The sequence below is a fragment of the Phaseolus vulgaris genome, chromosome 1, assembly GCF_000499845.2.
Source record: "Phaseolus vulgaris cultivar G19833 chromosome 1, P. vulgaris v2.0, whole genome shotgun sequence".
Taxonomy (NCBI): domain Eukaryota; kingdom Viridiplantae; phylum Streptophyta; class Magnoliopsida; order Fabales; family Fabaceae; genus Phaseolus; species Phaseolus vulgaris.
In genome coordinates, this window is record NC_023759.2 from 43,021,544 (window position 1) to 43,135,338 (window position 113,795).

Sequence of the window (113,795 nt, forward strand, 5' to 3'; positions counted from 1 at the left end):
TCTAAGCCCTAGGTGAGCGTAAGAAAAGGATGTTCTGATTTAGAACTTCATTTCGTTTTCACAGAGAATTTTAATGTTTCGACTTTAAATCGATCAAAATAATATTACAAAAATTAATCATCACATTCAAAATATTATCTATTTTAATAGTATATTTGTATTTAGATATGGATTGACTAGAAAAAACACATAACAATGAAAGTTAAAAAAAGAAAAAAATAAATAAAATAAAAAATAATGTAATTTTTTTGGTTAAAACTTTCTTTTTCTTCATAAAGAGATTGACAAAAAAAATTAACTATACATTATTTTTTTATAAAAATGAATAAATTATATATTGATTATATATACAAATTATATTTTCATATATATATATAACATTTATAATTTTTTTATTAATTATTAATATTAATTTTTAATATTATAATAGGTATAAGTATAATGTTTAATATATATTTTTATATTATAATAAAATAAATAATTAAAATAATAAAAGAAAAGTAATTTAAAATTTAATTAATAACATGTATTTTTATTATTATAATTTATTATTTTTATATTTTAAATTTTAAAGTTTAAAGTTTTTTATATTAAATTATTTATAATTATTATTTTAAATTTATTATATCTACCAAATCTGTCACCAACTTTTACACAATCATAAAATCAATCACAAATTTTAATAATTTTTTTTACATATCTATTCTAACATATCTAAACACATATCATCTTACTTTTCTATCAAATTACTCCAAATACTTTTTCTCGAATTTTCCTCCCCATCCAAACACGACATATAACTTATAAAATTGAGATATAATGTCGAGATTTACTAGTACATAATTATTAAAAATTGTCAAATATCTTAAGTAGTGATGAGTTTTGCATATATTTAACTTTGACTGAATACAGACTAGGCATGTGCCCATACGAAAGAGTAGGAAGAAAACAGATCCCAAAGAGTAAGAAGAAGTGGAGTACATCCGAGGCATTCAAAAACAGAATAAAATAAGGGATGATACTACGAGGTTCGGACACTTATCTTAAATGGGCATATTTATGTCGAACACACGTATCGGTGTCGATACTCATAGGACGGTGAAGTGTTCAATTCAAAAAATATTTGTTGGATTTTTGAAAATTCTAACACGATTCTAACACAATTTTAAAAGATATAAATACAATAATTTTCTAAAAACTTAAATTTATTATATAAATATTTATTATGATTATAAAAATAAGAAACAAATTCTTTTGAATCAGTCCTAAAAAATATCTTCCTATTCTCAAAAAAATCTAAAATAGACTTTTACACATAAATATTTATTTTCAATTTATATAATTTAAAATTATAATATATATATATATATACTCGTCCTATATTTTAAAAATTATATATATTTTCGTGCGTATATCAGTGTCATATAAGTTTCCTTTATCTATGTAGATAGTGTATAGTAGAAAGTGGATCCTTATTTATTTAGTGTATTTAGAAATTGAAAAGAAAATTAAATAATAAGGATGTGGTAAGAGAATTTATAATTTTACTTATGTTTATTCACGATATTCATAGAATAGTGTTAGCGGTTTCTGGATGGTGGGAGTGACAGTTGACAGTGGGAAAGCAAAATATTGATCACTGCTACCGATTCCTTTACGTCAGGGGGTCCTATAAAAAGCAACCCCACTCCAACTGAATCTGGACGCCATTCTGTACACATTTTCTTTCTTCGTCCAAACTTCCCAACAAACAACACAACACATCCATGGCAACCGCGTAAGTCACTTCTTCATTCTCCACCGTAACAGATTTATTCATGAATTATCATCTGCATTTACTTTTCATTTGAGACCGGTTCCTCTTCGTCTTTCAGCGGCGTGCAAGAAGCTCGTATTCCCCCACTAACTTCCACCTCCGAGATACCTCCTCTTTTCGACGGAACCACCAGGTTCTTCTTCTTCTTCTTCTTCCTGATTTTTGTGCCGATTACTATCTTTCATAATTGTTTTCTATTTTGTTCTAGGTTGTACATCAGTTATCTTTGTCCCTATGCGCAGCGTGTTTGGATCACTCGGAACTACAAGGTCGCTCTCCTTTTCCTCTTTTTGAAATGACCTATTCAGTATTCACCTTCATTTTTATTAATCTACTACTACTATTATCTTTCACATTTAATTTACCAGTGAATACTTCATTTGTCCTTTCTCTAAAATGTCATACATAATAAAAAAATGTTGTCAAAATAAAAAATAAGAAATACCACCTCATTCATCTTGCCTAAATGATTAAACATCAGAATCTCTCAAGAGGACACATTTTATGCAGTACTAATATTCTGATGTTGAGATATTAATTTGGCCGCTGAGATTGTCGTCTGCGATTGTTGGTGGAGGGTGGATTTTTGAATTTGTTCTTTAATTCATGGTATTCTGTGAGCCATAGGTCGTTCTCTTTCATGGTTGATGATTGATCTGGGTATACTGCATGCAGGGACTACAAGACAAGATCGAACTGGTTCCTATTGATCTTCAAAACAGGCCTGCCTGGTATAAGGAGAAAGTCTACCCAGAAAACAAGGTGTTTGTTTAACTTGCTTATTGAATGAGGAAAAAATATTAGTCTATGATTGGGTATTCGATTGATATTTTCTTCTCATGTTATAGGTGCCATCATTGGAGCACAATGGGAAGGTCTTGGGAGAAAGTCTCGATTTGGTCAAATACATAGATGACAACTTTGAAGGTCAATCTCTGGTTCCCAGTGTAAGAACTGAATATTCTTTCTCACTTCACATTTCTATCTATTGTTAAGGGAGGAGTTGTTTTGAGAAGATTTTTTTTCAGGATCCTGCCAAGAAAGAATTTGGTGAGCAGTTGATTTCTTATGTTGATACTTTCACCAAAGAGCTGTATTCTGCACTGAAAGGAGATCCAATACAACAAGCCAGTAAGTACGGTTTTGGGTTTATAATAGAGGAAAGTGTTGTTTGAGTCCGGATGAAATTAATCTTCAGAATTGGGATTTTAATAGGTCCTGCTTTTGATTACTTGGAGAATTCTCTTGGTAAATTTGATGATGGGCCATTCTTTCTTGGTCAATTTAGCTGGGTAAGTTGAAATCAACAGTCTTGAGAATGTTCCTCTTCTATTGACTGACCTATTCACTTGCAAGAAACTCTAGAAAAAAAAGGAACATGGGCCTATGACTATATTCTCTATGTGACGGAACAAAGTATTAAAGTAGTCATGGCTCAAGCGTAAATAAAGCATAAAATAAATGGTAGGGCCTATGACTATATTCTCCCATATGACTTGTAAATGCTTGTGATGATCAGGTGGATATTGCCTATGTTCCATTTGTTGAAAGATTCCAGCTCGTATTTTTTGAGGTGTTCAAACATGATATAACTGAAGGAAGACCTAAACTTGCAGCATGGATTGAGGTATACTAGAAGCAGTTCTATGGAAACTATTTTCCAGTTCCAAAATAATTTGTGCCGCTTTATATTCTTATATGTTATTGGATTGTTTCCTGTCATAATCATCAATCTTGAGCAAGAAGAGAACTTCATATGCTTTGTAACAAGTGGAAACAGAATGGTCCTGATCTTTTTCATGGTTTTGACAAGGGAGCCTCAAGAGCAACTGCTTCGAACTTACTGGTTACAGAAGATATATTCATTTATGAAAATATGTTTCTTTTGCAGGAAGTGAACAAGATTAATGCGTATACACAAACAAGAGGTGATCCGAAGGATATTGTTGATCTTTTCAAGAAACGTTTTTTGGTACGGTAAACAATTCACACTCCTCAAGATTGAGTTTTTGGCATAATTGTTGTTGATTTCCGCCATTCCTTCTATTTTATTTGCTACTGTGTTGAACTTCTACTTTTGTGCCCTGCAGGCTCAACAGTAAAATCCGGGGCTTCCTCTAAGATGTAGATTATTGGCAAGAAAGTGATGTGTTTATGGGACGCTTCTTTTGTCTGCTAGAGTCGATAATAAAGCGTTGGTTTGGTTTGGCTTCTAGAGTTGCTGCAAATAATTTGATTTCAAGGTCGGTGATGTGTATGTGTACCAGCTTGGCTTGTGTTTGCGTGGTCGCTTTTAATACTGAGTTATGGTTATTATGTTTGGATATGTAAATCGTAATAAATTAATGGTCTTTTTATACTCTACCGACCATGGTATTGAATTGTGAATTCTATCATTATGCAGATTTAATTAAGTAATATACAAATTTTCAATAAAAAATATAAGTAATAAAAAATATACAAAAAGAACAGTGTGAACTTGTGGGGATTAGAACGGAAATAATAATAATGATAATATAATTTCGGGATAAATTATGTTAATTAATGTAAAAGAATGAAAATATTTTAAGATCATAGTATGGTGGTATAGTTTGAAAATTACAATACGCCATTTATGCTTAAATAAAAATGAAGTTTAATTTCTATCATTTGTTACTATTATTTAACTAGAAGTTATCGTTAGCATGATTTAGTGCAAACATTTATGAATACGGTACATAAATAACTTTCTCATGCTTTTATGTAAATGTTGTTGACAAATTTGCATTTTTATTTACACATACTCTAAATATTCCCGGGAATCGATGGCGGGGAGGGGTTCTAAAGTAGATTGGTTCTTTACTTTTTTTAATGTGCTATATATTTGTTTGGCTGTTTATAATTTCTTAATTTATGTAGTAAGCTTAAATCTTCATTTGATGATATAGTTTCATCTATTTGTTTATATATTTTACTATGAATATAGGCAATATTTTAAAGTGTGTTTGAGAAGTAAATTTTAGGAAATAAAGATAAACAATGTGTATTTCTTTATTTAAATATAAAATACATATCCTCTCTTCCCTTTCCAAACTTGTAATCATTTGCAGCATCATTTTAAAAGAAAATTGATCTCAATAGTTCACAGAATATTTAGATTAATATTTGACCAGAAAGAAACAAAATCAAAAGCACTAAAATAACCACATCTAAAAATGAAAAACTATTGACATACCCTTATTTTCTTTTTCATCACAAATTCTTACATTTTTCTTTACTCGTCATCATCTCACTTATCACATTTGTTCTTTTCTCCTTTTTTTTTTTTATTCTCTTTTGCTTCTCCCTACTCCCTTAAAGTTTTATCCTTGTGGTAATTAAAAAATGATTATATGCAAGGATTCAGCTCAGGTTCAAATTGGGCTACGAAAAAGATACTTAATGCTCAATTACGCAACTGAAAAATGCAATATATATAATACCACAGAGCTCTATAAACTGTAGAAGACCACCATAAAGAAGTAAAGGCAGGAACGTTGTCAAGATAGAAGGCACATGAATTATGAATCCAGCAATTTGCTCTTAAATAAAATTTTGGATAAAAAGGAAAAAAGTGGAGCAACTATCTTAGCTCCAGACATAAATGGAAGCGGTTTTGAGTACATTTTTAGGAACTAGACCAGAATTACAGAATTTTGTTCTTTTTTTAGAACTGTACTATGAACTGAATGAACACCACCAAAGGACAACTGATATTAACATCTATAAACCTATATCTTAGAGTTGAGAAGCTCATTAAATAATATATTTGATTTTTTCTCCAAATTTTGTTGTATCCACCAAGTATTGAGCTGCATATCATAGCCCCCTCCTGGTTCTAGGAGGAGTACCCGGAGCAAGGCGAGAGTTTTGAACTGTGTGTGTATTGGGATCATATTTTTGTTTAGCAAGGTAAGACAAAGCTGTGACAACATCAGCTATAACTGGACGCATGTTAGCCTGCTCCTGAACACACATTGCTGCAACAGCAAGAGCCTGGTATAGTCCTCTTGGAGGATATTGACCTTGGAGTGTTGGATCAGCCATTTGTGAAAACTTTCTTCGATCCCTAAACAAGGGTCTAGCCTGCAGTTAAATCAGAAAAGTCCATCGAAGGTTACGACTCATAATTAAGGAGCAAGGGCCAACCCATGTTATGAAATATTCTAATTTCACAACGAAATTTTCTCTCAAAACATTCTTCCTTAATCATACACTATGTTAGTTGCTTTTATTAAGAGGTAACTGTAAACTAAAGGAGTGTGAAGGATTTCTACCCTCAAATCCTCAAGCTTAAGTACAATTATGCAAGATGACTGGTCCATACCCCTTCATTTATCTTGCAAATGAAAATATACTTAAAGATGTTTAATTCATTCAACCAAAAGCATTTTCACTGAGATTGGTCAAAGGCTTGGTGTAAGTGACAATTCATATTTTGTTGTGCTGCTTAAAATGATTACCCAACACTAGGAGATGAGATAAGATAACTGTAGGAGTGTCTTACCCATGCAACAAGATTCTGCTCTCCTGCAGATTTTGAATTGTCAATTGCTTTCCTTCCGGTAATTATTTCCAGAAGAACTACACCAAAGCTATAAACATCTGATTTCAGAGTCAGTTGACCAGTCATGGCATACTCTGGAGCACAATATCCATAGGTGCCCATAACTCTAGTTGATACATGTGTGTTTTCCCCAACTGGGCCAAGCTTAGCCAAACCAAAATCAGATAACTTTGGGTGATACCCTTCACCAAGCAATATGTTAGAGCACTTTAAATCACGGTAGATGACAGGAGGATTAGCTTTGTCGTGTAGATATTCCAATCCCTTTGCTGCACCAGCAGCTATTCTCATTCGCGTGTTCCACTCTAGTTGTTTCTTGCCAAGAGGAATGTCTGCAAATCAAACATATATAATCAATAAGAACAAGAAGATAATATTAAATTTAACGAAACGGGGAAACAACTTGCATAGTTGGAATACAAAATACCATGCAAGTGGTCTTCCAAGGATCCTAATGGCATATATTCATAAACCAGAAGCCTTTGATCTCCATCAGCACAATAACCAATAAGGTTGACAAGGTTAGGATGATGAAGTAGACTTAACATCAACACTTCAACAAGGAATTCCCTATTTCCTTGGAGTCCATTTCGGTCAAGTTGCTTAATGGCGACAACCTATATTCAACAGAAGAAAGGATGAAGCTTGTCAAAAACTCCTACACAAAATTTATGTAAAGTTTCGTGTCAGCAAAACTTAATCTATTGTTCTGGCTGTTAGAAGACATCAATGTGGAGAAGGGGGACGATGAAGAACAATGAAAACAGGAAGAACCACTCCAATTCTCAGCACCTCTCTCTTATTTTTCATAAACAAACAGAAAACAGATTCACCTGATTAATACTTTCCAGACGCCCTTTGTACACTCTACCAAAGCCTCCCTCTCCCAAAAGACATTCAGTTCTAAAATTTCTAGTTGCAGTTGCCAATTCACGGAATGGGAATGTCTGTGCTGCAATGTGATCAGGGTTCCATTTTTAGATGTATCTTTTGAATTTGTGGATGTATTCCTCTTCAACTTTCATGTACTCAAGTGACACGAAAAATATTTTAAGGAAAGAAGCACAAGCTACAGCAGGGTTATATTTGACTTCAATAAACCATCACATGTTAATGCAATCTCATGGTATCACAAACTGATTCTGCATGCATTATGCATCATTTCAAATTTATGATCAATACTACAAATTCAAGCTAGGTGTATACTTTGTAACCGACGAAATCACCAGACTGAAAGGAAACAAGTCTAGTATTGGTCAGAAAATTAACAAGATAATTTCAGGTACATGAAACATTATAGACTGAAACTTAGAGCATCACCTGAATGCTAGTAGCAGACCATCAATAAAATGTATCCAAGATAGTGAGAAAAGACATTCTTAAACGACGCAACACAGAGATCAAAATGTTACTCATTCTACACATCCAACACCAAATCATACTAGCATTAAAGATTTTGCTTAACTGAAAATAACATTATTAGATCATACGTATGCAGCTTCCACCCATCCCACTCCCAAAATAATTTGTTTTACAATGAATAAAAAAGATTGCAATCATTGACCACATGAAATCCCAGCTACCTGTATTCATAAACTCTACACATCCAGAACACCAATCGGGTGTACCAAATACATGAAACGCGCTTAAATTTTATTTTTGATAACCCCAAGTAAAACAAGAGATAAATTTGTGCAAGAAACAAGTTTCTAACCCAGAAAAACTACCTTAATTAAGTGAAAGAACAATTGTCCTCAACAGGGTTTCACTATCATACTTCAATTGTTCTCCCCTTTTCCCAATATAGAAAAAAAAGTACCTGGGGTGGCTTTGATCTGACCAACGAGACTGTCCTGAACTTCCATCTTCTCAATCTTGTTCTTAGTTCCTGAATATCCAGAACACGGAATCCAACCCATGTTTGTTTCCTCTTCAATGGACGCAGCACAATGATCAGATAGAAAGGAAACTGCAAATCACTCTCTCAGGACCCGACCCGACCACAGTGTCTCGGGCAGCCAACCGCAACAAAAACAACTTAGAAAAAAGCCTTTGTTCTTTCTCTCTCTCTATGTCTACTTTTATCATGTGTCTGTGTCTTCTGTTCTATATTTTCTGTTTTTATAATTCCCTAGTGTTTTAGTTTGAGTTGATTAATTTATTCATTGCCTTCTCTTTTGGTCGGAAAAACACCATGATTGGTTCAAATTCTCCTCACTGGATCACCTCCAAAACTAACTCCAAACTAATCTCATAAAACAAATTTATATATATTTCCCTTTTTTGTCCAAACATAAAATAATTGCTTTGATATTAAGTAAATTTCTGTCACAGCATGTCATGCTTGCCACTCCTATTTGCCCTCCACACACGGCTTAAGATCTACAACAAGAATCTATAAAATTAGATGCTTTGTGCTTTTGTTGGAACAATTCCCACTTACCATTTTAATGAAAAAGCAATAATGTCCATTCAATTTGTACATGTGAAGCAGTTTAAGTCTAACTCAATTATCATAATTTTGGCCGCCCTCACAGTTCAACTTTTGCCACACAACTGAACAAGAGCTAACAGCTGTAGACCTTAATTAAAGACATTCCTATAATTATTACAAAATGGGGTTCATGCCACCACCTAAATTTACCTCTCTTTCCTTTCTTTCACTTTATCCCTTTTTGTCAATAATCAAAGTGGCTCATTGGAGGGAAAGAAGATTTTGTTTTATCAAATTGCCTTTTTTTTCCCTTGTGAAAAAATTATTCAAAAGGACAATTAAGAGACTAGGCTAAGCCTGGATTCTTGTTTTTTTTTTGTCATCTCACATTACTTTGGTTCATAATTCTCATTATTTTGAATGAAATATGTTTGTTTTCTCTAAACTATAACATAAAATTGGTTTTTTTTTTCTTATTCAAATTTTAGATCATTTAAGTGTTTATAGAATGAAAATAATTAAAATAATTGTAATAGACATTAACTTACAATTAAAACAACAACAACTTAAAAAAATTAATAATTAAAAAAAATAACAAATACATATAAAATGAAAAACAAATTCTTACCTTATTTCTCTTCTTTCACATTAGTGGGATAGGTATTGGCACATTTAATTCCTTTTAGAAAATAATGAAAATATGGATAGAGACTTTGTGCTTAAAAGATCTATTACAAGGAGACAGCTGGTAGCAAACCCTCTCTATGAAAGTGCCATCTGTTTTCGTACTGCAATCATATGTTTCCTTCTTTCTCTCCCTCTAATAAAAATTGAATTAATAACAGAGAATTTTATAGACCTGATATTGAGTGAGACTAAAGGCCAATGCCCTGACAAAAGGGGATAACAGTTCATCCTTATAACTCAACACTCTTATTATCATATCATAATATGAATACTCAATTAACAACACATAGTACTCAAACCATAATTGTATTCCCCGAAAGGTTCGACAAAGCCGATTAAACGATAAGATGCAAATCTAAACACGTAATTAGGTATAAACAAGCCAACTTAGATGATAGCACAGTTAAAACACAATTGTGCTTTCGTTTGGACCCTAAAGCAAGTCCATAGCAGTCATAACCCATCTAGAGCAGTATAAATAGCAGAAGAGGCACAACACCCAAGGTAACTATTCACTCCCTACTCCTCTGGTACTTAGCTCTCGGACTGACTTAATCGTCGGAGTGTCTTCGCAGGTATCCCTCGTGTCCAGATCAGAGATTCAGCCGAAAGAAGCCTAATCGTAAGACCGGGAAGACGAGAAGATTGCAACAAGAGAAGTGTTTCGTAGAGTTCTAATCTTGCAGGAACAATAATTATTATTATGTAATTTTTAGTTATGTAATCACACACATTCTTCTTAAAACACAAATCATTCTTGCAATCACACATTTTTCTGCAAAGATGTAAATAGAAATAAGAGTTGTTTATAATGAACTAAAACTGTAATGAATGTTATTCTTTCTCACAATCATAACAATTTTTTATTTGATCATTTCAAAGTGTTTTTACTTGTGTGGTCTAACATCATGCATTTTCTTTTCCTTTATAATTAATTGTATGTCTTGAAAAAAATGCTTGTAGAAAAATTATATTGTAGAAAAGTTTAATATTATGTGTAAACGCCAAAACTGAAAACATTAAAATTTTGTTTAGCATTAGTTACCAATTAAGCGAGAGTTATAGTCATTAGAAAAATTATCAATACAAAACCTTACATCCAATTTTAACACATTAAAATTAATTATAAATATGGAGTCCAATCAATTTTATTAATCAACCACTAACAATTTATTCATGCACTCTATATTATTATTATGTCCTATACTTTCAAAAATTTCAATTGTGGAATCTAAAATATAAAATTTAGATTGTACAGTATAAATTAAAAATTTGAAATTTGAATTGATTCAGAATATAATTCTAAAATATAAAATTTGTATTTTAGATATTAGAATAAATTGTATTAGGTTTGTACAATCTGAAATTTAGAATATAAAATTTATATTTTAGAATGTAAAAAACTTACAAATTTTAATTTTAAATTCTATAATATGAGAAGTTTTCGAATTTCATATTCTGAAATTAAGAAAAAGGTGAAAAATTAACAAAAAAATATGAAGGTATAGAAAAATACAAAGTTGCGGGAAGGAAGGAGTTGCATCAACTATGTAATACACAAGCTAGAAGTTTATATTGTTTTAACTCTCAATTTGTGTAATGTTTTAGTGTAATTGTTGAGATAATAACTATAGCTTTTTTAATGTTTATAATTGTTTTAGTCATATAGTTATAATTAACTTGCCTTATAATTGAGATCCATATATGTGATTTCTAAGGATTTTTTTATATCTCAAAGCATATTGGTATTTTTTTTCTCGGCTTTTGTCACAAATTTTGATGGTTATGTTATCTTTTTTATTTTGGTGATCCCTCTAACCACTTTTTCTCACCAAATTAATGACTTAATGAAAATAATTTATTTGCTGTGAGGACAACAAATTAAACTTGTTATTGGTTTTCATGAATTTATTGTTTCTCTTCTATTTTCATGTGTCTTCTTTTTTTTCAAGTAATCGTAATCAAAATTGCATCCGTTATAAATCCTAAATTCTAAACCAATTGATTGAAGCATAACTTCAATTGTCTTTATTGAGTTCTATGCTTGCTAGTGTTCTTGGATTAACTCATTCTTACTAAGCATGGATTGTGAAGTGGATGTTTTTCTTTTGGAAAAATGTGAAACTATCATTTTAGTTCTTTTCATATATAGATGATGACAATTAACAATAAACTACTGCTAACTCTTAATTTATTGAATAAGAAAGTATTACCTAAACTATTACATAAGAAACAACATTTGTCTCCATAGCTATAAAAGAAGTAAAAAAAGTATACAGCATATGATATACACTCCAGATTAAAAGACTGAGTGAAGATTTATGTATATATGATGCTGATTAGGTAGAGAGATGGAAAGGTAATTACCAGCACCAATAAGGTTATACAAACATCTTAGTCTCATTAGCTTTTGCATTTAAAGTTGTCAATATCTTGGTCTTTCTCATCAACTTCAATTATTCTGATCATACTTTAGGATATAGAAGTAATGAATTTTCTCAATTATTTCTGATGCCTATGGCAGTGCCATTGAGTCATACTTGTTAACTAAATGAAGTGTCTATTAATTATGTGGTTTATCTTTACTAAGAGAAGCCTGTGAATCTCTTTCAGTGTTCTTCAGAGGCATTTCATGATTGTGTTTTCCCTCATATGTCGTCACAAATGATCTCGGGTCATCTAATGCTCTCTCCACGTGTTTGCGAACGTTGCACTTAATATTAGTACACCTATAGTAACTTCTGCAAAACAAAATTATTTCATGTTCTAAGAAAACATTACCAAATAGGAGAATCAAAACAGATAATAATCAGTATAGTGATCTTAGAATACAGAAGAATAAGAAGAAGAAGAAGAGGAAACAAGTATAAACCTGGGATATGGATTACCCTTCACCACCTTCTGCCCATATTTCCTCCAGCGAAATCCATCTCCAAGTATTTCAGAATCTGTGAAACTTTGCATCACAATCCGCGGCTCTACTAAACCTTCCTCTGATAATGCTACTTCATTACAGTGATTCTCATTTTTCCTGAACCATGAGAATCATTCAATATAAATTATCTTCTAACTAAAAATGGTAAATGACCAGATAAAAACTTAAAATTCTACTAACGTGTTACTAGATGAACAGTTAGTTACTGTTTTCGGACAGGATGCACCAGAAGGATGGCATGAATCATGCAACCCAAAATCTTATGAACTTTTAGAAGCCAAGTAAAGGCATTTCATAGGATCAGATATGTTTTTTGAATTTATAGAACAAAATAAGGACATTAGGAAGACTAAAACTTTAGTCAAATATGCTTTCATGCATTGATTCATTGCACACACTCACCTATTATGTGGTGGAATTCTCATATAACTGCTTAACCTACCATTTATCTGAGATGCAGGTGACATGAAATTAGAATTATTGCAGGCTATGGATGAATTACAAATTTAGGAAAAGAATTAACCTTCTTTTACTTCTGGGTTCTTCTTCATGTGCCTCAAAACCCTTGCTTGCTTCCTCACATTCCCCACTTAGACCACAGGAGTTTTCCGTGCTTCCTCCACCAGCATTAGTTGCACCAATATTTAGAACATAATCATTGGGCAGTGGAACTTTGACATAATAATCTGAAAGCGCAGAGAGTCCTCCAGTGTTATCAACTCTACTATCATTGCCTTCATTCCTCTCACTGTGACTATTACTCCACATATCTTGAACCATTCCATCAGACACTACCCCCGAACCTTGTGTCCCTGATGCTGTGTTTCGTTTAGGAAGCTGTGGCTTCGAATGGTTGTGCTCACCTTTATAAACAATTTCTGCAATCTGCCCATCAAATGATCTTTCAACCTTCTTTTTCACTGGACAATTAGGATGTGTGCACTTGTAGTAACTTCGGGGGTACTCACTCCCTTTTACTTGCTTCTGACCATATTTCCTCCAATTGTACCCATCATAAGAAGGTCGATCACAATTCGCTGAGGATGTTAAAGTCTTTTGGTCTTCCTCTGTGTTCTGCTGCACCATCTTACTAGGTTCACTGATCTGATTTATTTCTGAATGCAGGGCAATACTCTGATCAAGATGTGAACTCATGCTGGTTCTACATTTTTCATTGATGGAATGTTGAAAATTGGCCTCCATTAATTGCCGTGTTTGCTGCTGACCAGTGCTGCAATTTCCCTTCTTCAAAATAAGCGAAAAGAGACAATTGTATACAAATATTAATCATCTGAATTAACTGTTAAAATTAAAATACACAGGTCAGGTAACTCTTTTAAGAGAAGTTACTATAAAACTTCAGATCAATGTTCACCACTAACCATATTTGCCAAAAGAGACACAGTTGTCTTTGACACGAGTTTTGCCGTTGGCTTGTATATGAGGGACTGATTGGTGTCAAGTTTTAGACTCTTTTCTGAAGGGTTACTAAGTGCAGCTCCAAAAGTATCTGCCTGAAATTGTAAAACACCACTTATGTTGGAAATGAAGCAACTGGGAAGAAGAGTGTTTGAACAAGTAAAACAAAAGTTCACCTGAGAAGAATCAAACCCAGCAGGGGGGTGGTTCAATGCTGTAGGCTTGAACCTCACAGTCTTGGGTCTAATGGCAGAAACTGTTGCTTGAGAAGACACAATATCAGGAGAAACATTGATTGCACCAGCTAGGAGCTCTGAGAAAGATTTGAAAGTAGAACAAGTAGGCCTTGAAGCAACAGGTTTGGCAATCACCACCCTTTCTGCTTCCTTAATATCCATCTTCAAATATGTCTCTCTTTTGCAAAGTGTGTTCTGGAAAAAATCACCTGGCAGATATGATCAATCAACATTGTTACATATTACAAACTCAAAGGCTTAATCACGATTCCTAGTCCAAAACAAATTTTGTTTGAAAATGATTAGCCTCACGTAAACAAAGTTGTGATAATAATAGAATATTTGTATATATGTATATATATTACTTATAAGTATTTTTTATAAATTTTAAATAAAATTATTTACAAGTTATTCTTTAAAAATAAATTTAAATAAAAATTGATCTTAAATGTAAACAGAATTGAATCATAAGTTCAAATAAAATTAATCTTTTGTTAAAAAAACTCAATAAATTACATCATAATATATAAATTTAACCAAAATTAATTTTTCTAAATAACTTTAACTTCATAAGTCTAAATAAAAAAAGGAATCTATAAAATTAAATTTTAAACATTGTTAATATTTTTCTTTAACAATATACCATGATAGTCATATTCATTCATTAACAAATGGGAAGAGAATTAATTAACTTAATATCTTCCTCAAATTCATAATGATATAATTAAAAAATACTATTAAAACTACAAGTATATATAAAAAAAATACTCTTTCTATTAATTTTTGAAAGGTTTATAAAGTGTTACAAGTCTTATTTATTTTTTAACGTGGCCATTTCTTTTATAAATCTTTGGTTTTTTGTGTCATCAATCTCCATTTTTGAAACAAATTCACAAAAACTCTAATCTTCATAGCTTTATCTCTATGAGATAGCCATGTGCTAATCCAAGAAAATTTTACCAGGATTACACCTTTCCAAAAATGTTAAAAGGTTCCCTCTATTTTTAGTGTGAATACAATACATGTGGCAAAAGAATGATATGATAAATGAGAGAAAGAGACTGAGAGATTTATATCTCACAACATTAAAAAAATCCCTAATATTATTTGTAATTTATTGTAAAAAACTAATAGTTTAAAATTTGATTTAAAACACCTAATTCCATTATCTTTGATTTAGTTAAAGAAAAATTAAAGCCACTTTCCAAAATATAATTTTATTTATTTATTTTCTTTCCCCTTGAGCAAACAAAAAGCTTGAAAATGTATCTTTTTTGTGTGTTTAAAGTGGGAATTATTCTGAACAGGTTTTCAACTTTTCCAGACTCCATTTTGAGTTTTAAATTCACATTAAAAGCTCCAGGCCTACCTGTACAGAAGGAGCATACAGTATTAAGTGGCTCTGGAACACCATCTATTCACAATTTCAATCAATTTTATGAATTCAAATTTTTTAATTTTAAAAAGTTGACGACAATTAACAGTAATAGTAAAAAAGTATGTAATTTTGTACTGTCTAATGAAATAAAAAAATAAGAGTGGTGATTGAATATGTGTAAAACATATGTAGTAAGAAGAGTCTGTGTAAAACAGTCTTGTAATCTTGATCTATGAAATCCAGAAAAATCTGAGAAAACCAGATCTTACAGAAACACTCTGAGTTGTTAATGTTAGGAATGACTTTTGAAAAGTCCCGAATCATGGTTAATTTGTACCAAGTTTTTCCAAAACCATAGTTTGAATATTTCAAAGGAAAAGAAAAAAGAAGCTGATTTGTATCTTCCTTGTTTGTATCTTTTCTTCTCATCCTTTGTGTTTGTGTTAAGGGGTGCAGTGCTACCAATAATTCAGAAAACAAAGAAGAAAAAAGTAGAGAACTAACCAGCAATCTGGGACAAAAGGATGAGGATTATTCTGGGTGTATTTTCATTTCCAGCTTTATGTATAAAACCTGAGTTTAACCTCTCCTGCATAAGCCTCATAATATTACAACAAAATATGAGTGTGTGTGTGTGTGGCCATAAAAAATGAAAATATGAGTTCTTAATGAAGTTAACAAGGTAGTGTGTGCACATAAAAACAAAAATACGAAACCTGGGTTTCACAGGCAAGATTTTCTTCTCCAGATCCCAGCAATAAACCAACAAAAGTAAAGGTCCTTGAAGCAGCTTCTTCTGGGGATCTTATTCTCAAATCTTAACAGTCCACATTGACCTTACTCTAGTACATGAATATTTATATTGTAATGTACACAGAAACCAGCAGCAGATACAGATACAGAGTGAGAGAGAGAGAGATGAGGAAGTGGTTTTGATTTGAAAGTAAAACTGTGAATCTAATGTATGTAATGCAATGCACCCTTTTCAAAAATGAAGCACACATGCTCTGGGGTTCTTAGCAGTGAATGATTAAAAGTATACTTTTTTTTGGTGCAAAGAAAATAAAGGTGAGTGTAGTTGCATGCCATGGTGTGTGTTATGTTTATTGGGAAATATGAATCTTGGGATTGGTGGTTGGCAGTGGAAGCCAACCTCCAATGTTGTATTGTACGGACAACTAACTGTCTCAGTGTCCCTCTTTGACCATTCGCTAAGAGAGAGAGAGAGAAAGAAGAAGATGTCATGTCACATGAACAGTGTTCTTCACGCATGAGATTAGATCCCACACCGACTACTTCAACTCTTCACCTCATACTACTGTTACTCTTACTGTCATTGTTACAAACACTTTGCAGACACTTTGCGCAAAAGCATAGAACATATAAGTTAATAAATGCATCAATCCCTATGTCTTTTTTTTCCTATTTCTGCATTCTTTATTTACTCAATGATATCATCGTATATTATTTACTTAATCCTTCTTTCCACTGTTTTAAAGTTTTCATTAGATTCTATTTTTATTATTCTTCATACCTTCAAATCATAAACATCTTCGTTTATAAAGCAAAATAACTTTCATCACCATAAAAAATTATTTATGTTGGAAGCAAATAACAAAAGAGAGTTTAGAAAATCATCAAAACAACCATGATGCAGATCAAAGGCTAATCGGATGGAGAAAATATTACTTTCCAACAGGATTACTCACAAAACTAAAAACACTTACAATCAAACTAAAGATGATAGAAAAATATATATTTATTTTAAATTCAATGATCGAAAGCAATTATTTTATATCATATATTTTTTTATTTAGTAGAGTCAATTAAAAAATATTTTAAAATAACTTTTATATCAAATTACTCTAAATTTAACTTAATCTTATAAAATAACATTAGCATCCATTTATATATATATATATATATATATATCAAATATATAAATTTTTCAACATATAATAAATTTAATATATTATAAAAACTACATACTTTTTTCAAATATATACTTTTTTTTGTTTTATTTTTACAACAATGAAAATAATTTAAACTTTTATGCAAATTCCTCAAATTCTTATGTCCACACCAGAAAATGTTTGAACATGGGGTTCATTCTATTAAATTATTTTCATTAAATGATAAAATATAACTTTTTTTAGCTAAAATATATATTTCACTGTGATAAAAATATTATTTTACTCTCATTGGATCCTTTAATCTGTCAAAGAACTAAAGATTCTAATATAAAAATATCATCATGTTACTCTTTATAAATATTTTTAAAAATATCTTTATCAACCAAAAAATGTTAATAATTTGCAGACCTCGTGATTCCACGATTCATTAGGAATGAGGATTTTCATATATGATGTAGATACCAAAAAAAGTTTAGACCAAAAAAGCTATTATTTTTACCTTATCTTCATTAGAAAAAGTTGAATAATTTATCCATTTTCCATTGAGAACTATATGTCGAAAACAGTAACTTTCATGTTATCATTGATGATGGATTGATTGATGATTGTGCATCTCAAAGTACTATAGGTTTTTTATAAGCATTGTGTATTTTTATTTTGTATAATAATTTGAAGAGTAGAAAATAAGTTATTGTCAATGATAAGCAACACATATGAATAAATCAAATTAAAATATAATATATTTTTAATTTTATTATATATGTGTGTTTAATGATAAAGGTGGTTAAGACAGAGATAATAATCATATAATAATATTAATTAGATTAGAAAATAGCGATGAAGGAATTGTTTGGAATCAAAATTAGGGTTTACACATAACATTGGGTTTGAGAGTTAGTTGAGGCATTGGAACGTTAGATGGGACGGCAAGTGCATGTGCACGCGTCGGAATGTTAGTTGTGTATGCCCCACAAAAATTACATTTTTTCACTACTGTTTTTCAAATTTTTATTTTCATTTTTTAAAACATAATATATTTTATCCACTAGTTTAAATAATGTTTTATAAACGTTAGTAAATAGCATTTTTTATATGAAATATATTTTTTAAACATTTTTTTATCAATAATTGTATGCGTCATTTGTATGAAAAATGAGATTTTGATATCGTACTTATACTTTGTTGATCCAATTGCATAGAAAATTGAATGAAAAAGCAAGGTGCCTGACAGAATTACTTAACGTAGTCTCTTTACTTAATCACATCAATTAAGGTTAATTAGTCTTGTTAATTACAAAATTAGCACTACTCCGAGACCTTTGTTTTAGGTTAATCACAATACCTGATCATGATTAGTGATCTCAATACTCAATATAGCCCTATAAATAAGTTGATTTATAGTAAAATAAGATATACATTTATGATAATATTTATTATTTCTAACAGTTGAATATTAATTTGAGTATTGAAGAACCTTTTAAACATATTATATTCTTCAAAATTAAGAGTCAAACACCGAAAACAATAGAAGAGTTACTTGGTTAAGAATATGGTCATCTCAACCCTTCTTAAACAATTATAATACATTATTGTTTAAAATTTCATGAAAACAATTTTTTTTGCGAGTTTGAAAATGTTATGAGAGGACGTATACATTGAAGCTAATTGATTGGCAATGTGAACCCAAAAGTTTTGTTTTGTCATATTGAACTTGACTCATGTTTAAATCTCATGAAGAATTGAAGAAAAGCATGATTTGAGAAAACTAGTTTATTAGTGTTTGTTTTTTCCTAATTATGTTGAGAAATTAATGCTCGACATGGTAGCATTGCATGTGACTGCACCAGTTGAAGAGGACCCCAATTCCCCTTTTTCTGCCTCCAATTTCACAACACAACCCATATTTTATTCACTTCAAGTTACTATGAAACATGCAAATATCAAATTTTCCTTCCATTTTCTGACATACCACTAATTTCTCTCTTTTCTAATGGCATACACTAAGCATGCCCAACTTTTGGTCTAAGATTCTCTGTCGGCTAAATATCACCCAAGAATGAATTCCTAAATGTTCCATATTAATTTATTAAAAAGGTTTAAACTCAAAATATTTTCTAGCACACAAGAACATAACAGCATATAGTTCCAAATTTTCAAATGTGAAATTCAATTCCTAACACAAATAATGCAACAACCACCACCACCACAACACCACCATCAACCACCAACCGCTAGTCACCACACATATTACAAATGCTCTAAAGCTTCAAACGCTCTAAAGAAACACACTGTTACTCACATTTCACCATTTATTTCCAAAAAAGGCAAAGTTAAAATTGGAAGTGCAGCTTTAAAATATGAGGGGTGCACAATGCAACCCTCAAGTGGAAAACTTCAGTAACATCAAGCCCATTGTTCCGAGACCATTTACAACACAAGAAACTCGAGCCTAGTAAGGATGCTTCTTCCTGCACCTCCTTAGGTTCTTGAAGCACCCTCATAAATTTTATAATTTCAAAAGTATTATTTTGTAAAAAAAATTAAATGTTTAAAAGTTTGGTTACAGAGATGTGTTTTTGTATATTTTGGATTGTGTACTTCTATATTACACAATCCACAACTTCTTCCCAAATTTAGTAAAAAATTTATATTATCCGATCCATAATACAAATTCGAATTATGTAATTCATGTTTTTTAAAAAAAAACATATTTTCAATCACTAATTCGAAAGCTAATTTATGATAAAAAAATTTAAAATTAGTAGAATTTAAAATATACTTCTAGATTACATAATCCATTAATTTTTCATGAATTTTGAAAAATATATATTTCATATCACAATCTAAAAACATTTTCTGAATCTAAAAATAACTTTAAAATTGAGACATTTTCTGAATAAAAAGACATAACTTGAACACAAATGTTTATCCTAGTATTCACAAACATTGTAATCAAAAGTTCACTTAAATTATGTTTGGATTGAAATTTTATAATTTTATTAGAATAATTAAATTGTTCAAAACTAAAAAGAAATTAAATTCTATCTAGAAAGTAAAAGTTCGTAATTTTTTCTATTCTCAAATTCATGTTGTAGTTATCCTTAACTTGATTTAGATTAAGATGTGATAGAGTTGAATAAGGCCTAAACATTGTTAACAAAAAGTACTTTTCAATTAATAGACTAGTTTTTTCTTATTTTATGATTTAATTTATTTTTTTTTATTGTAAATCACTATTATTTCTCATATCGATTAAAAAAATTTCAACTAATGTTGAATACAATTTTTCCTTTTGCCGTGAATTAAATTGTTTTAGTAAATGTGTATAATTTGTGTGGATTATGATTTTTTTTTATCAAAAGAGATGTAATTATTATCAATAGTTTATTAAGATTTCTTTTCTTATCAATAGTTTGTTCAAGTTTTATTTTTCTATTAACATAAGTGAGAAAAAATTGTGCAAATATATCTTAAGATATCATAACAAACTTCAACAAAAAAATAACACCAATCAATATCAATTGCAAAATTTTAACAATTATTTAATATTTAAATAATTTAATTCAAATACTTTATCTAAATAAGAAAATTAAAACTCACTAAAATTTAATTGTCTTATCCAAATAAAATATTTAAAAAGAAACAAGATAAAAATGAAATATATTTAAATGTCTTAGAAATTGTAAAATTCCTTGTCCAAACATAAGGTTAGATAGCTCATTCAGACCCTATAGATGAAAACTAAAATTCAAATTTCCAACACAATAATTTTGTTTTAAAAACAACACTAAAAGCACATGAGAAAATGCAATTATGTTTTGTCCAAAATTAAAAGGTGGAAGAAAAAGGAAGTGGTGAATTCTGAGATAAAATGTAGGGCACGATCTATCTTGCACCACAAAAACTTGAGCAGTCAAGAGCTGGTACCGTGCCCTCACTTAATTAATTTAGCAGCTGATTAAACTTACTGGCTCGCTAACACTATGACGACCAGCTCGGCCAGCTGCGATGTGTACCAAAAACTACAATGACAGGATCATTGAATATTTCTGCAAACCGAAGTACCAATTAAATAATATTGATGAAAAACAAAGCTTTCATCCAAACACATATCAGATATTCCAGTTAACAATAAAAAGAAAACTCTTATGATTTGAACCACCATAATATCCATCCAAAACAGAGTCAACCAAGAGGAGTCATGTGTGGGGATTGTGAAATCGGCAAAGAAGAAATTAGTACACAATAATTATGTGCCAAACTTACTCAAGCTTATTTGCTCATCAGCAATTCTCTATGACATTAACTGCTGCTGACACCATTAAAAAGCAGCAAAACCATTGTCATAATTAACAGAATTAGAATAGTGAAATCCCTTCCGGGAAGGTTATATCAGATTCGAACATGTTATCATTATTTATCCAAATAATACCAATAGAGAAACCCTCTTTGGTTCTATATCCTGCAAAAAATTTGAGGCATGCAATACATACATGCATGCAAAGAATGAAATACTCATTTGTATGGTATGATTTTATATCTTATGCAGCAACGGATTGCTTCTCCTCATAATCATAAAGATCAAGAGCTTGTAGCAACTTAGGCCAAGATTCCGGGATCCCTCCTGGCAAATCAAACTCCAACAGTTTTCCTCTACTACGGTAAAATTCCTCCACAGGCTGACTCTGTAAGCATGATAGAAAACCAATTATAAAATTAATACAAATGAATGGGGAAAATTAACGAAATAATAACACAAATACCTTTTCACTGTATATTCGAAGCCTTTCTTGGACTACTGCTTCAGTATCATCTGAACGTGTAATGAGCTTTGACATACAATGTGCAGGAGGAAGAAGTGGATCCATGACCATTGATGGGCGCCCATTCTCACCCTTGATGCTGATGGAAGCAACATTAAAATTTCCTCCACATTCATTGCAAATTCTTCTACCAAGGCATTTTGCAAGCAGTGCTTCTTCTTGGATCTTCAGATTGACTACCAAGTCAATGTCAGTTACCCCTTCCAATATTTCCTGATATCACAGATGTTAAGCACATTTTTATTGCATTGCTGTTATGAAATGAGGCGGGATTAACAAAGTCAGGGGAGGCCAGAAAATATAGCCATTGTTTGGCTTGTTAGTCTCTAGAAACATCAAAGCAAACTACAAGCACATATGGTAATCAATATAAGGATGTTAGGAAAGTATCAATACTCACTGCTTGCTTCATCGTTCGTGGAAACCCATCAAGAATAAATCCCGATTCACCTTTTGCTTCCCCATCAGCCAGCCTCTTCGACAATAAATTCATGATGATTTCATCGGACACCAATTTACCTTGATTAACAATTTCTGATAGCTGTAAAAGACCAAAAATTGAAAATCAGAAAGTAAAAAATAGATGGCTTGGTAGATAAAAAAATAAATATACCATCCTATTACAATTTATTAGGTAAACAACTATGCTAATTAGAAGTTAAAACCATGTTATCTTCAATCCATACTCAACAGCTTGCAATAAACAGATAAAAAATAGGGTACTCCAAAAACGAGAAGAAATCAAGATTCAAAATTTCACTGATTATGAAGACAAGCAGGCAGTTTCGCTTATAACATAGTAAATAAATAGCATATATGCAGCCCCAACAACAGAACAATCCTTCACTACTGTCAAAGAGGCGAATGCAAGAAACTAACAAAATATACTATTTAAGGAACTGAAAATAAAAAAAATTCATAGATCGCGGCGCAGATTGTCAAAATAAAGTTAACCAACAACAAAAATATGCCACAAGTATTCAGTTGCTAGTCTTGTAGGCTGTATCAATTAGAACCCAAAAAAAAATCTCAGATCCACACAAAGCATGACATTCAAATCAGAGATTGAAATCACTTTAATATCCCGGAGTTTTCACTCTGATAGCCGTATGTTTGTCAAAACAACATCACTGAAAGGGGACAAGCGACAACATTAGGATCTCCAATTCAGCCTATTAACTGCATCGAATTCCAAAGTTCGTTTTTACCAGAATGAACAACCTAGTACCACAGGGTCACATAATGACATCACTACTGGGATTGTAAACAACAAAAGCATAAACTCTTAAGATCAGTTCACAGGAAAGCATTAGATTTACGTTTCACAACGCGTGGGCATAACACATCAACCTCAGAAATTCAAAGTCAACGAAATCGATTAAAGGGTTTTGAAATCCCTAGAGAGGGTGAGACCTGGGAAGAAAGCGGGCCGTTGGAGGCGAGCTCGCTACGAACGAGATCGCCGGTAGCGATATGAGGGACGCCGAGGAGGTTGCAGAGGCGGCTGGCGTAGGTGCCTTTTCCCACGCCGGGACACCCCAGGAACACCCACTGCACATTCCTCTCCTTGTGAAGCGGCGCGTGAGACAGAAATCTACGCGCCGCGCAAGGGAGGTAGGGGGTGCGCTTTACGAGGCGGGTTATGGCCGCCATTGGAAACGCAGCTAGTGGCACGAGAACGCGGCGGCAAAGGTATTCTTGCAACGCTGAGTGCGTGGTAAGCACAAGCACTGCATCCTTCTTAAATAAATCACTTTTTTTTTAGATTTAGGGTAGGGTGCTTTAGGTTTCTTTTCTTAAATAATTCTTATTTTCATTTTAAATTTTAGGTAAACGTGTTTTCTCGGATAAAGGCTGAATTTTAGTTCCTCAAAGTGCGTTACATTATCAAGTTTTTGAAACAAAAAATAAAACTATCTAGCCTTTAATTTAAGTTTTATTTTATTTTAAGTAGACTTAATTCATAACAACAACAATAATATATTTAAAAATTAAAATTAAAATAGTTATTTTTAAGGATAATAGAATTCTAAATTTCTCTGACAATTTCTATAAAAAAAATAATTTAGAAAATAATATGCTAGAATATAAATTTAGGATTAAATTGACTATTTTTTTATTTTTTTGAAAAGGATTAGTAATTTTCTTTAATACCATATTTTCTTTATTTTTTAATATATAAAAATAATTACTTATTTATTTTTAAAAAATAAATAATTAAATAAATTTTTATTTCAAAATATTATATAACTCATTCTTTTAAAAATAACAGCTAGATATGTATTTTCGTTAGTTACACTAATCATTGTTTTTAAATGTTGGCGGGTGAATGTTTTGTTTCTAATTTAAGCAGTGTTCTTATTCATCATTTATTTACCGTTAATCATTTTTATTACATCACAACGTCATTTTGCTTTCTCTTTGTGTTCGGAGAAAGTATTAGAAGTTTTTTTTTAATTAATATTGATTGAATTAATTAATTCTTATATGATATACTATTAATTGTTGATGATTTTTTATAATAACAAAAGGTCGAATACATAATAATTTCTCCTTAAAAATAAAGAAAAAAAAATCCTACATATGCGGTTACTGTAAAAATTGTATTATTGATTAATTAAAATACTTATATGATTTTTAAGATAGTTATCAAAAAAATAATATGTTTATATATATCAAATTGGCACATGATATTTTCTCATGTGATACATTAAGAAATAAATTTTGGGAGGAATATTTAGAAGATAGGAGCATATTCTACTGAATCTAAATTATTTATGCTATTTTATTTATCTTGCATAAAATGGACACGTTCGTTAAAACTAATTATTCTTTTATCTTTTAATCTTTTTAAAAATATTTTTTTTCACACAATTAATCATTATAATCTATATATTTTTCTTATAAAAGTAACTAATTGGATAACGTCTTAAGAAAAGTACGATTTTTTTTTATGAATTTCTTATTAGACATAGTGAAAGTGTTTATTTTTGTGTCCAATATACAGGTAATTAGTGCACAACTAATTGATTTTAATAAGAGAGACCTTAACCATATACCAATAATCATATTCTACAAGTAGTTATGCTTTATAATATGTAAATTCAAATATAAATTGTTCTTGTATAGTTTTTAATCTTAAATTCTAAAACCCTAAATTCTAAATTTATTCCATTTTTAGATGTTAGTTTCTGATAATATTCGGTTGTCCATTTTTTTTTAGAGTGAAATAACTATAAAAAGTGTCTTTCAACATTCAAATTAATCTTACAGTTGTTGAAAGTAACAACAGATATTTGATATTAAATACGTACATTGTGTTGTATTGAAATGTATATTAAGTCTCATTTAACGAATTACCGAATTAATCTTGATATTAGATATATATTATCTATAATTACGTTAGCGATGTTATTTGAGAGGGTATTTGAGTTTCTTGAATTGTATTCGGTTGAGTCCGTAGAAGATCTCGGTTATACCATACGTGGGGTATTTGGCCATGTATACCAATAGTACATAAAAAAATTATTAATAGTATTAATTTTGCGTTTTAGCTGCAACTCCATGCATCTCTGACATTATTAGACGTAACTTCAGTGTAAAAATTATTTGTGTCCATATGTTTCATGAGAAAATCTGAGCCACAGAATCTGCTACATCAGTTGTTTCTCTCACTTGAACGAACTAGTACTTTTCAGATTGCTATGCAACAACGAGAGACAAACAGAAAGAAGGAAAAGTTTTCAATTGTAGTTCTGCTTCCTGAGACCGTGTTCCATGGCATGCTCTCTTTCAACAACTGTTGTGTCAAATTCTCTTCACCTTAACAGAACCACAACTCACTGTTGCTTGCATCTACATCCCACCCTTTCACAACATCAAAACCTTCCAATATATTGCAAGAATCTTCCTAAACTCTTGACAACTCAAAACCATGCAACAATCACACCCTTTGCTTCTGGCTCTGCAGGCAAGTTTTGTCCCAATCTTTACTCTTCTCTCTTTGTGAAGTAAAGAAAAAGATAATTTTCTGCAATAGAATCTAAAAAAATTCAATACATTTTCCCGTTCTGAAGTAGCCACTTGTCAATTTTGATTGCACTAAAACTGTTGAAGATATCATCGACCAATATGTATCTCACTCAAACTCTTTAAGGTTAACTGTTTGGGTGTATGAGAACAGGAGTAGAGTCTCCCGTGTTCAGTGAGGATACCACAAGTTCTCTGGATTCGGTGAAAGTGTTTGATTTGAAAGGAAACGGAATTCCAATTTCTGACTTGTGGAAAGATAGGAAAGCCGTTGTGGCATTTGCACGCCACTTTGGGTGATTTTATCATATTTACTACACAAATTAAGTTATTATGTGTGGTAACTCGTGTTTATCAGATGCTTAACAGTAACTTGAGCTCCTTTTTATCTGTAAATTTACAGGTGCGTGTTGTGCCGCAAAAGAGCTGATTATCTTGCATCCAAGAAGGTAAAGTTTTCTGTTGTTGTTATTTCTCTTTTCTCCTGTTGTTCTTTTGTCAGTTGTTTTATGTTCTAATAAGCTTCCACCTTAAGTGAAGACTCGTCTGACTGACTACTGTCAGAAGTTTGGACGTTGCTTTTAACACCCAGTCTTAGAAGTTTATTTTGGTTCTTGGTCTTTGAGTTTATAGTATCCACTAAATATGCTTCTTTATTCAAAATGCTGGTCCAAACATGATTCATGGTTTTTGTCCCCTTTAATGAGACGAATGTTTGGACTTTGGATTGTTCTGACTGAAGATATCCTCCCCAATCCTTACCAAGAGGTGGAAAGCCAAAACATGAGTCATTTTTTTAAAAGATAGTTTGCAACGAAAAGTTTTAGCTGGAGGAATCACATTTCATGATAAATGTTTAGTGGTAACAGAAATATTTCTATTTCGCCAAGATTTGCATGTCTACTAACATGGTATGTTCTGCCAACAGGATATAATGGATGCATCTGGTGTGGCGCTTGTATTGATTGGACCTGGGAGCATTGATCAGGTATATCAGAAGAAATTATGGTGAATGTCTATAGTTTTTTATCAGGTCTGTTGTTGGGTTAGATTTTGTTTTCTTCTTTGGATGCTGTATTTTCTTGTACTGCATCCATCATTTTATTGGCAAGGTTCATTAAAAGTCCTCTCAGAACATTTTTTCACAAGCTTCAATTTATAGTCATAAAGATTGTAAGTGATTGCTTGGTTATCTTCTTCAATTGGAGTCTGGTTTTGTATTTTAAGTGGAACCGCTGATGTTCACTAGATATAATTCTCGGTCCAATGCTCCCAAGTATTGATTTCTTCTTTCTCTTATCATCTGAATGTGCTGGAATGTGTTGCTAATACCATATCTTGGGACAGGCCAAATCCTTTGCTGAGCAATCAAAATTTCAAGGAGGTGCTTTGCAGATAACCTTATGCTTGTTCTAATTTTCGTAATTTATCCATCTTATATCAGCACCTTGACATGACTCTGTTACCTCTTCTAGAAATATATGCAGACCCCACTCACTCGTCATATGAGGCCTTGCAATTTGTTTCTGGAGTTTTAACCACATTTACCCCCAATGTAAGTCACACACGCCTCCAGATATTTTATTAAAAAGAATGCAAAAAACACCAGTGACTGAATGGTATATGTTTATCTATTGCGACTTTTGTTAATTGTACAAAGAATATTCCATGTCAATTTCAGCTGTTACACTGCAGGCAGGTCTTAAGATAATACAGCTATATATGGAAGGTTATCGACAAGATTGGAAGCTTTCATTTGAAAAGGATACTGTTAGCAGAGGAGGCTGGTATGCAAATTATTTTATCTGACTTTCCCAGATTTTACTAGTCTATTTCGCTCATATGGCGAAATACTGAATAACCATTATTATAATGATACTAGACTCTCCATCGTTAAATTAGCCAACAAATTATAAAATGAAAACCAATCTTACTATATATCTTCAAGACATTCTAAAATACAATATATATATTATGAGATACATTTTCTACTTTTCCTAACAGATTTTAAATCATTTCTTCAACCCATTAAGGCTTGGCAGGATCATGTTTTCTCTTTTGTGCATAGCTGAATTCTCTTGGCATTTCTTCTATATTTGACATTGTGGCAGGAAACAAGGAGGAATTATAGTGGCAGGTCCGGGTAAAAATAACATCTCATACCTTCACAAGGTATGATATTTGACAGCAATTAGCGTCAATGAACATAATATTTATGGCATATATACATTTTTCTTATATCATTATGTGGAATATGTTCATGTGAGCAGGACAAAGAAGCAGGAGATGACCCAGAAATTGAAGATATCTTAAAAGCATGTTGCTCGTGAAGAAAGAAAAAGAGGGAGCCCCTCTTTCTCTGCTTTATGTATCCTGCTTCCTGAAGTGGTAGCCTCATCATACATCATATGTAAGCTGCTGCTTATGCCGAGTGGCTTTTCTTGAGTTTCTGTTAAAAAATAACGTTATTACCTGCCAATTATCCAAAGAAAACTCACATTTTGGAACCTATTACTATGGGCTGTTAACTTAAGATTCTATCGATTATTTCAAAATCTTGTATATAATAATTCTCCTTCCATTTCACAAGAAGGTGGATCCTTCTATTCCGTTTTTCTACTGATGGAATGGAGGAATAGGTTCATTGAGCACTTTATTTCATTTTCCAGTTTGCGATGGAATGAATGTGCTGGACTTCTGAAACAGACTTTCTTAATCACTTTCATATTAAAAAAAAAAAAGCTATGTTTAGCATCCAAACCTTTTCAGTTCCGCTTTTCAAATTAGTTTTGTTTGTTTAGGTCTTTATTCATAATTGTGTTCAAAGAAAGGGGGAGCCGGTGCTAATCTTAACACTTTCTAGAACAATATTTTTTAACTCCTTCAGATTCTCTTAATCTTGCTTGGGATCCTGAATTGAAAATCCAAAATGGCAACTTTATGATGACAGGTACAACTGAACAGAAACATTGAAAATAGCTAATTACACGATTTGATTCCACGGCACTAGGTATCATTCATTATTTACAGAGTTATTTTGATTACAGATACATGGGAAGCAACAACCAGATACAATATATACAGAGTTGGGAGGGGGGGAAATGGCATATCTTACCTAATATTTGTACAAAATTCCTATAACTTGTTAGGGAACTATTCAACGCTTACTTCCTGTGCAACCAACTGTATAATGATTTTCTGGTGATCTTCAACCTCACTAGAATTCCAGGTCTCCTGGTCTGAAACCCCATTGATGTGGGTAATGCATCCTCTGCTGGTACTGCTTCTATTTTGAGATTTGCAAGGGTGGGGTTCTTTAACTTTGGTGTGTCACTTAGTGCTAATCTGGTTCTGGCAGGAAAAGCTTCCAGCCCCAACTCATTTCTAAGAAGTTTTAGTATTGCTTCTTGCACTTCTAATATGCGTTTAGCCGGATTTTCGTCTACTTTAGTAGCTCCTATGACGATCAGGATATCATCATTTATTGAATGTCCTGCGTCCACAAATGGCAACTATGAGTTATATTTAGTTACATGTTTTTTTTTGGTGTTTCCACACTTTCTAAGTTCATATGAAGATGAATACTTAAGTGGACAAAAAGATCTGTAACATGGCATTGTAGCATTATACGGTTATAATTTCCCATTCATACCTAAACTGTAATTCTCTTTGATCATCCGAAGAACTGCAAGAACAACCAAACGAGCTTCAACCTGTTGACAACGTTGGTTTGATAACAAAAAGAATTTTAAGAATTTTCCAAATCAAATGTAACTAACAAAATATTGCTTATTTTATAAATGTAAATAAGGAAACTGTAAGGAAATGAATTAATTGCTGCAATTTGGATTTAACAAAAAAAGAAACGCTAGCAATACATTCTAGGTAAAATTATTTATTTGGTCCTTATAGTTGAACAAACTTTACCTCTTAGTCCCTACACATAAAAATCATTCATTTAGTCTGCTGCATACATACTTTTTTTAATCTCTTTTAGTCCCTATGACTTTAAACAGTGGAAACTAAAAGAGATTAAAAAGTATACGTATAACAATTAAAATAGTATTTGTTGGGATTAAAATAGATAATTTTTAAGCATAAAGATCAAAAAGTAAAACTTTGTAACAATAAGGATTAAATGAGTAATTAAACCTACATTGTATTATTGACTGAAATTCAGACTCACTAAATCATGATTAATGAGTTCCAGTCCAAATTTAGTGGGACTAACATGAAATTCACACAATACTTAAGAGCATGTTGAAAAGATAGGATTGCTGGAATTTCTACAAACAAAAATGTAGCTATAAACTGTGCTAAAGTTGAGACAGGTTTATGACAAATACTAACTGAGGAATTTATAGGTACCTTTGTTAGACCTTGAACATCAATTGCTAGGATGTCAGCTACCCTCTTTAGCAGGTGAGCTGCAATTTTTTCAAGAAGTAGACTTTGGGATTTCTCTAATTCAGATTTATTGCTGGAAGAAAATTCTCCTTGAATCTCTCTGTTATCTTGTATTACTCCTTCACACCATTCCTCAATCAATTCTTCCAGATAGCAGTCATTGGGTTTATACCTGCCATATATAAGTTATTTAATTCGACACTGAAGAGATGTTGGTATCAAAGGATATTGTGGTCATTCCCTTAAACATACAAGATAGTCCTGGATCACATCTTTCTGTTCAATCCTTTGTATGCTAAAATGTTTTGGAACTCGTTATATTGTGTACCATGAGAACAATGGAAGTAAAGAAATAGAATCAGAATCCCCTCTTCTTCCTTGGACAATGAGGGATTCCTGTTCCTTTTAAATTCAAGGAGACCTAAGAGGATCATGGTATAGGTATCACTTCAGTAAAGCATATCATCTCAACTTGAATTTGGGTTGTGCGAAACTCAATACCAAAAACTAGTTATGAGATGAAGATTGTCCAGGTTTTTATAAGGCTCTACTTTGATAATATTTTTAGTTGGTGTGGGATCTAAACATTTCTTATGCACAATATTGGACATCTGAAGCATGAAGCTTGTAGGACCATTTTTTATATTGAATTGGGAAAGCTGTGAGGCCAGGCAGACCTTTTGACAGGTGAAGATGGCCCAGTATCGTATCTATGATAGGGGCTCTGATTCCATTTTGAATTTGAATTGAACCTAATGCAACCCCAAAAGCTAGCTCATGAGGCGGGGTTTCCCGAGCCTTTATAAGCTCTAATTTGCCTATACACACATATATAATTGATTTGGGATCTCAACTTCTCAGAAACAAACTTTTACCACCAATTCACTATGGGAGAAATTATAACCAGAGAAGCAACAACTGATAAAATCGTATAGGGGCCTAATAGAAAAGAAACAATATTGAATAGGATCAGCCATACCAAAGTTAACATCATGAATGTAGCATCCGCCGTAGACTACTTTATGTATGCAGTTAAGTGCATATAGAGCTTGAATAACATATAAACCTTGCTGGGCATAGGTAATTCAGAATTATACTTGAAATTTGAAACCATTGAGTAGTGATCTCACAAACATCCAAATGTGTTAAAAAAGTTGTGAACATATGATTTAAAATGAAACAAACAAGGTGTACATGGATACACATAACTTGGAAAAGATAAATTGTCCAAGTTATCCGTGATGCAAGTAAAGCTAACATACCCTGCCTTTCGCATATCCTGGTATATAGCCAGGCATTGTTGCACCTCATGTAGGGAGCCATATTTACTGCGTGCCTTCAGAAGTGTGTTGTATGTTATCTGAGGTAATTAACAAAATTAGTATAGATAAGACAATAAAGATGAAGCATATATGTTAATTTTTCCCTAGATCACAAAAACGTTTCCATTTCCATTATTTTCAGAAATTTACTGTATTAAGCATTGTCTGTCATTTCTTTTCTTTATGATTAGATATTTCAACCATTCTACTTATATTTTAGTTGGCTTTTATGGATGTAGAATAGCCACCTTATCCAAGTTGCATTGAGTTTATGCATAGGGCTATCTAAATTTACCATTTTGTGCATATAACAACTAGTCTCTGGGCACTCACCAAATTTGGACGTATATGGTAGCTTTTCATTTCTTTATATAATGCTAACGCTTGCATAAAATTCTTACTTTCAACACAAACCTGTCAACCAGAAGGCAAAATTCCCTTGTGTCAAAGACCATATAATTTTAAGATAGTGAAAAACGTCCCTTGAAGTGTGCAGGTAATTTCATAAAATAAAATGTGCTCATTTTTACAGAATAACTTTGGACCTTAATGGCTGTTGTATATGCAATGACATCAGGTTTAATTCCAGCATCACCCATGTTTTTCAAAATCTGCATGGGAAACATGTTCATCTCATCAGAGAACTAAATGCATGATCATGGTATGAATAAGCTAAGAACAATAATATGTACTCTTTGCACATCAATATTCAGGCAGATTATTTTCGCAGTGATTATTTTGAAGTATGGTATTTTATGGAATATGACATTATGACTTCATGGCAATAACAACAAAGCTTTATCCCACTAGGGGAGGTCAGCTGGAATATGATTTCATGGTAAGTGTGCAAGAATGGTCCCATAATCACTTTCCAAGGCTACAATTTAAACATGACAACTTTGAGGTTCCACTATCATTTATCTTGCAGCTATAATTTTGCCTTGTAAATATTTTGCTTTTTAACATTTTGGAGAAGAATTTTCCTACTGCCTGCTCTATTATATGCCTCAATAGTTTTAACTACATAATCTCTTAGCTAATTATCAAGCTTGCACGTCCATTCATACCCAACCAAAAAATTTAACTAATCGATCATATTAAGTTTAACAAATACTTTGTAGCTGTTCTTTTAGCGCAAGTGATCCATAAAAGATTACAAATATGATAAGAAACAGATGGTATTCCCTGTGGCAGTGTCACCAAAACATCAATCCTGATACAATTTGACTAAAAAGATTTCCAGAAAAAATTTATGCAAAATAGAAGCAAATATATAATATTTTAGATTAATTATAGTTTTACCTCAATGGCACCCTCCACGTTTGCTGATGCTCCACATATATCTATCAAAGTCGACCAGCTAATTTGATTAGGGGAAAGGCCTACTGTTTCCATCTCTTTGATTAATGCTTTTGCATGGTAATAATCAGTACCACAGGCCTTGAGTAAAATATTGTATGTTGTGGTAGTTGGTGTGAAAGGGAACCTCTCAGCAAAACTCAAGATGTGTGAATTAGAAATGCCATTTGGTACAGTAGTAACATTATGCACAAGTTCCTGCCGTGTATTGTTGTTGCAGCCTTCACCAAATGACCCTAACATCTTTTTTCCCTTCCAAGAATGGAAAAAGCGAAAAGCCCTGTCATATTGGCAAGCTTCAACACACGCATTTAAAATGATGTTGAAACACTGAGTATTAGGCTCACGGCCAGCCAAAAGCATTTCTTCAAATAACTGAATTGCCTGCTCTACAAGCCCTGCATGTGCACAGGCGTTGATTAATGATGACCATGCAACAATATTGAGAGAAACACCAGCAGAAAGCATGTCTTGCTTGATTGTTAGAGCCATCTGCCACAACCTCGCATCTGCAAAGACCTGAAATTGGTGTCAGGAAATGTCAAATGTATATAATATGAATTTTTTACATAGTACTTCACTGAAGAGAGGTGAAGGAGAAGATTGTAGATTCCATGCAATATCAATGAAATTATGGTGATTTTGAGTCTACAATAAATACCTTTATAATTGTGCTGTAGGTAAAGACATCTAATTTTAGCTGTCCCACTGATTCCAAATGCTTAAGTTCCCTATAAATGTCTTGAGCCAGATCAACTCTTCCAGCAACACAGCATCCTTTCAGTAGGATGTTATAAGATGTCATATCTGGTTTTAAACCAAGATTCTGGATTTGTAGAAGGAATTTAGCCAATATGCAGTATTTGCTCAGATGAAGAAAAACTTTAATGCTCCTGCCAACTCTTGGCATGAAAATGAAAGCATATGCTGTCAATTAAGATGTCAAGTTATGCAGAAGAAAATCTAATTAGTCTTTTTTTTTCTCATTTTTAAGGGATGTCAAATGAAAATAATAGACATAACTCACTCAATGTGTTTTATCCAACACATTAAAAATTGTGAGAAAACAAGAATTGTAAAGACAAGTGAAGTTTTCATCAAAAATAGTATATGCATGAATGCGTATCTCTGTTCTGGAATTCTGCCTTTTTCTTCTTTGTGTGTTCACATGAGTGTAAATGTGCACAAGACAACAATATTTGAGGGGAGCAAGGGTTACCTGCATATTTTGATATAGATTTAATGTGTAGCTAAGATCATGGGCATTCACATTCATGAGGCTGTTGAAAACGTATATATTTGGAGTAATCTTCTGATTAAGCAAATCCTGCACCATAAATTGAATATGTGAATGCTATAATACACATCGGAGAAGTTAATAAATATTACAAAAACTTGTATTGAGCTTGCCAGCCAACATTATAACCACTAGCTCAGTATTTATATATCAGAACAGAACAGTCATATTTCATATTTTGAAACTCTAGGAGAGTACCATTTTAGGAAACATTTGAAGCCAAAATTACTGAGTATGCGAAAACATAATTAAAAATTAATTGAAGTTCTGTATCCCTAGCCTGAGGAGAACATCTCTCTCCCATTGTCATTGCATATCTCTTTTTGACAAATTTAAGGGCAGTGAAGAGAAATACAAAATTTGAAACTAGATAGACTATCCCCATATCACCAAGAGCACAGCATAAGAATACACGGTTCATGTAGGCATGCAGTTCATCATTTTTTTTTAGATTACTAGCCTTTTAACTAGGTACTTATTTGTTGTGCAGTGAATTCAGTTATTATGGACTATCCTATAAAACTCATGATGCTATCGTAAACAATAGTGTGTCAAAATCGCTTCGCTTTAATGCTAAAGGCTTAGTCAGTGAATCCAAATTAAATTCACATAAAAATATAATATGATTTTCTCTCTATATGCTGACTTGAGAAAATATAAGCTTTATTATTTTTTCCAGTAGTTACAACTGTATGATTGGAACTTGGGTATTATGGGGTGCCTAAGTTTGTCATTGAGTAGTATATAGAATGCTTGGTGGAGTATTTAATGTTTGCTTCCCCCTCTTAATAGTTAGTTTTTGAGGGTCGGATCCCCCATAATACTTATCACGGTAGTACTAGTTTTTTAATCAATAATGCCAACCCTCAAGTCGTCTCTTCTCATTTCCCGTGCAACAGGATTCTCGTGCTGAATCCTGTCCTTTACTGCTTCATATTCGACTAAACCATGGTGATTGAAAGGTTAACAATTAGGAGTAGGAATCGATAAAATAATCCTTATTGTGGAACACATTTGTGCTGAAAGATTTACAATTTATCTGTGATATAATATCACAACCAATTAACTGCATTCTTCTAAATCCTTTTAATTTAAAATGTCAATTAATCCAATGCAGTGTTTAGCTGAACATTTAACAGGAGCAAGAGCAAAAGAGCACATAAACATGGGGGTTGTAACTTGTAAGTAATTGGCATTGTAGCATAAGAGCTACACCTAGGAGAATAAAACTACTGCAGAACTCGTAAATCTTTGAATTGCTTTAAGACAAGTTAAAGTGAGTCAATATAAACTTCCATAGAAAATACCTCATATATGTACCTAGATTTCATGTAATCACGACATAGACCACAAGCATCAATTATTGCCCGGTACATGTACATATTGGGAATATTCATGTGTTTCTTCGACAGCTCATATGCTTTAAAAGCAGAAATCAAATCCCTCCTTTTGCCAAATTCTGATATTATACTGCAGAACAATATCTGTGCATGGGGAAGAAGACATGCATACCTGAAAGAAGTGATAATATCATTCTTATCATAGAGAAAATCGACATATATCATCACATATTGAATTCACTGGTTTAGAAGATATAAATTAAAAATTAACTTCAGAAAAGAAGGTATAAAATAAACTATATATTAAAAAACAAATGCAACACATTCAAATGGAATCAATATGCTTTAGAAATTGAAACAATGTATCTTTTAAAACAATATAAAATCATACCTAACAGCTAAAATTGGATTCCGACTAAGAACACAGCGTTTAATTACGTCAGATGGCTGAACAAATCCCCTGATTGATATCTTGAAACCTGAAAGAAGAAATTAATGAATTTTATTTATGACAAGTCACAACAATGTCAATCATTAGGAAGCTGCTCTAATATTTTCTCTCCCCTGAAAAAAGAGTTCACTCAATTGATAATGATATATTGCCACCAGTAGTAGTATTGCTAATAGTGGTGATGACAGTTGTGGTATTACTACTAGTGGTGGCAGTACGACATATGCTCGGAATATACACTTAATTGATACTATTTTTCTGTATCTCTTTTAGACATCATATCACATATCGTATCTACATTTCTCTCCCTTCTATTTCTATCTCTCTATGTGTCTAATACCGTTCATACATCATTTTTCATCACTCAATGAATGCACAGTATAAATGCTAGATTTGTTTCCTATTAAGAATATAATAATATTTATTTAGAACTGTTAAACAAAAAATGTTTGTTGATCTTTAATTCACATGAAATTAATTTTTTAAAAAAAGTATACCACATTTCTTATAAAGAGAGAGAGTTTTATTTTCGTCCAATGTAAGAATTCAGAAATAAATTACACAACTAATAAAAAATTATGCTAATTATGACTTTAGGACAGTTATTATTTTTTATATATAATCAAAAGCAATCCTTGTATTCAAAAGCCAATGATCAAACTTCAATCCTTATTAAAAACACACAAGTGTCAAATAACTTATGTCAACTACATTAGGGTGATTATCATAAAAGTGAGCAAATTTATCATGAACGAAATTTTCTAATGTGTATATAAAAGGATAGATTATAGAAGATAAGACTATGAGGTGGATCTATACTACTCACAAAAAGAAGCAAAAGAAAAAGAAGATGGAGCCAAAATTAATTACGTGTGAGAACCTCCATGAGTTCGACAGCCTCCTCAATGTGGCCGCACATGACCAATCGGCAACACTCCTTCGCAATGGCATCGATGGAAGAGCCATTAAGATGAGAAGCTAGAGAAACTGAGTGATCCTGCACTCTGTTGAGAGTGTGAACAACACTCCTAACACTATTCCCTTGGATTCCCAACAGAACCATCTTGGCCAGAACCTCAGCATCGACCCCAGAATCAATGGCATCTCCATCAACCACTTCGAATTCCTCAACAAGCTTGGAATCTGCGCTGAGAGAGAGGGGGGCTTGGAGGGCGCATGAAATGTTCCAAGAAGAAGAGAAAGGAGCGAGCTTTGGAAGAGAGGGTTTGATGGGGTAGCGATGAGGCGCTGCAGAAGAAGAAGAAGGAAAAGGGGTTGCGACAGAGGAGCCAAGGATCACGAAATCTCTCATTATTGGTGATGAAGTTGTTATTCTTGGCCAACCGTTTGGTTTGTTGAGGGAACTGTGATGAAAGGGTTTATATGGGTTTTGGAATTTGGATTTGGATTGAATTTCAAAGGAGCATGTTTTTTCAACATTATCGTACCCAGATTCCTTTTACCTTCACTCACCCCATATTTGCCTTTCTCTCCACTTTTCTGTAGAAAATATCTAGCAAGCATCCTACCTAAACGACATTAATCACACATACCTTTTAAATGCAGATTTTTTTATTTGGTTTTTTTTGGACAGACAGATTTTTTTATTTGTTGGAATTTATTTAAAATGATAAAATTAAGTGAGACTGGTAGAATAACAATTTTATTATTTTTCATAAATTTTAATTAATAATAAATAATGTATATGGTATTCAACATTTAGGTTAAAAAAGTAGTGTGTGCTCCAATTTCAGCTAGACAATTAAATTAACTGAAATTTAACTGAAATTGAAAAAAAAAAGAGTCTCAGTATCTTTTTAGTAAGTAAAATTTGAGGTGAATTTTTTATTTATAATTAGATCTAAATAGTTATAATTATTATAAATTTTTAACTTCTTGGTTAAGTTTAATATATTAAATAAATAATTATAATTTAATTTAACTTTGATATTTACACCCAAAAAATGCTTTCATGTGTTGTTTATCATTTACAAAATATATTTCATATTAAAACTTACGTGTATTATTATTTTATTAATATATTAACTTACTGGTTTGGTTTTTTTGTAATTTGAATTGTGTTGTGATATCTTTTCTTGTTAGAAAAACACTTTGAATCTATTACTATATTTCTGTTACATATTGATATGAACTAGAATTTTGTTTTAATGTATACTAATCAAAAGAGTATTACATTATAATTACACATTGCATTTTAATTTGATATAGAAAAAAAACAAATGAAATGAGACAATAAATTTAGTTCGTTTATAAATAAACAAAAATACTACACACCTATATTTTTTAATCTTTAAACTAGATTCGGACTTAATTCGAAGAAAACAATTTTTCTACTATATTTATACAGTTTTTATTTAAATTTATTAAAATGAGTAAATTTTAAAAGATTTATAAATAGTTAAATCGTGTTTCTATTGTAGAAATATAAAAATAATATGAATTTTTTTACGAAAGTGATGTTTCGAATTTATGACCTCAATTTTTAATTTTTTTTAATCTTTTAAATTTTCATGTTTATTTCTTGTTTTTGTTATTGAAGATAACTTTTCTTTTGGTTTTAAACAAGTAAGATTTCTCTCTTTTTAGTTTTTTTTTATATTTTTTAAAATTTTAAATAAATATAATTTTTGTTTTGAAATGTTTTTTCATAATTTAATTAATAATTTTTTAAATAAACATATTTTTATTAATTTAATTAATAACATAAAATTAATAAGTTTTAAATTTTTAATGCTTAAAGTTTATTATTATTTTTATTCTTCTTCATATAGATCACACTTGAGCTCAACGTTCTCTTTTAGTTTTTTAATTTTTATTTTCGTTTAAATTTCTAAATATATATATATATATATATATATAATTTTTGAAATGGTTTTCTAAATAATTTGATTAATGAATTTTTCAGTTTTTTATGAATATTTTTTAGATATATTATAATAATATGATTAATGAATTAAAATTAAATAATATTTTTAAAGTTTAATAGGTTTTTTAATATTTACGTAAACATATTTTTTTATTTTGAGAATTTTTTTATAATTTGATTGTTAGAATTACACACACATATATATATATATATATATTTAATTTCATTTATTATTAAATTATACAAATAATTTGAAAATAAAAAAAATAGTTATCTAAATTTAAGAAAACAAATTTAAAAAGTAAAAAAAATTAAAGTAGTGTTAAATAAAAGAAAAAAAATCAAATATTCAAAGCGTGACTTCTTTAAAATTATTAATTTATATAAATTTTTTAAAAATTATATATTTTCTTTGATGGCACAAAAAGTTTACCCATATTGCTAGTGTTTTAATTATAAAATCAAATATATACATTAATATAAAAGTAGTGGACTTTTATTTTAAGATTTTTCATGAATCTAATTCGTGTATAGGAGTTATTTTACTATTATAATTAAGATTCTATTGGAAAATAAAAATACTTTAACATCGATATTTCATATAAGAAGGTTTTAAACATTTTAGGGCACCGAGATACTTTTAGTCACGTTGAAACATGTTCATCAAGCTTCCATAATACAAAATATATTATCTCACAATGATTAACCGAAACATAATTAGCAAAGTATTACACCCAAATCAATGCCAAAAAACATGATTAGAAGATATTTGGGTTTGTCTTGATCATCAGTATAGGTAAAGTCCATCTAGAGTAGTATAAATAGGGTTGCCCCAACGTAAGAGGGTAGATTTTATGCAATTATTAGCGTGTTGTTGAATTTCTCTATGAGTTCCTACTTAAACAAGAGTTAACTGGAGTGTCGATGTATCTTTGCAGGCACCCTGACCCCAACGTTTGAAAACCGAGAAAAGACCAAGATAGAGTTGAAGGAGACTTCCCAGATTTGCATAGACCAAGGTAATGGTAATAGGGATGCGACAATTGGCAAGAGAACGCAGTCTTACGAAGGTAGCCTCAGCCTATTAAGAATATTTTTTGCACTCACCATGGGACTGAGCAGAAACCTTAATCAAAGATCACATGGTTACCACATGGCACATGACGAACACTGAGAATCACATGGATTAAACAATATTATTGGAAGAGTTTCGTTGAGAGATAGAGACGTTAAAAGGAAAAATAATCGAGGAGGTAGGCACCTTAAGGACAAAGAGTGAACAGATAAAATGGAAGTTGAAAAGTGGCAATACCATGTTGTTGTCATTAGGACACGACAATGAAGAATCAACCGAAGTATACATGTCATCAACCAAGGCGAACGAGACATAGAGTAATAAAGTTGAACAATCTTACACATATGTTTTTGTCAACACATACAATATCACCACATCATAAAAACACTCTTTTACGGATGAAATCATGAATGTATCCCTTCCCGCTAGCTAGTGAAATTCCACGTTAAATCGATATAATTAGACAATCGATCGAGAGGAACATGTTGATTTATAAGTCACCTTATAGAATGAAATTAGGTATGCAAAATAATTTGAAAATTTTGTAAATACAACCGGTTTACACCATAGGTTATTAATGGATTTTGATTAAATATCCAAGAAGGGAAGTTGTCAGATTGATTGAGTATAAACAAGAGGTTATCAAGTTCATGATTGATTACCCTATAACCTAAACCCAATTCACTAATTGTCATTTACTAGTCCAGCATTTATCTTGTCTTCACTTTTCAAGAACTTTCCCTAGCCAAAAAAGGGTTCAAACAAGCACACAATGTGATCATTTTGTTCCATATTCATACCTCACTTCAGCATGCAGGAAAGCCATCTGAAAATAGATTGGGCATGAAAAGCCAACGACAAATCGGAGGAAGAAAATTGTTTCAAGTGGGTGAAGCAACAAAACTAGAGAAGAAAAGGGAGAAGCCATCAACTTCATTCGAAAAGGATTTACATTTTCTGAGAAATAAAACTTCATTTCTACAGTTACATTGCTTTGAAAGAGATCACTTGATTGGTGCAAGAATGGTGTACAACAAAAGAAATGTGACAATAATAATTGCACCCCCAAGAGTGAAAGTGGGACTATTCCAGAACTCGAGGTTTGATCTCTCTGTTCTCTTAATAGGATCAACCTCCTCAGAAAGAGGGAATTCTGAACGCCTAGGATTCCAACTCACATACTTATCTGAAAATTTTGAGAAGGCTTTCTTGCCCCCTTGATTCTTGAATTTTGACCATGCCTTGTCCCAGTCTCTTGAAGATTTATCACCTGACACATTTAATCAACACTTAAAATAAGTTGCAGCAGTGAGTTCTACACTGATGGATTGAATGCTTTTGGAAGCAATGAAGTTCAACAGTCAGAGTTTGATTACTGTGTCTGGGAAAATCATATTTTAGCTTCAGATTAATAAAAATCATACATTCAACTTCTACAAAAAAAAAATGCTCTCATACATATGTTGATCATCACTGTAATAGAAAGGAAAAATGGTGATTGTAGAACAGTAAGTGCATACCCTTATTGTTGTTATCGTCTTTTGGTTGAGATTCCTTGGAACAGAGAAGCTTGAAAGGTGGATGAGAGGAGGAGGAGGAAGAGGAGTGGTGGTAACGTGAAGAACAGAAACGATGCGATATGAAAGGTGGTGATGAAAGATGTGTATAAACATCCATTTGCATGCAATTGAATTTGAATTTGAATTCAAAAATTGTTTAGGTGGAAACCAGAAGAAAGGATCATCACCTGTTCCTTATCCTTTCATTTGGATCTCCAAATTCACCACCTCCTCACACTTGTCCTTCCTCTTTTGCCCCTCAACCTCCACCTTACAATCAAACCACCTTACTTCATCTTTATATTTCATTTTCTTCTCATCTCAATTTCTAATTTTTCCCTTCCCAACCCATGATGCATGTCCCTACAAATTACACTTACCCTTTTAAAGTGATAGTAAATAACATATAATTTTTTTTATTTTTTATGAAAATTTATAATTTAGTTGCAATATTTTTTTAGAATATTATTAACATATAATAATTAGAATGATTTATTTTATAATAAAATTATTTTATTTTATATATTATAAAAGTTTTGGTTTTCATATTTTTTATTTAAATTTTAGTTCATATATTACTTTTAAATAAAATAAAAGAAGTAGTTGGGAGGTGAGTTTATTTCAAAATCTATAACAATATGATTTTATTTAGCATTTAACGAATGTGAGTAATTATTTTAAAATTAGAGGGATGTAAGTGTTATTTACTATCACTTTAAAAGGGTAAGTGTAATTTGTAGGGACATGTTTGTATGAGTCTTCGGTAAAAATATTTAAAGGTTGAAAAATAATGTAGAAAAAGCTAAGACAGAGACTAGAAGGTGATAAGGAGGTGGTGATGGATTCTTTAAAAAGGAAAAGTTTGATCATAATAAACCATATATCAAATCCCAATCTTAAAAGGATATTGTACCTTCACAAGAGCATCAACAACAATCATATAATCGTTAGGGATTACATGTTTTAAATGTGGTGTATCACATAATGTTAATTAGTGTTCGTGTTCACCTTATCATATTAATTGTGACTGTTTTCTATAACTAAAGATTTCTTAAGATGGTCAATGAAAGATAATTGGTATATCATAGTCTAAAACACATATAAGTTTAAATATTAAAGTAGATAAAGTGTTGAGATTTAAGGATAAAGTTTGTGTTCCAAAAAATGTGAAGAAGATAATCTTCTAGGAATGAAAAAAAAAATAGTAAGTTTAGTTTGCACCTTGACATGACTAAAATATATTAGGGTTTGAAAGGTTTTTTTTATTAACTTTATATGAATGATGTGAATTAGTTTATAGTAACTTGTTTGGCCTTTTAGAAAATTAAGTTGACCATTAAAGATCAAGTGATATGTTACAACAATTGAAAGTGTTAGAGTGAAAATAATGAGATAATATTGTTTTGAATTTTGTTACCCATTTGACATATGTTGTGAGAGGGCATGATTTATTTTTAGATTATAGTATATCAATTGATAAAGAGTGATATTTTTTGCTAGTTAGTTTGATAACTATAGAAAAATTGACTTACTTGTACATTAAAGAGGTAGTTAGATTGTTGTACCTTCCAACATTATATCAAACAAAGATCCAAGATTCCTTTCTAGGTTTTAGTAGACTTGGCATGAAGCCTCATAACCAAGTTAAACTCAATTCAATTTATCATCCCTAAACAAATGGACACTTTGAGAGAACAATCAAATAATTATATATATGTTGAACATGTGTATGTTGAATTATCTACAAATTTGGAATAAGATATTTTCTATGGTGGAATTTACCTAAAATCAAAATTATTATGCCAACATCCACATGACTCCTTAATAGACTTTGTATGATAGAAGTAAATAACTCCACTATATTAGTAGCAAGATTGAAAGAGTTTGTTAGTGGGGTTTCAGTTATTACAACATACAACAAAGAATGTTAAATAATTAAATAATAGGATGAAGGCATCCATGAGCAAACCAAAGTCCTATTCAAATTATAGGAGATGATAACTAGAGTTTGAAGCTTAAGATCATGCTTTTTAGTTACACCAACCACATGTGTTATTATACCATTTTAGATTTTCAAATGTATTAGTCTAGTAGTTTATGAGATAGTTTTATCACCACCTTTAATTATCCTAGATAACATAGTTAATATATCTTAGTCGAAAAGAATATATGAGATTCTAGTCACATCATTTAACTTTATGTGATCATTTAACTTTATGTGATTCAAGTTAAAAATGACTTGTCTTTTGACATCAAATATATAAGAATTGAATATTAATATATTAGATATTTGAAAAGAAAAGACAACAATTTAGTTAAAATGGTTGAAATGTCTAAAAATACTATATGAAAATTTTAGGAGAAGATGAAAGAAGATTTTTTTTTTTTTTGGTAAAGTAAATTATAGACAATTTCATTGGAGAAAAATTAAGGACTTGTTTTTATGATTGTAAGGTAAGAAGAATTAAAGGTTAGATATCAATTTAAATTCTAAGTTTAGTTTTAAAGTTTTAAATAGAAAAATAAATTATTTCATTTATTATTTTGATTCACCATCTCTTCATAACTCTTTTACTCTCTTTTTTTTTATAGAAGTTTAAAGAGTTTTTATTCGTATCTTTGTTTGTGCTTTCAAGATAGTTTGAACAAATTTAAGTCATTTAATAAGAACTTACTTTAAGGTGAGTTTTTTTTATCCACCATAAAATCATTAACATAAACACAATCTTGTAATATAAAAGGTAAGAAATTAAATGATTGATTTTTTTACATCTATACATTTTAGGACTACAAGTCGATGGGAAAATAGAAAAAAATTATACCTCATATTAAATTACCATGCTGTATTTCTTGAAAGTAAATAACAAATCATTTGATAAATTTGAAGTTGTAGCTTCTCATTTGAGAGATTCATGAGCAATACTATTTATCTAATTTATATATGTTTTTTATCATGAGAGAAGGATTTCTACATAAATATATTTTATTTAAATATTTGGTTTTTCATATTTAATTTTTGGGATATTATTTTGTTACCATTATACCCTTTATCTCTTGTATTACTTCACTCTATCTTCATTCATTGAATCCTAATGACCCTTTCTCGTAAATGTGGATATTTCTCTTATACATAAATTCCAGCATTAACAAAGTTACCAATCAAATCCTCCCAATTATCAAGAACATGTGTTTATACAAAGACCAATCTTGCAGTTTCTCTTGGTGTAGAAAATGAATAGGTATTCTTTTGAATGAAATGAGTTTTAAAAATTATCAAAATAAATATAAAATTTTAGTTAAAGTTTAAATATATTGAAGTTGTTTCAACTCATACAATTTTAGTGAAATCGTATCATATTTACATAGATTTACTCATTTTAGTAATTTTTAAAAAATTTAAAATAATTAAGAGATAAAATGGTAAAACATTAGTAAAAATCACAGGTTTTGGGGAAACTAGAAAGAGAAGCAGCAGTGAGCACATGATTTGTATGATGTCCTGTGGTCAATGGTGACGGTGTGACCCACTGCTCCTTTTCTTTCACTATCATTTCCTTATGTTCACAAAAACATTGCCCCCTCTCATGTCCCTTCAACTTCTTTCTCTATACCACTCTTCTCTTCGATCTTCATTCTCTATTCACAATCTATTTACGCCGCCAAACTATTCGACACCATAACCCTGTTGTCATACCGTCATTTTTGGCTTTCACACTACGGAAAATGTGTTATCAGACATTTTAACTTACATCAGAAAGGTGTTTCTGTTCTTGTTTCATGATCACCTCTTAAAATGTAATCCAATTTGTTAATTCCATTTAGACAAGTGGAACAATTAAAGTGGCAATAGTGATTTTCGGGTATGTATGCCAGTGACATGAGAGGATGAAATGGACGTGAAGGAAGTTTGGTTTGGTGGTACTCACCTAACATTTACAACTATGCACCTCACGTAACCACACAATCCAACTCGCAGTCCCCTTGTTTTTCTCTCTTTCTCTGCTTAGAAAACTCACCATTCAATATTAGTTCATAAAGTTGGATACTTTTATACACTATTTAGTCATATACCACATGATCTCATATCGAAAAGGATTGAATATTTCAAACATAAAGTTTACTAGAATATGCATTTATCAGTGGTCTGGTAGCAATGGCGAGATAGGCCGAACAACAATTAGTGAAATGGAGTATGATGGTATCTCTCTTTTATTATATTTAATTTGTCACACTAAATAACATAGTAACACCTGAAGTTGTCAACCAATGGCAATGGCGCCCTCAACTCCCTCTAGTGGCTCTGGCAAGAAGGTTAGAAAGCCTTATACTATCACCAAGTCTAGGGAGAGCTGGTCTGAGGAGGAGCATGACAAGTTTCTCGAAGCTCTTCAACTGTGAGCTCCTATTCTTAACCATAATGCTGCTTCACTGCACAAATTATTTACTTATCTGTATTCTAGATTCAGTTATTTTGATTATTTTAATCAACTTTTGGATAGAAAAGGCACATAACAAAATCTTTGGTCGTTTTGCTGTTCTTTTTTGGTCTTTGAGGGATGTATCAAACACAATCTGCTATTGAATTGCTGACTTCTTTTTTTTATATATTTTTCGATGTTCAGATTTGACAGAGATTGGAAGAAAATTGAGGATTTTGTTGGTTCAAAAACAGTTATTCAGGTTAGGAAGCAGTTCTTCAGCTATGTTTTCATGATTTGTATCTTCTGTTATGCTATTATACGTATCTCTCAGTTTCACACTGAATTTTCTTCAGATTAGAAGTCATGCCCAGAAGTACTTTCTGAAAGTTCAGAAGAACGGGACAGTAGCACATGTGCCTCCTCCTCGTCCTAAGCGTAAAGCTGCTCATCCTTACCCCCAAAAGGCATTCAAAAATGGTTTGCTTCTATTTCATTCACACTATGATGTTCTGTTCCTTAAAATCATAACATGCACATTCCTGACATGCTGTTGTCTGGTCTGGCAGTTTTGGTGCCATTGCCAGCTTCCCTGGCATATGTTTCTTCCACTAGTACCCCTCCACCCGGGTATGCCACATGGGATGAAAAATTCTTGCTTATGAATTCTGGATCCAACAAATCACTGCCCTATCAGGATGAACTCACCAATCTTCATGGAGATGAAGGCATGCATGCTTCTTTTATTCTTTCATATTTTTGGTTCAATAGTTTGTTTGAGATGAAGAGTATCTGCAATGGATGTACTAAATGGAAGTTTTGACCACTTATTCATGTTTTATGACGTCACTGATTCAGCTGATATTGGATCAAAGGGGGTGACAATAATTGGCAGGAGCTGTCTTAGTGGTGTTGGGAACTCTACTAGAAAGTTGTCTGCTACGGAGATGCCAAAACAAGGGAAACAGACTCAGGTGCTTCATGGTATTGATCTTACATCCTTTCATATTTTTTCATCATATGGTTTCATAGTGAAATTAATAGGTGGTGGTGATTGTCTTCTCAGGTTTACCAGATTTTGCTGAAGTTTATAGTTTCATTGGAAGTATTTTTGATCCAGACACAAAAGGCCATGTCCAGAAGCTGAAGGAGATGGATCCTATAAATTTTGAAACTGTGAGTAGAATAAAACTTCTCAACATCATCATTCAATTACGTGACATGCAGCGAAAGTGGAGAGAATTAAAATCATTTTGAGTGCTATAACATATATGCATTTCCTAGTTTATCAGGTTTAGATTTCTGACTAAGAACCTTGTTTCCTGCATGTCAATCTGTAATCTTCGTTAGCATTATAAGGCATATGTTAAAAGTTTTGTTAAAATTGAGAGTTACCTGTCCTTGAGATTTGCCAGGTTAATTGTGACAAGGTAAGAACTTATTTTTATTATCTGTTGACTGAGAATTTGCTTACATATTTGGTGTTCTGCAGGTTTTGTTGCTAATGAAAAACCTCACTCTCAACTTGTCTAGTCCTGACTTTGTGCCCGTTGTAAGTTATTTTGCAGAATTAAAAGTAATACAACGAGATAAAATTTCTTGATATATAATTGTGACGATTATTGAACTCTAACTTTATATTTGAAGGCTAGATTATATAAGTTAATTTTTATGGTTTTGTACAGAGGAATGCCATCTCATCATACGATGCCAACGCGGAATTTCGGCGGCAGAAATTGATGTCAAGAAATAGACAAACGACCAATCATGTCAAACAGCTCAACAAACATTAATTGAACAAGTACGTGTGTGTTATCCTCTCATGTTTTGTAGCTTTCCTTTTGTGTTTGGATGGTAACATCTCCTATTACAGTGGTCAAATTTGGATGGAAGACTGAAGTTTTGCTGAAGCAGCAGCAATGCATTCACTCGTTGGGAAGCTTGTAAATGGAACAAAAGCATCATCATCAGCCTTTGTAAGAGCCAAGAAGATATGAAGAAGTGTGCACAGTGATTATAGTACTTATTTATAGGATGTGGTATTCGTGGAGACACATGGCTCTAATAATAAGATATGTTAGTGGGTGGTGGTGGTGGTGGTCGAGAGTTGGGGGCTGGTGATGGTAGCTTTCATGTGTTGCTGGATTCACGTTTTAGGGGCTTCAAATGGCAGCAAATTTATCATTTTACGTTTTGTGCCTCCATACAATTTACCCCAACTTTGAATGTAAATGATAAAGAGCATCAAAACAGAAAATGGTTTAGAGATTTTTAGCATTTTTGTGCAATATCATTATTAAAACGGTAAAATTTTTAAAAAACTTCAAGTTAGTATGAATTCAGTTCAGTTAAAATAAATTAATTCGTGATAAGTTTACACGACTTCTTTGTAATAAAATCTAATCAAGTACGCATAATTTAATTATTTTAATACTTTTTTAAAATTTTCCTTATTTCAATAATTAATAATTCACCATAATAGTGAAAAAACTCAAATTATAATTCAATTAACCTTTTTGGCGTCAATAATTGGAATGCAAATGTAAACTTAGGAGAAGGAGATGAAAGGAGAAGGAGATGAAAGTTGGCGTAGAAAAAAAAACTTTTCGCACAGTATATGGGTTGAAGTGAGAATATACATTATCATATTTATTATTCCACTAGTAAATAACCTCATAGTCAATTATTGTGTGCACCTTTTATTTTTTTATTTTCAATTTTTTTAAATATAATAAATAAAATAATAATAATATATAAATAATTCAAAAGTTCGGACATCATCTTAGACAATATCAGCTCGGCTTTGGTAAGAAAAAAATCAAATAATATTATGATAAAAGTAAGGCTTCCTACACCCAATATTTTTTACATATACCCAACATATTTTTTTAGTTTCCAAAAATGTCCTTAATTTCGAAAATAAAAGTTCAGAATTGAAAATAATATATTCTGGAAAAATAAATCCAGAAGTGATTATTGAGTTTTGGAAATAAAAATCTTAAAAAAAATTAAAATTCTATTTCAGACAAAAAAATCTGGAATTGAAAAATAATACATTTTGAAAAAAAAATTTGGAAAAGAAATTATTGTGTTTCGGAAATAAAAATCTGGAAAAAAAATGAAAAACCCATTCCAGATAAAAAATCTGTAATATAAAATTTCGTTCTGGAAAAAAAAAATCCAGAATACATATTTCGGAAATTTTTTTTAAGGACAGTTTCGTCTTTTCCGCTGGAATCGGGTGCAGTGATATGGTGCAGGAAGCAATTGCCTAAAAGTAATTTTTCATTTATCTTTATTTATTCTAATTTAAATAAATATTGTTTCACTCATTTTTTTGTTCTTTTCAGTTTTCATCACCCTATTCAAACACATTGTTAGAAGGATATGTAGAGAGTAATAAATATTTGATGGGGGTAGTAAGAATAAGCCCAATAAGCACAAACATATTCCCAAGTGATGGGCCTGAGATGGGCCAAGCAAAAAGAGGGCCTTTCTAGATATATAATCACCGCTTCATTTTCCGCCCTTTCTTCTACCGGTACCCTAAACCCTAGTTTTGTGAGTACCAACCTTCTCCAATGGCAGCAGCAGCAGCAAGGCCTCTCGTATCCGTTCAAACCCTAGAGGGCGATGCAGCCCCCACCGTCCCTCTTCCTGATGTCATGAAGGCTCCCATTCGCCCTGACATTGTCAATTTCGTCCACTCCAACATTTCGCGCAACAGCCGCCAGCCTTACGCTGTCAGCAAGCGCGCCGGCCACCAGACATCCGCTGAGTCATGGGGTACCGGCCGCGCCGTATCGCGTATCCCTCGTGTGCCCGGCGGCGGCACGCACCGCGCTGGTCAGGCTGCCTTCGGCAACATGTGCCGCGGCGGGCGTATGTTCGCTCCCACCAAGATCTGGCGCCGCTGGCACCGCAAGATCAACGTTCAGCAGAAACGCCACGCCGTGGTCTCCGCCATCGCCGCCTCCGCGATACCCTCCTTGGTCCAGGCCCGCGGCCACCGCATCGAGTCTGTCCCTGAGCTCCCACTCGTTGTCAGCGACAGCATCGAGAGTGTGGAGAAGTCCAAAGAAGCGGTGAAAATTCTTCAGAAGATCGGCGCGTTCCCCGACGCGGAGAAAGCGAAACTGAGCCGCGGAATTCGTCCCGGCAAGGGGAAAATGAGGAACCGTAGGTACATTTCTCGCAGGGGTCCTCTTATCGTGTACGGATCTGAAGGGGCTAAAGCGGTTAAAGCGTTCAGGAACATTCCTGGTGTTGAGGTGGCAAATGTTGACAGGCTTAACCTTCTGAAGCTTGCACCCGGTGGCCACCTTGGGAGGTTTATTATCTGGACCAAGTCCGCGTTTGAGAAACTGGACTCCATTTATGGGTCTTTCGACAAGGTCTCCGAGAAAAAAAAGGGCTACCTTCTTCCCCGGGCCAAGATGGTTAACTCGGACTTGTCCCGTATCATTAATTCCGATGAGGTTCAGTCCGTGGTGAGGCCCGTTAATAAGGAGGTTAAGCGCGCTACTCTGAAGAAGAACCCTCTCAAGAACCTCAATGTCATGTTGAAGCTGAATCCCTATGCTAAGACCGCTAAAAGGATGGCTCTTCTCGCTGAGAAGCAGCGCCTTGTGGCCAAGAAGGAAAAGCTTGATCAGAAGCGCAACAATGTTTCAAAGGTTAGTGAATTTTTCAGTTCCCAAATGATTTTGATTCTGCGGAATGTTATTTTTTATTAAATTAATGTGCATTGTGGTGATTGTTATTACGGTATGCGTTTAAATGTTAATAGAAGCATAGTCTTGGTTTATTTTGGAAACAGAATTCGCATGTTGTGGTTGTGAGTTATCAATGTTTTTTGTGTTTTTTTAGGTTTATCATTTTAACATTTAGTAATTGTTGTTGTTTTGAAATGACATATTGGTTTCATAATTCTTCTTAGGAGGAGGCTTCTGCTATCAGAGCTGCTGGAAAAGCGTGGTATCAAACTATGGTGTCAGACTCTGATTATACAGAGTTTGATAACTTCTCTAAGTGGCTGGGTGTTTCCCAGTGAACTTTTCTGAATTTTGATTAGTTTTTTGTTTTGTTACTTTCTTTAGATTACATTTACACTTTTGATACAGTAATTATATCGTTCGAGTAAACATTGTCACTTTGATGTTGTTTAAGGCAAGTATGGTTTGCATATTTTTAGAATTTGATTATTAAAGTTGTTTGCTCATCTTCCATGTGCTTTGCTGCAATGAAATTGATATGTAATATCTGGATTGAGGCCTTTATTCTTTTCAAATGAAATTTTAAACCCCATTTTCTACTAGTTGACTATTTTGGGGAAAAATCAATTTAAAGATTTTATCCAGCCGAAGACATCTCAATCGACTGAGATTCTCCAAGTTTTTGCTAGCCATTGCAATCTGTGTAAGATGGCATTGAACTATTTTCTCATATAGAGATTACATATACCACGATCAGAGATGACCGGGATTCTTCAAATTTTTGCTTGCCATGGTAATCTGTGTAGATGTATTTGAACTAACTATTTTCTCATCTAGAGTACATATTTATACCACGAACAGAGATGACCGAATGCTTTGAACTATTTTCACATGTAGAGATTACATGTGACCGAATAGAGTATAGAGATTGCGACAGTTTTGAATAGCAAATGAAAGCAAAAATTATCTTGTAAGATAAATGGATTTAGATACAAATAATTGATAAATCCTAAATACTAAATCTTAAACTCCTTATAACTCTTTATAGTCAGATATAAAATGATGCTGTTCAAGTTTAACAATAGCTACCAAATGGTCTTATCAACATTAAAATAAAAAATGGTAAAATATATTTTCTTTATTCAAAATTTCTAATATTTATTTTTTATCTTGTAGTTTCTTTTTGTATATTGTAAGTCCACAAATACTGAAATTGTGTTAATGTTAACTATCGTTATGAGTATATACTTTATTTCTTATCTTCAAAAAAATTGTGCTTAAGTCTAAGAATTTTGGTTTGGTAGGGACATTTGATGGTTTTCCTTTTTGCAAATTTAGGGTCACATTTTTTATTATTCTCTTTTTTGTATATTATATGGAAAGGGGATTAGTAAAAATATATACATGTTAGAATAATAGTTTTTGGCAAAATTTGAAATTCCCTTTCCTTTTAACGGCTGAACACCTTCTCCAACATCTTAATAACCCTTCAACTTAACAATGTTCATTCTTACTGTGTTACAATAAGCCAATAAAAAATTACAAGCATCTATGCATTCTAGACTGCATGGATGCATCGTGTGGCACTTGAAAGGAGTATGCATTTTTTTGAGGGATTGCATTCTGCATTCTCATTGCATCCTCCTATAAAACTTTTATTTTCAATTTTGTTTTTCAGTTCTGTACTTTGAAATATGTTTTTCGATTCATAAACGGGCAATCTATAATGGATTTTTAGATAAAAATATATTGGAGAATTTACATTTCGAAATATATTAATACATTATGTATTTTTGGAATTTAAAATGTATTTTTGATTTTGGAATATGCACCCGAGGATTGAGGATGAGGATTGAAGTTTATATAATTGAGAATGTATTGATAGATTTTGAATTATATATTTCAGATGTTATATTTCAAATCTCAAACATGCATATTCAGAATTTTTGAATGATGTTATTTTCAAATCTCAAACATACATATCGAAATGTATCTTTTTAATAATAGGTTTGTGATGTAAGATTATGTAATTCAGAATGTATATGTAATTTAGTTAATATATTTCAGAAGTTATTTTCAGATCTCAAAATACATAGGAATATACCATCTTAATGTATCTTTTTAATGATAGGTTTGTCATTTCAGTTCATATCTTATCAGTCCTTCTGTAAGAGCATATGCATATCAAATGTCTATGTATTTTAAAAATTAAAGTATATATTGTGCAATACCCAGAGTGAAACCATTTTTCATGCCATGGGATGCTATATATTTTGTTTTTGTCAATCAATTGTATTAGTACTGCACTTTACCAATTTTGATGAGTGACACCCATAGACATTTGATATGCATATGCTTAGTTTAAACCTTAATTCTTTAGAGGCAATTACTTCCTACACCCAATCAATTGCTTCCTGCACCCTACAAAGATTTTAAAATTCAACTATGTCCTTGTCTTCGGTGTCTATGGATAGATTTATCCGGAACCTAATATTGGTGTCTATGGATAAAAAAATCAGGAAGTCATAGAGCTGCTTATGGATTGAAAAATCCTGAAGTCATACACGTGTTTATGGATGAAAAAATCCAGAAGTCAAACAGGTGTCTATGGATGACAATATCCAGAACATATAATTGTTGGGTGCACATATCTCACTTAACCTAATGTCAAATTCATTAAGACCAGTTTAGTATTTTCCTATCTACAATCGGGTGTCAGTTTGAAATGATCAGGTGCAGGGAGAATTAGCCTTCTTTAGACCCCTTTCTGCCTACTGTCTTAGATCCAAAAGTGAATGCTACTAGGAGTTTGCTTTTTAATGCACTAAATTACATGTTACACTTCCTTCTTTCTTTAAAGCCAAATCTATCTTTTTCGTTGTCAAAGCTATCTTTCACATTCACTAAACATGACTTTTGAATATTGTTACATCTCAAAATTACTATTAAGAAAATTAACTTCACACGTATTTACAATAATAAACTAAAACATGTATTTTTCAAAAATAAATTGATTTGAAAATTAAAATATTTTTTAATATATAAAAATAAATGTGTAATATACTATTTGGGGCTATTACATGTATTCACAATATCTTATATGTTCTCATAGTTCATCAATAACTACAATATTATATCAACTAAAATAAATCATAATATATATATATATATATATATAAATTAATCCCACCAAGAACTAATTTATATAATTGTTAATAATGGTCTATTTTTCCAATTACATAATATATTTATTTTATCAATATAATCAAATTGCATCTTATTTTTATCATAGTCTAAACAAAGGTTACCAAAAAATATTTTTCATAATCTAAACATCAAATAAAATGGGCAAAATCTCAATATCTTTAAAATAAATTAATGATAAATATTCAAACAATTTATGTTTTCAAACATTAATATAACTAAATTATTAGAGTTTTTTTTTCTTTACGTATTCCACATACATATACATTATATGTATAATTATTATTTTAATTTTATAAACTATAAGTTGGATCAATATTTTATTGTGTCTTAGTTAATCTGACCTTGTTATAAGATAGATTGTTGGATTAAACATCTATCGATTAGAGAAAAAAAATATAACTAATAGTTAGAGTTTAACGTTTAAGTATATGATTAGATTATAACTTGATTCATTTGACCTTTAAAATTATTGATATAATATACTATAATATATAATTTAATCATTTATATTAATTTATAATTTTTATGTCATATTTCATATTTCATAAATTTATATAATATCATAATATTAAAAATGTAAATTTAGTTACAATTAATTCAACTATAATATAGTTATGGTGATATAACCAAATCTAATTTTGATTAGGGATTCTACATAAAGCGTGCACTACATTCTTTGCGTCCATTTAATGAGAAATTTACATATTTTACTGAAAAGTATTTTCATCTTTAAGATAAAATTAACTCTTAGTTTTGTATTATATTAAGTTCCCTCATGAACTATTTACTATTCTAAAATTTCATGACAAAAAGAAGGTTAGATAACTCTAACTACAACGTGCAAGAATACATTCTAAAATATCTGATTAATTTTTCTTCAATTCTTCTTCAAAATAACATCTGTTTTTTTGTTAACTATATTTTTCTTACTTTTCTATTATTCATTTTTCTTTTGCAGTTGACCAAAAAGTAATTATCTAATATTTGGATTCTTAGCTCAAATGCAATATAATAGTTTTGGATCTGCACTTCTATATTGAATCACACCCCTTATTTCTTTTTGTATATTACTTCCATTGCTAAAAAAACTTAAATGAGGATTTGTGTTTAATAATATTCATTTCCCACATCCAAAATATGAATTTGAAATGTTTAAAGGTCAAATCAAACATGAAAGCAAAACATACATTTTCCTATTTGGTGCCAACATTAGAAAAAAGAGACAAAGTTTATGTTTCATCATGAATGCAAAAGTTGTTTTATGTCACAGCCTTATTATAAGTTAAAGCACTGATAACATGGACTTCTTTTCAAGTTATATACTATTTTATTAGAATAAATAGTAGATATGTCACCAGTTAAAGTTAAAGTTTTTACACTTTTATATAATTAACAATTTTCACCCAATTAAATATACTCAGCTGATTCATAAACCTTAAAAAAATCAATTTTATTTTATTTTATTTTCTAGTTTACTAAAAAAACTTATTAAATAAAAAATAATTTTAAATACAGAAAATAATTAGAAAATTAAAAGGTGATTTTATTATTAATAAAATTTATAAATAGGTTTCTAAATTAGCATCTAATTAGCTATTAAGTATTTAATATTCTAAAATTGATAGTTTAAATCTTGATGGTTAATTAAATATTAATTAATTAATTAAATATTATTTTATATATTAATAATTTGTTAAATTTAATAAGATAGTATTTAGTTTAGTTTTTTTATTAATTATTTTTTTAAAATTGAATTTTATTTAATGATAGTATAGTAGTAGGATATTATTGATGGTTTTATAATTGTGGTTATTTCATAAATATTTGTGAGTTAAAAAACATTAAGATATGGGATTGTTGAAGACATTTAATAGTGAGAGTCCTATTAGTTTGAACCTATGTAGGAGTAGGTGAATATAGGTATAGAGACAAATTGAAAGAAAAGATGATAGAGGAAGATATGTTGTGTTTGAATACAAAGGTGATAGTGCAAGTAATAAGTACGATTTGTCACAAAACCACTAACCTAAAATTAGTTCCTCATTCATCCAACTTGCTTTTGGCATCACAAATTGCAAAGTGAGGTTCCTTTTCTATGTTGGCCTATCTGTTTCCATTAAGTGGAATGCAAATTAGGCTTTCTAACAACTTGGTTTTCGTTCATAAAGAGAAACCTCGTGCCAACCTATGAATTCTCGAAACAAAACTTCAAATTGGACCACTTCATCAAATACCATCTTCCACTAACCAACCATTAATCCCCAAACAAACTTCACTAACATCCAATAATGCCACACAAATTATACTTCTAATTGCGTCACCCAATTAATTTCAAAACAAGATTAGGAGCATTCATATTCTGTTATTAAAACTTGAAATTTAACTCAATCTAACTTTGTATAAAACGGATTTGTTTACACGTACTTATATATTTTATATTTTGAAATATTCATATCATTAGTTGATTTGAAATCTACAATACATCTTTTTTATGTTAAAACTGTCAACTTATACGTGAGACTATATATTTATAGGTGATCCGATAGTGATCTACTAGCAGGTGACTTCATAAGTCTAACAAATTCTCACTACGATAAACTCTAAATGACTATCACTACAAGAAAATCATGACATAGAAACTAATTTTAGAGATAAAAAATAATTAGTTGCTATAGTGACTAAATTAGAGACCATTTTAGGAACTAAATAAATTTTTGGTTTCTAAATTAGTTTCTATTATTGTTAAATGGTTTCTAAAAGTTTTTGCTACCAAATTTAGAATCTAAATAATTGGTAGTTAAAACATTGGTAGCTAATTAGATACCAATTTAGAAACTATTTAACAATAATATAAATTAATTTAGAAACCAATTTTTTTGTTTAGTTTCTAAAATTATCTCTAATTTAGTTACTATTACAACTAATTATTTTGGTCTCTAAAAATTGATTTTTATTTCATGATTTTCTTGTAATGTATAATACGATAATAAGAATTAATTTTTTTAAATGTAACTCAACTTTACAAAATTGACTTATGAAATAAAATTTACACTCACTTATACATTATAAAATATCTTGTTTTTACTTTTTTTTTATACATTATAAAATATCTTGTTTTTGCTTTTTTAATTTTTTTTTATCGATGTGAGATTTTCAAAGTTAATAACGTTTTGTAGGCGTGGTAATGGATTCTTTGTTGCCATTATTTTATAAAGATATGTTTTGTGTTGGGTCTTAATCTCATCCCAATTCTGCACTACCTTTGACTTTATGCATTAAAATATCACTACAAAACCAAACATGAGTGGGATTTAACATGTGAACAACATCCAATAATGTTTGAAGCATAGCATTTGCCAACTTTATCATAATCTTATTTTTTTAAAATAAATAGCATTCTAAAAAAACTCATATGATATATATGTTCAAGGCTTATATATTCACATATACATCTTACTGTACCAAAACTCAGTCCTCATATTACAAAAATGTGGAAGATAACAATGTATATATGTGTTTTTTCTCTCATTTTCAATATAATATTTTTATTATTCGTTATGAAAAAAATTATACTGAAACATTAAAAAAATCTCAATATTTTTATAAATTTTGAAATAAAATAAAATTCTAATAAAACATACTTGAATTTATTTATTTGACATTTTCTAACAGGAATCTAAAGGGACAAAATGATAAATTGAAAGAGTAAGCATTAAGAAAAACAGCTAGTACGGTCAAATGTGATTCCTTCCGTACATGAAAATTCAATGGTTTTGTGAGATATTCCATTCGTTTGCAATTATTATTGTTATTCAACAAATTGAATTAAACTTCAATATTACCTCTAGGTGCTATTCCTATTATTACCACTTTGTAGAGTTGAAGTTTAGTATATTCTAAAGGATTGCAAAGTAAAGGTAATAGCATCATTTATTAACTTTACATAGTTTGTTTATGTGAAATTAATGATTTGTTTGTATTAGGGGTGTCGAATAGAAGATGAGAGAATGTAAAAAGCAAAGACATCACATATTTTAGAATAACAAAATACTTAAGTCAAGCTTTAGTAGTAACTTGCAAAAGACTTTCTGATATTTAAGTCAGTAAAAATACAAGGAAATACAAGTGAATTATAAAGGAAGTAGTAACTGAAATGAGAATACTTATTGAGATTGTATTTATAGGTTTACATTTTAGGATAAGTAACCATAAGATCGATCTTTCCGGATACATGGAACTGGTTATTGGTGCGTGGAGGCGATTACTTTTCTATTACAAAGCGATATTCACGGGTAACTGCATGTGGTCAATATCCATATTGTTAATAGATAATAACTTCTTTGTATTTATAAGACTGGATAGTACAAGTGGTATTGAACTATGTCAGTGAATTTCGAGCATGAGTAATATGAAACATGAGATGTTTACAATTTATTGTTTAATATATTTGGAATGAATAAAATGTGATGATTCATATGATTGTAATTGAATAATTTAAATCTAAAGTTTATCTTAAATTTGTTATGAGCAAGAAAAATTCCACTACAAAGTTATTATAACATGTAATAATTATCTTTTACAAGGATAATATATTACTAACTAATATACATTAACAATCGTCCACAAACACACACAACAACAAAATTGTAAAAGAGGCATAGTTTTGGAGTTTTGTAAAATATAATAAAGAAGGGTATGGAGTAAGGTGGACCAGAAGATGACTGGCATTTTATTAAGAAGATAAACAATAATGTAAAAACCATGGTCCCAAAAGATATTAATGAAGAGGTGGGGGAAGAAGAGTAAGACCAATTTTCAAAATATGATGATGTTTATTAATAAGATGAACCTTATAAAAAACATGGTCCCAGAAAGATATCACTAAAGAGGTGTTTATACTCAATGAAGTAAAATATTGAATGAAAGGTCTAAATTCACCCCTAATTTACATATACAAAAAATTAGTACTAATAGAAGATTGTGAAGGTAATTTATGACAGGTTCAAATTAACTATCAAAAATTCAATCCATTGATATTTTATTCAAATACTAATTATTAATATCTTTACACTTATCCCTTTTAGAAAAATTCATGTCAATGACATAAATAACCATACTAAGTACAACTGATTAAGATCCTATGCAATAGCTGAATATGGTTTTCAGGTTTTAAATGGTTCATATCTCATTCCTTTTGCCACCTTTCTTTACTCTTGACAACCCTATGAGTTATTATGTTTATAAGTTGAATAAAAGTAATGATTGTAGATATCAATGGACACAAAAAAATTAGAACAAACAAATTACTAATAAATAATCCAACACACAAATGAACATGTTTACCATTCAAGTTGTTTTTTTATATATATAAAATTCATGTTAGTAATGTAATATCACATTTTAGTTAGACTGATATTTTAAAATTAATATTTTAATTAAGCTGGCATCTTAAAATTTAACGTTTTAATTAGGTTGATATCTCAAAATTCAACAATCATATATAATTATTAAATGATTATTTCTAAAAATTTAATTACATTTTTTAAAACTAGACCTCTAATATTTTTTTCTTTAAATTTATAAAAATTTATACAAAGTTTAACTACAAAAAAAAAACTAAATTCAGTGTTTTTTAAAATTAATTTCATTAATTAAAATGTAGATATTAAAATTTATTTTTTTTTTAAATGTTAATCTTTCATAAAAAAAATTAATAAAAAAAATTATGACAAAATAAATAGCTGTAAACAGTAACAAAGAAAGTTTAGAGGCATAGATACTTGCAGTTTTGACCCACCGAAACCTTTGTCTCATATCTGAAGTCTCTCCGTAACCATTTTCAAGACCATGTTTTTGTTGTTATGCTAATTACGGTTGTACCCCCACCCTACAATCTAAGGTTGTACAACCTATATCAATCTAAACATTTCAACCTTAACCACAATAAATGAATAGTTATGATGTTTGAATTAAAAGAGAGGTAAAAAAAGAGAAGAGAATGATACTGTTTATATTAAGAGAAAAATAGTGAATGAATTAATTAGATTAATATGATAAAATTAATTCCCAAGTTAATTGATTGAATTTAAAACTTTTTATAAAATCAGTTACTAAATATTAACACAATTTACTTCACAAAATATACAAATTTAAATTATTTATTTTATTTCTTACTATAATATTTTAATTTAATTATTTATTATAATATGATAAAAAAAGTGTAAGTATTTAACTATTTTCGCCAACATAATAAAAAATATATAATTAAAGCGGTGGAAGCTGTTATTTCAATATGTAATTATTTTTTTGTTCTTTATATATTTTAATATTATATTTTGTGAAGCGTGCTTCAAGTAACGTATTCACGTGGTTAGTCACTCTAATACGTACATGATGAATTAATGAATTATATACATTTGAATATCAGTTTTTTCTCGTATAATTGGTTAAAATGTAAGTATTAAATTTTTCAAAATCCAATTTGAAATTAGACATATTCACTTTCCCTTTGTAGAATGGTTAGATAAATGCTAGATTGAGATAGTTTTATGTAATTAATGTTAAAAATTGTAACATTAATTGATTAAATTAAATATTTCTTTAATTTGTAGGCAGTAAGGTAGAGAAGGAACAGTTATTTTGCCAACTGTCTTTGTCTTTTGTTTCATTCCGTGATGGGAGGACCCGTCATTGTAACATCTTTCCTTTCCTTCCTTTCTTTCTTGTTTTGTATTTTTGCGTAAATCAGTACAAACACTCAAATTCTGGGTTTTTTTTCTTCCTTTATAAAGACTAAATAAGTATAAGCAAAGAGAGGGTTAAAGACTGAACCAAAACCATGCTCAAACTTTTGGGCACAATTTTTGCTCTTCCAATATTAGTTAGGAAGATATTTGGAAAATTAACTTTAAATTTAACTTAATTTATAAAATTATATATTATAAAATATTTTTATTTTTTGTTGATGTGAAATTTTTAATACACTTATGTTCGAGACTTGTCAATTTGTACATGTTGATGAAAAAAACGTACGCGAAAACAATACACAATCACGAATCAACTGTAGAAAAATAAACGATACAAGATTTAACGTGGTTCGGTCGCCAATTACAACTAACATCCACACGGGTAACTATTAGGTTTTCATTGCACACTAATTACAAGTACAATGATCTCTTTAAATAGAAATTATAAAGGGGACACAATGATTAAACACATTCACTAAACATGATATCTAGTCAGTCTAACCCAACCAATTGGTCATACCTTCATATCCAATAAATGTGACTATATATTTATAACTCATGTTTAATATACGTGACTTGATAAATCAAATCAAATCTCATTAGAATAAATTTTTAATAATTCTGATATTATATTAAGAAGTAAATTTTAAGATTAATTTAAATTTTATAAACTAAAATTTGCATCTATTTATATATTATAAATATGAAATAGTTTTATCTTTATTGGATGTTCTTCAACTGTTTTTCTATACTATGTGAACCAAAATGGTTGGCATTTGTGTAGGGAAGTTAAGGGTGTTTAACTATGTGTGATCAAATCCTAGCTAGGGAATTGTTGATTGGTTGGAGACATGGCATGAAACCATGGGACATGACAATTTGGGTCCAAGAGTGTAGTCTTATACCTATTATCAATGGAACTTACTTGTTACTTATGTGCACACCAAATATCTGATAGAATGATAATTTATGGATTTCTTTAAACTAGATGTGCAGTGCACCTATAAATAGTCTATCAAACTCACCCATTACAATATTGTGTCATTCCTACTTTCTTCTTCTGGTGCCATTTTAATAAATTTTATCTCTGTATTTCTAAACATAAATATGCATTATCCAGGGAAAAAACATAATTATAATGAATGTATTTTGGTAAACAACTTTATTGCATTAGGTATTGGGTTCTACCAGTAATAACTAAAGACTGTGCTACAGACATATTAACTCAATCTAGCACAATAAATTTTAATTTACTCACTTTCGATTTTTGTATACTTTAATATTATTTATTTTTACATTCCATGCAATTGTAAACTTTTAACAGTTTATAAGCTTTAGTAAAATATATTTTTATTTTGTTACATGATTTTCCTGTCACATTGTCATTTAGTTTTTAAATAAATACTTATAATTGTTTTTTATCATTATCTTCCCATGTATATATTAATAGACACACACAATGCCATCAAATTCTAATAGTCTAATAAAATATAAATACATATTATTTTCTCTCTATTTTCTTACAAGTTTATTTAACAGTGCTAGGAAAAAGCAGTTTATTGAGAATTTAAATTTTGTTTAATTTATTTTTAAAATATAATATTTTAAAAAATAATGTTTGCAAAAATTTGATTGCTATATTCTTGCAAAGTTTCTGTTTTAAAAAAATAAGAATATAAAATTTTAGCTAAAAAATTAGTGTAATAAAAATGACATTATTTTTATTAAATAATGCATACCATCAAGTTACTTTTTAAAACTAAAAATAAATTATGAATAAAAGTATTTACCACCAATAATTTCACTATTTATGATTTTTTTACGTGATTTTTTTCCTGCTTAATTTAAATTAAATGTAAATAGATATAATTGAGAATATTTTTAAATATTTTTTTGGCACAAAATAATTATTTTTAATAAAATTAGCTCTTCTATCTGTAATCTAAATCTATCTATCTATAGGTACTAAAAGGAAGAATAGCTATAAGACAAAATTTTACTGTTTATAGGACAATGCACTTCTAATGTTACCCTCAATTAGAAAATTTCTTTTGTATTCTTTTCAAGTGCTTTGTTTTATCTTTTCTTTGGTAAATATTCTGTTTAAGCTCTTATACTTGGACTACTGATACTATATCTCTGAAGGTTTCATATATTTAACGATAACTACACAATATTTTTAAAGACATTTTATTTTTGGTCAACATTTAAAAAAAACATTTAATTGTTAGAAAAATAAACTAATTATAGTTTCTATAGCATTTTATTGCCATTTTATTTTCTCGGTAATTTTTCTGGATAAACTTGGTAAATACTCTTCCATTGCAATATAGTTACTTTTTCAATAAAAAAGTTAAAATTATAAAATTTTATTAGTAGCTGATGCATACGTGCTAATTATTTCCAAGCATCAATAAGAATGTTAAATGTAAATTTACATGCAAGAAAACAACTCAGAAATAATTAGAGGATTTTTCATTTGACAATAAGTATATCATCCACCAAAAAATCAACGACAATTAGGAAGGATTTATTTATCAAAATTGTATAGCAATATTTTTTTGTTCAAAAATATATAAATTTATTTATAATATGTATATACATTTATATTAAATACTACTAAACTATTTTCACATAAATGAGTGTACATAAAAATTTATTTTGATCAAAATTTAACTTTTTAACTAGTTAAAAGATCCCCGTGCCATGCAATGTTAGAAAACTAGTGTCTTTTTAAGAAGCACGAAATGAAATACTTTCTTCATTTTTTATTTGTTTTTGTTTTAATATTTTTACGTAAACAGTAATCAATTTTGCAATTACAATATAACTGTTGACAATTTTTTATTTTTACATCATAATAAATAGATATATAAAAATTAACTTTAAGAATATGAAAATTAAAAAATGTTTAATTATATTTGAATACAAATTATTACTGTAAAAAAAACAGAGGACAAAACTGAAAAAGAGGCCAGTTGACTGAGTAAATGACATTGTCAGCCCTTAGCAGAGTGTGGAAATATCCCAAATATGAATTACTATAACAATAATAAATGGAGGTTAATTAAAAAGAATTATTTATTAATTAGATGCAGGCGTCACTCTCATGCAAATATTTATGGTTCTACTCCTAATTTTATTACTACAAGTAACTTCTATAAATAAGCAAAAAATAATGGAAAGAGAAATTAGGAGAAGCTGATGAAGAAATAGAAGATGAAAAGGGTGGGGGAAAAAAAGGAAAAGAAAAACTAGAAATAATAAATGTGGGGTAAGTGTTTAAGAAGAGAATGAAAGAAAAGATAAAGAAAAGAAAAGAAAAGGAAAGAGTAGAAGGAAGCATTGAGCAAAAGACACTCTGTTTTCTGTTTTTTTAACCTCCTAATGGCTCATCACTCATCACTCTTCACTCTTCTCCCTGCATGAAACTCCTTCCTATTGTTGTACGGTTGGATCAGTCTCCTATTTCACAGTGATGTAAAGGCGTTACCGTAGGAGATTCATCCCTCTACCTCCGCTTCTAACTAACTTTACTTTCCCTCTAAACGCTTCTTTAACAGATTCTAACAAACTCTCACCGCGATGCTGGATCTTAACCTCAACGCCGATTCCCCCTCCGACAACAACCACACGCCCCCGCTCTCCGTCGCTCAAATGGAGAGCTCCGGAAGCTTCAGTTCCTCCGTCGTCAATGCTGCCGACACCGATGACTCCTGCTCCTACGGCGACACCGTCGCCTACAACTTCGCCATCCTCAACAACAGCGCCTCCTTCTCCGCTGGAGAATCCTCCGTCCGCACCATCCAGCTCTTTCCGGCGACCGACTCCGGTGTCTCGCCGGCTTGGCTGGATGTCTCGTCGAAGGTGGATCAGCACGGTGTCGCGGCGGAGCAGATGATCACTCCGCGGCAGCCGCAGGTGAAGAAGAGCCGCCGAGGACCGAGGTCACGAAGCTCGCAGTATCGCGGCGTCACTTTCTATCGCAGAACAGGAAGATGGGAATCGCACATTTGGTTAGTGGATTGTGGTAGTTTTGCTTTGTGATAACACGCTACTGTGTCTGAACACGCTGTGCTGTGTGGTTTTGGTTTGTGCAGGGATTGTGGCAAACAAGTGTACTTAGGTGAGGTCCCCATTAGAGAATTCGTTTTACATTATGCGCTTCACTTTCTTCAATATCGCTTTCTTTCTTTTGTAGGTGGATTTGACACGGCGCATGCTGCGGCAAGGTAATTTCATTTATATCGTTCTGTGCTTAGGTGTTTCTGGTTTTGATTAAGCGTGTGGAAATGTTTCGTGCAGTTTTTTTATTATTATTTTTGTTTCAGGGCTTATGATCGAGCTGCGATCAAGTTCCGTGGGGTTGATGCGGATATCAATTTCAACGTTAGCGATTACGATGAGGATATAAAGCAGGTTGTGAGTACTGAACAGTGAAGTTGTTGTGTTGATTGTTTAAGAAACTTGAATGAAATTTGTAATTGCGGATTTGATTTTCTATTACTGTGTTGTGCAGATGAGTAATTTCACGAAGGAGGAGTTTGTGCATATTCTGCGTCGACAGAGCACTGGTTTTTCAAGGGGAAGCTCCAAATACAGGGGAGTTACTCTGCATAAGTGCGGGCGATGGGAAGCTCGTATGGGGCAGTTTCTGGGTAAAAAGTGAGAAAACAAATCGATTTTGGTTAAATTATGTGATGGTTTACATACTTAACCAATTTTGTTTTTTTTTTTTTTATCAATTTTCGATTTTAGTATACTTTAAGTGAGGTTGTGTTGGTTGGTTCAGTTGGTGATAGATCATAATTCAATTTTAAAGTTGGCCAGGGTTTATTGCTGCAGGTATATATATCTTGGGCTATTCGACAGCGAATTAGAGGCTGCAAGGTTTTACCAATCGTATTATCAGAATATCTCTCAGACTAAATTCCTAAAACATTTTGGACTAAATTCCTAAAACATTTTGGATTCCATATATGTACAGACACACGCGTAGTGTGTTATTATTGACTTGCTGTGTGATAATTCCAGAGCGTATGATAGGGCTGCTATAAAATGCAATGGAAGGGAAGCAGTTACAAATTTCGAGCCCAGCATATACGAAGGGGAGGTGATTTCCCAATCTGATAATGAAGGTGACACTTGTTTATCCTCTAGGCTTTTTTTTTAGGTTTTTTTTTTTTTTTTCTTCAGTCGCTTCATAACATTTGACAATGGGTTTATTCGAACATTATTCAGATGGCAAGCAAAATCTTGATCTTAACCTGGGCATAGCTCCCCCTTCTTACTCTGACAGTCAAATCAAGAACACACCCAGCAACGGGAGTGGTTTGAAAACTCCACCCTGCTGGGATGATAGCCCTGTCGAAAAGAGATTTATGGTAAGGTGGATGAGTGTTGTATAGCCATATGGTTGGATTCAATTTGAGTCTGCAATTCCTTAGACTCCTGTTTTTTCGAATGTTTCTGAATTGGCAGTTTGCATTCTTAGCTTTGATGGTATATTTTCACTCACTTGATAGTTTGAGCACTCTGGATCGAGATCACTGAATGTCCAGCCATCTCATGGCATCTCCAGAGTATCTGGACATCATCCTTCCACCTGGAATGGTAGCAATTTCTTTCCCATCTACGAGGTGATTCTCATACATCTTTATGACCGGAATAAATTGTTTTTTCTGAGTATATATTACTTTTGAGTGATGAGTCATTTGGGTTTATATTTTACAGGAAACAGCAATAGAGAAGAAGTTGGAAGCTGGTCCCATGCCTAGTTGGGCATGGCAAGTCCAAGGTCCTTATGGCGGGGCAAGTCTTACTCCACCATTCTCTACTGCAGCATCATCAGGATTCCCTTCAACAATAATACCATCAGCTGCGGATACTCAAATTCATTTTCCAAACATGACATTCCTCCACTCACATTTTCCACCATCAATCACTAACTCGAGCACTATATCCCCTTTCTTCATCGGTAGCTGAATGTATTGCTAGGTTCTAGAGCGTATGGTTGACAACAAAGTAGTAGGACTAGCTACAAGTAGTAATTGAATTGTTTGGTTCTGGAGCTATTACTATTTGTCCTTTAATATACACATTTTCTTCAATGTAAAGAAATGCCATGCTAAGCCGTGAAGGCATGATGAACTCTGCTTTTACTGATTTGAGACTATTACTATTATGAGTTAGCATTTACTTTGGTATCCAACATTTAACCTAGGTGCTTTCTATCTTGAAAATACTTGAAAAGATGATGGTGATCTTTGAAGAGACCGAAATCGTACAAAATTGAGAGCATACTAGGTTCAATCCGTATTTGTGGGCATGATTTTTGAATTTTTCTTGCTTCCGTTAGTTATTCGCTACTGTGCAGTGTTTATTATTGCCGACATAACACTATTCACAATTTTTGGCTTGAATCCTATCTCATGGTTATTCTTTATATTTAAGGAAGAACAAAGCTGTCTTATGGTCTTTGCTAATGATTCCTCCCCTATCCTAGGTCGAAGTTTATACAATGGTTTTGTGCGCACGGTACAACGTCCAAATCACTTTCTGACCCATTTCATTTCATTCCCATGTGCTTTATTATTTTTATTATGATATGAATTCATGCTTCTTTAACATTTTTCTTTATTTTTACCCTTCAAACAAAAATCTATAGTATTGCGTAATAAGCATCATTGTCAGAGAGTACGGAAACACTGTCCAAGAAGATAATGAAACATGTTATAACAGCTAACCAAACTGCCTATGCATCATTGCCGACGCTTACAATATTTTATAATAATGTTAACGTAAACCAGACAAACACGCTTTCCAATATTTCACTATTTTTTTTAACAGTTGATGCATCTTTATGTTGCGACTCTTTTATGTAAAAAAGTCAAAATGTCATTAATATCCATAATTTATAAAAAAAATTCACTTTGATTCAAGGGAGAAGAAAAGCAGATATAAGCTTGAATTCCATAATTAAATTGGTCATTGACATTAGGAAGGAAGGAAGGAGAGAATGCTATTTACCGTGGGAAAGATTTTGAATGGCAAAAATATTGTGTAAGATTTGAAGTGACGAATACTAATTTAATACTTTTTATAAAAATAAAAAATAAAAAAATAAAAATTATTTTAAAGATGATTCGACTAAGATATAAAATTGTACATAAATGAACAACTCTTCGTTTTAGCAGTTAGCAGTTTGACACCAACTTCGTATTAAAACAAATACAATATAATCAACTTAAATAAATTACTTATATTTTAATCGAATACATGCAAATCATGGAATCCAAATACCAATTAGAAGAGAAAAAGTAAATATAAAAGATTTTAGAGATTATTTGTAGGAAGCGTGAGTTTCATTGTGTTTCAAATCATGGAGAAAAATTCAGAATAATTTATAGGAAGCGTGAGTTTCATTGTGTTTCAAATGTGATACCTATAAATTAAGATAAATTTAGAAGGAGATAATTTGTAGGAAGCGTGAGTTTCATTGTGTTTCAAATGTGATACCTATAAATTAAGATAAATTTAGAAGCAGATAATTTGTAGGAAGCGTGAGTTTCATAATTAATGCTAATATGATGATAAAAATTTTAATACTAATAAATTATAAGAATATCTTTGTTAATATTGTTAGAATAGTTCAAACAAATTTACTCTTTCCTCTATCAACACAAACAAATTAAACAATAACAAAATAGTCTATAAGATGGTTGATAAAGAGTGAAACAAAAAACACACATAAAATTAGCGTGGTTCAATTAAAATACTAATAAACTTTAATTTATATTTTCGATTAAAAAATTATTATAAAATAAATATTACAACTCATCAATTTTTCTTTCAACTCTCGCTTATAATTGTTAATATAATAAATAACTATTATAACTAACTCCTAAATCACATTTAAACAAGTGAAGAAGTCATGATGTTCTAATAAGTAAGTTGAAGATATCAAGCAGACAAACTCTCTAATAACACACACAGACTCTCTAATAACACACAGAAAAAGTTACAATCTGATGTAGAGGAAATAATTTGATACCATCATATACTCTGAAGAAAAACACACTTACACTTACAAAAACAACAACGCACTGCGTCTTGTGCCACCAAACGTTCTTGAATTATTAAACGATTTAGTAACCTTAACAAAAAAATTTACAAAGTCAATTTTCACAAATAGTATGCATAAAAATAATTTATTTTTTTCTGAATTCAAAGAAAATAAGATGTTAATTACATGCGCATTAGATTTACTAATTTTGTTTATTATATCTAGCTTTTATAGCAATTGTACTAATTAATAAAAAATACTAGCTTTTATTACATGATTCTATTTATGTGTTAACCAAGAGAGATTTAGGACGGATTATCACAATAAGTTGGTTAACCTCTTTCTACATAAAATATATATATTTTTTACTTATTACACCCTAAATAATCTTATGTGATAAGTAAAACTTATTTACTATTAAATGTTAATTAAAAATGAAATTAAAATTATAAATAAAACCTTATAATAGTTAATTACAAAATAAATTTGAATCATTAATAAAACCCATGTGCCAGTAGTTTGAATAACCAAATAAATGAATTGCTTAGAAGAAGAGTGTATATGGACTTCAATTCAGATGCAGTAAGTAATCACAAATAAGAAATTTAAATTGAGATAAAGATGTGAATTCCCCTGTTAAGGGTTTCTTTGAGTGTAGAACAAAAAAAAAATAAAAAATTAGAATAGATAGAAAGAAAAGAAAAAAAAAAGGAAGGGAGATGCCAAAAGGACAAGAGGTACTATATTGAAAATGATTTGTATTGAGAGGGTGTGATAAAATTGCGGCCACGTGTTGAAATAGGGGCTGGCCGTGTCCCGTCCCTTTCCTTTAGATTAGAGTAATTCCGCATTCGCCGGCTTTTGGCAGGGCCTTACTTCCGATTACGACACACTCCCACATCTTCAATTCATCTTCAATACATTATGAACAACACACCATGAAAAAAGCTTCTCTCCCTCTGTACTTTCTATATGGTTTGTTTCTAAATGTGAATAGTAAAAAGTTGATTATTCTGCCAGCCCCACACAGTAGCTCACCTATCAATTCCGTACCTTCTCTCTCTCTCTTTCTGTCACTCACTCTCTCTCTCTGTCCTTTCTCTCCAAACTCCAACCTTCACAATGAATAGGCTAATCCCACACTGTAAGTAACTTTCTTCTTCACCTCTCTCCTATTCCTATTCCTATTCCTATTCCTGTTCCTATGTTTCAACTTGTTCATTCACATCCATCTCTCACATCATTATCCCTCTCCATAATTACAAATCTCCTTTTTTACCTAAACATCCTCCACAACCCAACAACAATCAATCACTGCTTCACTTTCATTTTACACCACACTCCATAATTACACCATTACATTCATTCCATTCCATGCTTTTTCATATCTATTTATTCATACTACAATGTCTTTTATTAAACTAAAATACTACAGTTAGAATACTTGCAGAATACAATCTTACATGAATCAATCTAGGTTATTAGATGATCATTTTTTTACCATTCATAAACCCTAAATTCTAACAGTAAACCCTAAAATTTTATAAAAGACAACACTTTTTTACCATCTTGAATGTTTCCTATTCTAAGTCGAGTGGCGTAGTCAAAGGTTTTCTTTTCTAGACAACCATCCCAGTGCACGGCTTCTTTTGACAAAATGCTGGAGAGGGACAGAATTTCCCTTGGAATAACATAAAGCAATTTACTAGAAAAATAAATCTCTGGTTAAATAAATTAAACTGATATGGTGTAAAATATTGATTCACATTTGTGAAAAATGTTTATTAGTGTCTTCTGGAAGCAGTAATAAGAAATTTAAAATTTAAAAGGTCAACCTTTTAATCATAGTTGGTAATCAACATTGAAACAAGTGATAATTGTTTGTAAATTTTAACCCATTGATCTAAATTTGTGATTTTGTATGCATTTCAATATTAGAGATTGAAGACACCCATTACAAAAGTAAGTAACACTTTCTTGGTGTTTTGTTTTAAAAAAAATAAATGAGTGGAAAAAACAATAAAAATGGAAACTATTTTTTAAATGAAAGGATTCAAATAACAGTACAAAAATTAATTATACCTTGACATAATAATTATTATATATATCTATATAATTTTTTGTGTGAAAATTTTCTTGTTTATACCGAATGTTAAATGTAAAGTATAATCTCAGCTTTCTGTATTAATTAGTTTTCTTTTCCATATACGTACTTTTTTTTTTATTGTCATTTGCACATTTTTTGACCTAGGAAACAGGCAAACCTAAGAGTTGTACAAAACAATAATAATAAATTGGGAAGTGAAACTGTTTACATTAAATAGAAAATAATAAAAATGAGTGAGAAGTGATATGATTTTATTAAAATTAACAATTCTATTTATTATTAATATTAGATTTTAATTATTTTTTATATTATTATTATTATACTAATAAAAACATTGAAAAACATCCTAGTTTGAAACAAATAGTCGATCTTGAAATAAAGAAATAAAAAAAAAAGCAAACATGGTAAGAAAAGTCAATTCCAAAATTTGTTATGATTGTGTTTAGTTTATTCAGTAAAACAGAAGAAATGTGAGATTTTAATATATTCCACAGTAAGGTTAGGTCATTATACCTTCTGTTGGCCTCCTCCTAGGTCATCATCATCATCATTTTTATTCTAGTGTTGTTAATGTGCAATTCAAAATAAACAAACAAAAGAAAGAGAAAAATCCTGATACACATTAATGAAATAATCTTTCATCTCTTACATTGACAAGACTTCTCATCCCATTTAAATTGGAAACCCTTCTGCTTTCTCCCCAACTGTTTTTTTAAATAATTTTGTTAAAAGTATTATTATTATTATATATTCTGTTTAATATTTTTTTATTCATGGATCTTACTATAGAAACTATATTTGAAAGACAAAATATTTTACACACCTAAAACTGCAAATATTTGTTTACACTGGCATCTAATAATAAATTATCATCTTTTCCAAATATTAACTGAAATTTACTATGTAAGTTTATGCTTTCTTTCACACGAATAAATATACACAGATATAATATAATTTGATATTTTAATATTAGGAATGATTTTGACAAGTAGATTTGTATTTGCAAACACGGTTTAGAATTCTATCCCATTCTAATTGATTTTTTTAAAATTAAGCAAATGTAGATACGAGAATGGTTAGTACATGAATTTAGATTCTAAATTAAAAACTTGTTAATTAGATATTAATTTAAAAATTATTTAATAATAATAAAAATTAATTTAAAAATTAAAAATTTATATAGTCTCTAAAATATTTTTAATTTAGTCATCATAGTAATTTATTATTTTTTGTCTTTAAAATTGATTTTCGATAATTTTTACTTTTTTCATATATATATATATATATTTATTTATATTTATTTGTGGTCATTCATTATTTTTTGTCTTTAAAATTGATTTTCGATAATTTTTACTTTTTTCATATATATATATATATTTATATTTATTTGTGGTCATGATTTTCTATTAATTTACGTGTTTATTATTATTATTATTTACTATTCTATTTTAATATTCATGTGATTATGATTTATTTCATGAAATTTAATACTAAAAGTAATGTATTTTTTTTCATTAAATTTTTAATAATTTTTTTTTTTTATCTAAACTAAATTATCTTTATTTAAATAGTGTGAAATTGTATACTAGATGTCTGTAAGATTGAAAGGAAGAGATTCTTTTATTTAAAGGAAAAAAATAAATAATAATTATGAAAAAAATCAAATGTAAAGATGATAAAGTTTTATGAAATATTTAAGAAATTGTAATCATAACTAAATCTATATTTAATTTATTTTAATTTTTTGACATAATTTTTTTACTATTTTTTAAACAAAAATAGGTAGTTACACTAAACCATCTCAAAAAACTATTTTTGTTCTTTTTAACACACAAGAATAAATAAATTGTTCCTTTCTTTACGAATGAACCACATACATATCACAACTACAAAATACCATCAGATTTTATAAACACTTGTGTATATGTATGTTTATAAATATTTACATCTTTTTATTAAACCTTACTTATTTAATATCTATAGATAAGTCCAATTTTAGAATGATATAACTATGCAAAATTTTAGTTTGGATAAACCAAATTTGAACAAGACTTCGTCTCGTCTTTATAAATTGTCTTAATTTAAAATTTGTATTCTGCATTAAAATTTATTATTTTTTAATTCAAATATAAGTTTTAATAATCTAAAAATACTACCAAAATATAATGTATAAATAAAAAATAACTCTTTGCAGATCAATTGTATAGAATTGAACAATTTTAAGAAACTATCAGATTTATTTCAGTTACTTACATTAGACTCAGATTACCTATTATTGAATCTTATAAAATCACCTGCATATTTCAAGTTAGACTCAAAATAAAGTTCTATTTATAAAGAATATCACTCCCTATAGTGGTTTATCACTGCATGAATATTTGTAATGAATTTACACAGTAAAAGAACAACATTTTCTGGTATTAATCACAATCAGACAAACCTTCAGTTTTTTCTGCATGTCTAGTTACAACTTTTTTCGTATAAAAATTAAAACTTAGATGAGAGTAATTGCATATCTTAGTTAATAATAGTTTAACCTAAAGTTGATGAATCAAATATATATATATAGTCTATTCTTCACTCAGACAAATCTTATATTTCAAGTATCTGGAACATGAAAAAGAAGCAAAATCTAAAACAGGTTTATGATCAGTACGGCACCTTGCGGCTCAAGAGGTGTTGAGCATTGATGAAAGAATCATGCAAGTTACGAACTAAGAACTATCTCAAAACATATCGAGCAAAGCATATATGCATGCAGATTCCATGAACAAACAAATGTCCAACAAACCAAAAACCACCGTATCATAGGTGAACGAAAGCTTCAAAATTGAATTGAATGAAGAAAGTGGTCCTTTCCTTTTCTCAAAAACCCTAGCTGGTAGCCCTGATCTTTTTCTGCAGCCCTTTTTTGGCACATTACTTTTACACACAGGAAGGAAACAGATTGAAGGGGTTAAGGTTGGGGTGGAAGAGGGGTTCTCTGTCCTGTCCAATGCGTTGTCGTTGGATATGTAGGACACACCCTACACCATATGTGTGTCGTGTCATGTGGAAACAAACATAACCCATTTTTCCTTCTAATGAGTTTACTATATCCCTATCTCTTCTATTCTCTCTCCCTTTCAACACAAACATGACCCTTGAACTGTCAAAATTGTATATATATCACCAATGTTGGTGCTACCACCATGCATGCATGCCTACTGCATCCTTCGACTTATCTTCCACGTTTCAACTTCTGCATGTAATGTTTTTCTGCAGTCACTGACTTGTTACATATGTGTTTTGCCTTTATTCAAGCTGTAAAGTGATTCCTACTTTTAACCATTGGGTTTTACCATTGGTACTGTGTGAGTTTCAGATATTTATCGGTGATAATAGCTCTAACATTAAATTTAAACAGTCAAACACTTCTTTTCGATACTTGATAAACACAGCATAAATTTATAGAAGAAACCTATAAAGATGACAGATTCAGAAAATTTTGAAATCCTACAAATTTTAGCTAATATTGATATAGTTTTTAGCTCATCCATAAAAACATTAAAAGATTCATATTATTTTTATTGGAACCACTCTCTTCTCCACGTCATGTGTTATAACCATTGATTCTCATTCCATAAATCATATTGTTCAGTTATATCCTCTTTGTTTCATTATACCAAAAAATAAAATTAGATGAAAAAGAAAGTAAAGATGATGCTAAGAATCCTAAATAGTGTTTACTAAGCCTAAATAGTGTTTACTTCAGGGGTGTCGAGTTAGGAGTTAAATTGTATGTGTGTTTGTAAAAGGGTTGGACCACCCCTGAAGTGGTTCTCATTTATTGATTTTTTATTGCTGATAAAAAAAAACTAAGCCTTTATTATTAAAAATTAAAAAATAAAACGTGGGTAAGCGTGAGTTATATGGACATAAACTAAAAAAAATAAAATAATTTGTGTAGGTCAAATAGTCACAATTGAAATTATAAATAATAAATAATAATAATAATTTAAAATTTTGTAGGTTAAGTCCCCGCAAACATAATATATATATATATATATATATATATATATATAAATATGTAATAAAATTATGAAGGTTAAGCTCACGTTTGTTTCAAAATTGTGTGATCAATCCGTTGACTAAGTCCATGCTTATTTGAATAAACAATATAAAATATAATTTTGTATGAGTAACATGTAGGCTAAGTTCACACTTGTTTAAAAATTATATGGCCAACATGTAGGTTAAGTCCACACTTATTTAAATAAACAATATAAAATAAAATTTTGTGTGAAGAGCATGTAGGATAGACCTACGCAAAAAAACACATCACTTGTGTCTCACAGACTCGCCACTATTTTTATATCGAACATATTAACTTTCAAAATTTAATGATAACTATATCTTTACGTCCTTTTATTATAGCTAGTCTCTTTTTTTGACTCATGCTAATAAATATATATTTTTTTTTTTAGTGTTTACAATAATCTAGAGTAAAAAATCATTCTCTATCCATCTATCAATCCCGAACATAATTTTGTTTCCTACCCTCCAATCTCTATTTATATTAAACCACTTATTTAAATTTCTCCCGCATATCTGGCTGATATCTCTCCACCACCAAGAATCTAGATTTGATTCATTTATAACATTCTGCCCTCTCCGATAACCATATTTAGATTCCTGTAACCATTTCTATTATCCTGAATCCTCACCAAAGAGTTTGAATATAACAACGTTTTTAGATATTTCAAATTTTCATTTTCCTTGAATGATGCATCATAATTATTTATCATATTTATAATCCTCTATTCTCTGTCTATTTCTCTCTCTAAATATCCGCTAACTTGGTCCATATCTATCGTTTTCGAAAGACTTTCGGAGAAAATTAGAATCCAGTACTGTGATAATGTTGAAGTAAACTCGCACAATTCCCTTTTGGAAGTTGTATTTATTTATTTTTTTGGGGCACAAGGAGAGAAGAAAAAGATAGATGGGAGTAGTACTCAAGTGGTATGAGGAAGCAGGTTTTGTCTGCTGCCATATTGCACAGCAACAGCATCAGTAACAGCATCATCATCAGCATGCACCCAGAAGCGTACGAAAGGACGTTGGCTTCGCACCACACAAATTCATTATACATTATTGTTTTACTTCCATTATTACAGTTATATATTGCATGGTTTAGGTTTACCTAATTTTCATATATAATTTATTAACTGTCTTTTCCATTATAATATCTCAATCAATTAATAATATTTTAACAAGTAATTAAATAAGTAATTACTAACAAACTATATAATTAATATTGATTTTTAATAAATCATTCTTTTTTTTATTTAGCAACTTTTTATAAACTACCCATAACATTACAAGAAAATCATTAAATATAAATAAACTAATTTTAAAAATTAAAATAATTAATTACTATTTGATTAAATTAGATATAATTTTATAAACTAAAAAGACTATTAATATTTAAAGTAATTTCTATTATTAATAAAAATTTATAAAAAAAATTTAAATTAAACTATTTATCAAGGTTTTAACTATTTACTACTTTATATTCTAAATTTATCTCTATTAGTTTTTTAAAAAATTAATTTAGAATCTAAAATATTAGTCGTTAAAACTTATATAGTTAACTTAGATACATAGAAATTATTTTATAAATTTTTATTAATAATAAAAACTATTTTATAACTTTTTATTAATAATATAAATTATTTATTAATAAAAAAATCACTTTAGATATAAATAATTTTTAAATTAATATTTAATTTAATTAATATAGTAATTATTTATTTTTATCTTTAAATTTAATTACTATGATTTTCGTAAAATAAGTTATAAACCTTTAACATCTGCTCTTAAAAGTTTATAAACTTAAATTTGGGATAAAATTGAGTTTAGAAAGAGAGTTTATGAAAACAACTCAAATCTTTACTTCTACGGAATTTGCAAAATGTCAGCATAATAAACTCAGGTGAAGTGTGTTTGACAGAATTTGTCTAATTCAGGAGAGAAATATGTTTCGATGAGAAAACTATTTGGTCAACATTCATAAGCCCATAAACTTAAATTAAATTATTCTCAACTGATAATTGTTAAGCAGTTTTGTTGTTGCGTTTAATGCTTCGTGTGACACGTTTGATGTTTCATCTGATGCTATTTTTTTTCTCTGTTTGTTTTTATGTTCTTTCTGTTTTGCATATAAGTCAAAGCTTATTATGTTTTGTAACATAAGATATAATTTAATCAAATCATTTTCTTAGTTTTTCTCTGTCCACGGTCACTTGTTATTCTCTTTTCTTCTTTGACATTCTTCCTTTCACCATGAATGCTAAGTGCTGTAGAAGTAAATATAAGTTGGTATCATAATTATTCTTTGAGGTGTACCTCTTATTTGTTCTTTTAGTGTTTCTTTTCCGTTTCATAGCACTTCTTGTTCTTTTCTTTTTTTACATAGTTTCTTGAATTTTTACCCACGTGAAATTTTTGTCACATATTTAATTTGTCCTGTTATTGATTTGAATAATTATCACTCGTGTATCAGGTCTATATTTACTACTATGAGTGTCAAGAACAATGTCGAATTTGTTGATGGAATTATGAAAGAAGATATCTCTTATGAAGCCTTAAAACGCTACAACAATATAGTAGTATCTTGGCTTGTTTATTCTTTTTCTCCCTCCATAAGACAAAACATTTTATGGTGGATACAATGGAGTAAATATGAAATTATTTGAAATTAAGAGTTTTTTTCCAAGGATATCTCTTAATAATTTCATATTTGCAAATGAAAGTGTCATCTAAAATAGGGAGATCTCACTATTATATAATTCTTTACAAAATTGATAGTCGTATAACTTGAGCTTGAGAATTTTAAATCAAACCCTACTTGGTCTTGTGAAATCGAATGCGCGTAGGAAAAAAGGAAGATCATGTTATGTAGTTTTTACAAAGATTAAATGATAAGTTTTTTTTATCAACGATTAAATTAAATGATCACTATAGAAATGTTAGATCACATATTGTTGCAATGGAACCTATTTATTGCTAAAAATTTCTCTTATGTAGAATAAGAACATGAAATACTTGGCAACAATTTCATTATAGGATTAGAGAGAGATTAAGATTGGTAAACTAGAGAGGTTTGTGTTCTTGGAATAACATTGAGAAGTTTGTGTACTTGTTGTAATCATTCATTTGATTAGTCAAACTTATTTGCTTGAGATAGAATTAGACTTAATCCAAGAATTAGAGCGAACCAGTATATAAATATGTTGTGTTATGATCTTCTCTTTTGTGTTAGATGTTTTGCTTGACTGTCTTTATCTAGTGAGAATTAAGTATTGACTTCATTCAACTCATCTCTTTTCTGAAACAAACTATTTCTACTCTTGGTATAAGAGCTCATATGTGGGGTAAGTTCTCTCCAAAACAAGCATGATGTTCAATGAATGGTGAAAAATATTTAAATGTTCTAAGCGATGTATCATCAAACGGTCTACCAATAGACACTTTGTAAAAAAAAACTATTTAATATCATCTAACAAATCTATATATATAGTATATATGATTACTTTTTTTCTAAAGAATATAAATCACATTGATGTGCTCTAGTTATATATTCCATGTACACGTTGATGCATATAAACAAATTATTACACGGTATTAATTAAAAACTCAAACAAATGTAAAAGAAATATATATATATATATATATATATAATAGAAGAGAAAATTTTCTAAATTTTGCATAGAAAATTGCTAAATTATCAATACAAGAAAATTCTGAAATAGAAACCAATTTTAGCGACAAAAAATAATTAGTTGCTATAGTGATTAAATTAGAGACCATTTTAGAAATAAAAAAAAATGGTTTCTAAATTAGTTTATATTATTGGTAAATGATTTTTAAATTGATATCTAATTAGTAACCAATATTTTTGCTACCAAATTTATAATTTAAATAATTGATAGTTAAAACCTTGGTGGCTAATTAGATACCAATTTAGAAACTAATCTAAAATTTTTTTTTTTTTAAGTTTCTAAAATAATCTCTAATTTAGTCATTATCGTAACTAATTTTTTCTTAAGTATTTATTGAAAAATCAACTATTGAGGCATGCTTTACCCGTCACTACGCAAAGATACAATTGAAGGAATCATCAAAAGAGTCATTCATTAAGTAGACGAACACAGATAACATGTATATATCTTCAAGTCCAGCCATTAGATAACAACATTACAGAAACATAGAAGCAAAGTATATAAAAGAGAACAGAAGTAAAAATATAACCAGAATGCCATAGAACACCAAACAAAATATAGTAGTAAGACTTATGCAAATAATTTCAATCAAATTAACAACAAACAGGAAAACAGAACCTCCCTCGACCAACAAGCACACAGAGAAATCATTACTTAATATGTTATTAATCAGTACTCGGGAGAAAAATTTGATTACAAAAAAGATTCATTGGAAATTTCTCAGTGTTCATAAGAGTGTCTTTGTTTCCCGTTAAACCATTTGATACAAAGTTCCCATTCAAAACAAGCAGTTTCTCCATATCAGATGCCTCATTGCTGAAATTTCCTCAAAATTGATGTTTTTATAAAGGGTGGCTCGGTTTTTCACTTTCAGCCAACAACTTAAGTACTTAAATAATGAAACTTTTCCGTCATCCAATTATAAAGATAAAATAACAGATGTATGCTAATGTCTTTCATGTGTGAAGCAACCTCATTAATACCATTTCCTTTACTTTTCTCCTGCTCCAGAATCTTGTCTTGTCACCAGGTTTCATTTGTATTAACAAGTATGTAAAAATGTTATTGTTTGCAAAATTGATCTTGGTAGCAAAAATGGCTTGATTGTCAATACCCTGGCTGTGGTTGAATGCCCTTTAGAAGATCCATTATCTTGCTGCAAATTCTACCTTATAGAAGAATTTACTGAGTTAAGATTAACTGGTAATACCTCAATCGGGAACAAATAAGAAACTCAAGGTCACAGCTTCCAATAGTCAATAAATATGAAGATTAGTCCTCTAAAATCCCATTTTGAATTAGGACCAACTGTTTAGTCCATATTGAAATCACTGGCGGGGAGAGTTTTGGTTAGATAGTGCTTTTCACATGATTCATCTTCTTAAACTCTTCATTTCGTATGTTAAAATGATTAGATAATAAACTTATTACACTTGCAAATGTTTTATATCTATCATAATTTATCAATAGAATACTAAAAAACTATTCTAAGAGAAATAAAATTTAAACACAACAAATAATTACTCACAGTATTGACTAAATTATATATTATTTTATATACTAAAAAATATTATTGGTATCTAAAATAATTTATATTATTAATAAATTTTATAAATTAATTATTAAATTGGTATCTAATTAGTTATTAATTAATTAGTTAAAATCTAGGTAGCTAATTAGATATCAATATAAGAACTAGTTGATAAATTTTATTAATAATAGAAACTACTTTAGATACCAATAAATTTTTGTAGTCTCTAAAATAATATGTAATTTAGTAAATATAGTGATTAATTATTTTTTATCTCTAAAATTTATTTTTAATGATTTTCTTGTAATGATAGTTTTATCTCTATAGAATAAACTTACAAAAAATTAAAACTTATTGTTGAGTAACTTTTTTTTTATCAACAATGAATTAATAGAATAAAATGAAACACTTTAGGGGTGTTCCAACCCTTATACATAAGATACTCCTAGTTTAAGCAATCAACAAAGCAAGATTAAGTGATACACCACTTAACTCAAGAATCTTAAACTATTTAAACAGTCCCTTCCCAAACAGAATTAGTTTTACAAAAATCAACAAACCAAAAACTTGATGGCTATCTAGCCAGTGAAATTTTAACAATCTAAAAACTTGAAGTCTAGCTAGCTCCCTAGTGTGAACACCCCTAAACTATTTGTTTCTTTTCTTAGTGTGGACATTCTTACAAGGAAGATAATTTTAATTGCTAAAGAAGAGAGTGAGTTCAATCTATTAGAATCAAAGGTAGGGATGATAATGTGGGACGGATCATGCGGGCTGACCTGTGGCCTGCTAAAAAAAAAGTGGGTCAGACTACCTATTTCAACCTGTCAGTCCGCTTAGGCTCGTCTCGCATAACCCATAGTCCTGCGTGGGCCAAGTGCGGGATAGGGTAGACTAGCCCGTATAACTCGCATATCTTAAAACTCTAATTTCTTTTTGCAACCCCATAATTTCTTCCCACAGTTTCATAGTTTCAAAAATTCTAAAATTATCCTTTCCTAATTAAACAATCCGGAATAAAATTTTGTATTCTAAATTATGTAATATGGAATATTGTACAATCCAAAACATAAATTTTAACTTCCGAATTCTATAACCTGGGAACTCTCTTAATTCCACATTTTTTAATTAAAAAAAAAGGTTCATTGAAAAATGTGAAAGGGTGATTTTAGTATTTTTTGAAGTATGGGGTGCAAGAAGAAAGTCATGAAGGTGCAGGAAGAAACTCCTCTCAATCCCTAATTTATAACATTTCATGAAATTCGATAATGGTTTTTTAATATTTAATACTATTTTTTTTGTCTATCTAAAAGACATATACTATTTAGGTTTTAATGGTAGTCAGACCTTAGTCTTTTTTATAATAAAATTTAAATATAGTATTATATTATATATATATATATATTATTTTATTCTATTTTTAAATTATAATAATAATCATGTGTCTATATGTATTACCTTAAAAAATGTATATATTTAATAAAATATTTTATTAGTCAATTTATTATTACGATTAAATTTAAATGTCATTGAAAATCAAACATCATAATAATAGTTTACCCCTATCTTATTATGCATGTAACTTGAGAATAATAATGTGAAATCATTTACCTAATTCATCTAAATAAGAAAAAGAATTAATTTAATAAACAAAAAATTATTCAAAATTTATATTTGAAAATTTATTTTTATTAATTTTAAAAAAATATTTTTTATACAGGTCAGTTCTTATACGAGACAGGTCAATAAAATAAACTCATATTTCTAACGCGGGTCAAACCAACCTAACTCACATTTTACCGACCAAATACATAGCGAGTCTACCCACATTCCATTCCAAATCCAAGGGTAAAAAAAAAACAAAGATCATAAGCCAACAAACAATATCATAAACATAAACATCATCACATCATGTGCGCACGCGCGCGCACACACATATATATATATATATTTATTTATTTAAAATTTAAGAATAAAATTTTAAAATTATTTATACTCATTTATCTTTTTCCTCAAACCAAATATCTACCTCAAGAAAATCACTAAGTAGAAACTAATTTTAGAGACAAAAAATCATTAGTTGTTATAGTAACTAAATTAGAAACAATTTCGGATACTAAAAAATTATTGATTTCTAAATTATTTTCTATTATTGATAAATAATTTCTAAATTGGTATCTAATTAGTTACCAAAGTTTTAACTACCAATTATTTAGATTCTAAATTTGGTAGCAAAAATCTTGGTAGTTAATTAAATATCAATTTAGAAACTATTTATCAATAATGAAAACTAATTTAGAAACAATAGTTTTTGTAGTTACTTTTGATTTCTAAAATTGGTTTATATTTATTGATTTTGTTGTAGTGATCTAAAATTAACTTATATTTGAAATTAAAATCAATATATATATATATATATAATACAAATTAAATTATCGTATCTAAGCTGAAGATTTAAAATTTTAAAAATTAAATTAATTTATCTAAACAAAAAATTAAAAATATAAAAAATAAATAATATTTTTTCAAACATTTCAAATTCTTTTCAATTTTGAAACTGGAAACATTATAAACCGGAAACATTTGAAATTTAATCACCACAAACAAGGTAATGCTCCAGACCATGTTAGAGTGTCAATTGTCAATATAATATCATAAATAAATTTACACTTCCAACAATAAAAATGTCCAATTAAAAAAATCACCTCAAACATGTTTTTCAAAATAAGGAGATAAGTATTTTATAAATTTTAAAAGGGAAACAAATTTGTTTGACCAAAAAATTGGTTAAAGGGCATGAGTTTTTTATGATACGAATCCAATGACAGCTAGAAAATTGACTAATGGAGGACCTTTTGAAATGATTGCTTTAAGCTCTTACTTTGTGTAACTGAAAGGTAACGTAGGAGTAAACTGGTAAAATACATAAACAAGTTTTTTTTATAAATGATAGTTTGACCATCTTTTGAGTTATATACAATTTATTATGTGATGATTTTTTTAAAATATATATAATAAAAAATAAATATGTAATTAAATAATAAAAAATATTAAAATAATAGTATTAAAATTGTTATATGATTATATAAAGAATATAGGTTATCAATATATCATAATTTTTTTTATAAATATAAAAAAGTACCAAATTTTTTTAACCAAAATAAAATTGGTTAAATTTTATCATAAAAATCCAATGACAGCAAGTACCACCTGAAATGCTTTAACTTTTTACTTTTTGTGTGGGTTAGATCTTAGGTGGAACTAAACTGTTATAATTTGATGGTTGGTACAGAATTACTAGTAATATATTGTTCTTAATATGCATTTTTACTATTGATTAAATCAATTTTAATAATTATTATTACCTTATAAACAAGAGAAAATAAATAAAGATGTGAGGATAAAAGTTTTTCTACTGAAATATAAGATATTTTTCATTAATGTTTTAGTCTCAATTATTGTTATGTATTTTTAGAAAAATTGTATTTGTATATGTTCTTCCACTGGCTTGACTCTCCACATGTTTTTCTTTGAAATGGTTTGATTAATTATTAATGAAAAATGAAAATCACTATAAAGTACATATTTAATAAGTTATTAATATTAATACGTTACGCATCTCTATCTAACTTTCTATCAATTCCTTGAACATTTAAAAGGAAGAAAATAATAAAAGTTTGTCTGTGTTAACTTAAAGGAAATTCAACTATTATTAATAGGTATAATAAATATATTCACAATTTTTAGCCTTTTAGTTTTTAATTATTTTGTTTTTGTAAATTTTAAGAGTCATTGGCTCCACATAATAATAATGATACAATATCAATAGTAAGTAATTGTAAAATTTATTTATTAAACATAAAAAACGAATAAAAAAAGTTAAGTAATAGTAAAAGCAAAGTTTAATCGCATTTATCAAGATTAAAAAGAATATTTTACCAAATTAATATATATAATAATTTCCTTGGAACTTGTAACTACCATCTTGAAAACCTAAGCCAAAAGGCAAAGGTAAAAGGTAGGTAGTATTTTAGAAATAAAAATACATCCCTCAAATGTTTTTTATTCCATGTAAAGTCCAAAAGCAAAAGTGGAAAAGGAGAAGGCAACAAAAATCCATTATAATTCTTCATCTTTTTGAAAGTTAAAGGCAATGCTTATATCAAATTGCTCTTAATTTTGTGAACAAAAGAAGAGAATGGATCCATAGCTCTTTTCAGAAAGTGACCAAACACGATAGAAAGGTCACCACTTTCTTTCTTCCTTCCCATCTTCTCATCCTCACCTAAACTTCCCATTTCTCATCGTTCTTTCTTTGTTATTATCATTTTAAACATGTAAACTAAGACACACAATATTAGGTATGCATTTTATTTATAAAATTGTAAATATTTCAATTTCATTCATACTTGATTAATCTTACAAAGTTAAATTGTAAGGTAGAAATGAAAATCTTATAATAAATATTTAAATGTAACAATAAATCATTAAATAACAATCAAATTTAGAGATAAAAAATAATTAGTCATTATATAAACTAAATTAGATATTATTTTAGAGACTAAAAAACTATTAGCATCTAAAGTTATTTCTATTATTAATAAAAAATTATAAAATGGTTTATAAATTGGTATCTAAATTAGTTACCAAAATTTTAACTACTAATATTTTAGATTATAAATTAGTCTTTAAAAGACTAATAGAGACTAATTTAGAATATAAAATAGTTAGTTGCTAAAAAGTTGGTAGTTAATGATTATATACAATTTAGAAACTACTTTATAATTTTTTATTAATAATAAAAATTACTTTAGATACTAATAATTTTTTTAATTTATAAATTAGTCTCTAATTTAATGAATATAGCAACTAATTATTTTAGTCTCTAAAATTAATTTTTATTTAATTATTTTCTTAATAGAAAATGAGAGTAGGTAGTTCTCTAAATATAGACTATATGAGCAGAAGATGACAAGATGATCCACTATTGAAAAATCTGGTAGAATAAGTACTTAGTTATGTACCTTGTTTTTTTCCTGTAAAATATTGTTGTATAGCTTTTCAAAGCTCTCTTACACATAGTGTGATCTTGGTTTCTTTTCAGATCAATTTTTTATCTTTTTATCTTTTATCATCATAAATGAAAATTAAGATTATTCAAAATATTCATAGTTCATACTATCTAGTGAAAATCTTATTATACCGTTGATTTCTTTCATTCTTGATCCCATAAATTACAATTCATGAAGTAGAACAACACTCATTGAGTTTAGTGCAAAGAATAATATAAGGTAGAGTGTTTTTTTTATGAAAATACCTGTAAGTTTGCATTGAATCACGTCTTTTTAGCTTGAAAGAGGTAGTTTCATGGTTAGTTCATTTTGTGTCAACCTCCCTCTAGACAAAACATCACTTAATACAATATACATTTGAAACAATTTCAGCTCACAATACTTACAAAAAATTTACTAAGAATTTATAATTTACAATAGTTATATCAAGCAAGGTGATTCTACAATTACATAACACTTTAGAGAGTTATAAATCACACATTCTATGTACTTGTCTAACTAAGTATACTTATAATGCAGTTAGTGATGTTATGCAAAGAAAAATTCAAGATTGAGTTGTGCAATTTACAAGAGAAATAAATGAACAATATATTTCAATGTTAGATTTAGAATCTCTTGATGGTTCCCTTACCTTACTATAAGGTGTTTTTTTCTACGTTTGAAAGACAAATTCTAAACTCATATATGCTTAGTAATGTGATTAATGCAACTAGTACATTGCCTCATTTGAGTTCTTATAGCTATTGTGGAAAGGAAAATCACATAGGTAGAAGTTATTGGGAAAAAATAGTTTTCAATGTAGCATTATAGATCACATAGTGGAAGAAGGCTAAAAAAAACAGATAAATATTTTCCATGAAATCAATTGGAAAAATCTATTCAAAGTGCAAACATCAATAATATATAGTAATAGAAAATGAAGGGAGTAACAATAATAAAAAAAATTGATAACCAACCAAGTGGTTTTAGAATGATGCTTACAACTTAATAATATCAAAATTTGATGAGTTTGCTTTAGCAACAATCTCTTCACGGAGGAATGAACCGAACAATCCCATAAATGTATAACAACACTATAATTAATGAAAAGATGTTGAACAATTTCTTGATGTTAAGAAGATAAGGAACAAATACAAGACAATTAAGATCTTGATTTTTTTTTTGTATATTAACATCCAAAGAAGATGATTCTAAATAAGTTTCCGTAAGGAGTAAATGAATTCCAAACTTTAGAGAACCAAGGACTAAAATTTTAATGTGTGTATAAAACATTTTGCAAGAGAACATCATCAGACATAAGTTCAATCCAAAACATCATTGAGAGCTTAATCATCCAAAACATTTTGAGGTCAAAGTAACCTTAAAAGAACCTCGTCCGAGATTCTTCATCCAGGAACATATAATTTGACTGTGACATTGTGCACAAAATATTGCTTTCAAACTTGATTAAATTTTTCCTTATTTATGTAGTCAATCAACTTGTAGATCTATTCATGAAAAAATTATCTCCTTTCTCATTTCATAATTTACAATTAAAGTTAAAAATGTCCAATATACATTCCTTAACTTAAGGAAAACTCTTAGTATATAAGATTGTATTTGTAGTTGTACTATAGTAAAATATAGAATATAAGAATAGACGGTCTAATAACAATAAATTATCTTAATATAAGATGAAATTAGACTATCTAGTAGTAGAAGCACACCTTATATAATAGTTATATACTACTTTAGTAGAAGATAAAAATAGAGAATTAAGTATTTAAGTATATTATAAGATAAGGGTAGATAATTTAGTAAGAGAAGAAATAGTTAATTATATATAAGTAATTATGTTCTGTTAAAAGATAGCTATGTAGTTGTATAGAAACCAATTACTTTTATATTCGTGTAATGAGTTCTAAGAGAATAAATAATTCTTCCTTTCTTTTCCGTAGCTTTGTATTAGTCTTTCAACTTCCACACAATCACCATGAATTTTGTTAAAAAATAAATTTAAGTTTGAGTACATTTTAATCTCATAAATTGGAAAATTGCTCATAAACTCACAATTATTATTCCTTATTTATATATTTTAATTCTATCTTATTTTTATAGTAACTAAATATTGTACCACTATAACCAGAATTATTTTTTGAAATCATAGAGATTGGGAAATATATAAAGATACAAATCTACAGAATAATAATTATGAAAGTATTTTGTTGAAAAATAATTATATAATCTTAGTTTGTCCTTTGTTTTAATTTTAATGCAAGAATCGTGTTCATTGACTCAATCTAACAATGAAAAGTACAATAGTGCAATGAAAAAGTCACATACTTTTAGTTACGTCTTAAATTAATCGTCATTACTTAAGAGTTAAGTTTATAAGCATGTTTGACGCAGTGATGTTGACCTCTATGGAAATAGTTGTATTTTCTTTTTACTGAATGTAACGATTTTTGTTATACATTATTACTCTAAGGTGCTATATAAATAATATATTCACTTTTTCATGCATAATAGAGGAAAGTAAAAATATTGTTTACATATATATATAAAATATTCCTAAAATAATTAATTTGCTTATAAATAGAAATAAAAATCTCTCACATGCATATATATATATAACATTTTATGAGGACAATTTGAGTAGAAATTGACTAATAAAAGCATATTAGGTTTAGTGTTGACAGCATGGGATGTTTTGTTGCTGTTCTTCCATCCTCTCATTATGACATTGACATAACAGTGAGTGATATTCATCGCTGGATGTTTCATAAGTCAACCTTCACACTCACACTTTCTCCTTCATCTTAGTGCTTTTCTTTTTCACTTCTATGAGTTTGTTTGGGAGCAGAGTTTGTGAGAAAAACTCTTTCATTTATAAACTCTACATTAATGTTTATATTATTATATTATATATAAAAAGACTATAGTTGAAACATGTTGAGGTAATAATTGATTATTTAATAGTTGTTTTCAGATTTTGAAAGCCTATAGTGTGTGAAGCAAAAAATAACTAATCAATAATAATATAAAACACGTTTTTATAAATTATAAGTTCTTGGGTTTAGTTTTATATTTTTCTTTAATGAGCAAAATTGTATATTGTATTTATATGTTGTGTTAGTTGTGTATGATGTTTATTCTTAAAATAATTCCTAACAGATTTTTAAATCAACATAAATTAGTATCAAATAAATTTTGGCTAAATCTAATTTCAAAAAGGTAGTTACTATTACAATCATATATTTTTCGATATGTTCAACAATTTTTTAGATAAAAATCTAAATCGGTTAAATATATATGAAACTGAGTGGAGGGTTGCTTTGCTCCGTGTCCCTCTGTCATAACTACATCAGTCTCATTACATATAAAAGTCTATTTTATTCCTAAAAATATATTAAATAAAAATAAATTTTAAAAATAAAATATAATAATTACTATATTAACTAAATTATATACTATTTTAAAAATTAAAAGAGTCACATCGACTAAAAATTAGAGCCTTTCATTGTGTATAAGTGGGTGCAAACCTCAACCCTGTGAGCCGATTTTATGGGGTTGAGTTAGATTTAAAGTCCACTTGACTTAGACTTAAAGTCCACTCTTTCATAATATTAATATTTAAAAAGTATTTATTAATAATAAAAAATAGTTTAGATATCATTTTTTAAGTTTTTTTAATTTAGTTAATATAATAATTAATTATTTTTTAATTTAAAATTATTTTACTTTAGTATTTTTTTCATGTGCAAGTCTGCATATATAATACATTAGAACTAAGTGCATATATAATTGTGTCTTCATCTATCTTAGACAATGACTCCTATTTTTTATTCAAGATTGTTTTTAAACATGTTTATTGGTTCATCATCTTAGACATTGTTCAATAATTCAATATTTTATATTTTTGTTAAAAGAGTTAACAATTACTTCATTGTACAAGAATTTCTTGTGTGAGACCATCACCATTAAAAAGAATGTTATGATAGTTTCCTATCATATGGTTACCCAACAAAAACACATTTTCTACTTCTATTAGAAACTTATTTTTTTTTCCTTGGTTATTTAGCATAAAAAAATATTCAAACACTCTTAAGTGTTCAATTGGGATAGTGTCTATAAGGATTAAAAAATAACCTTAGATTAGAAGTGGTATATTTTAAATGACACCTGAATATTTCATTATTAAAATGAAAATAATATATAAATAGATTATTTAGTTATTCAGGTTTATTTTAAGAGAACAACCATTTCTCTATAAGTTTTTTTTTTCCTTTCCTCTCACTTCTCTCTAAGATTCTGATATCTTCGCTCATCATTTTGACGATCGAAGTACACCATTAGACTTCTGGCTGCAAAGAGTAAAAGACTACCCCATCAAAATCTCTCATAGAGTAAGTTCATTTTTGCTCTTCTCTTTGAGTCAAATTTTGAACTTGTAGGTTTGTTGCAATCTAGTTTTTTTGCATGTGACTCTTTTAGCTTCAGGACTAATCTCTGCTAGCTCAGAGTCTTGGTAATATAGTTAGATTGTTGATTAGAACTCTACGGTGCAGGTTAAACTACTCTCAAGCTTTTGGTAGAATTTGAGCTTTAAGTGAGCATTTGCTCAAGTAAAGGGAAGGGAAGCTAGTCTTATTTTTTTCAATTGAATCCTAGGTTAAAAGATTTGGATGTGGAGGTGACATGGTCACCAGTCTCAAATTTTACTTGCAAGATTGTCTTTTTTGAGAACTGGAAGTGTTTTTGATTGAGAATGGAAATGAAATTTGTTTGAGATTGAAATGTGAAATTGTAGATATAATAGATGTTGTAGAATGTATGAGTTTGGAATTGAACGAGTTAATGGATATATTTGAATAGTTTGTTGAATTAATTAAAATGAAATGTTTGATGATAATTGATTGTTTGATTTTAAATGATTTTGGTTTAGAAATCATATATATGTATAGATTGACATAATAACTAAGTGACTCAATGAAAGTGTTTGTATGATGATGAGCTGGAACTGCCAATGTAATGTGTAGTTTTATAAAATTATGAGTTAAATGAAATTCTAAGTTTTGGTATGATTTAATTGTGTGATTTTGGATATTGTGAGATGTGGAATATGATTTTAATCAAGACATAATATTTTCAGGAAAGAAAATACTGTGTTAAGATTGTTTAGGATGTGCGTTGATTAGGGATTTGTCTAGAAGGAGATATCCTGACACTCCTAAGATAATGGAATCATATAGATAAAGTTATTCAAGTGGTGAGAGTCGAAGAAGGTTCATATGAATGAGTAAGTTGTTTGAAAGATAACTAATTTGACCTATTATGAGTTAACATTGTCATACTAAGAGAGATGATATTGATATTATTTATGCGCATAATTGTGTGAATTTCACAATGAGATAATATGACAGATGCAGATATCTGAGTCTAAATCAACGCACGAGTCTTCCGAAAGTAGAGTCAAGTGTGTAAGTATGTTGGTTAGTAGAATTTTGACAAGATAAATGTGAATGATGATTAATGATAAACACTTGATGGTTTGAGAAATTTTATGAGACTTGATGAATTATGTTTGATAAATTGAAATTGAAACTTTATAGAATTATTTTATAGCTAACTTACCCTATTGTTTGTTGTGTTTTGTTTTCTTTATCTATGATGATTGTGTTTTTTCATAGGAGCAGATGAAGTTGTAGGTAATACAACTTCTCAGTGAGCAGCTGAAACATGAGATGACTTTATTTTGAATGCTTTGTTTTATTTATTTTTTAAACTGTTATGTATTTATTAAAATCCTTATGAAGAGGATATCTTGTTGAGATACACTTCTTAATATAGTTATATATATTCATATGTTAATTAGTTACTGATTGTTTTGTATTTTATTAAGTATGGATAAAATTAAAAATATTACTATATTAATATCATGCAACTAGAATATACTCTTCAAATTTTCTTTCACAAGATTAGGTGCTCCAATGTCAATTATCCATAGAATAGTACTACACTTACTCGTCATATTCTCATTCGAGTTTATCTTATGAGTATTCATTATTTTCATCAATGTTTTCCAACATTTCATGGTCAATCTAGCAAGACCACTATTATCTACAGCGGAGAAGGGTGTGCTTATGCTATGTCAGTTTGTGCATAGTTGATGAAAAAATTCTTTTCATTTAGTTAAGAAGATCTTTGTATTTCACTTTAATTAATGATACAATACAATCATATATTCCTTAATATGTCCAACAAATTTAACTAAAATTTAAGTTAAAAATCTGAACATCTATAGGAAAAACTAAAAGCATTCAAAATAATACTTTTTAAAATAAATATTTTGAATTAAAAAAAACTCATTAAGTTTTTTCAGTTTGGAATTTGATTTTTATATTTAAATTCTAGAATTTTGTTTATATATATATATATATCACTAGAAAACTATGAAACCCAACTCCTTTTGAATACAAAATTATAATCTAATTTTCCTTTTAAAAAGGTATTTTAATTAAAATATATGAATATAATTTAATAAATTAAAATATTAATTTAATAATTTCAATTGATAATAATATTTTTAATATTATATATACAAACTAATGATTTAATAAATTTATTATTATTATTATTATTAATTTTAAATATATTTTGAATTTATTATTAATTTAAGTTTATTATTGTTAAAATATATCACTTTGTTAACTTAATTGTATTTTTTTATAGTATTTATGTCACCGAATCAAATGATATAATATATAAGTATATAATGAATTTTGTAAACAGAGCATAAAAAAAAAGATTTCATTCATTAAATAATAGTTAATAATAATGGGAAAACATAATATTTGTTAATAATGACAACTTTATAAATGGAATAAAAAATAATAATGTTTTAGGTTATTTTTCATTTTTTAAGAAAAGAAATTCTAATTTATTATCATCTTTTTGTTGAACTAATTTAACTAGTTTTTGAACTAATTTTACATCGGTCTCATTGGTTGAATATCAGTTTTGTACATAATTTGACTTTTTATTACAACCAAATTAAATAGGGAATTAGTTATCGATTCAATTCTAAGAATAATGATTTACAAGTCTTTATTTTTTGTCATGAGATGAGTTTGTAATATGTTTGGTGACCAAGATATAATATCATGAGTATGAGATACATGTCTTATATTTTTGTAATTAACTGTTTTGGGGTTAGAAAATATTAGGATAAGATAATTAATAGGTATTCTTTATAATCTCATATCACTAAAAATCATTATAATATAATAATTTTTTATTATTATTATTATTATTATTATCTTTATGCTATTTATCGTTTCACAATTGTTTTCGTAACTACCAGTGTACATAGTGTATGTTACAACAATCATCACATTAACACTATTACTCATTATTATTATTCCTATTATCATCAACATTAATATCACCCTTATTATTATCATTATTTTATTATTATATTTACATTAATATCATCCTTATTATTATTATTATTATTTTAATATTGTTATTTTTACATTAATGTCACCCTTATTATTATCATTATTTTATTATTATTTTTATTTTCATATGTCTCTATTACCACCATTATACCACTATAATAATAAAAGTAATGAATATTATTATTATTTTTATGTTATTTATCGTTTTATAATTGTTGTCATGACTACCATTCTATATTTTACAATAACCATCACCTTAACACTCATACTCATTATCATTATTATCACCAACACTAATGTTATTGTTACTATTATCATCATTTTATTATTATTATTATTATTTTCACTTTCATATATTTCTCATAATACAAATTAAATATTATATATAATTAATGTTTTATATATTCTTATTTAGTTGTAATTTTATCTTATTCTTTAACATATCGTATCATATTATATCTTAAACTATTCTTAACTAATAGAATCAACAAGTTGTTTCATCTTTCGTTTAATTTGTGGTTCTTATACTATTGTATCATTACTAAGAAATTTACCCTTAATTTTTTTTAAAAATTAATTCCAATAAACTCTATTTTACTCACAATATATATATATATATATATATATATTAATTTAGATTTAGTTATGTTACATAATATTTTTTTTTAATGAAGAAAATATATTTTTTATTTCTAAGGTTGAGTTGCTTGGAGAAACAACTTATATATTCTTAGGAGAGGCAATGAAAAATTAATATATATTTTAAAGAGTGTTCTATGATACCTCTCTTATGAAAAATTGCTTGAACGAATCTAAAACAACTTCTAAGCATCTCTTAATGAATGTATTCTTTGTTTCCAAATATGTAGGAGGAATATGCTTTGATATGAATAATATGATTAAGAGATATGGCATATTCAAGATGCATTAAGTAATTAAATTCTAATAAATAAAAACATTTTTTACCACATCAAAAGAATTTCGGCGTTTTAAAAATTCAATTTTGACACTTATTTTATTTATAGTTTTTTTTTCTTAAAATTTCATTAAAATATGGGGATAGTATAATCACTCAATCAGTTATGTATTATGGCATAAATTTATAATAGCTACCCTAAAAATTATATAATGGAAAATAAATGATTTTTTAAATATCACGCAGGTCTTTTTGGTACAGTATTTAGTGTAGAAGAGTGCGAGCAACAGGAAAAAGATACCAACTTCTATCATGATTCTGAGTAGAGTCGAAACTTTGAGACTCTCACTTTCTTCAGTTCAGCCATTTTTCATGGTTTCATCTCAGCAAAGCCTCACATCGTAGAAAATGGAGAGTACTTTACCCTTTCTCTCCTTTCTCACTTTTCTACTCTCATTCCTACACCTCTCACCTTCTTCTTCTGCTCAGATTATGCAAGGTATATTTCTTTCTTCATTTTACTCTCTGGTTTTCTTTACTCAACCCCAAGCCTTTTCTACTCCACTACCTTTATATACGATGCAAATCATGTTTTGTTTTACTAGTTCTCTTAGTTTTGTGTTACCTGCCACCACTATTCCTTTTGTTAATATTTCTGCCTTTTGTTTTAGTCTCTGTGCTGTGCCCTATGCTTTTTTTATTTTTTATCAGAATGTCAGGTCTAAGAACTCCTTAGCGGTTTCTCTTATCATTATTTTTCTGAAATAAATAATGTATTTTCGGTTTATTCTCCAAATCCTGCGGAGCAAAATACCTTTTTACCTCTTGTTTTAGAGAGATAATTGTGATTATTGAAGCTTTTGTGAAGCATGCGTAAACAATAAACTGGATTGCATACAAAGACTAAGATCTAAGTATAAGTGATGTTGATTCATACTGGTTCAGTTGGATATGAGATCGGTTCAGACTAAGTTTCATGATAGTTTAATGAATGTTTATATCCTGTTGTTTTTTTTAAGCTTCTTCTAATGTTTTGTTGTTCAGAAATTTTTTATGTTTGAACTTTTAATTGCTCTGATTTTTATTTTTACTGGCAATTAATGTCTTGGATTTTCAGTGAAGTGTATTTTATCTGTTTTGTTTTGTTATTCAATTAGTGTGCTGAGAGTTTGGAATTAATCTGAATCATCTAGGTTGTAATGAATAACAAAAATTGTCATCTTAAGCAGGTTTTGTAAGTTTGGACTGTGGAGGTACAACAAAATTCACCGATGATATTGGTCTTCAGTGGACTCCTGATGATAAGCTTACTTATGGACAAACAAGTACTATATCGGTTGCAAATGAGACACGGAAGCAATACACGACACTTCGACACTTTCCTGCTGATTCGAGGAAATACTGTTACACACTTGATGTTGTGAGTAGGACGAGGTATCTACTCAGGGCCTCTTTCTTGTATGGGAACTTTGACAATAACAATGTGTATCCAAAATTTGACATTTCTGTTGGGGCTACTGACTGGTCTACCATTGTTATATCGGATGCCAACAGTATAGAAACGAGAGAGCTTATATTTTTGGCTTCAAGTCCTACAGTGAGTGTTTGCTTATCAAATGCAACAACCGGACAACCATTCATCTCTACGCTTGAACTTCGCCAATTCAATGGTTCAGTTTATTATACAGAATTTGAGGAACACTTTTACCTCAGTGTCTCTGCAAGGATAAATTTTGGTGCAGAAAGTGATGCTCCAATTAGGTACCTTAAGTCATTCTACATGCTACTTCATAATATGTTATGGTACAAGTTAATATTTCTAATGATTTTTTTGTTAAGTGTGTGTCGATTTGGATTAATTTTGATGGACTCAGTGTGTATTAGATGATCAATTAATGAACCATGTTATTCCAAGTACTTGAAAAAAATTTAAACCCACGGATTTAAATCTTAGATATGAATTGACTGTAATTGCCTTCAACTCTTCATGACAAAGAACTTTTTTATAAATTCTTTCTCCAACTATGTACTTGATTAGATGTGCAGTGACTATCTTATTTTGCGTTTTTTAGAACAGTTTCCTGTGGTTTATTAAGTTTATAATGCCATTTCAGGTATCCTGATGACCCTTTTGATAGAATTTGGGAGTCGGATTCAGTGAAGAAAGCTAATTATCTTGTTGATGTTGCTGCCGGAACCGAAAAAATTTCTACAGAAGCACCAATTGATGTTAACAGAGATGAAATGCCACCAGTGAAAGTGATGCAGACAGCTGTAGTGGGTACTAATGGATCTCTAACTTACCGATTAAACTTGGATGGTTTTCCTGGTACTGGTTGGGCATTCACCTATTTTGCAGAGATCGAAGATCTGGGTCCCAATGAGTCCAGAAAATTCAGGCTAGTACTTCCAGGCCAGCCTGATCTTAGCAAGGCAGTTGTGAATATTGAAGAAAACGCTCAAGGGAAATATCGTCTTTATGAACCAGGATTTACCAATATATCCCTACCTTTTGTGCTCTCTTTTAGATTTGGCAAGACATACGATTCCTCTAGGGGACCTCTCCTAAACGCCATGGAGATAAACATGTATTTGGAGAAAAATGATGGTTCTCTAGATGGTGAGTCCCTTAATAAGAGGCTACGTTACTGGATGATGTGTTTTTTTACTAACTTACAACTGTCTTAAGGGATTCTTTAATAAGCATGTCTGTTGTAATGCAAGTGCTATTGGTTAGGTCTTGTTTAGAGCATAAGAAAATTGTAATATATGTACTGTGTGGATTGAATGATTTGCAGGTGCAACTATTTCCAGTGTACTTTCGCACTACTCTGCAGCAGACTGGGCCAAAGAAGGTGGTGATCCATGTCTACCTGTTCCGTGGTCATGGGTTCGATGTAACTCTGATCCACAACCAAGAATAGTCTCAATGTAAAGGTTAATCTTTTTTATGGTTTTAATTTGGCCTGTGGATTATCTCTATTGCAAAAAAATAAAAGGGAAAGGAAAAATGCAGTTTGCTTCACATAAAGAATTCCACTATATATCTTTTAACACTTAAAAGAGAAGTATAATTGATCTTGTAATAGTAACTTTTTTATCGTGATGGTGACAGCCTGTTATCCAATAGAAACTTGACTGGGAATATTCCTTTGGATATCACCAAATTGGTTGGTTTGATTGAACTGTAAGTTTCATCTTAATTTCTAATATTTCTGGACTGGGTTGTCAATGTCTCATGTTTGGTCCTTTAAACTTGTATCGTGGTATTGATATGATTTAATTCTCGGATGCAGATGGCTTGATGGAAATATGTTGACTGGTCCATTACCTGATTTTACTGGGTGCATGGACTTAAAGATCATGTAATAATTGCTATCTTCCTTCCTTTTGTCATGTTATGTAGTAGTTAGTTAACTGTAGCCTTTTTCTTTTGCAGTCATCTAGAAAACAATCAATTGACAGGTGTGCTCCCAACATCTTTAGTGAATCTTCCAAGCCTGAAGGAACTGTAAGCTATCTGGACTTAAGATATTCTGATAGATCTAATTATGGTCTTAAATGAAATATATATCTCCAATAAAAATGAGTATCATTTTGTTGATGACCCTAGAGACTAAGTCACGTTTAAAAATAATACTTAAGTTATGATGCTTTGTTTTTATGTTTCATTTTTTAATTTTTGATGAAATTCAGGTAATGCTTATGACATTTGCAGGTTTGTGCAAAATAACATGTTATCTGGAACGATACCATCAGATCTTCTTAGTAAGGATTTGGTTTTGAAGTGAGTTCAATTTTAACTTTCTAACTTTAGATAAGACCGTTCAGCATTACCATATAAGAAAATGGAGGGAAATAATGGCAGTTTTCATCTTATTGGATAATTGATGAATTTTCCTACCTGTTAACTATTTTCTTTTATATGTTCACCTGTATCCGGTTTATGGAATGTGTTAATATCTGTTATAATATGAAATGAACTTGGCTGCTTTATAACTAGAAAAAAGTAACAATCTAGGTTTGATCAATTATGAGACTATTCAGGAGAAAGATTTGATTTTAGTGCCTTTTATTTTTATTAATATATTGCTTTATACCAATGATTACTTCTGATATGTAAATGTACTAATACCCAAATACACTTTCTTCACCAACTTGTTTTCTCTTTCATATTTACATTGGTCCTTTTTCTTTAGATATTTTTCATTTAATCTGTTGGTTTCTGACTTTCAGCTGGATATCATGTTGCTTTGATTGCTTAGATAAACAGTTTAGTATCTGTCAGCTGATCTTAGTAAATGTTGAATGCTACATTCTATTTCAAGTTTAACTTGATATGCTTTGATTTTGTATCCCTTTGGAATGCATCTCTAGTTAATAATATATTTTTTATAGCGTAGCAAATCCTTTATTCTTCTATTGCAAATATTATAATTCTCTCTTTATATTTGATACCTCTACGTTTTTCCTGTCATCCTCAACAGCTACTCTGGAAACCTCAATCTTCACAGAGAAAGTAAAATAAAGGGGCACATGTACGTTATTATTGGTTCATCAGTTGGGGCTTCTGTTCTACTTTTGGCTACTGTTATATCTTGCATGTTTATGCGTAAGGGCAAGAAAAAATATTATCAGAAAGGTAGAATCTACACAAGGCCATTTATTCTGTCCGTTAGATATTTGAAATGATAGATCATGATTTATATATTTACACTCTTCATAGACCGAGTTGATTCTCTCCCTGCTCAAAGGCTGGCTTCTTGGAAGAACGATGATCCTGCAGAAGCTGCTCACTGCTTCATTTTTTCTGAAATTGAAAATGCTACAAATAACTTCGAGAAAAAAATTGGTGCTGGTGGCTTTGGAGTTGTCTACTATGGGAAGCTAAAAGATGGAAAAGAGATAGCAGTTAAAGTTTTAACCAGTAATTCCTATCAAGGCAAGCGAGAGTTCTCCAATGAGGTAACCTACTTTTAATTAACCTCTATAGGTATTCTAGCATTACTCTGCCCCTTATTGTTTTGCTTCTGTGTCATGGTATGATCTTTTGGCTTTTGCTTTGTATCATGGATGTAAAACAGATTTATCAACAATTGAAATAATGCATGGACCAACAGAAAGTTCTTGCTGCAATCCCTTGATAAGTATAAATTGGCTGCGTTCTAATTAGAGGAAAGGTTTTTTTATCTAATTTAAAAGAATTAAATTAATGGATATACTGGCTGCTTCTCATACAGTAATCTTCTTAAAACAGTTTATTTAAAAATAAATAAATGAAAAAAAAAACTTATGTAAAATTACATTGAAGAAGAAAGTTGCCCTTGCAGAAACTTGCAGCATCTCTTTGGTAGTTATCATCTGAGGCCGACTGTTGGCAGGCCAATTATTGATACAAGCTGTTGAAGAGGCATTCATTAATATTACCAAACATTTCTAAAATGCTATTCTAAACTAGATCTGCCTTACAGAGCTTTGGCTTATGGACTGGAACAAAGTAGTATCATGAATTTATTTGGTGCCCAGAATATATTCTGTTAAACTTCTAGTTTTCTGCGTAAATTCATCAATGATTTTAGAATGGTCTCTTTAAGTTTGTTGGGGTTGATGAGAGGAAAAGAATTGACAAAGGAGGAATAAAATTAAGGTTGAAAGTCTGATGACATACGATAATGGAATCAAACAAAATGGGGAGAGCACTTTACATTACTTCCATTCCATATAATCTTACCTCTCCAAAGAAAGAGTGGAGAGAAAATAAAAAAAAAATGAGGTTGTGATATTTTTAAATAATTATTTAACAGGTGAATTTGTAGTCTTCAGTTTTCTCATAATTTTCTCTTGTGATTTTTTATTTGACATCTGAATAAAAGTATAGTAAATTTTCAATCTTCTTGTCAGCCTTTCTTTTTTTGTTCTAAATAAAGCATTAAATACACATATTAGTTGCAACTTTCTTACAAATTCTATTGTAATTGGTATAATGTTTTCCTTTGAACCAGGTAACTCTTCTTTCAAGAATACATCATAGAAATTTGGTACAGCTGCTTGGTTATTGTCGAGATGAAGAGAATAGTATGCTTGTCTATGAGTTCATGCATAATGGCACTCTCAAGGAACATCTTTATGGTAAGCTTGCATGACTTATATCAAGGAGCAGAAATCCATATGTTCACTTGTGTCTAATATTTTCTTGTAGGCCCATTAGCGAATGGAAGGAGTATCAATTGGATTAAGCGTCTTGAGATTGCTGAAGATGCTGCCAAAGGTTTACCCTTGTGAAATGCTAAGCTAATGCTTTTAGAATATAAAACTACTTTTCCTCTAATTTTTGTGATTGAAATGTCCCTTCTCTTATGATCAATCACATGATACTAAATGTATTATTCTCATGGTTGTTAAGGGATTGAATATCTTCATACGGGTTGCGTTCCTGTTGTTATCCATAGAGACTTAAAAAGCAGCAATATTCTTCTCGACAAGCACATGAGAGCCAAGGTTTCTGATTTCGGTCTTTCAAAACTTGCTGTTGATGGAGTCTCCCATGTTTCAAGCATAGTTCGGGGAACAGTAGGATATCTGGATCCTGAGTAAGGCCTTTGTCTATTTTCAGTGAATTTGTGTGTTCGAGCAAACTAATTAAGTTTATTGTTTCTTGATTTTGGTTGGATGACTAACCTTTTCTTTGACAGGTACTATATTTCCCAACAGCTGACAGACAAGAGTGATGTTTATAGTTTTGGTGTAATTCTCCTTGAACTAATGTCTGGTCAAGAAGCAATATCAAATGAAAGCTTTGGTGTAAATTGCCGAAACATAGTCCAATGGGTAGGTTTTTAATTCTATGCATAAATAGAATTTTTGGAGTGTAAAATCCGATCCTTTGTATTTTATTTTTTTTCACTCAAATGATCTGTGTAGTATTTAATTTGCAACACTGAAAAAAGTAAATCATAATATTAACAAGCAAAAAATGTTTGTAAATTTATGAGGAAATGAACTATCAACTAAATTTGGTTGCCTCATCAAATTTTCACAGGCAAAATTACACATTGAGAGTGGAGATATACAAGGTATAATCGATCCGTTGTTGCACAATGAATATGACCTACAATCAATGTGGAAAATAGCAGAGAAAGCATTGATGTGTGTTCAGCCCCATGGACATATGCGGCCATCTATTTCAGAAGTTCTAAAGGAGGTCCAAGATGCCATATCTATTGAAAGACAGGCAGAAGCATTAAGAGAAGGTAATTCAGATGATTTGTCAAAAAATTCTTTTCACTCTTCCTTGAACATGGGTTCAATTGATCTAGTTGGAACTGAGAGTTACCTGTCAATTGATGAATCAGTTGCACAGCCAACAGCAAGATAGATCTCTTTTGTAACCAAAAAGAAGTTTTCCTTTTTTTTAATTCTCTCCCCTATGATTTTTTTTCTTTCTTTCCTTCTGTGTGTGTGGAGAGGGATTGTTCAAATGTGGGTTGGTTTAATGTGGTGCACCCTACCAACCAAATGAACAATCTATGTATACTGCAGCTAATGTGTTCTACCTTTGTAAGCACCGATGGCATGTATACATTGAATTACCCTTCCCTTCTGGATTTGTCTGTTTGCATAGCACCTGGAAAAAGGATTATGGAAAATTTGCTCTATAGCAGTATTCTAACTAAGTAGTAGTGAAGATTCAGTCATGCTTAAGAGATATAACATTACTTTTTGTTACAAATTATTTTTTGGTGAGAACTTCCACCAATTATATATGTTTACTTTTTATGGCATAACCTTGTCATTATTTTTGACCTACCATGTCTAATAGGAATAGTTGGTGGATTAGGTAGATAGTTTATATGTGTGTAATTTTTAAAAACACAGTTACGTTAAAGTTATTTTATTATAATTATTAATTAATAAATGAAATTTGATTTATAAGTATGAATGATTAAACTTATAATATTATTATACTTATACTTCAAAAATAAAAATACATTTTCTTAATTAAATTTTTTTACACCTGTAAATATTTTAAAATAAAAAGCGCAGCAGCCAACTGGCCCCACTCCTTCTGGCCCAACTGACGGGGCTACGGATAGTAGAACCTACACTGCTATACATCATAATTAATAAGAGTTTTGTTTTGAGAGTAAATAATAATCATAACTATTAGAAAAAGAAGTGTATGTATATTTATATTTTTATTATATTAAAATATATATAATTTTATGAGTAACGAAATAAAAGATAAAAAAAGTTAATTTAAAATATATATACTTATAGTTTTACAAAAATAATATTAAAAAATATATAACTGTTATTTTTTAAAAAATAAGTATTTACTTATTTTAGAATAAAAATATTTTATTCTTATTTTATTTACATAAATTAATTTTTATTTATTAAACAATAAATTTATTTAATTAAAAAATAACAAAAAAATATAAGATGTTGTATTTTACTTCCAATAGCATTAAAGAAGGGTCTGCACAAGCAGGAAAAGACACAGAGGGTCTCCGAGTACACTACACAGTCTCAACACGTGTCCAATTAAGCAACTTCATCTATTTTTTAAAAGCTTATTTTTTAAAGTACACCTTTTACCATTTCTTTCTCCAATAAACCTATTTAAGAAAAACTCCCCAAATAAATTATTTGTGAATTTATTTATTTAACTATATTAGTTTCCTATTGACATTAAATAACCAGATTCAAATATGTAGTTCATATTCATTCTAAATTGTTGGAAAACTGGTCGAAACTGAGATTCTCGATACTCGAATTTTAATGTTTTATTTCCTGTTACTTAAACATTTATAGAAAATGATCAAGTATTTTTAAAATATTTATTTGATCAAATTTATATAAATTATTAAACTGAATTAATTAATATTAATTAAATTGTGAGTAGATATTTTTATTGTTAATAAATTTATAAATTTTAGAAAAGTTAGCTATTACTAATATTTAATAATTAGTATTATTAATTCAAATTTATGAATCTAAATAATTTTAATAAATTAATATTAAAATTTGTAATAATTTAAAATAAATATTTAAATACTGGAATAAGAACTTTAACTAGTCTCCTAACTGTTCTAAATGGTTTGCAACATTATTTCCTTCAAATAATTATATAACTTTTTTGTCAAGAATAAAGGTGGATGAAAATCTTACAATAACAACAAGAACAAGTTTATGTAATCTTAAGTAATTTTTAGCATTGTATTTGTAAAAAAAGTACATTGTTGTTGTTTGAGACTAACCTAAAATAATGTTTATCATTTTGTATTGATTTTAGAATGGTATCCTACTTTGGTTAGTAACCATGCAATCTTTCTTATGATTTTCTTGATAATCTTTGTGTTTATTTATAAGTAATTGAGCTTCTATAATATTCAATGGTTTAGTCAAAAATAATTTTACTTAAAATAATACTCAATTATTTAATGTGAAGTGATTTCATTCTAAAATAATATCCAGGTAGTTGGTCATAAGTGATTACATTCTAAACCATACTCATGTGTTAGTTAAGAGTGATGTTTAAAACAATACTCAAAGTTTTAGTCAATAATTATTGCATTTCAAATAATAATTGTATTTTTAGTCAAAAATAATTATATCCAAATAATTATTGAATTATTTTAATAAGAATAACTGAAGTTTAAACCATACTAGCTTGTATCTTGACAATGATAATATGATTAATGAAACCCAATCAAGTTAACTAAAAACTATACATTATTTGAAATTAATACACAAATTAATATATATAAAAATAACAAGAATAAATATATCCTCCTTTTTTTATATTACATTTTATTTAATTCTAACTAAAGCTAATATTCATAAAACTTTTTACCCAGGTTTAGATACAATTGAAGTTGAAAATTCTTATTAAATATACCTCTTAACAGCTTAAGACTTCATCTATACATATCCATTAGATTGCTCATCAATTAAAATAATATTTTTTATTTTATTTATTGTGTTACATTATTATTAACATTGTTCATAAATATTATTGTCCTTGGTAATATTTGAGTTAGTGAATAAAAGCTATACAAATCACGATGACTTTTTTAAAACTCAGGTTATTAACAAATACATCAATCAACTTCTTTTACTTCACAAAATTTCACCAAAAAATCCTTATCATTTTCCTTCTTCACCATCAATATATTTATAATACTTCTCCATTTTTATATTTTTTACAAAAACGTTATATTATTAATAAAAGAAATGACTACATTTTTACAGTAACAATTAAAATTTACCAGTTTAATAACTCACATGGACCATGAAAATATTATTAATAAATCTAATTGAGAAATTATTAATTCAATCAAATATAAATTTATATTAAGTTACATTTAAACTACTGATGTTAATTATTAATATAAAAAAATATAAATATAATTAAACCAATAACCATTTTAAATTTCTAGTTCATTATATAATTATTTAAATCAACATTTTAAATTTCATATTTTAAAATAACTTTAACATAATTTTAAAATTTTTTTATCATCACTCATAATTAACAGTACTCATAAATTTAAATGAAATATTAATAAGCATTGATAACAACGACCTAATTTTTTTTTTAATAAATGTTAACTTTATATACAGTTTGTATAATTATATTAAGTATATTATCATTGATAAACTTATCTAATTGTTTTATAGTTTTGTTTCAAAATTATCTTCCAATTATATTTAAAAAAAAATCATAATTCGGCTCTACCAACCCAATTCCAACCATTTTTTTTCAGCTATTCGACAACATTAACCAGAAATTGAGTCCCTAAACCCGATTTTTCAAGTGAAGATGTTTAATTAGGTAAATATTCTCACAATTTATTTAGGTCATTTTTTTAATAAGTTTATTTGAAAAAAAAGAGCACATTTTACTATCACTTTATCACGCTCAGACAGTACAGTTTGAATTTCGACATAAATATGAGAAAAAAGACAAAATTTACGCATTTCAAAAGTGGAAGCAAAATGCTTTAGAAAACTTGAAAATAATATTTACTTGAAAGTGACAATGAAAGGATCAAAATAACAATTAAATATAATTCTATTTATCTTGGCACAGATTCCTCAGATAATGACACATACTATAATTTAATCACAAAATTTAAATATATAATTATATTAAATATTTGAAAAGATATTATAACATGTTCAAACAATTCTTTTATAAACACTATCTAAGAAAAAAAAACTAAAATTAATTTTTCTATAAATTAAAATAAACTTATAATATTTTATATAACTTATTTGATTATTTTTAATTTAGGTATACATTAATTTTTAACTCATAAAGTTTTTCTATATTTTTATATCTTCAAAAGAATTACGTAAAAGAAAAAAAAGGGGAAGTAAAGAGCGAGAGTGAGAGAAGAGAGAGAAATGTTATAGGTGGAGGAAGAAGCGAAAAGCAAGTAAGGGTAGTGTCTGTTGTGTTGTTGTTGTGTAATAAAAGAAAACGAACGGTGGTGATAGGCTTCAATCTAAATCTCAATCGTCACCACCTTGCTTTCTTCTCCAGCGTCCGATTCCCTCACCGATCTCGCGCCAAATACAAACTAATTCATACCATCACAGGTATTCTTAACATTTCTCTTCACCAACATAACAACTCTCAACTCCTTCTCTCAAATTAGGGTTTCTTCTTTTTTTCAATTTTGCCATGCTTTTCACCGATTATTCCTCTCTCAAATCAGGGTTCCGGCGAACATGGCCGACGGTCCGTCCAGTCCGGGAGGCGGCAGCCACGAGAGCGGTGACCACAGTCCCCGCTCTAACGTGCGCGAGCAGGACAGGTACCTCCCCATCGCTAACATAAGCCGCATCATGAAGAAGGCGCTCCCTGCTAACGGGAAAATAGCCAAAGACGCCAAAGAGACTGTTCAGGAGTGCGTTTCTGAGTTCATCAGCTTCATCACCAGCGAGTTAGTGTTTTCTTTTTCTGATTTTCTTCCGTTTTTCTGTTATCACGTTCTTTAATTTTGAATCAGCTGAATTGTGTAGGGCCTCTGATAAGTGTCAGAGAGAGAAAAGAAAGACTATTAACGGGGACGATTTGCTCTGGGCAATGGCTACCCTTGGTTTCGAGGATTATATCGATCCCTTGAAGATTTACCTCACAAGATACCGAGAGGTGATTTTAATTTACAAATTTCAATTTTTTACTTTAAATGTTTGCCTGGTCCCCTGTCTACAAGCTTGTATACGGCGTGTTTTTATTTTTGGTTTTTTGGGATTTTTCCTAATGTTCGTTTCTGGTTTGTACTGATTGGCAATTTTTTTATCATGGCTTTGTCTCGTGGACGGATTGGGGATGTTGCAGATGGAGGTAATTTTGAATCTTTCATCCAATTCTTGAATAGTTATTATGCTTTGTAATTTTTGTGTTGAGTCTCTTTGTGCACATCTCTATGTTACGGTTCTTCAATATGTGGTATTTCAGGGTGATACCAAGGGCTCAGCCAAGGGTGGAGAGACCTCTGCTAAGAAAGATGTTCAACCGAATCCTAATGCTCAGGTAAAATGCAACCACGTGCCTGGAAGTCATGATTGATTGCATTGCTAGAAATATGTATGGAATACACTTACATCTCATATTGGTGTCTTTTGTTGTAAAATATGCAGCTTGCTCATCAAGGTTCTTTTTCACAAGGTGTTAGTTACACAAATTCTCAGGTAACTATTCTCTCTTTGTTTGATGTATTATCTTCTTTCTTTTTGTTCTTCTGGGCTGTCAATGTTGAATGTTAAATGAAGGTGCTAAGGTGGTTGTTTAAAGTCTGAATTGTAACTGCTGTAGATATCATAGACTTCTCTGTTTCTGTCATGGTGTGCTAACCTAGAAATGTAATGAATTTATCACAAGCCACCCAAATAGGATGTGTGACTTACTGCTATTTCCTTTTGCAGAACTAAGTTTGATCCCTCTTCATTGGAAAATTTTTTAAGCTTACTTTAATTAAAATGGTTCACACTGTGCTGGCTCTAACACTACGTGGGTTTGGTATTAGAAAACACAGTTGCGCTGCATATTGAAAGCTCCACCTTAGAATTAGTGCCAACTAATACTTGTCAATGCGTCAGCTATCTTTGGTTGGTAGCACAATCAATTCACCCATTAAAGTCCCTTGTAAAAAGTTGTGTGAATTGCATATTTTTTTGTTTAGGTTCAATAATTTTTTTTCTCTTGATACTGTCTGCCACTTTCTTAAGCATCTTTTTTTGTTGATTTGGGGTTATTTATTGTGTGGTCCATCTTTGAAGGGCAATCTTTCTCAGTTTGGTAGGGCACTGAGTGTTGTTGGAAATTTTCCTCCTTATTGGATTGTACAAAGTACACACAATAATAAATTTCAGTTTGTTGTGGTCCCTGGTTTCTTTAAAAGTCTTCTTTTTACATAATGCATTAAGATTGAATCAATTTTTTAGAATCCTGTGGTGGTGGTTGGCTGGAGATTTCTTAGTGATATTTAGTTTTTTGTGCTTATCATTCTTGAAGTGTGTGAATATTGCTTTTGGCATCTCTATGTCATTTATGGATGCTCTGTGCTTAAATATAGACGTGTTATTAATTATATATCTGCAATCTTAAGCTTGATTGCTGTTTCTGCCTTGGATGGCTCAAGCTTTAATATCCCACTTTGTTGTTACTTGTTACTAAAGTATTATATTTAGGTTGTTCGAGCTACTTCCCTGAGCTATTTTTAAGAACACGTGACATTCTTTTGTGGTTGTGTTGAAAGATCATGAAGGTTACCTTGTTTTGATGGTAGGTAGCAAAGAATGTGTAGCAAAGAGCATGATCATGATTTTAAGTTCAAAATATTTCTGGCAGTGATTCTGGGCGAATGGAATAAATTCAATAACGTATTCTTAAGCTATAAAGTTACCTAATCTTTACATTGTGACTGTTGTGATAACTGGATTTTAACATCTGGGATGTGTCTTTTAATGCTGGTCCTGGGGGTAGTCCACTTGGGATTCCACTCAAGGTTATCAACTGATGATGTGGCAGCCTATGGCACAAAAATGGTAGAAAGGTCCAAAATATCGTAATACATAGCATGAAACATAGTAAATATTGCCATACATAGTAAAATATCGGTTGGCAAATGGTAGAAAGGTCCAAAAACTCCATGTTATAGGGTCATGGTGATGGCCTAATAATTGTTTAAAAGCATTGATTTCAGTTTGACCCTTCTATGACAACATTATCCTTTCCCTTTGTTGCCCTTTTGTCACTGCCTAACTCAATGGAAGTACAAATAGTCAAACTGTCTGAGTTGACAATACCTAAAGATGGCTCATTGGTGGGAGAACCTTATGGCTTATGTGTCCTTCGGTGTTATTATGTATAATGATTGGTGATGGAAGTTATGGTTGATGGCACCATACATTGACGATACTGGATGCACAATACTGTAGAAAACAATGAATATCAAACGGTAGAAGGGTCGAAAAACTCTATGTTATAGTGTCATGGTGATGGCCTAATAATTGTTTAAAAGCATTGATTTCAGTTTGACCCTTCTATGACAACATTATCCTTTCCCTTTGTTGCCCTTTTGTCACTGCCTAACTCAATGGAAGTACAAATAGTCAAACTGTCTGAGTTGACAATACCTAAAGATGGCTCATTGGTGGGAGAACCTTATGGCTTATGTGTCCTTCAGTGTTATTATGTATAATGATTAGTGATGGAAGTTATGGTTGATGGCACCATACATTGACAATACTGGATGCACAATACTGTAGAAAACAATGAATATCAAACGGTAGAAGGGTCGAAAAACTCCATGTTATAGTGTCATGGTGATGGCCTAATAATTGTTTAAAAGCATTGATTTCAGTTTGACCCTTCTATGACAACATTATCCTTTCCCTTTGTTGCCCTTTTGTCACTGCCTAACTCAATGGAAGTACAAATAGTCAACCTGTCTGAGTTGACAATACCTAAAGATGGCTCATTGGTGGGAGAACCTTATGGCTTATGTGTCCTTTAGTGTTACTATGTATAATGATTGGTGATGGAAGTTATGGTTGATGGCACCATACATTGACGATACTGGATGCACAATACTGTAGAAAACAACGAATATCAAACGGTAGAAGGGTCGAAAAAGTCTTGTTAGTGCTATCAAATGCCATTATGGTTATTTTACAACATTGATTTCACTTCAATCCCTTTCCCTCCTTGCCCCCTCCCACTAGCCAATTCAATGGTAGTACGTATTGTTCCACTATGCCCAAGTCAACAATCTAGATGCCACATTGGTGTGAATCTTGTGGCTTAGTGTAATTATAGATAATGGTAAGTGATGGAAGATAGGTAAGATGATGTCATACAATGAAAAACAAATAATGAATGGTACCTTACAACAAAAAATAACATGACAAATGGTAGAAATGTCAAAAAAGACCACATCATAGTGTTAGTTTTAAACACCATTGGTTTCACTTCAACCCTGTCTTTTCCCTTCGTTGCCCTTTTGTTGTTGCTGACTCAATATAAGTACAAATTACCCGTACTTTTCTTAATTTGACTATCTCTAAATATGCCACATTGGTGGACAACCATGTGGCTCACCCTAGTATGCTTATGGATAATGGTGGGCAATGGAGAATATATACGGTACCATACAATGACAAATAGTGAATATCATCATACAATGGAAAATAACGGATGACAAATGACAAAGGATCCAAAAGTGCATCATTGTAGTGTTATATGGTCGTGCCATAATGGTTATTCAAATTGGTTTCGCTTCAACCCATTCTGTGACAACATTATCTTTTCCATTTTGTTGTTGGCCAACTCAATGGAAGTACAAATTGTTACACTTTGCCTGAGTTGTCAAATCCCTGAAGATGCCACATTGACATGCGAACCTTATGGTTGAAGTGTCCCTTAGTGTAGTTACGGATAATGGTGAGCAATGGTAGATATGGCAGAAGGCTCATTTCCCCTTGTTTCCCTTTCGATGCTGGTCAACTCAATGGAAGTACATATCACAATGGACAATCCCTAAGGATGCCACATTCGTGGGACAGCCTTGTGGCTTAGGGGTCTATTAAACCTCTCTATTTACTAAACGAGGAACATAAGATTGACAATACATATTTATATGTTACTTGTGCTTTTTCCCCGTGGTTTCAAGTTTTATGTCGTAATTTAAGGTATTGATGTTACCACAATAATAGGACTCTTATAGATAACGAAATTATGATATTTAATTGTTTTTTTCCTATTTTAAATCTTCTCAGGGTCAACATATGATGGTTCCAATGCAAGGTCCAGAGTAGGTGTCAAGTCTATTTTCCCTCCTGTTCTAATGTAATATCTACGCTGGTTAGCAAGTCCTCACGACATATTGAATATGTTAATGTTATGTGCATACTGACATAGGAGATCTTTGTTCTTGTGTCCAGATATTTTTTTTTTCTGAATTAAGGTTTGTATATTATCTATGGAGTCGAATTATTATTTGAAAGTTATTATATTGTAAATCCTAGAGTCGTGTTGTCTGAATACATCAGGCGGGCTTGGCAAAGACTGAGATTTTAGGACTGATTGTAAGCATAAATCGGAATATTCTTTTCCTTTTCTTGTACAATAATGTATGAAGAAGAGTCGAGCTTCTTCTGTTATATTTGTTCATTTTGTCATGTAGTGTGGCCTCTTTACTTCCCGTAGTGTCGTTCTACCATTTCTTTCTGATTCTATTCCAAATAGAATAGGGTAATCATCATCTATACATATATTATGCCGATCCTTGTTCCCTTAATAATGTATTCATATTTTGAAGATTAGTGAGTTACTTCCATAAAAGTATATATGATTGATGACAACGTGAAGGCATTGAGACTTGGGAAATCACATGTGAGTAATTGAAGATATTATTGGAGAGTGACTACAGCTTTTTTTACAATAAAATAATCCGACCTAACTAATTTGCATTTTAGTTTGTAAAGTACTTGAATTTTGTAATTTTATTTGTACAATAAAATAATCCGACCTAACTATGTAACCTGCTAATCCAATTGTAGCAACTGACACAACACTACGATATGACTTCATGTATTTATTTCTTAAAAATTCAGGATAATTCTGGTTTGGATTCTACAAATTAAAAATACATTTTAGTCAAATTTTTGAAATAGTTTTAAAAGTAATATAAACAATATAAACAGTTTCAAAAGTAATATTCACCACTGAATAATACAAATTTTATATTACTGACCCAAATCTTGACCCTTTAAAGTAGTAATTTTCCAGAGTAAAAGCTCAGTGTTACTGCTATATACAATTGTAATGGGAAACGTTTGGTTTGGCAATTTGAAGATTTTAATCATATTCTCATACATTGTATTTGGTTTACTACATGAATTTCCCGACAAAATTATGAGGACTATTGGGATTGGTGTTTAGAAGTGGTCCAAGCCATGTGGTCAGTGCTCTATAGGGTATTAACAACCCCCTACTACCGATATACTAGCGAGATTTACAACTCACTCCCAAATTCAGCTATTCGTTTTTACTGTACACAATTTATCGCTCCAAAAGTAATTCAGAGTACCAACCATCAATAAAAAGAACAATGTCAAAAGAAAAGAGGGGGATTTTTCTTAGAATGATGCTCATCTTAACCTGAAAGACAGTTTTCACACGAATATATATTATTTCATGAAATTTCTCAAAAAAATTGGATGCTTTAAAAAAATATTTTAACCTTATTAGGTCAAGCAAGCACATGAGAGAGGAAAAGATTCATATCTATTAGTAAAAAGTGTGTATTACATACTGTATAAGGTATATATAAGAATACCCATGTAGTTACACAATTAGAGTTTATTCTCTTATACGCTTAACACCCTCTGTAAACTCATGGTTGAAGCAAGGGCAACTTTATTGCGAACCCAAAAAAAAGTTGGCTCCTGACATAGGTTTGGTGAGCATATTCGCAACTTGGTAGCGGGCTAGAATGTGAAAAAGTTGAACCTGCTGAGTTTGAACGTTGTCCCTAACAAAGTGGAGATCTAACCCAAAGTGTTTAGATTTAGAATGCATTACAGGATTAGCACTAAGAAGAACAACACCCAGATTGTCAGAATAAATTCTAGGAATGGATGTGGGTATGTGAAGTTCGTGAAGAAGCGAACGGAGCCAGAGAAGTTCAGCCATGACAGTAGCGATGACACGATATTCAGCTTTAGTGCTGCTGCGGGAAACGCATTTCTGCTTGTGGGTGGACCAAGCGATAAGGTTGGAACCAAGATAAGCACATAACCCTGTGGTGGACTTGCGATCATCAAGGTCTGCAGCCTAGTCTGCATCAGCAAAAGCGAGGACATTCGAGGTGGAGGTACGGTGAAGAAGAAGACCATGATGAACAGTGCCTGCAAGATAGCGTAGGATACGCTTAACAACTTGCCAGTGATGATTTTGGGGAGCATGCATGAACTGAGCAACTTTGTTGACCGAGTAGGAGAGTTCAGGACAAGTGACAAGAAGATACTGGAGAGTACCAACGACCGATCGATAGAGAGTGGGATCATGAAAGGCAATGGACGAGTTTTGTTGGAGACGAACAATGGAGATCATTGGTGTAGGTTGCGGGTTGGAGGAGACCATGGTGGTTTTATGAAAAAGCTCATGAATATACTGTGACTGAGACAGATGCATGTCACCCATGGAAGTACGTGTAACTTGGATCCCCAGAAAATGATATAGATCACCAAGGTCTTTCAAGGCAAAGCAGGAATTGAGGTTGGAAATGAGTGTAGTGATGGCAGAGAGAGACGACCCAGTAATGAAAATGTCATCTACATAAACAAGAATAAGAAGAGTGTGTGAAGGAGTAAAACGAACAAATAAGGAGGTATCACTCTTAGTAGGTGTGAAGCCAAGGGTATGTAATGTATGACTTAGCTTGAGAAACCAGGAGCGAGGGGCTTGTTTCAGCCCGTAGATAGTTTTGTGAAGTTGACATACAAGATGTGGATTTGCATAAACGAATCCAGGTGGTTGTTGCATGTAAACGCATTCACTTAGATCACCGTTAAGGAATGCATTGTAAACATCAACTTGACGGACAGGCCATCCTAAAGTAACATCATGGGCGAGCACAAGGTGTATGTAGTGTGACGAACCACAGGGCTAAAGGTCTCAGCATAGTCAAGTATGTGCGTTTGATGAAAACCTTTGGCCACCAGACGAGCTTTACACTGATGAAACGAGCCGTCTGCATTTAGCTTAGTTTTAAAGACCCACTTGCACCCAACCAGCGATGCATTGGGAGGGAGAGTAGTTAAGGTCCAAGTGTTGTTAGAAAGCAAAGCATTGTATTCATCTTGCATAGCAGTGGACCAAAGCGGGGAAACAAGAGCAGTTTTAACAGAAGAAGGAATATGAGGAACGTCAGGGAGAGAAGTGATTTACACCTTTGGTTTGTGAGTACCAACTTTTGCACAAGTAACCATCGAATGGACGTTGGTCGTGGTGGAGGCAGGGATCGATGCAATGGCAGCAGGAGGAGCAATGGGAGATGCAGTAGGAGGAGTAGCAGGAGGAGCATGAAACAGCACAACGGTAAAAGAATGAGTAGAAGGAACAGTAACCAAGGTATCACCTGAAGAAACAGCGAAGGGATGCGTTTGTGCATTATAGGGGAAGTGGGTTTCATTGAAGATAACATTGCGAGAAATAATAGTTTTGCCATCTGCAGTTAGGCAAATATAACCAGCATGGTGAAGACTATAGCCAAGGAACAAACAACATTGAGAACTTAAAGCAAATTTACGTGTGTTATAGGAGCGAAGGTTAGGATAACAA

The 113,795-nt window shown here is 30.2% G+C and overlaps 12 protein-coding genes and 1 long non-coding RNA gene across 20 annotated transcripts; 8 read left to right on the forward strand and 5 right to left on the reverse strand.

Moving 5' to 3' along the window:
* The first annotated feature begins 1,545 nt into the window (after window positions 1-1,545).
* On the forward strand, window positions 1,546-4,180 carry LOC137814412 (glutathione S-transferase L3). Its single transcript, XM_068617145.1, has 10 exons — window positions 1,546-1,777; window positions 1,875-1,949; window positions 2,025-2,085; window positions 2,492-2,578; window positions 2,665-2,763; window positions 2,845-2,947; window positions 3,032-3,108; window positions 3,336-3,443; window positions 3,708-3,788; window positions 3,907-4,180. Exons 1-10 carry the CDS (start codon window positions 1,767-1,769, stop codon window positions 3,916-3,918), a joined length of 714 nt encoding a protein of 237 aa, XP_068473246.1. The 5' UTR covers window positions 1,546-1,766; the 3' UTR covers window positions 3,919-4,180.
* A 1,175-nt stretch (window positions 4,181-5,355) lies between these two features.
* LOC137814413 (probable serine/threonine-protein kinase PBL7) lies at window positions 5,356-9,492 on the reverse strand. 2 transcript variants are annotated; one of them, XM_068617146.1, is made up of 5 exons: window positions 8,221-9,492; window positions 7,235-7,353; window positions 6,829-7,018; window positions 6,342-6,733; window positions 5,356-5,920 (listed from the first exon to the last, which is right to left on the reverse strand). In XM_068617146.1, the coding sequence occupies exons 1-5, from the start codon at window positions 8,318-8,320 to the stop codon at window positions 5,654-5,656; spliced, it is 1,068 nt and encodes a 355-aa protein (XP_068473247.1). In that variant the 5' UTR covers window positions 8,321-9,492; the 3' UTR covers window positions 5,356-5,653. The 2 variants fall into 2 exon arrangements, with proteins under 2 accessions (XP_068473247.1, XP_068473248.1); XM_068617147.1 differs by lacking the exon at window positions 7,235-7,353 and having other exon boundaries at window positions 8,221-8,772.
* A 2,204-nt stretch (window positions 9,493-11,696) lies between these two features.
* On the reverse strand, window positions 11,697-16,853 carry LOC137814414 (WRKY transcription factor 44). Of its 4 annotated transcripts, none has more exons than XM_068617148.1 (7): window positions 16,207-16,853; window positions 15,995-16,079; window positions 14,053-14,321; window positions 13,840-13,971; window positions 12,981-13,702; window positions 12,395-12,553; window positions 11,697-12,263 (listed from the first exon to the last, which is right to left on the reverse strand). In XM_068617148.1, exons 3-7 carry the CDS (start codon window positions 14,272-14,274, stop codon window positions 12,086-12,088), a joined length of 1,413 nt encoding a protein of 470 aa, XP_068473249.1. In that variant the 5' UTR covers window positions 14,275-14,321; window positions 15,995-16,079; window positions 16,207-16,853; the 3' UTR covers window positions 11,697-12,085. The 4 variants fall into 4 exon arrangements, with proteins under 4 accessions (XP_068473249.1, XP_068473251.1, XP_068473250.1 ...); XM_068617150.1 differs by having other exon boundaries at window positions 12,981-13,699; window positions 16,207-16,762; XM_068617149.1 differs by having other exon boundaries at window positions 14,053-14,307; window positions 16,207-16,662.
* A 4,785-nt stretch (window positions 16,854-21,638) lies between these two features.
* On the reverse strand, window positions 21,639-23,995 carry LOC137814415 (adenylate kinase 1, chloroplastic). The gene is made up of 4 exons (XM_068617152.1): window positions 23,640-23,995; window positions 22,627-22,767; window positions 22,167-22,439; window positions 21,639-22,088 (listed from the first exon to the last, which is right to left on the reverse strand). The coding sequence occupies exons 1-4, from the start codon at window positions 23,877-23,879 to the stop codon at window positions 21,945-21,947; spliced, it is 798 nt and encodes a 265-aa protein (XP_068473253.1). The 5' UTR covers window positions 23,880-23,995; the 3' UTR covers window positions 21,639-21,944.
* Window positions 23,996-25,833: 1,838 nt separating this feature from the next.
* Window positions 25,834-28,762, forward strand: LOC137814419 (thioredoxin-like protein AAED1, chloroplastic). The gene is made up of 9 exons (XM_068617156.1): window positions 25,834-26,196; window positions 26,410-26,551; window positions 26,659-26,704; window positions 27,184-27,243; window positions 27,603-27,639; window positions 27,731-27,810; window positions 27,951-28,042; window positions 28,367-28,427; window positions 28,526-28,762. Exons 1-9 carry the CDS (start codon window positions 26,004-26,006, stop codon window positions 28,583-28,585), a joined length of 771 nt encoding a protein of 256 aa, XP_068473257.1. The 5' UTR covers window positions 25,834-26,003; the 3' UTR covers window positions 28,586-28,762.
* A 306-nt stretch (window positions 28,763-29,068) lies between these two features.
* Window positions 29,069-29,550, forward strand: LOC137814420 (uncharacterized). Its single transcript, XR_011081645.1, has 2 exons — window positions 29,069-29,205; window positions 29,303-29,550. It is a non-coding gene; the product is annotated as an uncharacterized lncRNA (long non-coding RNA).
* Window positions 29,225-37,978, reverse strand: LOC137814417 (pentatricopeptide repeat-containing protein At5g02830, chloroplastic). The gene is made up of 12 exons (XM_068617154.1): window positions 37,302-37,978; window positions 36,372-36,459; window positions 35,948-36,152; window positions 34,563-34,670; window positions 34,005-34,169; window positions 33,287-33,862; window positions 32,530-32,595; window positions 32,318-32,398; window positions 31,925-32,022; window positions 30,624-30,834; window positions 29,908-29,968; window positions 29,225-29,748 (listed from the first exon to the last, which is right to left on the reverse strand). The coding sequence occupies exons 1-12, from the start codon at window positions 37,741-37,743 to the stop codon at window positions 29,420-29,422; spliced, it is 2,430 nt and encodes an 809-aa protein (XP_068473255.1). The 5' UTR covers window positions 37,744-37,978; the 3' UTR covers window positions 29,225-29,419.
* Window positions 37,979-41,297: 3,319 nt separating this feature from the next.
* LOC137814416 (uncharacterized) lies at window positions 41,298-42,227 on the reverse strand. The gene is made up of 2 exons (XM_068617153.1): window positions 41,914-42,227; window positions 41,298-41,663 (listed from the first exon to the last, which is right to left on the reverse strand). The coding sequence occupies exons 1-2, from the start codon at window positions 42,074-42,076 to the stop codon at window positions 41,398-41,400; spliced, it is 429 nt and encodes a 142-aa protein (XP_068473254.1). The 5' UTR covers window positions 42,077-42,227; the 3' UTR covers window positions 41,298-41,397.
* A 3,495-nt stretch (window positions 42,228-45,722) lies between these two features.
* On the forward strand, window positions 45,723-48,644 carry LOC137814418 (protein REVEILLE 8-like). The gene is made up of 9 exons (XM_068617155.1): window positions 45,723-46,346; window positions 46,575-46,632; window positions 46,727-46,850; window positions 46,940-47,098; window positions 47,229-47,354; window positions 47,437-47,546; window positions 47,863-47,922; window positions 48,056-48,171; window positions 48,244-48,644. The coding sequence occupies exons 1-8, from the start codon at window positions 46,219-46,221 to the stop codon at window positions 48,161-48,163; spliced, it is 873 nt and encodes a 290-aa protein (XP_068473256.1). The 5' UTR covers window positions 45,723-46,218; the 3' UTR covers window positions 48,164-48,171; window positions 48,244-48,644.
* A 1,241-nt stretch (window positions 48,645-49,885) lies between these two features.
* Window positions 49,886-51,591, forward strand: LOC137814421 (large ribosomal subunit protein uL4-like). The gene is made up of 2 exons (XM_068617157.1): window positions 49,886-51,046; window positions 51,310-51,591. The coding sequence occupies exons 1-2, from the start codon at window positions 49,952-49,954 to the stop codon at window positions 51,421-51,423; spliced, it is 1,209 nt and encodes a 402-aa protein (XP_068473258.1). The 5' UTR covers window positions 49,886-49,951; the 3' UTR covers window positions 51,424-51,591.
* Window positions 51,592-64,322: 12,731 nt separating this feature from the next.
* Window positions 64,323-67,236, forward strand: LOC137814422 (AP2-like ethylene-responsive transcription factor TOE3). Of its 2 annotated transcripts, none has more exons than XM_068617158.1 (10): window positions 64,323-65,054; window positions 65,139-65,164; window positions 65,240-65,270; window positions 65,370-65,457; window positions 65,558-65,703; window positions 65,869-65,928; window positions 66,073-66,176; window positions 66,280-66,422; window positions 66,564-66,677; window positions 66,772-67,236. In XM_068617158.1, the coding sequence occupies exons 1-10, from the start codon at window positions 64,624-64,626 to the stop codon at window positions 67,021-67,023; spliced, it is 1,395 nt and encodes a 464-aa protein (XP_068473259.1). In that variant the 5' UTR covers window positions 64,323-64,623; the 3' UTR covers window positions 67,024-67,236. The 2 variants fall into 2 exon arrangements, with proteins under 2 accessions (XP_068473259.1, XP_068473260.1); XM_068617159.1 differs by having other exon boundaries at window positions 65,884-65,928.
* Window positions 67,237-94,171: 26,935 nt separating this feature from the next.
* Window positions 94,172-101,607, forward strand: LOC137814424 (probable LRR receptor-like serine/threonine-protein kinase At1g67720). Of its 2 annotated transcripts, XM_068617161.1 has the most exons (16): window positions 94,218-94,433; window positions 95,164-95,368; window positions 95,489-95,695; window positions 96,049-96,554; window positions 96,733-96,865; window positions 97,050-97,121; window positions 97,231-97,299; window positions 97,374-97,445; window positions 97,653-97,721; window positions 98,422-98,576; window positions 98,661-98,899; window positions 99,937-100,063; window positions 100,134-100,202; window positions 100,338-100,524; window positions 100,627-100,762; window positions 100,974-101,607. In XM_068617161.1, exons 1-16 carry the CDS (start codon window positions 94,343-94,345, stop codon window positions 101,307-101,309), a joined length of 2,673 nt encoding a protein of 890 aa, XP_068473262.1. In that variant the 5' UTR covers window positions 94,218-94,342; the 3' UTR covers window positions 101,310-101,607. The 2 variants fall into 2 exon arrangements, with proteins under 2 accessions (XP_068473261.1, XP_068473262.1); XM_068617160.1 differs by having other exon boundaries at window positions 94,172-94,433; window positions 95,164-95,695.
* A 3,723-nt stretch (window positions 101,608-105,330) lies between these two features.
* LOC137814426 (nuclear transcription factor Y subunit B-10-like) lies at window positions 105,331-110,621 on the forward strand. 2 transcript variants are annotated; one of them, XM_068617165.1, is made up of 7 exons: window positions 105,378-105,541; window positions 105,661-105,888; window positions 105,968-106,097; window positions 106,287-106,292; window positions 106,407-106,481; window positions 106,589-106,639; window positions 110,228-110,621. In XM_068617165.1, the coding sequence occupies exons 2-7, from the start codon at window positions 105,674-105,676 to the stop codon at window positions 110,264-110,266; spliced, it is 516 nt and encodes a 171-aa protein (XP_068473266.1). In that variant the 5' UTR covers window positions 105,378-105,541; window positions 105,661-105,673; the 3' UTR covers window positions 110,267-110,621. The 2 variants fall into 2 exon arrangements, with proteins under 2 accessions (XP_068473267.1, XP_068473266.1); XM_068617166.1 differs by lacking the exon at window positions 106,287-106,292 and having other exon boundaries at window positions 105,331-105,541.
* Window positions 110,622-113,795: the final 3,174 nt, after the last annotated feature.

Coding starts and splice junctions, on each gene's coding strand:
- LOC137814412 (XM_068617145.1), top strand. Junction 1,950..2,024: donor CTTTTCGACGGAACCACCAG/GTTCTTCTTCTT, acceptor ATTTTGTTCTAG/GTTGTACATCAGTTATCTTT. Junction 2,948..3,031: donor AGATCCAATACAACAAGCCA/GTAAGTACGGTT, acceptor GGATTTTAATAG/GTCCTGCTTTTGATTACTTG.
- LOC137814424 (XM_068617160.1), top strand. CDS start 94,343: ATGGAGAGTACTTTACCCTTTCTCTCCTTTCTCACTTTTCTACTCTCA. Junction 100,525..100,626: donor GTAGGATATCTGGATCCTGA/GTAAGGCCTTTG, acceptor TTTCTTTGACAG/GTACTATATTTCCCAACAGC. Junction 100,763..100,973: donor GCCGAAACATAGTCCAATGG/GTAGGTTTTTAA, acceptor AAATTTTCACAG/GCAAAATTACACATTGAGAG.
- LOC137814413 (XM_068617146.1), bottom strand. CDS start 8,320: ATGGGTTGGATTCCGTGTTCTGGATATTCAGGAACTAAGAACAAGATT. Junction 7,354..8,220: donor TCAGATCAAAGCCACCCCAG/GTACTTTTTTTT, acceptor ATCACATTGCAG/CACAGACATTCCCATTCCGT. Junction 5,921..6,341: donor AGCAGAATCTTGTTGCATGG/GTAAGACACTCC, acceptor ATTTAACTGCAG/GCTAGACCCTTGTTTAGGGA.
- LOC137814418 (XM_068617155.1), top strand. CDS start 46,219: ATGGCAATGGCGCCCTCAACTCCCTCTAGTGGCTCTGGCAAGAAGGTT. Junction 46,633..46,726: donor GTTCAAAAACAGTTATTCAG/GTTAGGAAGCAG, acceptor AATTTTCTTCAG/ATTAGAAGTCATGCCCAGAA. Junction 46,851..46,939: donor CCAAAAGGCATTCAAAAATG/GTTTGCTTCTAT, acceptor CTGGTCTGGCAG/TTTTGGTGCCATTGCCAGCT.
- LOC137814415 (XM_068617152.1), bottom strand. CDS start 23,879: ATGGCGGCCATAACCCGCCTCGTAAAGCGCACCCCCTACCTCCCTTGC. Junction 22,768..23,639: donor ACGGCCCGCTTTCTTCCCAG/GTCTCACCCTCT, acceptor GGTCTTTTACAG/CTATCAGAAATTGTTAATCA. Junction 22,440..22,626: donor CACGAACGATGAAGCAAGCA/GTGAGTATTGAT, acceptor CTGTGATATCAG/GAAATATTGGAAGGGGTAAC.
- LOC137814426 (XM_068617165.1), top strand. CDS start 105,674: ATGGCCGACGGTCCGTCCAGTCCGGGAGGCGGCAGCCACGAGAGCGGT. Junction 106,482..106,588: donor AACCGAATCCTAATGCTCAG/GTAAAATGCAAC, acceptor TAAAATATGCAG/CTTGCTCATCAAGGTTCTTT. Junction 106,640..110,227: donor TTAGTTACACAAATTCTCAG/GTAACTATTCTC, acceptor AAATCTTCTCAG/GGTCAACATATGATGGTTCC.
- LOC137814421 (XM_068617157.1), top strand. CDS start 49,952: ATGGCAGCAGCAGCAGCAAGGCCTCTCGTATCCGTTCAAACCCTAGAG. Junction 51,047..51,309: donor AGCGCAACAATGTTTCAAAG/GTTAGTGAATTT, acceptor AATTCTTCTTAG/GAGGAGGCTTCTGCTATCAG.
- LOC137814422 (XM_068617158.1), top strand. CDS start 64,624: ATGCTGGATCTTAACCTCAACGCCGATTCCCCCTCCGACAACAACCAC. Junction 65,165..65,239: donor TGGCAAACAAGTGTACTTAG/GTGAGGTCCCCA, acceptor TTTCTTTTGTAG/GTGGATTTGACACGGCGCAT. Junction 66,678..66,771: donor ATTTCTTTCCCATCTACGAG/GTGATTCTCATA, acceptor TATATTTTACAG/GAAACAGCAATAGAGAAGAA.
- LOC137814414 (XM_068617148.1), bottom strand. CDS start 14,274: ATGGATATTAAGGAAGCAGAAAGGGTGGTGATTGCCAAACCTGTTGCT. Junction 13,972..14,052: donor CTGGGTTTGATTCTTCTCAG/GTGAACTTTTGT, acceptor TTACAATTTCAG/GCAGATACTTTTGGAGCTGC. Junction 13,703..13,839: donor TGTCTCTTTTGGCAAATATG/GTTAGTGGTGAA, acceptor CTTATTTTGAAG/AAGGGAAATTGCAGCACTGG.
- LOC137814416 (XM_068617153.1), bottom strand. CDS start 42,076: ATGCAAATGGATGTTTATACACATCTTTCATCACCACCTTTCATATCG. Junction 41,664..41,913: donor AGACGATAACAACAATAAGG/GTATGCACTTAC, acceptor TAAATGTGTCAG/GTGATAAATCTTCAAGAGAC.
- LOC137814417 (XM_068617154.1), bottom strand. CDS start 37,743: ATGAGAGATTTCGTGATCCTTGGCTCCTCTGTCGCAACCCCTTTTCCT. Junction 36,460..37,301: donor ACTCATGGAGGTTCTCACAC/GTAATTAATTTT, acceptor TTCTTCTTTCAG/GTTTCAAGATATCAATCAGG. Junction 33,863..34,004: donor CCTACAGCACAATTATAAAG/GTATTTATTGTA, acceptor CACCAATTTCAG/GTCTTTGCAGATGCGAGGTT.
- LOC137814419 (XM_068617156.1), top strand. CDS start 26,004: ATGGCATGCTCTCTTTCAACAACTGTTGTGTCAAATTCTCTTCACCTT. Junction 26,705..27,183: donor ATTATCTTGCATCCAAGAAG/GTAAAGTTTTCT, acceptor TTCTGCCAACAG/GATATAATGGATGCATCTGG. Junction 28,428..28,525: donor ACATCTCATACCTTCACAAG/GTATGATATTTG, acceptor TCATGTGAGCAG/GACAAAGAAGCAGGAGATGA.